Here is a 144179-nt window from a genome sequence, read left to right on the forward strand (position 1 = left end):
GCACATGAGTCCGTCCTTAAATAACTACAGCTGTTGATAGGACACTAAACTTTAAACATTAACGGTGTCACTGTTCAAATGAATAAAAAATGACACATGTTATGACCAATAAAAGTTTATTTGAAACAAATTTCTCAGGTCGGTTTATGATATTTATAGAAAAATAAAAAAAAAGATAATTATTTAGCATATCTTAAATATCAATGTTAAAATATAGTAAAAAATCAAGTCTAGCAGACCAATTAACATATAGTTAAGAACGCGTGAACCCAAACTGCGTATTAAAACGTGATTAGGTTTGCAGTCGCGCCAAATTGGCACGTGTGTATAGCTTACATTGGCTCCGTCAACACATCGTTACGCCATCTTTTTTAAGGAAAACCCAAAATCGTGGTCTCTCTTTTACAAACTCATAAATCACTCACGTAAACTAGAAAATCTAAGAGAAAGTCTAAACAGTTAATTTGAACCATTAGCCAATGTTTGTTTAAGTGTTGAATTGTGTAGACATGTTTTCTCCATATCTATTTGTATGTAAATATTGTGCTGATCCCGGCCATCTACTTTGGGTTAGTCTACTGTTGGTGTTATACATGATGATGGATTATATAAAACAGGTGATGAACGACATCCTCAAATATAATCTTCTATAAGGTGTAATAAGACCAGCGTGTCTCAGACCAATCGGATAAATAACCTTCACCTGAAATGTCTGCAGCACACGATTAAATGCTGTTTTTAGATTTTTCCTCTATGAGGTATGACATCTTTTCGACGCTGATTCTATTGATATGGCAGGCATTGGACTGTTCGTTATATAACTGGCGTTTGAATGTTCGTTATATGGCAGGCATTGGACTGTTCGTTATATAACTGGCGGTTTGATTGTTCGTTATATAACTGGCGGTTTGACTGTTCGTTATATAACTGGCGGTTCGACTGTTCGTTATATGGCAGGCATTGGACTGTTCGTTATATAACTGGCGGTTTGATTGTTCGTTATATGGCAGGCATTGGCCTGTTCGTTATATAACTGGCGGTTCGACTGTTCGTTATATAACTGGCGGTTCGACTGTTCGTTATATAACTGGCGGTTCGACTGTTCGCTATATGGCTGGCGTTTGACTGTTCGTTATATAACTTGCGGTTGACTGTTCGTTATATAACTGGCGGTTTGACTGTTCGTTATATAACTGGCGGTTTGACTGTTCGTTATATAACTTGCGGTTTGACTGTTCGTTATATAACTGGCGGTTCGACTGTTCGTTATATGGCAGGCATTGGACTGTTCGTTATATAACTGGCGGTTTGACTGTTCGTTATATAACTGGCGGTTTGACTGTTCGTTATATAACTGACGGTTTGACTGTTCGTTATATGGCAGGCATTGGACTGTTCGTTATATAACTGACGGTTTGACTGTTCGTTATATGGCAGGCATTGGACTGTTCGTTATATAACTGGCGGTTTGACTGTTCGTTATATAACTGACGGTTTGACTGTTCGTTATATAACTTGCGGTTTGACTGTTCGTTATATAACTGGCGGTTCGACTGTTCGTTATATGGCAGGCATTGGACTGTTCGTTATATAACTGGCGGTTTGATTGTTCGTTATATGGCAGGCATTGGACTGTTCGTTATATAACTGGCGGTTCGACTGTTCGTTATATAACTGGCGGTTCGACTGTTCGTTATATAACTGGCGGTTCGACTGTTCGCTATATGGCTGGCGTTTGACTGCTCGTTATATACTGGCGATTCGACTGTTCGTTATATAACTTGCGGTTTGACTGTTCGTTATATAACTGGCGGTTTGACTGTTCGTTATATAACTGGCGGTTTGACTGTTCGTTATATAACTGGCGGTTTGGCTGTTCGCTATATGGCTGGCGTTTGACTGTTCGTTATATAACTGACGGTTTGATTGTTCGTTATATAACTTGCGGTTTGACTGTTCGTTATATAACTGACGGTTTGACTGTTCGTTATATAACTTGCGGTTTGATTGTTCGTTATATAACTGGCGGTTTGACTGTTCGTTATATAACTGGCGGTTCGACTGTTCGTTATATAACTTGCGGTTTGATTGTTCGTTATATAACTGGCGGTTTGACTGTTCGTTATATAACTTGCGGTTCGACTGTTCGTTATATAACTGGCGGTTCGACTGTTCGTTATATAACTGGCGGTTTGACTGTTCGCTATATGGCTGGCGTTTGACTGCTCGTTATATACTGGCGATTCGACTGTTCGTTATATAACTTGCGGTTTGACTGTTCGTTATATAACTGGCGGTTTGACTGTTCGTTATATAACTGGCGGTTTGACTGTTCGTTATATAACTGGCGGTTTGGCTGTTCGCTATATGGCTGGCGTTTGACTGTTCGTTATATAACTGGCGATTCGACTGTTCGTTATATAACTGGCGGTTTGACTGTTCGTTATATAACTGGCGGTTTGACTGTTCGTTATATAACTGACGGTTTGACTGTTCGTTATATAACTTGCGGTTTGACTGTTCGTTATATAACTGGCGGTTCGACTGTTCGTTATATGGCAGGCATTGGACTGTTCGTTATATAACTGGCGGTTTGATTGTTCGTTATATGGCAGGCATTGGACTGTTCGTTATATAACTGGCGGTTCGACTGTTCGTTATATAACTGGCGGTTCGACTGTTCGTTATATAACTGGCGGTTCGACTGTTCGCTATATGGCTGGCGTTTGACTGCTCGTTATATACTGGCGATTCGACTGTTCGTTATATAACTTGCGGTTTGACTGTTCGTTATATAACTGGCGGTTTGACTGTTCGTTATATAACTGGCGGTTTGACTGTTCGTTATATAACTGGCGGTTTGGCTGTTCGCTATATGGCTGGCGTTTGACTGTTCGTTATATAACTGACGGTTTGATTGTTCGTTATATAACTTGCGGTTTGACTGTTCGTTATATAACTGACGGTTTGACTGTTCGTTATATAACTTGCGGTTTGATTGTTCGTTATATAACTGGCGGTTTGACTGTTCGTTATATAACTGGCGGTTCGACTGTTCGTTATATAACTTGCGGTTTGATTGTTCGTTATATAACTGGCGGTTTGACTGTTCGTTATATAACTTGCGGTTCGACTGTTCGTTATATAACTGGCGGTTCGACTGTTCGTTATATAACTGGCGGTTGACTGTTCGCTATATAGCTGGCGTTTGACTTGCTCGATTATAACTGGCGTTGACTGTTCGTTATATAACTGGCGGTTTGACTGTTCGTATATAACTGGCGGTTTGACTGTTCGTTATATAACTGGCGGTTTGACTGTTCGTTATCTGCTTGAGTCGTTTTATGGCTTGCTGTTCGCTATATGGCTGGCGTTTGACTGTTCGTTATATAACTGGCGTTGCGCTATAGCGTATGTCGTTATAACTGGCGTTGACTGTTCGTTATAACTGGCGTTTGACTGTTCGTTATATAACTGGCGGTTTGACTGTTCGTTATATAACTGGCGGTTTGACTGTTCGTTATATAACTGGCGGTTTGACTGTTTGTTCTATAACTGGCGGTTTGACTGTTCGTTATATAACTGGCGGTTTGACTGTTCGTTATATAACTGGCGGTTTGACTGTTCGTTATATAACTGGCGTTTGACTGTTCGTTATATAACTGGCGATTTGACTGTTCGTTATATAACTGGCGATTTGACTGTTCGTTATATAACTGGCGGTTTGACTGTTCGCTATATGGCTGGCGTTTGACTGCTCGTTATATACTGGCGATTTGACTGTTCGTTATATAACTTGCGGTTTGACTGTTCGTTTATATACTGGCGGTTTGACTGTTCGTTATATAACTGGCGGTTTGACTGTTCGTTATATAACTGGCGGTTTGGCTGTTCGCTATATGGCTGGCGTTTGACTGTTCGTTATATAACTGGCGATTCGACTGTTCGTTATATAACTGGCGGTTTGACTGTTCGTTATATAACTGGCGGTGTGACTGTTCGTTAAATAACTGGCGGTTTGACTGTTCGTTATATAATTGGCGGTTTGGCTGTTCGCTATATGGCTGGCGTTTGACTGTTCGTTCTTTAACTGGCGGTTTGGCTGTTCGCTATATGGCTGGCGTTTGACTGTTCGTTATATAACTGGCGATTCGACTGTTCGTTATATAACTGGCGGTTTGACTGTTCGTTATATAACTTGCGGTTTGATTGTTCGTTATATAACTGGCGGTTTGACTGTTCGTTATATAACTTGCGGTTCGACTGTTCGTTATATAACTGGCGGTTCGACTGTTCGTTATATAACTGGCGGTTTGACTGTTCGCTATATGGCTGGCGTTTGACTGCTCGTTATATACTGGCGATTCGACTGTTCGTTATATAACTTGCGGTTTGACTGTTCGTTATATAACTGGCGGTTTGACTGTTCGTTATATAACTGGCGGTTTGACTGTTCGTTATATAACTGGCGGTTTGGCTGTTCGCTATATGGCTGGCGTTTGACTGTTCGTTATATAACTGGCGATTCGACTGTTCGTTATATAACTGGCGGTTTGACTGTTCGTTATATAACTGGCGGTGTGACTGTTCGTTAAATAACTGGCGGTTTGACTGTTCGTTATATAATTGGCGGTTTGGCTCTTCGTTATATAACTGGCGGTTCGACTGTTCGTTATATAACTGGCGGTTTGACTGTTCGCTATATGGCAGGCATTGGACTGTTCGTTATATAACTGGCGGTTTGACTGTTCGTTATATAATTGGCGGTTTGACTGTTCGCTATATGGCTGGCGTTTGACTGTTCGTTATATAGCTGGCGTTTGGCTATTCGTTATAAAGCTGGCGTTTGACTGTTCGTTATATAGCTGGCGTTTGACTTTTCGATATATAACTGGCGATTCGACTGTTCGTTATATAACTGGCGGTTTGACTGTTCGTTATATAACTGGCGGTGTGACTGTTCGTTAAATAACTGGCGGTTTGACTGTTCGTTATATAATTGGCGGTTTGGCTGTTCGCTATATGGCTGGCGTTTGACTGTTCGTTCTTTAACTGGCGGTTTGGCTGTTCGCTATATGGCTGGCGTTTGACTGTTCGTTATATAACTGGCGATTCGACTGTTCGTTATATAACTGGCGGTTTGACTGTTCGTTATATAACTGGCGGTTTGACTGTTCGTTATATAACTGGCGGTTTGACTGTTCGCTATATGGCTGGCGTTTGACTGTTCGTTATATAATTGGCGGTTTGACTGTTCGTTATATAACTGGCGGTTTGACTGTTTGTTCTATAACTGGCGGTTTGACTGATCGTTATATAACTGTCGTTTGACTGTTCGTTATATAACTGGCGGTTTGACTGTTCGGTATATAACTGGCGTTTGACTGTTCGTTATATAACTGACGGTTTGACTGTTCGCTATATGGCTGGCGTTTGACTGTTCGTTATATAATTGGCGGTTTGACTGTTCGCTATATGGCTGGCGTTTGACTGTTTGTTATATAGCTGGCGTTTGGCTATTCGTTATAAAGCTGGCGTTTGACTGTTCGTTATATAGCTGGCGTTTGACTTTTCGATATATAACTGGTGGTATGACTATTCGTTATATAACTGGCGATTTGATTGTTCGTAATATAACTGACGATTTGACTGTTCGTTATATAACTGGCGGTTTGACTGTTCGCTATATGGCTGGCGTTTGACTGTTCGTTATATAATTGGCGGTTTGACTGTTCGCTATATGGCTGGCGTTTGACTGTTTGTTATATAGATGGCGTTTGGCTATTCGTTATAAAGCTGGCGTTTGACTGTTCGTTATATAGCTGGCGTTTGACTTTTCGATATATAACTGGTGGTATGACTATTCGTTATATAACTGGCGATTTGATTGTTCGTAATATAACTGGCGATTTGACTGTTCGTTATATAACTGGCGGTTTGACTGTTCGCTATATGGCTGGCGTTTGACTGTTCGTTATATAATTGGCGGTTTGACTGTTCGCTATATGGCTGGCGTTTGACTGTTTGTTATATAGCTGGCGGTTTGGCTATTCGTTATATGGCTGGCGTTTGACTGTTCGTTATATAATTGGCGGTTTGACTGTTCGCTATATGGCTGGCGTTTGACTGTTCGTTATATAGCTGGCGTTTGACTTTTCGATATATAACTGGCGGTTTGACTGTTCGCTATATGGCTGGCGTTTGACTGTTCGTTATATAATTGGCGGTTTGACTGTTCGCTATATGGCTGGCGTTTGACTGTTCGCTATAAAAGTGGCGGTTTGACTGTTCGTTATATCACTAGCGTTTGACTATTCTTTATATAGCTTTTGTTATATAGCTGGCGGTATGACTATTCGTTATATAGCTGACGGTATGACTATTCGTTATATACAAAAATGTAGCTGACGGTATGACTATTCGTTATATAACTGGCGGTATGACTATTCGCTATATAGCTGACGGTTTGAATATTTGTTATATAGCTGACGATATGACTATTCGCTATGTAGCTGAAGATATAAATATTCGCTATATGACTGGCTGTTTGACTTTTCGTTATATAGCTGGCGGTTTGACTATTCGTTATATAACTGGCGGTATGACTATTCGCTATACAGCTGACGGTATGATTATTCGTTATAATGCTGGCGGTATAGCTATTCGTTATATAGCTGGCGGTTTGACTATTCGTTATATAGCTGGCGTTTTACTTTTCGTTATACATGTATAGCTGGCGGTTTGACTGTTCGCTATATGGCTGGCGATTTAACTATTTGTTATATAACTGGCGGTTTGACTGTTCGCTATATGGCTGGCGTTTGACTGTTCGTTATATGGCTGGCGATTTGACTGTTCGCTATTTAGCTTGCGTTTGACTGTTCGTTATACAAATGTATTGATGATGTTTCACTGTTCGCTATATGGCTTGCAATTTGACTGTTAGTTATATAACTGGCGGTTCAACTGTTCACAATATTGCTGGCGGTTTGAGTATTCGTTATATTACTGACAGTTTGACTGTTGGTTATATAACTGGTTGTTTGATTATTCGCTATATTGCTGGCGTTTGACTGTTCGCTATATAATTGGCAGTTTGACTTTTCGTTATATCACTAGCGTTTGACTATTCGTTATTTAGCTTTCGCTATATAGCTGGCGTTATGACTTTTCCTTACATAGCTGACGGTTTGACTATTGGTTATATAGCTGGCGTTTGACTTTTCGTTATATAGCTGGCGGTATGCCTACAGAAATGTATTCGTTATACAGCTCGCGGTATGACTATTCGTTATATAGCTGACGGTATGACTAATCGTTATATAGCTGGCGGTTTGGCTATTCGTTATATAGCTGGCGTTTGACTTTTCGTTATATAGCTGGCGGTTTGACTATTCGTTATACATGTATAGCTGGCGGTTTGACTTTTCGTTATATAGCTGAAGGTATGATTATTCGTTATATAGCTGGCGGTTTGACTTTTCGTTATAAAGCTGGCGGTTTGACTATTCGTTATATAGCTGGCGGTTTGACTTTTCGTTATATAGCTGGCGATTTGAATTTTCGTTATATAGCTGACGGTATGATTATCCGTTATATAGTAGGCGGTAGGACTTTTCATGATATAACTGGCGGTATGACTATTCGTTATATAGCTGACGTTATGACTTTTAGTTATATAGCTGACGGTATGCCTATTCGTTATATAGCTGGCGGTTTGACTATTCGTTATATAGCTAGCGGTATGACTATTCTTTATATAGCTGGCGGTTTTACTATTCGTTATATACTGTAGCTGGCGATATGACCATTCGTTATACAGCTGTCGATTTGCTTATTCGTTATTCAGCTCGCGGTTTTTCTCTGGGTACTCCGGTTTTCCTTCTTCTCCAAAACCTTGCACATCCTTAAATGACCATGGCTGTTAATAGTACGTTAAACAAAATAAACCAACCAATGACAAAAAATATTATTATTATTTTGCCTACTCTATATATAAGCATCTGATTTGACATGAATAGAACATGAATCGTAGTGTTACCCTCTAACGTTGGAGATTCCTGATTAAATATTCCTCACTCGGTGTCTTGAAAAAAAACCAATTATGGTTATGGGAATTCAGGATGATTACAGTAGCGTCGCGGAAATCATTTTTGACAAAAACAGCGATGTTTTATCTTCAGTGCTGTGTTACTGTTCTGATTTAATGTTATAAAATATTATGAAAATCGGCTTCCCGAATATAATTTTCAAGCAATGGTACATATGTGTAAATTTGCGCTCCAGTAGTACAGTAATATATTGCCTCCACAGAAAGGCCTTTCTGTGTAGACTCGGTTTAATGTGATGCACATGCTATATTAAAAGTAATTTTTTACTTTGCTTTACTTTATGATTTATATAATGAGGATTCTTTAAGTCATTAAGATTTTTAATTTGTAAGATTAATGCATACCGATTCATATTGTATTTTTTTTCAATAAAAAGCCACAATACTGATTTATGTTCCGAATTATGTGAAATCGCTTTAAGGAATATAATTCACCACCATATTTAATGAAGAACGCGCTCGTTTATTACAGAATAACAAACCAGTATTCACAACATATTTGATTTATTTTGCAATTAACTTTGACAGATAATTTTAGCTAAGCTTCTTTTTAGATATTCGTAACTACTTCATTGCTGCATATTAGATTTAAACTAGTGATGAAATATATTACATGATTTCCTTTTGTCTGGTCATCGTCATGTTTCACGTGAGAAGTGGTTAATTATCCCCTTGTGAGGCAAGAAGATACATATACAAACCAAACGACATCCTCAGCTCTACCGACTTTATTGATGATCATATTATCGTATAACTTCATACACACGCAACAATCATCTCATGTACGCGTTTCAACCGCCCAGGTCAAAAATGAGGTCGCTATTATTATAAATATAGCATCGATCTACAATAATGATTTTTTAGTTAGTCTCCCCTTGCGAGTTCTTTCAAACGGAGATAAAATACACTTTTGATTTGCCGCTTGCTAGTGTAAGAACAATAAAATACGTTTTCAGCAGATGAAGGTTAAATTTCAGAGTTGATAACTCGGCGCGGGGAGGGCAAATCAGAACTCGAAAACTGCGTATTGTCCTAAAACTTCATACACTTACAACGACCAACTGTTATTCAAGATAACACAGCTCCGTATTTTCGATGCACAAGTACCCCTGTCATTGATTACCGTTATTCAAAACACATTGCTTCCAAAATTTTAATTACAAGAAAACGCTACAACAGGTGAATTTGAATGACCTTCGAGCAGTTCCTCCTGTAGCATGTTCTCATTCTACTTCTCAATACATCCACGGTCCAGTTGGATAAGTCGTAATTGGCTATCATCGCATTTTCCCCTACGATAAGCTACGCGAACTGTTCATAAAGGGTCCGAATAAGCGAGAGACTCCTTCTAGTAAATGGAACATGAATCTCAAGACACTCATGGATTCCGTTGAAGAATTTGCCAAATATGAGTTTGGTGACCAAATCTCCAATCAGACTATTAGGATACTCAGGGCAGCAAACTGTATCCCCCTGTTTGATGACTTTCTTATCAGAACAAGTAACAGAAACCTAGCTAAGTTCTTCAATTTCACCTATAGATATACTGACTATTTTTTATCTTTAAAAACAGAAAATTGTTTCCCATATCGATATACCCTGTAGAATTTGAAATCAATGACACTACAGACTCTTCAACATACGCTGCTTACCTCGATCATTACTTACAACGTAACCGACAGGGACAGCGTACACGTAAGCTGTATGATAAGCATGATGATATCTATTCCCAAACTGTCAATTTTCCATTTCTTGATAGCAACATCCTTCTTACCCCTGCTTATGTTTACAGTTGATTCGATATTTAAGAACCGATTATTACGATTTCCTTGACAGAATACCAACACAAGGAGAGATGCAGGTTGATACAAACCTTGACAGATTACCAACACAAGGAGAGATGCAGGTTGATACAAACCTTGACAGATTGCCAACACAAGGAGAGATGCAGGTTGATACAAACCTTGACAGAATACCAACACAAGGAGAGATGCAGGTTGATACAAACCTTGACAGATTACCAACACAAGGAGACATGCAGGTTGATACAAACCTTGACAGATTACCAACACAAGGAGAGATGCAGGTTGATAAAACCTTGACAGATTACCAACACAAGGAGAGATGCAGGTTGATACAAACCTTGACAGATTACCAACACAAGGAGAGATGCAGGTTGATACAAACCTTGACAGATTACCAACACAAGGAGAGATGCAGGTTGATACAAACCTTGACAGATTACCAACACAAGGAGAGATGCAGGTTGATACAAACCTTGACAGATTACCAACACAAGGAGACATGCAGGTTGATACAAACCTTGACAGATTACTAACACAAGGAGAGATGCAGGTTGATACAAACCTTGACAAAGTTTAGACTCGACCTCACGATCTCATTTGGAAATATATCATTTCCTCGTGTGATAAAAAGACGGATTGAGGCTTGTTGATATGCCAATGGGTTCCGTTGTCACCATCCTAACTCTCTTTCGATGAGGCAGAAGACGCTTACTCTTTCGCAATATCTGGTCTTATTCTCCTGGTGCTTTTTCAGGAGTCTCTATACAAAGTATTGTTTAAATTTCTCCAATGTGTAATTGACGTTGAGTTTGAATTGTGAGTTTGTTGATACATCGGTATTTTTTTTTTTAAATTTTTCCAAACACCTGTGGTCATAAATGAGGTCGCTCTAGCTATTTATATTTCCGACATCGTGGCTCTATTTACTTAATTAATTGTCTGATTGTCAGAAAACTCCATACAAACACTCATATCCATCATCGTTTGGACAAATTTGGGTTTCAACTTTTTCAGGTCAAAATTGAGGTCATTGCCATTATAAACAGATTTTCTCTACCGACGACTTTAATTATCTGATTGTCTTGAATTAATTTGCATTTACAATGTAAATATCCTGTGATCCAAACTGAGGTCGCTCTTACCATTAACAATGTTTGGTCGTCCTCGTTCTACGAACTTTTTCATTTCTGAAAGGGGCATTATGCTTCTTACCATCTTTTTTGCATATTGTTTAATGTGGAATATCGAGGTGATTTGTATCGACTTGTTAATATCTGTTTAGCACTGTCTCTGCTTATATCACATTTCTGATAGACTGGTAACCTTTAAAATCCGAAGGGCATCCGAAAAGCTGGAATATCTATACAGCGACTGCGATAAGCTATCACAGACAAGGCTACCGTACATGAAATAAATTGACCATGTTATCTCTTTAGAAATCTGGCAAAATCTGACAGACCCGGAGCTAATGACCTAACGCCACCCTGTAACATTGAAAGAAAGTCAGTCTTACAGGAATGGATCCCAATCAGGGTTAGTGAAGTTTACATTTTTCATGTAAAAAAAGATGTGTACAGAAGTAACAGTAAAAACACTTTCATTGATATGATGCAATGCATCTGGAACGCTATCATTCACAATCAGTCAGCCGAGAGGGTCACTTTTCCAAATGTTTATTTTTGTCAAAAATATCAAAACATGTTGATAAACCACCTGTGGTATCTTCAATCAGATAACTACGTCTTCCAGTTTAGTGGGAATAACAGCACACTATGGGGAAACCGAAAGTAATGAAAACCGGAACTAGATTGGAAGGCTGTGGTCTCGTAAACTTAGATGTTTAGTGCGTTCCTTGTGAATCTTATGTGATTTTTTTCCTTCTCTCGATACACTTCAAGTTATAGCTGATGATAATGAAATTCCGTGAGTGTGAAATATAGGTTCGATGGAGTATATTAGGCAATCCTACTATTTAGAAAACACATGTGAAATAATATAAACGCATGGGAAATTTAAGTGTTTAGTCAGGTGGCATCGCGAGTGAGTTATATTTCAAATCTATATTATCCCAGGAAAGACCAATTTGCTAAAATCAGATGAAGTCTAAAAAGAATACATAATATTATCGTCTGTTTCATAATTCATCATATACACATTTGTCTTCAAATGCTTTCTGAAATTTGATCATCCAAAAATCTTTTACAGGAAATAAAACATAGGTGGGTTAGCAAAGGTCTTTTATTTAAACGTTCTCCTCGATTTATGTTAACGAATCCAATTTATCAAGTCGAATGTTTATGCTTATTGACTCTTTTTTTTTCAAAGACTTGTTTCTAAATTTACAAATTCCATAATATAAATATTACAAACTGACAAAGTAGCAACACCAAGTGTATCGATGAAGACCATGTAAAAGCTTGGCGATTGATACCATGATCCGACTGGGATTTGAATTATCTGTTTCCGTGCGATACATAAGCTCATACATGTTTATATTCATGATTGTTCCATTGCTGCATGTAACAACCCCGGTTCTCAATTTGACAACGTGACATTACCTCGCTGAGATCTAACTTGACACGATAGATATCAATGAAGAAGATAACGCTTTCCCCTCCTGGACATATGTTAGTTTCTCACTTTCCCCACTATTAATGTGTTAATCTAAATCAGTATTCCGTCCTCCTTTAATCTAAAATTTGAATGAAGGTATAATTTACAATCGGTTTTGGAGGTGGAGGAAAGCCGGAGTACCCGGAGAAAAACCACCGGCCTACGGTCAGTACCTGGCAACTGCCCCACGTAGGATTCGAACTCGCAACCCAGAGGTGGAGGGCTAGTCCCTGAATTATCGATCGGCAGTGATAACTGTCAGTATATGTCTTGTGTTATGTGTTATGTGTAATCACGATTACATATCAACACCTTGTAGCGACGTTTCGATTTTAATCAGAAACAAACTAAACAGAGAGCTGATTTTTTCTATGACCGCTATAATTAAGCTGGTAGAACATCGAACTAAATACATCTTAGACGTAGACCGCGTAAGTTCACTATGGCACCATCGAACAAAACTCACCTTAATAGAGACAGCGATAATTCAGTCGGAAGAAAAACCATACTGAAGGCATCTTAGGTGGAGATCGCACTAGTTCAGTAGCTAGAACATCGAACTCCCGATATCTCAGATGGAGACCGCGCTAGTTCAGTAGATAGAACATCGAACTCCCGATATCTCAGATGGAGACCGCGCTAGTTCAGTGGATAGAACATCGAACTCCCGATATCTCAGATGGGGATCGCGCTAGTTCAGTAGATAGAACATCGAACTCCCGATATCTCAGATGGAGACCGCGCTAGTTCAGTGGATAGAACATCGAACTCCCGATATCTCAGATGGGGATCGCGCTAGTTCAGTAGATAGAACATCGAACTCCCGATATCTCAGATGGAGACCGCGCTAGTTCAGTGGATAGAACATCGAACCCCCGATATCTCAGAGGGAGATCGCGCTAGTTCAGTAGATAGAACATCGAACTCCCGATATCTCAGATGGAGATCGCACTAGTTCAGTAGCTAGAACATCGAACTCCCGATATCTCAGATGGAGACCGCGCTAGTTCAGTGGATAGAACATCGAACTCCCGATATCTCAGATGGGGATCGCGCTAGTTCAGTAGATAGAACATCGAACTCCCGATATCTCAGATGGAGACCGCGCTAGTTCAGTGGATAGAACATCGAACTCCCGATATCTCAGATGGGGATCGCGCTAGTTCAGTAGATAGAACATCGAACTCCCGATATCTCAGATGGAGACCGCGCTAGTTCAGTGGATAGAACATCGAACCCCCGATATCTCAGAGGGAGATCGCGCTAGTTCAGTAGATAGAACATCGAACTCCCGATATCTCAGATGGAGATCGCACTAGTTCAGTAGCTAGAACATCGAACTCCCGATATCTCAGATGGAGACCGCGCTAGTTCAGTGGATAGAACATCGAACTCCCGATATCTCAGATGGGGATCGCGCTAGTTCAGTAGATAGAACATCGAACTCCCGATATCTCAGATGGAGACCGCGCTAGTTCAGTGGATAGAACATCGAACCCCCGATATCTCAGAGGGAGATCGCGCTAGTTCAGTAGATAGAACATCGAACTCCCGATATCTCAGATGGAGACCGCGCAAGTTCAGTAGATAGAATATCGAACTCCCGATATCTCAGATGGAGACCGCGCTAGTTCAGTGGATAGAACATCGAACACCCGATATCTCAGATGGAGACCGCGCTAGTTCAGTGGATAGAATATCGAACTCCCGATATCTCAGATGGAGACCGCGCTAGTTCAGTGGATAGAACATCGAACACCCGATATCTCAGATGGAGACCGCGCTAGTTCAGTAGATAGAACATCGAACTCCCGATATCTCAGATGGAGACCGCGCTAGTTCAGTAGATAGAACATCGAACTCCCGATATCTCAGATGGAGATCGCGCTAGTTCAGTAGATAGAACATCGAACTCCCGATATCTCAGATGGAGACCGCGCTAGTTCAGTAGATAGAACATCGAACTCCCGATATCTCAGATGGAGATCGCGCTAGTTCAGTAGATAGAACATCGAACTCCCGATATCTCAGATGGAGACCGCGCAAGTTCAGTAGATAGAATATCGAACTCCCGATATCTCAGATGGAGATCGCGCCAGTTCAATAGATAGAACATCGAACTCCCGATATCTCAGATGGAGCTCGCGCTTGCTCAGTGGATAGAACATCGAACTCCCGATATCTCAGATAGAGCTTGCGTTTGCTCAGTAGATAGAACATCGAACTCCCGATATCTCAGATGGAGATCGCGCTAGTTCAGTAGATAGAACATCGAACTCCCGATATCTCAGATAGAGATCGCGCCAGTTCAGTAGATAGAACATCGAACTCCCGATATCTCAGATAGAGATCGCGCTAGTTCAGTAGATAGAACGTCGAACTCCCGATATCTCAGATGGAGACCGCGCTAGTTCAGTCGATAGAATATCGAACTCCCGATATCTCAGATGGAGATCGCGCTAGTTCAGTAGATAGAACATCGAACTCCCGATATCTCAGATGGAGACCGCGCTAGTTCAGTAGATGGAACATCGAACTCCCGATATCTCAGATGGAGATCGCGCTAGTTCAGTAGATAGAACATCGAACTCCCGATATCTCAGATGGAGACCGCGCTAGTTCAGTAGATAGAACATCGAACTCCCGATATCTCAGATGGAGATCGCGCTAGTTCAGTAGATAGAACATCGAACTCCCGATATCTCAGATGGAGACCGCGCAAGTTCAGTAGATAGAATATCGAACTCCCGATATCTCAGATGGAGATCGCGCCAGTTCAATAGATAGAACATCGAACTCCCGATATCTCAGATGGAGCTCGCGCTTGCTCAGTGGATAGAACATCGAACTCCCGATATCTCAGATGGAGCTTGCGTTTGCTCAGTAGATAGAACATCGAACTCCCGATATCTCAGATGGAGATCGCGCTAGTTCAGTAGATAGAACATCGAACTCCCGATATCTCAGATAGAGATCGCGCCAGTTCAGTAGATAGAACATCGAACTCCCGATATCTCAGATAGAGATCGCGCTAGTTCAGTAGATAGAACGTCGAACTCCCGATATCTCAGATGGAGACCGCGCTAGTTCAGTCGATAGAATATCGAACTCCCGATATCTCAGATGGAGATCGCGCTAGTTCAGTAGATAGAACATCGAACTCCCGATATCTCAGATGGAGACCGCGCTAGTTCAGTAGATAGAACATCGAACTCCCGATATCTCAGATGGAGATCGCGCTAGTTCAGTAGATAGAACATCGAACTCCCGATATCTCAGATGGAGATCGCGCTAGTTCAGTAGATAGAACATCGAACTCCCGATATCTCAGATGGAGATCGCGCTAGTTCAGTAGATAGAACATCGAACTCCCGATATCTCAGATGGAGACCGCGCAAGTTCAGTAGATAGAATATCGAACTCCCGATATCTCAGATGGAGATCGCGCCAGTTCAATAGATAGAACATCGAACTCCCGATATCTCAGATGGAGCTCGCGCTTGCTCAGTGGATAGAACATCGAACTCCCGATATCTCAGATGGAGCTTGCGTTTGCTCAGTAGATAGAACATCGAACTCCCGATATCTCAGATAGAGATCTCGCCAGTTCAGTAGATAGAACATCGAACTCCCGATATCTCAGATGGAGGCCGCGCTAGTTCAGTAGATAGAATATCGAACTCCCGATATCTCAGATGGAGATCGCGATAGTTCAGTAGATAGAACGTCGAACTCCCGATATCTCAGATGGAGACCGCGCTAGTTCAGTCGATAGAATATCGAACTCCCGATATCTCAGATGGAGATCGCGCTAGTTCAGTAGATAGAACATCGAACTCCCGATATCTCAGATGGAGATCGCGCTAGTTCAGTAGATAGAACATCGAACTCCCGATATCTCAGATGGAGATCGCGCTTGTTCAGTAGATAGAACATCGAACTCCCGATATCTCAGATGGAGACCGCGCTAGTTCAGTCGATAGAACATCTGACTCTTGGTATCTCAGATGGAGATCGCGCTAGTTCAGTAGATAGAACATCTAACTCCCGATATCTCAGATGGAGATCGCGCTTGTTCAGTAGATAGAACATCGAACTCCCGATATCTCAGATGGAGACCGCGCTAGTTCAGTCGATAGAACATCTGACTCTTGGTATCTCAGATGGAGATCGCGCTAGTTCAGTAGATAGAACATCTAACTCTTGATATCTCAGATGGAGATCGCGCTAGTTCAGTAGATAGAACATCGAACTCCCGATATCTCAGATGGAGATCGAGCTTGTTCAGTAGATAGAACATCTAACTCTTGATATCTCAGATGTAGATCGCACTAGTTCAGTAGATAGAACATCGAACTCCCAATATCTCAGATGGAGATCGCGATAGTTCAGTAGATAGAACATCGAACTCCCGATATCTCAGATGGAGATCGGGCTTGTTCAGTAGATAGAACATCTAACTCTTGATATCTCAGATGGAGATCGCGCTAGTTCAGTAGATAGAACATCAAACTCCCGATATCTCAGATGGAGATCGCGATAGTTCAGTAGATAGAACATCGAACTCCCGATATCTCAGATGGAGATCGCACTAGTTCAGTAGATAGAACATCGAACTCCCGATATCTCAGATGGAGATCGCGATAGTTCAGTAGATAGAACATCGAACTCCCGGTATCTCAGATGGAGATCGCACTAGTTCAGTAGATAGAACATCGAACTCCCGATATCTCAGATGGAGATCGCGCCAGTTCAATAGATAGAACATCGAACTCCCGATATACATGTATCAAATGGAGATCGCACTAGTTCAATAGATAGAACATCAAACTCCCGATATCTCAGATGGAGATCGCACTAGTTCAGTAGATAGAACATCGAACTTCCGATATCTCAGATGTAGGTCGCGCTAGTTCAGTAGATAGAACATCAAACTCATGACATTGTAGATTGAGACCGCGCTTTTTCAGTCGATAGAACATCAAACTCCCGATATCTCAGATGGAGACCGCGCTAGTTCAGTCGATAGAACATCGAACTCCCGATATCTCTGATGGAGATCGCGCCAGTTCAATAGATAGAACATCGAACTCCCGATATACATGTATCAAATGGAGATCGCAGTAGTTCAATAGATAGAACATCAAACTCCCGATATCTCAGATGGAGACCGCGCTAGTTCAGTCGATAGAACATCGAACTCCCGATATCTCAGATGGAGATCGCGATAGTTCAGTAGATAGAACGTCGAACTCCCGATATCTCAGATGGAGACCGCGCTAGTTCAGTAGATAGAACATCGAACTCCCGATATCTCAGATGGAGATCGCGCTAGTTCAGTAGATAGAACATCGAACTCCCGATATCTCAGATGGATATCGTGCTAGTTCAGTAGATAGAACATCGAACTCCCGATATCTCAGATGGAGATCGAGCTTGTTCAGTAGATAGAACATCTAACTCTTGATATCTCAGATGTAGATCGCACTAGTTCAGTAGATAGAACATCGAACTCCCAATATCTCAGATGGAGATCACGATAGTTCAGTAGATAGAACATCGAACTCCCGATATCTCAGATGGAGATCGGGCTTGTTCAGTAGATAGAACATCTAACTCTTGATATCTCAGATGGAGATCGCGCTAGTTCAGTAGATAGAACATCAAACTCCCGATATCTCAGTTGGAGCTCGCGCTTGCTCAGTAGATAGAACATCAAACTCCCGATATCTCAGATGGATATCGTGCTTGTTCAGTAGATAGAACGTCGACCTCCCGATATCTCAGATGGAGATCGGGCTTATTCAGTAGATAGAACATCGAACTCCCGATATCTCAGATGGAGATCGCGCTAGTTCAGTAGATAGAACATCGAACTCCCGATATCTCAGATGGAGACAGCGCTTGCTCAGTAAATAGAACATCGAACTCCCGGTATCTCAGATGGAGATCGCACTAGTTCAGTAGATAGAACATCGAACTCCCGATATCTCAGATGGAGATCGCGCCAGTTCAATAGATAGAACATCGAACTCCCGATATCTCAGATGGAGACAGCGCTTGCTCAGTAAATAGAACATCGAACTCCCGGTATCTCAGATGGAGATCGCACTAGTTCAGTAGATAGAACATCGAACTCCCGATATCTCAGATGGAGATCGCACTAGTTCAGTAGATAGAACATCGAACTCCCGATATCTCAGATGGAGATCGCACTAGTTCAGTAGATAGAACATCGAACTTCTGATATCTCAGATGTAGGTCGCGCTAGTTCAGTAGATAGAACATCAAACTCATGACATTGTAGATTGAGACCGCGCTTCTTCAGTCGATAGATCATCAAACTCCCGATATCTCAGATGGAGACCGCGCTAGTTCAGTCGATAGAACATCGAACTCCCGATATACATGTATCAAATGGAGATCGCACTAGTTCAATAGATAGAACATCAAACTCCCGATATCTCAGATGGAGGTCGCACTAGTTCAGTAGATAGAACATCGAACTTCCGATATCTCAGATGTAGGTCGCACTACTTCAGTAGATAGAACATCGAACTCATGACATTGTAGTTTGAGACCGCGCTAGTTCAGTCGATAGAACATCAAACTCCCGATATCTCAGATGGAGACCGCGCTAGTTCAGTCGATAGAACATCGAACTCCCGATATCTCAGATGGAGATCGCGTTTGTTCAGTAGATATAACATCGAACTCCCGATATCTCAGATGGAGATCGCGCTAGTTCAGTAGCTAGAACATCGAACTCCCGATATCTCAGATGGAGATCGCGTTAGTTCAGTAGCTAGAACATCGAACTCCCGATATCTCAGATGGAGACCGCGCTAGTTCAGTAGCTAGAACATCGAACTCCCGATATCTCAGATGGAGACCGCGCTAGTTCAGTCGATAGAACATCGAACTCCCGATATCTCAGATGGAGATCGCCCTAGTTCAGTAGATAGAACATCGAACTCCCGATATCTCAGATGGAGATCGCGTTTGTTCAGTAGATAGAACATCGAACTCCCGATATCTCAGATGGAGATCGGGCTTGTTCAGTAGATAGAACATCGAACTCCGGATATCTCAGATGGAGATCGCGCTAGATCAGTAGATAGAACATCGAACTCCCGATATCTCAGATTGAGATCGCACTAGTTCAGTAGATAGAACATCGAACTCCCGATATCTCAGATGGAGACCGCGCTAGTTCAGTCGATAGAACATCGAACTCCCGATATCTCAGATGGAAATAGCGCTAGTTCAGTAGATAGAACATCTACATCATGACATCGTAGATGGAGAACGCGCTAGTTCAGTCGATAGAACAAGGCACCTTAGGTTAAGAACGGGATAGTTCAGTCGATAGAACATCGAACTCCCGATATCTCAGATGGAGATCGCGCTAGTTCAGTAGATAGAACATCTACATCATGACATATGTCGGTGAACACCGCCATAGCTCAGGGTACGTCCTTCGCTATTATCAATGTGACCTGAGGAAAACACTCTACGCATATCATTCAGGATAGCACGGGATTGTCTTTTTGATGTTGTTCTGAGAGGTTACCACCAGTTTTTAAAAGGAGTCCCCAAATAATCATGCGTTTGGTGTGAAATTATAAAGAAAATGTAGAGATTAATTGCTACAAATGTCCACTGGATGGGTTACGTTTGGCTGTTTAATGTAAAAGATAAATATATCTGGTATTAATACAATTGTATGTTTTATGTTATGGATTTAAGTCACAGAAAAGTCACCGTATTTTATAAATTAAAACAAAGAGATTTATTAGACAATTAAAACATTTGCAAATTTATTTTTTTTACAATTTCCATAAGTATTTACAATTTGATTCATATATTCGATTCCAAATGAAAAACATTAATTTAGTCAGAGTGGCAATAATATATTAGTATGGTTCAAAATATACAATAATTATCTCACATTCAACCATCACATAGGCAGCATCTTTATATCAATGGCGGACAGCGTACGTCTACTTCAGTGAATACATTGGATTACACAATCAATATCCATGTGTCGTTGTTGTTGTTTAAATGAGAACGAAGACTCATTTGATAGTATTGAATGATATTAATCAATAGTATCATTACCATTCTATTATTTTTCTTCCTCTTTCACTCAACATATTTATAATCACACATCTGAATTTTTTCGCAAAACTATTGCAACGTGTAATTCATAGCGAGTCAATATATTCACGCATTCAATGAATGAAATAATCAAAATCCCTCTATGCAATAAATTATCATTATTTTAGCTGTGCAGAAATGACAATTCATTTCAATTTGCTAATATTACAAAAATGTTTTCAAGAGACACCACGATATTAAACATGTAAACATTAGCGCCCTTACCAAAAAACGCTCATTCATTTAATTAACAATGACGTCATAACTTTAAATCTATTAACAAAACAAACAGCGACATTCAACAATATCAAACATTCATCTCTAAAACAAAATTCAATATGTATCTCTATATACATTTGTATCGCATAATGCTTGATTTCACAACCATTAATGTTTTCTGCACACCAGGAATTGAAACAAACATGACAACAACGATGATATAACCAAAATAAATAGTAATGAAATGTACCTTTGCTTGATTTTAATCAATGGTTATTGTGTATATCGGTCATAGGAACAATGAGATATCTGAATTTGTGTTTTACAATATAGATTACTTTTATATTCAATGAGCAGTGGTCGCATTTTTGGCTAAAATATATCACACTTAACTGAAGATAAAATTAAATCTTATTCACTGTGAACTTTATTGACATTCATATGAATTACCACATATCATGTTTAAATTAGGCAAAGGGAAATTAGAGAACGTACAATTATTCAATCATTAATAAATTTCCTTCACTAAGCTCTCCAGGAAAATTTTTGGCATTACATATTATTATACAATTGACCCGATACATCCGAAGCCTTCATGATAAACAATGGAAGCCAACAATGACTCCTTGACGTTGCAAATATTCACTGACGCATAATCATATCGTAATTACAAATCAATCGGTATGGACGAAATATATCAGTTACTTGTAATTGCTTATGAATATTAAAATATTTCATGAGTTTAAATATGTAAATGTTTCTCATATAAATAGCACAATATTTCTTCTGTCAGCACAACTACATTGGTATGACTCCCTTGTAAGCCTTTTAGATGAACGTCTAACAGTTTTGTTAATCTCTGCATATACACACTCTTAATACACACTGTATGAGATTAGGCCATTCTCAGTCTATTTCACCAGATAATATACGGGCTTTTGGTAAGTCTGTATCTGTCTGCATCGTTCCAGGTGAAGACTTTTAGATAAATTGTACTTTAACGAAGCAATACTATATGTACAGCGGATCTCACATTCAACATGATGTAATCACTAGAATGTTACTTCCTATAATGTGTTTGGACGGATACGCTGTAGTCATAAACATATATGTTCAATGCAAATCGTGACACCCATCCGTACGTTTCAAATTTAATGCCATAACGAGGTTAATGACGTCATAAGTTCCACGGAAATTGTCGTATCACAGCAAACAACAAATAAATAACGAATGAGTGAATATATATCAACTATCAAGTATGAGTTTGTATGAACTTATAAATTTGGTACGACGTACATATCTGCTATAACGACTATGTCCCAGAATCCATGATATTACAAAGTGTTACACCGATCATAGATGAACGTCTAACAGTTTTGTTAATCTCGGCCTACACACACCCTTAATGCACACTGTTACACCGATCAAGAGCTAAGTCAGTTTCATCAAAAACGTAACTGTTATAAAAGTCAGAACTTGCTCCATGTAATGTTCCCATTGCAATACAGTGTTAATTCACAAGGCCGTTTACATACGTACGTATTTCTACAAGGCGCAAAGAAGCAGAAGCGAGTCAATATCCACTTAAAACACTGCACTGTTACATGTATCAATGAAAGAATATAATACTCCGAGAGTTTGTTTTTCATATCACAATATCCGATTATCCGACCCCTCAGGTATTACCGTACAGGTACTATCACCGTACAAACTGCTTTTTCCGGTTTCTGTTTCCTTCTTTCCTCGCCCTCTCGCGACGTTCCCGCTTCTTTTTTCGTCTATAAAAAGCACGAACTTGTTCTAATAAAGGTTGTTTCCGTCCTGAAAAATAACAAGTGATTCTAGTGACTTTCTGTTACCAGTTAGATCATCAAGTGTTTCATGAAGCATATTTCAAGCAGTCAGTAACGAAAAAAAACCCACCACGTTTTAATGATAAAACTTAAATATTCCTTTCATGACCGTGTTCTGTAAGTACAGTATGTGTAACGTTTGTATGTGGTAAACGGTTATTTGATTCATTATAACAATGACATGTTTACATGCAACCAACTTTATCTTAAAACTGATTTCGTTAATACAATATTACGAAATAAGATATATATATATATATATAAATGAAGTAATAAAGAATATATTTTCAAATCATCTTACTATTTTTCTTTGATTTCCCCTTTCTTCTCTTAATTTTTCTATGCCGTCGTCGCTTCTTAGGATTTTTCTTTTTCCTCCTTCCCTTTTTTCTATTTTTCCTTCTCCTTTTGTGTTTGTTGCTTCTCTTATCCCGTTTTTCACCTGTAAACAAACAGAAAAGTTAAAATATATTATCGCACATGTATCTTCACATTCACAAAACAGGTACCTTGATTAGATATATTCTTTCATATCAGTTTTTGCTTTGATGTTGTTATAAACAGAAACAAATCTTTACAATATCCACTAAACCAAGGCATGCTTATTTAAGTTGGACATTTTTGTATATTTATGAAAGAATATGTACATGTGATGTATTTATCAGTGGATATAAAGATACATTTTGTTTGTGTTAAGAAAGCATGGGATACAATTGTTAATTGCATGGTTAAAAAGTTCAAGGGATGTATGCTTGTACACCCAAAGTGCAAAAGTACGTTCGTTAACCATCACGGAGTGACACACTTAGGTACTGTATACATTTGTTTACGTTGGTAAAGGACACTTAAAATATGATTAATATGCTAGTGGAACCGCCAAAAGAACCACGTGAGTCCGTACGTTCTGTTGACATAAGGTTATTTTAAATTAGTAAGCATTGAAAGGATCTTATAAAGTACTACACGTGTAAATTGTATGGAAATTGTAGCCACTAGTATATCTTGTATTATTACATATTTTCCAGTGAAATATTGACAATCATTCAATAAATAAAAGTGATACCTTTTCTGATTTGACCAATCAGAACACTGCTTACAAACGACAACGGGGAAAATTAATACTTGCAAATAGCTCTCCGTCATGTGATATGACATCATAATGTAAGATACTGTATAATACATAAAGTCACGATTTGGCGTACATTTGTGAGCCGTTGACAGGGGGCGCAATGAACTCAGGGAATGTAATAAACAGAATATCTAACAGTATCTTCAGTACTACCAAATATATGTCTCTCGTGTGGCTAATATTTTGAATTTTTTTCACTCGTGAAATGTATTTAGTATTACTGAAGACACTGTTAGATATCCTCTATGTCTCATTGTAAGCAATATTGGCGTCTGTCCTTATCTGCAGCAATTTCATTTGCAGAAGTAAAATTAATCGTTCATCATATAATGCACATTTTTCTGTCTCGATACGGTGAAATGAAAGTGCTTCTTTAAGAGCTGTACTATTGTATTAAGAAACGTGTCTGCTACCTTACAAAATATTAATTGAAATCCTATTTCAATATAATGCTGACGAATGTGACAACATTCAATCTAACACAGAAAGTAAAAGCCTTTCATGTGAAAGCAAAACTATAAAAAAATATTTTTCCCACGATCAAAGACACTTGAATGGTATCGGTATTAATAAACTCTAGCCAAATCACCCTCTCCTTAATACTTTAACAGTCGTTAATTTTAAACTGGATGACAAGAAATGTGACATGCCGTACATATGAGTAATTAATGACATTCGTTTTTACAACATATTGATACTCATTTCCACAAAGTTCAAAGTCAAATTCTTACGTTGCTAAACCTAACACAAACATAAAGAAACGTTTATTTCAAAGATTATTCATTACTGCTAGTGATAGTGTTTTCAAATATTTTCAAAATGAAAATAAATGTTAGGTAAGAATTAAAGTTATGATTGTCTCCCTAATATCCTCCGCAATAAGATGGCGCCAAACCAATACGGCCATAACTGACTTTTCAAAAACATGCTGATATTATTACCATCATATCAACTTTCATATCTTACGACGAAAAATAAATTAGTTATTAAATGTAGCGATAAATGTTAATTTTTCTTTGACCATTATCATACACTATAAATACAATATTACCAGTGCATACACGTTTATTTATTATTTTGTGGTGTAGTTTGGCTATGAAAATATTCGTGTATTGGCACATATATTTACATATTATCAGACAGATTATGAAAGACTATCCTAATATATATATAGCCGTCTTTTCGTAATTGTGATAATAATGGTATACGTAGTCAAATAGATAAGACGATGTAATGAAGACAGTGCTGTTTATACACAACACCTATTCATAGTTGTTAGTGGCACTATAGCATTCGTGTAATAGTGAAAGGTCGCCCCGTAGCTACCGATACCACATCGTGAAGTATGTGTGTATGTCTGAAACCGTCAGTTTAGTGATGAGCACGTTTACTCTGGGTCATGGCCCAACGCTGAAATAATATACAATGGCCGTGGATCAGTGAAAACAAGCGAACGGTGCTTGTTGCACATCAAAGCGAAAGACAAAATGCATCTTCTTTTACACACATAACGCTAACATCTTGTTCTTTCGTAATAAATAATCCCGTGAGAGGTAAAGAGCAACAGCGGTGGTCTGCAGTGAGGCCCTGCCTGTACATCAGCACACATGTGTTAGTGGAGAAAGGCGTCAACGAAAAGATGAAGAAATGTGCATAATTTGATAGGACATATCTATTTCTGTCATGGAGCTGTCATGCATAAAAGTTAATCTCCAATCATACATTGGAATGTAGAGATATTTCACTGGCGTGCACAACATTCCAATGCAGGAACAAAAAACGTCGACAGAGATGGGTTAAGTCATAAGGTTTGTCTCATCCCTCTTTAACCCGTCCGTTTCGAAAGACAGTTAAAAATTGGACTAGATTCGAGCGTTTCGAAGAATTCAGAGGATGTGTTTTGAAATCATAAAATTGCTAAAAAGGCGATTCTGAATTTTATTGGTGTTTAGAGGTAAATGCAAACCATAGATAGTTTAGTAGAGCCATAAACAGCAGCTCAGCAAAGTATATACATTTAAAGAAATGGCAATTCAATATAGGTCATTGTTTTGATTAAGTTTTCATAACTAAGATAAACAGTATAAATGTGTATACACAGAGTCGGGGATGTGCCCAAAATATCAGAAGGTGGAATTGTAGTAGAAACGATCTTTTGAATTCGATTGAATCAACTATCTACAAAAAAGAGCGAATATATTGACATCACAATAAAAAATACAATTTAAATCACATGTATACAATGTATATATCAATTCTGGATTCAATCCTTAGAGGATCCCAGGGAAACGCTCTTTGCACACATTTTGCTTACGTTTTTCACACACACTGCCAGAGAATCCAACTGGACAGCGACACCTGTTGTCGCCTATACACAATCCTCCATGTCGACAGGTAGGCTTACATCGACCTGTTGGTGGCGGGAAAAGGAAAACAAGTTTACCAATTATAATAAGTACATGGTGATATCGCCACACTTACGTACTGTTCCCATGACAACGACAGTTTTTGTGATGTATGGACATAAACAGTATGCAGCAGTTCTTAAAGCATTGTTATTATATATAGATGGACGGACAGATTCGCGAAAGCACAAAAGCAAAAACAAAATATACGAGTTTGTTTATAACTCTGAAGCATAATTATTTCAACATCATAAAATGTTCTCCAGATCCGTTATAACAGTTCTAGGCCACCACCTGAAGCGTTTTTACTACTATGACGCTGATCTAATTGTTGAGATTAATGGTTATTGTATGGTATTAACGACGTCAGTAAAGAGTTTAGGTGACTCACGTTTTTCACACAAATCACCCTTAAACGCTGCCGGACACTGACACTCGTTTACCCCAATACACACGCCACCATTTTCGCATTGGGGTTTGCATTTGCCTGCAATACGAAGGTCTTATTTTAGTACTTTTAATCCCATAGTTAGTACCAAGAAGTTATTTTTTTAGTTTAGTTTTAGAATAATTAGCAGTGAAAATACAATTTGAAATAAAACGTTACAACAATCCTTTAAAATGTTACTAACATCTTCGTGCTAAGACCGGAGTTATTTGGAAACAAATGCTGTTATTTGTTATGCAGCAGAAGAGACTGTTTTAGAAACTTTATCAAGGCTGGTTAATTGTAATCAACTCTAGGAAGTAAAGTTTAGTCAGAATTAGAGACTGATAGCACTGAGCTGGTGGCATGCATATCGGGGTCACACCGTACATAAAAATAAAGACCAGTACAAACTGTTAAACTTTCACAAGGTCACAGAAAAACTTCACAGAAAACAACAGAAAAAACAAACCTTGTAACAACGTTTCCGAGTTTTTAGTACCACATTTAACAAAACTTTATATATGGTAGTGAATTGAAGGAACAAAAATATATTAAATAACATTCTAATTCGTTTGAAAAGACAATAAAGCAGGTATTTATTTAAGAATGAAACTGAATATATTTATATTTTATTGCTGAGCCATTACAAGAGGATAAAATAAAACCATATGTATTGTAAATAAACTGCAATGTAGTTTAAAAGTACATTCCAACGTATAATTTAATCTACACATTTCCTATGAAAATCTTCCTTTCTTTTTGCACTCTTTTCTCTTATATATTATCATAATTATCATTATGGGTTTGTAACATAACTCTTTATCTAATGAAAATGCTTGTTGAAAGCAAAAGTAAACTGGTTTGATAAATTCGTTTTTTACTGCTGTCAATGTGGGTTTTTTTTAGTCTCACCACTATCTGTAAGAGCATTAAGATACTACCAGGAAGATGCATCATTGCAGCATAAGTAACGTAAATTTGTATTTTCACTATACAGCATCCCCTCTTTAACAAACAACAAACACAACTCTCAGGCCTTCTGTTGTACATTATACACGTAACAGTATGCACAAGTGGTAAGTTGTAGCACTGAGTTCGTAAATTACGCATAGCATATTTTCAAATTAAGCCAATTCAACCTTCCATAATTTTTCATGTTATTTTTACAAACATACATAGAAAACACTAATTAAAAAACGACATCATATGAAATGAATCAGTTGGGGATGGAACGATGTGAAACATTGTATTAATTCAAAGGTATGACATATGTTTGAAGGTCGTAAAATAAAGTCGTAAACTGGTGCAATAAAAGCCCCCTTGTAGTAGGCACTCGAGTTCCCCGCATCATCTCATATGTGGGTGACTTGAGTGCTCCATTATCAATATCATAACAAATATTGAATACAAATCATAGCGTTTGAATTAGCCAAGGGTTACCGATGCTTTTCGTCATCATTGTAACATATAACACTACGTAGTGCATTGGTGCAATTGAGTATAACCTAAGCCGCAGCTGTTAATTATCAAATGATCTCTAAATCTAAAATATTTTATAGTATTTCGTCTTCAAGGAAACCACAACGAATACCGTATACACGATAGTATACTTGGTGATTTCTTTGTACTTCTAACGATAAAGAAACCCACGATATAATTCATTTTCGTCTTATATATCGTTAATAGATCAATGTGCTTATCATGAGTAAAACAAGAAAACTAGAAAAATGTATTAAAATCATTTTCTGGTCTTGCATGCTGCTAGTGTAACATTGCCTATCGTCTACGTTTTTTGTCTTTAACCACCGTGGAAATGAAAATACTAATTCTACTTCCATTTAGTATAAGTGACATGTAAATGGTATCAAGCTATGTAGAACAAATGCTTTAACACATGATGCCAAAATATGCATCTTGAATATAAAAAATGTGTAAAATTGCGGCCTCTTTTAGGCTATGTAGTTTTTTTGTGTACTTAGCAACAAAGATAATTATCATCTATGATGTTTCAGTTTTTCTCAGTGAGCATAACATTAGTGATAGCATACTTTAAATTCCGTTGGGTGTTCTTCAAATTCTTGTGGGTGTATTAAAAGAATTACAACATAATTACATTGGTATAACGTAAATCTGTTATCGATACAACAGCTGTAACACATTTATGCCTAAATCCAACTACTGGTAAGGAAACTAGAGCTGCAATTTGCAGTAGTATATAATCAAATGATCCGATCAAGAACCTTCTGTTTGAATGAGTGATAGAGCATTATCTTTTCACAAACAAATTTTATTGTAAGCTGTCAAAGATTAAGAAAGTTTGCTTAAAATATATTATCATTATTGAAAATTGATATTTTGAATCATCAGAATGGAACTTCAGATTGTCATGATGTTTTATTTGAACCGAGTTTTGACATTCTTTTTAAAGTCATGTATTATCATTTTTTGTAAAACTGAGTAATATTGACATTACTAATGAAAAAAAAGAGACATTCGAATAAAATGACATAACATTGTAAAGGAAATGTTAGAACATGCACCCAAGCTACCATCACGATGACGACGTTACTCCTGTCAACAACATTGCGTCACGTTTTCTGGTCACGTGACTGTGATAATGTTAGCAGGTGTTTGAAATCGATATAAATCAAGCTCACCCTGGAATTCAAGCACGTGATGTAAATTGATAATACGTCAGGTTTTCACTTTAAACATTTTTGTTACGTATGTTTGCTTACGTATTTATAATCAAACTATTTCTAAAATAAGACTGTAAAATGATATATTAGCTCCTAAAACAGACGCTTATCCAGGGCGTAGCCGATTTGTAGTGACGTTTGGAAAATATAAGGTCACATCGACAAATAACGACAAATACCCTCAACAGGAATGTGAGATGTAACAGGTCACAATAAATAAAAAAAATTGTTATTATTGGTGACACTTATTGTATGAAATAATAAACGATATTCATATCATATCGTTCATACATTATATAACACTACATTATTCCAAAAACAACGCATACATAGCTAGCTATTCTAAACTAAAGACCAAGCAATTGATCTATAACTCGAAGCACTAAAAGGCGATATGCGTCTTTAGCCTAATGCTTTCAACCGAATTGCCTTTGTATTAAAGTCATGTTATTATTCCAACCTTTCACTCAAAAACTACCAATGCTGTATTCCCCAATGAAAATATTTAAAATGATTATAACGGCTTATCTGATAAACACATGGATTCTTTAACACACTTTCAAAATAGTTTGAACCATAATCATTTCAAATCATTCAAATGTGGTTTCAAATATTTGTATAGCATGCAATTGAAAAATGTTTTACACTGAATATATGTTGTTTTCAAGTGTTGCCAACAGAATACGTATGCTTGTTTTTGTTTTTAAAAGTGATATAAGACGAGTATTTTCTTACTAAATCTGCAAGCCTCGCCATAGAACCCGCTTGTACACCAACATACATCCTCCTGTATACAACGCCCTCCGTTCTGACAGGGTTGTTTGCACAGAGCTATAAAAGGTTAAAACGAAAATATCCGTTAATATAGCTTAACGACAATATAAATTATGTTCATATATGTAAATATATATTTAAAAAAAAAAAGACATTGCTTTTTGAGAATCGAAGCAGTACTGGCGTTAACCATAAACCGATATGTTGTTCTTAGTAAGGCTGACTTTCTATTGTTATTCCACCGCCCCTCCACACACCCACCATTTCAAACCCTCCACACACACCTCTACATACACCCCTCCTCACACATCCATCCATACCTCTCCACAAACACTCCTCCACACATACACCTCCACACACATTCCTCCACACATACACCTCCACACATCTCCACACATATCCATCCACACACACCCTTCCACACACATCCCTCCACACACATCCCTCCACACACACCCCTCTACACATATCCCTCTACACACACCCTTCCACACACACCTCTCCAAACACACCCATCCACGCCTTTCCACACACATCCTTCCACACAAATCCCTCCACACCCCTCAACACCTCTCGAAACACATCGTTGCATACACCCCTCCACATAATCCGTTCACACCATCCCTCCACAGACACCCCTCACACAAACAACACACATCCCTCGTCACACATCCCCCTCCACACACACACCTCCACACACACACACCTCCACACACACACCTCCACACACACACACACCTCCACACATACACCTCCACACACACAACCCTCAACATGCACACCTCCACACACACACACCTCCACACATACACCTCCACACACACAACCCTCCACACACACACCTCCACACACACACACACCTCCACACACACACCTCCACACACACACACCTCCACACACACACCTCCACACACACACACCTCCACACATACACCTCCACACACACAACCCTCAACATGCACACCTCCAAATATCCCCCTCCACACCCCTCAACACACACCCCTCCACACACATCCCCTCCACACCCCTCCGTACACACACCCTCAACACACACCCCTCTACAACCCTCCACACACACCTCCCTCCACACCCCTCCACACCCACACCTTCTTAGCTTCTGTTGTATTGCCACGGTTTCATCAGTCTATGAAATTGATGATTCATTTTCAAAATAAAAGGGCATTGGATCCTCACATCAGTTGGTCATAATTTGCGTTATGAGTTGATTTTAAAATTCCTAAGGAATAACGAAGAACTTTAACTGTCAAAACTGAAAATATTTTGTAGAACTTCTGTATCCCCGGTAAGAAAGCAACAGACATAACTATGGACCAAACAGAGGATGGGCACGGAGCTTGACAATGAATTATCGTTAGTGCACTGTACGTCATATGAAATGGAATAATTTTGGCGTGAACTGCCCACCGTCATCACATAATGGTCGCTCCATACGATCAGGCAGCATTCAAATGCTCACAACCCTCATCAAGAAGTGACTCAAATGTGATGTGTTAAGTATATATTAATACATTACGATATAAATAATATCAGCCAGAGATTTATAACTTACCCCGTTCGCAGCGTTTGCCCGAGAAGCCGTCCGGACATATACATACATCCTCGGACATACATGTACCATTGTTGTCGCAGCCGTTTTGGCACATCGCTGAAATAGAACAAAGGATTTCATTGTCAAATAATAACAGTTAGTTACTTCTCAATTTATTTAATTATTAAGTAAATATGTATAAAATGATAATATTTCCACACGATTTTTGGATTAGAAATGGCTGGTTAACAATGATATGTATATAGAATGATAAAGTTAAAGAATTTACAAACGAATCTGGTTCTCCGTATATGCAAGTTACAACATGTTTTTTTAAATTAACATATTCAGCGCATGACGTGTATACTTACTTCTTTCACATTTCAGGCCGTGATATCCTTGTGCACACTCGCAGTGACCGAACTGACTACATCGACCTCCATTCAAACACTCAAATGGACAGAGTTGGGAAGAAACTATAAAAAAAAATCAATTATAATTTAATATAAATACCGTATACGAAAGTTATACTAGAAGTAATGAATGTCTTAATTTTAATGCATGGCAAGTAAAATTAGAAAATATAACTGAATAGACTGAACTGAAATAAATGAAACTGATACGAAAGACCAACAACATGGTCGAAGGAAATACTAAGCCGTACAAAACACATATCTGGTCTTCTGGAAAATCGAGCTTAAAATCACACATTTCCCATCACCCCACATGACACTATTAATGACGTAATTGTCGAGAGAACATGTTGGTCAACAATAATGACCCCACGAAGAGAGTAAAGCCGACAGATACAATTATCACTAGATCAAATCTTGTAGAGTATATTAAATCTTTTGCGGTGTGTAAATTGGAACCTCAGTGCACAGTGTACAGATTTATGTACACAATTAGATTAAACTTAGGCATTAGATTAAGACCGTCGATAAGAAGGTGGTTCATTAAAAAATGCAAAAGGTTGTTATTTTGAAATATGATTTTATTGACAATAAACGTCTGTTTTCAAAACCATGAATTGGCCGACTGTGCTTATGTGCAATAATTATTGTTTCTTGTTTTATGTTAATAAATAAAAATGAACAATTTCCGTATCCAGAAACGAAGCAAAAGCACTGAAGCAAGATCTCAATACTTACCAAACGCTGAACATGTCTTTTTCAGTTTGAATTGCATAGGGGATCCTCTGATTGGCTGACCATGCTTGTTAAAGATTTGAAGACCCAGCGTTAGGGAGGCTGTTCCATCATCCTCCCCCGTACAGGGTATAGACATCTGGAAAACTGCAAAAAGGAAAAAGTAACAAGATAAAATGATTTAGTTAAAATGTCATAACGCTAGTAGTCGCCTAATGTTTAAATTCTTTTTTAAAAAGACGTTTGTTTTATGATAGCATTTGGATGTCTTTGTTTTTTTTTACAGAAACTGTTTTGACATTTTGATATAAAATAATTTCCAACTTCAATTTTATTTCACACTAAAGAAGAGTAATAAAACATGTCACTTAGGAGGCAAGTCTTCAATCAAAACAGAACATTGAAATAACAAGGAATTGATTTCCTCACCTCAAAACGACAAGTAATTATCTTAGAGGTCCATAATTAAGCTAGGTGGCGCCACACATCTTGCCTAGCGATAAAACACATTGCCAATATTCTGAGATTTATTGGAAATTTGAAAACATGAAAATGTTTAATTAGCTGGTAATGTATGGTTTGGGATCACTATGGCGACGCCGGGAAGAAGTCTAGTTTATAACTTCAGTATGACCACCATTTTACCCATAACTGATCCAAGGATAGTGCGGATTGTTTTTAAAAGAAGTTCGATCACTTTTAATGAACAGTTCAGTCGGCAAAGTCTCTTTAATGGTATGGTGCGTGTGGTAAGTTGGTCCGTAAAACCAATTTGAATGCTCCGAAAAGACAAGCATTTCCTGATGTTGCGATGATTTTGTCAGACATTTATGAATTGCTTAAATGTGCTAATTATCATCGATCTAGAGTATTTCAGTTTAAGTGTACTTGCTGCAGACACTGTGTAATGGCTACCGCTTACGCCTTTCAAAATGCCGCGTGCAGTTTCAATGATAATTTAATGCATTTGCCAGATAGTTTTAATCTTTTAAAATTGTGTCTATTCAACTTTGGAGCTTTCATCATCCCCTAAGTGCTTTTTCAAGAGATGATAGACATTTGGATTTTCACGTATATATGTGTAGGTTTGTCACTTGTTATCTTTTCTGGAGATGCAGACAACTTTTAAAAGTAACCATCCAATCAGAAATCGAATTGAGCCGTTACACATCACATCCCTTATATACTCTTTAATTCACGCAGACACGCTAGTTAACCATACCATGGTCATATGCCCTCGTTACACAAACGATAAAGGATACGGATATCTAATTAAACCATCTGTAAGGCATCCTACGCATCTTTCAACCCACTCAATACCACGTTAAAAGATTTTTCTAAACAAGCCGTATTTAAAATACATTGGTCTTTGTGTTGAAAAAGTAACCAAAATATATCATCTCTATTGGAATTCAGACTTTTAGTTTAAAAGTTTAAAATAGATGCAATACAACGGTTTATGTTTATGATACAAATTAGTCGGAGGTTGGATTTAAGTCGGAAACGAACTCTACGTTTTAAGAATAAGTACCAAGTACTTATTGATATACATTAAATGGGTAGGTATTCTAAAACGCTAATTGGTCGTTTGTTTCATTTACCCATTACGGTGTACTAGTTAAAAGATGAGCCTATTTATCTATCACTAGGTTACTCATTTACGAAAACCACGTACCAATTTTATTTACCGAAAACAATACTGGTATTATTCTATTTTACATTTGCTGTATTTAAAAAAAAAAATCTATTACGAATAGATTTCGGAATGTCATTATTTTTATAATTCCTACACAAGAACGGCGTGTAAACCCTTTTGTCTTTAATGTTTAGTAGTAAACCGCTTAATGAGGTAATGTATTAAAAGCCTCGATCGCATGCGATACCCCAGAAAAGGATAACATCGCTGGTAGTTTTCTTGAAATCATTCATGAACTCTTGTACTGCAACATCTACTCGCATGTAAAACTCGAGGCAAATGCAGAAGACTATTTGTCATTATACTTGATACCAATAAAAGATAATAGTTGGACGGTGAGCGAGACCACACGTAAACTGCCCCAATGATGTTTACTACTAGGCTTGTGACGTGGGAGAAGTTGTGGTATATTTGATTTTAAGACGTAGCATACAAAGTGGCCTTTTGAAAGATAATTTGCACTTGTGTAAAATGCATGTTCCGGTCTTCTCTAACTAATACTGAAGAGTTTTCTCGATTCTTCTCAGGGCTTTTCTCTTCACCTGTTAAAGTCTGCTTCAATGTCGGAAACCCAGCCAGCAGTACGATATGTTCACCACACTGGTTTATCAACCACATACATAATGCATTCATTCTTTTTTCACGTTAAAAAAACAGGCGTGCGTTTTTAAGACATTTGATAATAATCCTAGTTTAAACTTCGTAAAGCATAGCGTTTTTGCTTTGATTGACGTTTGACATGCAGAAGATCTCCTAAAATTTATAAGACAAAAACGTAGCAACATTTACATTTTATAATATAACAGTCGACAGCTGTGGGCATATAATGCTCACATACTAAATAAACTGTATTCTCATCCGTCAAGCCTCGGATCGATTTACCTTTAATCATGCCGCCCGTCACAAGCAGACATGTTTATATGCGTATGATGTTTAAGTGGTGAAAGCCTGTTTCAACAAGCAAACAGTTTATTGCAAATGACTCAGAGAATAACTGGGCCGATTTTCAACGTTTATATACGGTAGAGCATGGTACTGAGAATACCACGACATGTGCCAGACGCTCCATCAACGAATATATGACGACTGTAGTTTATCTTTTTACTAGCTTAAGGAAAACCCGGCTCTCGTACGTGCACAATTGGTGTCTAGAGGAAGTCTCCGTAATGCCAGAGGTAATTAGCGAGACTAGGAAAAATATAGTGATTTCCTCGTCAGTTGGACCACAATAGACAAGAGAGGGGGATAGACCAATTCACTGAAGACAAGTACTCAACACACATATGTATGGCGTCTTGACAAAATCTTAAACACTACAATACAATAGTCTCTGTATATGACTGATTGAAGCCCTCTCGTGGACATCACCGTTATCACAAGGAAATAGAGTTCGTTATGTCGAAGGACCATGGAACAAATTAGGGATTAAATGATGAAGGACTGCAGAGATAATATTTTTTGAAATAAACCTTTAGATTTATTTAAATAGAATAGACGTTATTTCACCATAACAAGAACCACACAGCCAATACTGTTAGGTTTCGGAATAAAGAGATAAAACTAGAAATAAGAACGTAGATCTAACCTGGAAATAGTTCCTTAAGCGATATGAAGTCAGACGTGTTTGCTGCCTTTTGATATGCCTAGAGGTCCGTTGTTTTTGTACTTATTTTACATGTACCATCAGTTAAACGGTTTTGAATTCTGATTATTGTTTCATTATGATGTCGATTGTTTATGTTTTAAGACGTTATTGCTAATTGTATTACGATTGATATTACTGATATTACATTGTTAATTACGTGGCTTGATAGTACAGTTATTACATTACTAATTACGCAATGCGATAGTATTACTTTTACATTGCTAATTACGAAGCTTGATATATCTACTATTACATTATTAATTACATAGCGTGATATATCTGCTATTACATTGCTAATTAAGTAGAGTGATGTTACTGTTATTACATTGCTAATTAAGTAGTGATGTAACTGTTATTACATTGCTAATTAAGTAGAGTGATATTACTACTTTTGATAAAGTCTGTTAACACAAAGAAACTCCGTTGCAGTAGAACTTACGGAATCCAACTACTAAAATGGTTTGGTGGTTACGCACACTCAACCTAGTTTACTGAACTACAGGACACATTTCTACAGTAAGCATAGCTAAAGCAAATGGAAAAATGCAAAATATAATAATACTGGTAAAAACACAGTAATTATTCGCGTCACATGATCAGCTGCGTTAGATTCATTATCCTGGCCAGTTTAGTTAATAGCTGAGACAATAACAAAAAAGATTGAATATTGCAAAATAAATTTAAAAAAAAAAAAAAAAAAAAAAAGAAATACGGATCATGTCCAGGGAGTCCTTTCGGAATTACAAAAATATTTTTCTAGTGAATTGTTTGACGATATACGTAGATGAAATCATCGATTTCCTGTTTCTTTTACTACTCAAAACAAATTTTAGAGTACATAAGTATATTTTTTTGGAACATTTCTTTACTTTGGTGAACTTTATTATTTGATTCTGAATCAGAAGCAGCGAAAGTCGACACGTTCATCTATAGTGAACTGTGTATGCAAAACGCACGTTCTTAATACTTTTACACGTGATTCTGTAGTTGTATCACTAGCTTATCCCTGTTTACTGAAAGTGTTTTGCTCTGAAGTGTTAAATAAAAGTTATTATTTTGTGAAAAACAGCATTTTCTCAAATCCAACCTTCTATATTTTCGCAAATTTTAGAAGAAACTGGTTTTAACACTGTATACATGGTACGTACAGCAGTGACATTCCGTGAGGGAGCGAAGATATACAAAGGTATGTAGACAGGCTATCCTTACGGGTTGGAAGCACTTACGAGACTCAGTCTAAATGTGAAAGGTTAAGTTAATTGGATGCGAATTAGATAGAGATATAGCCTATGCAATCGGCTTGGTTAAGCTGTTTTGGAATATGGAAAGTGTCAAGAATCTAGTTAGCCGATATCTTATCTTGTACATAAATATTTCTATATCAGGATAACACATTTATAACAAAATAATTTACGATTTGTAATGCTATTGGAGTTAAACTACTGTTTGTTTTTTTTTAAATTGAGATTATTTTAGATGTAAATTTGAGAGTAAAATCTACAATTTAAAATCCTGATATTTCGGATAAATTAACACTAAATATATATATATCATTCTGTATTTTACATTTGATTTTGCCAATTGTAAACCTGTAGATTTCCACATATGTGACTCTAGTAACTTTGACTTGATAAATAAACATGATGTAAAACTGCATTCGTCTTCATCTTGTAGGGTTTAATTCTAGCTGCTGTTCAAGGTGCACTGAAGAAACTATTTATAGGAATACCATTTTACTTATTATATTTTATTTAATCCTCTAAGGTTTTTATAAGAAATGATATAATCAACTCGAAAGTTAATTACAAGTGTTGATATTTAGAACCTCAATCCCGGTATCTGTCATAGAGACTTTCTTCAGTTTGAATCATGTGACAGGAAACGCGTGCACTGAGCAACTGTTTCCCCTTCCGGATTTCATTCGGAAATGACTTTGTTATCTCTTGATAGCTTTTAAATTTCTAAAGTTGTCATCAAATCGGTATAACGTTAATATATTAACACGTTTTGCTGACATCATATGAAATACCATTTACTCTAGTATAAAAAAGCTAAACACGTTTTACTTCAAAAACAAAATATAAATGAATAAATAAATAATTAAAAAAAAATACAGTTTCAAGAAAGGAAAAGAATTTTGAACATCCCTAGAAATATTAGATTCAGAGGATAATAAACCCGCTACATTTATTTTGATTCCAGGGGTGTTAAAAAAACGGCTGAAGCTTTATATACATAAAAACAGAATCCAGGATTATCTTTGTTAGCCAGTATAAACTTCCGTGAGCTATTTATTTACATGTTAACAGAGTGACCTCGATTTGAACAAAGATTAAACCCATTTTATCACTTCCATGTGCTTCCTCAATCTGAAGTTAACCGCCCCACTGAACTAGTGTTCTCAATGCTTAGTTGCGTTCGTTATCCTACAGGTTTAAAGTACATAGACTGTAAAATTGATCTGACCATGTGAGGCATTGATACATTCTAAATAGGTGAAAATTGGAAATTTCCTGTGTGAGAATTTCTAAGTTTTCTCCGTGCCGGAAGTAATGGTATATCTACACATTCCGTGTCAGAATAAAACGAAGCCTCCAGTTTAGGTGGTTACCACTGACATATTCCATTATTACATACAAAATCATCATCACCTTTACGTTGACTTGCATTATGACGTTTTGTGAAGGCTTCGAACTTATTATATATATGGATCATAAACAAAGATCTACACGATATAAGCACCTTCCAATGCAAATTTGGAGGGAGATGCAGTGGAGCCAATAGTTAATTAAACTGCAACATGCAGCTGTTACGTCGTTCTTCTTTATGTATAAATTTGTACCTGCCAGACGTCTGGTTATACCAATACAAAATTATATGATGCTACTTTTTTCCCTATAGATTGTATAAAGGTATGATTTTTTGAATAAAATTAATTTGCTTTGAATCACCGAATAAGTTCCTGAATAGGATGTACACTTTGTTTACTACAGCTAATTGAGAGCAATTATTCACTAATGGAGTGGTATCACCATTGTCTTTACGATCTTCATGCATGTCTTTAGTACAACCTTACCTATAAAAACATACTACTTTACCAGTATTTTTACATACAATGATTGTAGCTGATGACAAATTCCACTGCTATGGTCTTAGATTTTAGACAGTATCGTTTGACACAAATCAGATGATATAGTTTACACTGAAGCTGTTTAAAGGGTTATATTAAGATCAATGCCACACTTGTTAGGACTAATTATTATTGGTAAAGTTGTGGAATTGGTATATATTCGTAAAATTAACAAGTCTTATTCACAGCATACCTGTGTCCATACTCTACTTTCTATTTCCTTTTGATTTGGTTGTAATAACTCGTCAAGATGTGCCTCACTGCTGGTGCATTACAGGAGTAGTTCAGCAATGTTTTTTTCATATACGATAGAATTCGGATATAGCAGACATTACACGCTAATAACGAATTATAATATATAATAATATATATATATATATATATATATATGACGAACATAAAATTCGTTTTACATGGTAGCATCGGTACGCCTCACATTTGTGTTTGTATGAAGAACATTTTAACAAATAGTTTTTGTATATAATTCACGTAAACAATTTCTGGTGTTGAATTTAATTAAACACGCCTTTGTTCGACAAGGTAGCTGGAGTGTATGCCTTTGAACGCGCCTAAATGTTAGTTTACACCTGCATATAGACATAATTTAACATTGCTGGGATTTAGGGACATCGAATCTTTCGAACTAATGCAGTGAATATATCATCACCAACCATTATTCACCAGAAGTTATGCAAATAGCATGAATTTGATTAAAATCGTTTATGTTTATAGCAGGACATGTACTTTGAAACACATGTAATCAATTTCTTAAAGATTCTGGGGAAAAATCCTTCCCGACAAGGTTATTTAGTCCCGATTATATATGTTCAGTGTAAAAACGCGTGTCTGGAGATGGCCTACCTTAGGTTCGAAGTGAAGCGTTATTAGTTATTGAAAGGTGTAAAAAAAGCTTGACTGCTTCCGAGACCAATTTTTGTTTGAACATTGTGTTACGAAATCCGGAAATACAGTTGTAATATTATGAGCAATTTCGCTGCTTTATTCCAAATCGAATGAATAATATCAAACACATTTTATATCAAAACTCAAAATATTATTTGGATATTGACGTTGAGCATTTTAGCATCTGATATATTGGTAATATAGTCTACTCTGTCGAAATTCCTTATTTGTATTAAGAATAGAAGAAATATAGCCTTCATTTCATTACATCCCTTAAATTACTCACAATGTGTCGCTTTTCGGTATAAACATTATTGCATCATAGAGCGTATGTTACCTCACATCTCCAAACCATATCTACTTTACGGCAACTTGTGAACCGTACTGTGTGGTCGCTGCCTAGTTAGCTAATAACTATCAACTTTATGTGCACATTTAAATTACTGGGGATAAAACGCATTAATTTTAACAATAATTACCCATTTTCGTTAAAGCTTATCTGCATGGGAAGAACATAGCAAGCTACGATATCCACTGTAATGAGAACGAATATTCCATTTACCTCTCTCAAGTGTTAGACATAAAACGAAGTTAAGAATTAACTGCCCATTAGGAGGGGAAGGTACCTGCAATAGCACATATATTATAGAACTACGTATGACACCAGTGCCCTTTGTTAGCTTAAGGTACAGACTTTGAGAGATTGCCAATTTCCCCCCTGACAACATCGTTTGTGGTTGCAATCATCTGTGTTAACCAAATCCTAACATTTATCGGTTGCACATCGAATATTCAAGAGTAACGTTGTCAATTAAAAAAAATAGCTTGCTAATTGATTTAAGAGTATTGTGTTTCGTCTTTCAGGATCATTAAGGAATTGCACTGTAAAATGGACCGTAAAGAATACATTTTACATTCCATATACACATCAAAACATAGTTCTAATGTAAAGAAACTGCCTGGAACATGATCAAACGTCTATGATACACATTTCTCACGTTCACATGAATCGCATATAAGCATTTTGATTTTGATCATTGAAAAAAGTAATAAAAACCTCATGACAAATCAATGTCGAAAAAGTTTTTCTCGAAATCATTTAATCAAAATCGTGGTCAATTATTTCATCAAAGATTTTAAAGGCTATATTTTCTTGTGCACAGTTGAAAATCTTATTATGTAATGTTTGTAACATTAAACTACAAGAGTTCCTCCGATATATGTATTATAAATTCATTTTATGTAATGAAAATGAGCTTTATTTCACATCGTATATATATGTCATACATATAACTTAATTATTGAACTCCACCCTTGTTGCTACACATATTAATATACTGTGGGTTTATATAGTACATAATGTATCAAATAATATTTCGAGGTGAATAATGAGAAATTGTCAATACACAGGAGTGTATCCGTCAGTAATAAAGGGCCTTTCATCAACAATAATGTTCGTATTTATCCTTGTGAGTCAACCAACTGCAACAGACGAGCGTCAGGCTCTAAACATTTACCACAAAAGGAAATATATTACCCGAATGTAGTAAACTGGATGTCCTCGTGGATTGATACACAAGGATAAACTTTAATATACATAACACTTTAATTTATACTGATGTGACGTTCTTTTGAAATACAATGTAGAAAACGATCAAATTTAATGAATCATTGGGCTATTTCACATCCCCTTCCAGATTTGGACGACCTCTTTGAGTTTCCCCTGTGACCTCTTAGGTACACAATGTACATGTATCAATTTTCTTTAGACACTTTATCACTCACGAGTCCCAGAAGAACGAAATAGTATATATGATGCAGATTAATTAATTGTTGGCTCTACTGTATCCAGGTCTCAATTTGTATTACAGAGTGCTTATATTTTTAAATAGTTTTATAATTGTGAAAAAAACCGACCTATCACGATAACGCAATAAAAATGGATTTCAATGGGACGAGATTGAAATAAATGTTTCCTGCAAGTTGATAATGATTAGATACAATAGGTCTTTAGTATTTCAGTTGGATTAAAAGTCAACCAATTTCTACAATATAGCAACGCGAATTAAAAAATTAAATAGAAACATTAGGATGTCCTGTCATAGGCTGTTGTTTATAATGACTTCAAGTCGAAAGTAAACAATGTATATATAGTTCAGAAGATCTTTTGAACTCAATAAATGAATAATAGTGGCTTGGTTTTTATATATTTAAATATGTTTAAACAGAATAAAAAATATGTTTTATTGTGTAAGACATTATACTTGCTTGATTTGATAGACGAAAACAAATTAAGATTGTCGAATCAATTGATATACCGTTTTCATTTAGTACATTTACTAATCTCACACGAAAGGTAATAGGATTTATATGTCACATGTATTAAAAGGATATTGAAAAAGACATGACGAATCGCTTGTTTAGCAAAAACAGAATACCGGCATAATTCAAACTCAAAAGCAATTAAAAAGGCAAGATATAAACAAAGATAGACATTTGCATGGATACATGGAGAAAAAAACGGAACAGAGAAGATAAATATTGAAAACATGTCTATGTAAAGGAATAATGATTTATGTATGCTTGAGAGACAGAAGCCTGTACATATATAAATGTATATATGTGATTTAATAAATAACTGTAGTTTGACCAAAACGTGATCAAGGTCTTTTTAATCAAGTTTTAGTTTTGCTAGTTTAATACAACTATAATGATGATGTATCAATTCACAAAGCGCTGTTATTAATTTGAAACACTTTAAAAAAAGTCTACTTTCAAGAATATTTTATTTTTCCTTAAAAATAAGTTGTAACTCAAATGAAATGAAAACAAAAATATTTGGCAGTATATTTGATATATGAATATCTATCCGAAGTAAGATAACCAATGGCATCCTTTTAACAATGTCAAGTAATATGAATGTTTTAATAAAACAAGTTTTCACGTTTTTTCAAACTTTTAAAAAATAAATATCTGTATTTCTTAGTTAATTCATTCTTTAAAACTGTCGTAGGGTTGATTTAAAGTAATATATTAATAAAATAAACATACGAATATTTTTTATTTGATACTTATACAAAAGAGAGTTGTGTGCTACAAAGATGCAATCATCATAAGGCTTTATTGCTATGCAATAATTGTCCTGTATTCATTAATGATAATTTCCCTGCGTTTATTTTGGACTTTTGAGAGCATTTTAAGAAATGTACGTAAATCAATTAGATAGTTTTGGGTTTTTGTTACCGTCTTTATGTAAAAGCCACCTGCGGTTGTGAATATTCGTCAGTTTCTTTCAACGATGTGACCGATACCCGATTGAAAGTAAATTTACTAAAAGTATATAAACAGTGCAAGTGAGCAATTTACAGAAAAGAAAGTGCGTGGATGAGCGCAAGAACACAGTAATAATGTTAATATTAGAAAGAGTGATTAGAAAGCGGGTATAACATTATCATAATTATTGTAAGTGGACACTTTTTTTTTTACATCTTACTGACAAACTTAATCATTTGAGAGTTGTATCCATTCAAACACGACTGCAAGTTTATGGAATGCCATATGGAGTTGTTAAAACAATCTTGTCCATGCTGCTTATGCTACATTTACGGACTATTATAGACGTTTTTAATACTCTGTCTACCTTACATGTATATTCCTATCTTTTATATTTGTAGAAATGTATACCACAAGTGACCTATCATGATTGTCTTTAACTGTTTTCTCGACTAGGCTTAAGCCTATTTAAAGCTCTTAAACTGGATTCCCAGACCTCCAGTCCCCTATTTGCGCTGACGAAAGCCAATACAGCAACAGTTTTGTGTATTCATCATTCGGCCTATCATAAATGGGCTATTCATTTCTGTGTCTTTTAAAAAACCTTTGATGACATTGCTCTTTGCACATGGGTTTGAATAATGCGAAACATTAATATTTATAACGCCTAGCGTTAATGGTACAAACAAGAAAATGGCAACGGATTGGTAAGGGCATAAAACGGAAAACCGAAAAAGACAGTTTACGCGTGATTTGAGATGGATCACTTGTTTGAGTATAGATTATCGCACATGACGCTGAGCACAATGTCCTTACCTTTTGGTCTATGCGGAATCATACCGGAAACTGGAATGCTTAGAAGTGGATTGTACAATAACCGTGTGTCCAAGGACTTTAAGTCGTTGAACCAATAAGTAAACTGAAACGAAAATAAAAGAATGATTACACACAGTCTGGACACACATACAGTGAAGTAAAATTGTATGCTGTACAAAAGCTGTAATACACAATAAGAAAAAAAACGGGAAACGATGGAAAGAAAAGAACTCAACTCAAACACATCAATGACATTAACAAACAAATGTCTTGCATTCTTTACATACTACAGATATACAGTAAGTCAACGTAAAACTCAGTAAATAACCCCTTCGACGTCTTAAATGGTCAGACTACAAATGTTTAACCACTGATAAATTGACGATTGAGATTTTCTTTTTCCCAATTTTTTTTTAAATCCCCGACACTCTATAGGCATATTCGAGTTATTTTTTATGTTAAAAAATATTGTAAATCAAACTCGCACACAATTTAGTTTTAATAGAATTTTACTTTAATTCTTTAATTTATTCTTGCTTCAAAGCAATACATTTCTTTCAATTACCACATAACGGAAAACCCTAACCGCTTTTGAGTTAAGAGCGAACTGATAACAATGAACAAACATTAACGTTTTTTTCCCTCGGCTGTTTACACAACTAAAGTGTCGTATCACGTAATGGTACAAACAGCTACTCTTTTTGTCACAACACGACAAAAACATTCCGGAAGTGTTTTCCAACTTGTGTTCCTGTATCGCACCTTGCTGATAGCGACATGTTGTCCTTCCTTACCAGAGAGTTTGTGTATCTGATAATTTGCCGTAGCTTATCAGGGAAGATACAGTTAATGGATAAGTACTATAGGTCACAGCCGCCCATCACTGCTAGTGTTACCTCCGACCCAAGCCTGTGTCAATTCGTAACGAGTGGGAATTAACAACAAACATCACACAGTAAATCATAAAGCTCCAAATTATAGTTATATAAGTATTAATAGTTCACTTTAGTAGTAGATATATTGACATATTTATTTATCTTATCTAAGTTTTTTTGTCTTACATACACTTTATAGTTATTTGTTTACATATATATTTGTTCTTGTGTTCTTGTGTTCTTGCTGTTTTCGTAGTTTGATGTGTTGAGAATTACCCGACTGTATTTTACGTATACACAATAATTCTACCTAGCCCTGTATGTAACTATGTACTAAAAATGTATAATGCACATATGGACAGATTTTCTCAGGCACGAAATTTGAGAATAAAAAGAAACAAGACGTGTTATCAGCGTCTTAGACATTGATTGACACGGGTCAATGATTTCCAGACCGAGAAGATGATACCTGAGAGGAGTCTGACATGATGTCACTCTGCCTCTGTTTACACTCAGCAGGTATCCACTAGGCTTGTTAATAGTGTTAACAAACATTTGTTTTTCGTTTCTAAAACTAGTGAATTTCAATCCACTCACTGCGGAACCTACAACAGAATCAACATTCAGAAGTCAGCCTTCACGCCGCGGTGAAATGAAACGTCGATCAAAATGACATATTCTCTGTTAGGGTTTCTTATCGCTGCCATATTTGTTTCCTGCTTAAGAAAAATATTTCTTCGTTTCTTTTATACGATAATGCGATATGAAATTTCATAAAACGTGCTGAAGAGTGCACGGTGTTGCTATCCCAGACTTCAAAATGGTGGGTTGGCACGGCGTCCATATAACCGTACTATCTCGTTTGACATCGTGTTATCTACGGAGATAAGGCTTCCCGAATCATTTAAGTGGAGGTATGCTTCAGAAAAGTGGTGTAGAATACATTGCCATGTTACATTGGTGTTACTGTCTGTCCTTGGGAGACGTTTTCTATCGTTGAGATAAATCATTCCGTTCAAGAAGGCCGGGTGGTGTGGAATGTTGTAAGCCCTCAGAACAGGTGTGCGGTAATTAGGCCCGGTGCCTAGAACTTTTGTTCTTAAACTGCACTTGACCATAACGATTTATGTGCAATATAGATTGATCGTTAACTTAGATATTAAACTAAAAAATATCTAGGTAAATTTTCCAACATTGTTATATAGTTACAATTGATAGGCAGGGTAACAACAACAACAACTGGAACATGTCCATTCGATATTTTTGTCTGATCAAACTTTTCGTTTAGAGATAGTTAATCTTGTTTCGGAGCCAAACCATCGCTTCAAAATGTGATATATATAGATTGTCAAATGAGATATTGAAAAAAGCATTTGGTTTTCAAAAATTTTTTTTCATTTTAAAATTTTGGGAGATAAACGCTGGGGCAATAATAACTGGAACATACTCTGGTTCACTCGATATTTTTTTCTGATCAAATTTTTGATTACAGATAGCGAATTGGCTTCAGAACAAAACACCTTTGTCAGACTATGCTTAACTAGTACAGAATGATACGATGAAAACATGATATGTATAAACACAGAAAAACGAAGGTGATAAGGTACCTATTTCATAGAGATTATGCAAATTAAATGACGAATATCAAACATTTATTGGAACAGAATATTTGATTTTTAGAAAATGAAGAAACTGAAAATTGTTGGCAAGTTCACCACATGTATGTGATAGAACGCTTTCAACAGAGCGCAGCCGGTAACATTGTGACCTCCATCCTGTGATATGTGTGCCAGAGGTGGTTCTCTTCTAGAAAAGTGGGTTTCTATAACTACATTTATATATGATTTATATGTTAGGGCTTCAGGAAAAGGCAGACAAATAGATCCCAAAAGATGATTTCAGTAACTTGGCATTAGATCATTTGAATGTTAATGATACATATTTGACTATGTCTATATGTTAAATGTTCATGGTAGAATTTCAAGGTATTCGTTTACTATCGTAGAAATTCAAGGTATTCGTCTGCCATTGTAGAATTCCAAGGTTTTACTCTACCTTTGTAGAATTGCCTAGGGTATCCGCCTACGATTGTAGAATTCCAAGGTTTCCATCTACCTTTGTAGAATATCAAAGTTTCCGTCTGCCATTGTAGAATTCCAAGGTTTTAATCTACCTTTGTAGAATATCAAAGTGTCCGTCTACCATTTCTACCATTGTAAAATTTCAACGTAGCCGTCTACCATCGTTCTACAACATTATCTACTATTTACATGTAGTATTAAGTTGTAATGTTGAGTCTTGAAAAATACTCTTCTTCACTTTAAGAATTTCAGATATAAATAAAAAAAATTTATCAAGTTTGTATATGAATAATAATCTCTGACTGATCACAAGTTTTAAAACAACTATATCTTAAAAGTTCAAATATCATGAAAGATAAACTTGAAACTCATTATCGTTTTTCAATTATTTTAGTTAAACCTATTACCGTATGCTAAAAACGACGATACTATTAATATTGTTTTGGTTTTGGTTTCTTTCTGATTGGCTGAATTTAAGTGTACCTGAACACAGCGCGCACTTCTACTTGCCATTCTTTGTTCCTAAGTAAAAGTATGTGGTACATATCAGTCTTTGTATAATCGTTTTATAGTAAACTAATATCAGTAGCTTGTATGTTAGAATGTTAGATATATCATCGACATATTTATCACATCATTTATAATTAATCGATTGCTCTAAAATGTCCGGGGATAACACTTAAAAGATAAAACTGAATACAGCAAATCAAAGAGACTATTTATACAGAATTTGGTGAAATTATATGTGATTAAAGTTTTGTCTTGAACGAAATGTATCAATAAGTAGAATGTAGTATTCGTATTAAAAGATACTGTATGTTATAGAATTGATTCCAGTATAATTAATGGATAACACAAGAGTAAGCGGGTACTTTGATTTAACGATCGTTATAGTGCAGTGTATGGCTATAGCGTAATTTAATGGGCTACAGTAAAATTAATTGATCTCAGTAAAAATGATGAATATCGGCAGAATTTATGAAAAGTGTAAGTCAGTAAGTCATATCCATGAAAATGTTGAGTCGGTAGGAAGAATGATTATTCAGTCAATAGAATTAATGGTTACATAAATATAACATTATGGCTCAGTAACATTAATGATTACTTGTATATGACACTGTGACACAATAGAATTAACGGTTACATGTATATGACACTATGATCCAATAGAATTAATGGTTACATGTATATGACATTATGATCCAATAGAATTAATGATTACATGTATATGACACTATGACACAATAGAATCAACGGTTACATGTATATGACACTATGATCCAATAGAATTAACGGTTACATGTATATGACACTATGATCCAATAGAATTAACGGTTACATGTATATGACACTATGATCCAATAGAATTAACGGTTACATGTATATGACACTATGATCCAATAGAATTAACAGTTACTTGTATATGACACTATGATCCAATAGAATCAACGATTACTTGTATATGACACTATGATCCAATACAATTAACGGTTACTTGTATATGACACTATGATCCAAAAAAATTAACGGTTACATGTATATGACACTGTGACCCAATAAAAATCAACGGTTACATGTATATGACACTATGATCCAATAGAATTAACGGTTCATGTATATGACACTATGATTCAATAGAATTAACGGTTACATGTATATGACACTATGATCCAATAGAATTAACGGTTACATGTATTAATTATGACACTATGATCCAATAGAATTAACGGTTACATGTATATGACACTATGATCCAATAGAATTAACGGTTACTTGTATATGACACTATGATCCAATAGAATTAATGGTTACATGTATATGACACTATGATCCAATAGAATTAACGGTTACATGTATATGACACTATGATCCAATAGAATTAACGGTTACAGGTATATGACAGTATGATCCAATAGAATTAACGGTTACATGTATATGACACTATGATCCAATAGAATTAACGGTTACTTGTATATGACACTATGATCCAATACAATTAACGATTACTTGTATATGACACTATGATCCAATAGAATTAACGGTTACATGTATATGACACTATGATCCAATAGAATTAACAGTTACTTGTATATGACACTATGATCCAATAGAATCAACGATTACATGTATATGACACTATGATCCAATAGAATTAACGGTTACATGTATATGACACTATGATCCAATAGAATTAACGGTTACATGTATATGACACTATGATCCAATAGAATTAACGGTTACATGTATATGACACTGTGACCCAATAGAATTAACGGTTACATGTATATGACACTATGATCCAATAAAATTAACGGTTACATATATATGACACTATGATCGAATAGAATTAACGGTTACATGTATATGACACTAAGACTGTGTAGGTTTGTTAGATACTGCGAGTCAATTAATTTTTAGGGGAAGTGTTTTTTTTGCTTTTGCTACGTTCGATCTTTTTACGGATATTAATCCACTTAAGAAACAATATACAACAAGATAGATGCTCATTTAGGGAGGAGATTCACAATACATTGAAAAACATATACAGAGAGCTATGACAGCAATAACGTTGTCACTATGTTGTAGGCGTGCATTAACATCGCTAACATCACCCACTTGGCCTTGGTTGTGAATTCGTTAACCTTGCCCGACCAGGAAAGAATGTTCCCATACGCTATAGAAATGACAAGGGTCGACAATACTTGACCTTCTGTAACAGTTTTTTACGGTAGATGTTTCCCTGGTTCACGCACTCGCAAACCAGCGTAATTTTCTACTTAATTAAGTCCTGCATTTTGGAATCACTTTGGATCCATTCTTAAGTGCATGGGGATTCGGGTGTGCGCTCCACTGCACAGACTAAGTCAAGAAGTGTCAAACTTACTAGTCTCCACGGTTTGTCTTCACCAACTTACTCCCTTGGTGCACAGTTTTGTCTTCAGCAGATATCGCTCTCTTGTTCATTGCATACTAGCGTGAAGTCTGGCCCTATTCCATCATTTTAATATAGACGTCAATTTCCAACCAATTAAAGATTCGTGATCCTGGCAGTGTTCGATTACTCCATCCAGTGACTAATGAAAAGCTTATTACACACCAGGTATATTTTCTCGTTAGAAAATTAAGGATATTATAAGTCCGGAAATTACGGTTTTCGAAATAAAATAAGTTACTTCGGGATACCAATTTCCAGAATAATAAAAAAAATTATTTATGGAATTAAGGATGTATCCTACGTTTCTATCACTGTACCTTGTTACGAAATAAAATGAAGTCTAGGAAGCTTGTTACGCCTCGTATGTACGTTTATATTGAAATAAGTAACGCAAGCATTATCTAACATATTGATTCTGAATGAATGATTAAAGTAATAAAAATCTAAAATTTCGAAAGGGAGAGAAATTTGATGCGACCTAGAGACCATGAGTAAAACTGTTTTTAATCATTTTAGAAATAATCCAGTTTCGATCAGTGAATAAGAAAAAAAAACTTAAAATAGCACGAATGATCATTTATCGAGCTATATCTGTATCGAGGCTCCGATGTGAAAGACATTTTAATAGGTATTCATTTGATATTTTATTTTACATATCTTAAAGATGACTCATTATCCTTAATTTCTAATGATGTTCGTTTTCGCAAAAGAAATAAAGACGAAGGGAAAAAAGGAAGACAAAAAAGAAAAAACAGAAAACCACAAAAGTGGAATTAGGCATCGCCGCAGACTAATGACCATTCTCTATTTAGAAAGAAAACATATTGAAGACAAGATTCGAGAAACACGTGGTTTATTTATAACCATACGTTTTTACTATTGCCGCATTCTGACATGTATGCTTTATACCATGTCTGTAATTGACGGAATTCGAGAAGAACTTATTTTCTTTGAACATTCCCGTGATTATCGCGTCACAGAGAGTGAGGTTGGGGATGTGTGAGTGTGAAGTCATCAGTGAGAATCGAACACCTAATTACACACAGGCTGCTGTTGTTGTTGGCGTTCTGGTTCTCTGGTGAGACACACGTGTATGTAATGTTGTACCTGTAGTAAGGTTTCTAAGACACCCAGCCAGTACAGTTACAGTTGATTGTAAAAGGTACAACATATAATTGTATACTGGCAAGCTATGTTATACAAATGTCAATTACTGTTCATTTAGTCTAATAGTTCCTGTCAAAATGAAATAGCAATAGTGTAAACAAATTTATCAATATAAATTCTATTTGTTAATATTACTATTTTATGTTCAAACACTTGCATCGCTATATACAGTGTATGCTTGTGTAAATCTGAAATATACAATAAATAAATAAATAAATAAAATATAAGCTTTATCCGTGTTACAAATAACAAGTACACCATAAAGAAATAAATTAAGTAATAGGTTTATCTGTGTTATAGATAATTCGTACATCACAAAGAAATAATGAAAGTAAAAGGTTTATCCGTGCTATAAATAACGCGCCCATCACACAGAACTAAATAAAGTAAAAGGTTTATCGTGGTATAAATAACACGCCCATCACACAGAACTAAATAAAATATTAAGTTTATCCGTGTTATGAATAACACGCCCATCACACAGAAACAAATAAAGTAAAAGGTTTATTGTGTAATGGATAACACGCCCATCACACAGAACTAAATAAAGTAAAAGGTTTATCGTGGTATAAATAACACGCCCTTCACACAGAACTAAATAAAATATTAAGTTTATCCGTGTTATGAATAACACGCCCATCACACAGAAACAAATAAAGTAAAAGGTTTAACGTGTAATGGATAACACGAACATCACACAGAACTAAATAAAGTAAAAGGTTTATCGTGGTATAAATAACACGCCCATCACACTGAACTAAATAAAGTAAAAGGTTTATCGTGTCATGGATAACACGCCCATCACACAGAACTAAATAAAGTAAAAGGTTTATCGTGTAATGGATAGCACGCCCATCACACAGAACTAAATAAAGTAAAAGGTTTATCGTGTAATGGATAACACGCCCATCACACATAACTAAATAAAGTAAAAGGTTTATCGTGTAATGGATAACACGCCCATCACACAGAACTAAATAAAGTAAAAGGTTTATCGTGTAATGGATAACACGCCCATCACACATGAACTAAATAAAGTAAAAGGTTTATCGTGTAATGGATAACACGCCCATCACACAGAACTAAATAAAGTAAAAGGTTTATCGTGTAATGGATAACACGCCCATCACACAGAACTAAATAAAGTAAAAGGTTTATCGTGTTATAAATAACTCGACCAACACACAGAAATAAATAAAGTAAAAGGTTTATCGTGTAATGGATAACACGCCCATCACACAGAAATAAATAAAGTAAAAGGTTTATCGTGCTATAAATAACACGCCCATCACACTGAACTAAATAAAGTAAAAGGTTTATCGTGTAATGGATAACACGCCCATCACACAGAACTAAATAAAGTTAAAGGTTTATCGTGTTATAAATAACTCGCCCAACACACAGAAATAAATAAAGTAAAAGGTTTATCGTGTAATGGATAACACGCCCATCACACAGAACTAAATAAAGTAAAAGGTTTATCGTGTTATAAATAACTCGCCCAACACACAGAAATAAATAAAGTAAAAGGTTTATCGTGTAATGGATAACACGCCCATCACACAGAAATAAATAAAGTAAAAGGTTTATCGTGCTATAAATAACTCGCCCATCACACTGAACTAAATAAAGTAAAAGGTTTATCGTGTAATGGATAACACGCCCATCACGCAAAACTAAATAAAGTAAAAGGTTTATCCGTGTTAAATAACACGCCCATCACACAGAACTAAATTTATTAATATAGTTATCCGAGTTATAAATAACTCGCCCATCACACAGAACATCTTACTGATCATACATTAAATTTACATTGACATTTTTTTATTACTTCTTTATTAGCAAATTAACTTATTCTCTTGATCTGCGAAACAAGACTTTGTAACTATTTTATTGTCTTATATAGCTATTTAAGAAAGCGTGGAGTCGTTTCTCCAGACAGACTTCAGCGCGTGGGCAGTAAATAACGGAAATCAATACGCACAGACAGAGAATCACCTCGTGCTGTGAAACATACTTCAACTTTCTTGTCGAGTCGTCTTTATCATTAGGAAGACGACATAAATACTGACGCTATGATTAAAAATCAGAGGAATTCCAAAAGGCACTCCAATCCTTGGAAGACAGTTGTCGTGTTGTATTACCCCCTCCCGTTGTTACGGGAATCCCTTCCTATTACTAACGAGAAGTTCCTATAACACACCTTACGATCAGCAAAACACAGAATCGGTATTTCACAATATCAGCGCGTTCTGTGTGTCGGCTTTACCGCCTCAAATTGATTTGACTGGCTGGCTGTGTGTGTGTAATATGAAATCGTTAAGTCCTATGTTCCATGAAAAGGTCACAAAGTACTCTTAATTGGAACCGAGGTTAACTTCCGGCACGATTGTAAATGATGTTGACTTTTCTTTCCTCCACGCGAAGATTGTATACATGTTAAATCAATGTCTGTTCCAAGCTTTTAGCCTTTTATCGCTCAGAACTAATTACCAAATCAAGACATTACGGAAAATAGATGCTGAATGTTATAGTTGTTTTAGATTTACCGTTGTGGACAATGCAGTGTTTGCCAGGTCTTTTCTCTTCCTTGCCTTTGTATGTTCTCTTAGAGAACCCGAAACTGATGACGTTTTACGTTGTGTATGGGCTATGTCAAAAGACTGTTAATTTCAAATCTGGTCTGTTTAACGCAGTAAAATGTTCGTACATCTAAAATTACAATGATCGCCATTTCTGACATTCAAATGTCCATTTTTAAACAATTTAACCAATTAAAAGTTCAAGATTTAGATTTCAAAGGCGCATTTCTAACACTAATCCGGTTCCACACTCTTTGGTATTTCAATGTAATGGTAGCGATATTTCGCGGTTGTTCGGGTGATCGAATAGATATCTATCTTTTTTTTCAAATCAAGGATTATCATATTGAGAACGATCTATTCTTGTAAACAGAACATCATAAAAAATACGGGGAAATAAACCATTTCTCACCTTTAAAAAAAACGTGTAGCAAGCATGGCGTAACGTCAGATGCATTTTAAATACACATTTAACAATTTTGACGGAATACCAGCCATGCCTACATGTCGACTGCTGACAGACAACACTAAATATATGGATTCAAGAGCAAGAACATTGAGTGTCACTCAAAATATGGGAAGCGTAATGTTCTACACAAAGAAACAGCATACCGACCAGGGAGGGACACTGACTTCTACATAGAGAAACACCATACCGACCAGGGAGCGACACTGACTTCTACATAGAGAAACACCATACCGACCAGGGAGCGACACTGACTTCTACACAAAGAAACAGCATACCGACCAGGGAGGGACACTGACTTCTACATAGAAAAACACCATACCGACCAGTGTGGGACACTGACATATAAATAGAGAAACACCATACCGACCAGGGAGGGACACTGACTTCTACATAGAAAAACACCATACCGACCAGTGTGGGACACTGACATATAAATAGAGAAACACCGTACCGACCAGGGAGGGACACTGACTTCTATATAGAGAAACACCATACCGACCAGGGAGGGACACTGACTTCTACATAGAGAAACACCATACCGACCAGGGAGGGACACTGACTTCTACATAGAGAAACACCATACCGACCAGGGAGGGACACTGACTTCTACATAGAAAAACACCATACCGACCAGTGTGGGACACTGACATATAAATAGAGAAACACCATACCGACCAGGGAGGGACACTGACTTCTACATAGAAAAACACCATACCGACCAGTGTGGGACACTGACATATAAATAGAGAAACACCGTACCGACCAGGGAGGGACACTGACTTCTATATAGAGAAACACCATACCGACCAGGGAGGGACACTGACTTCTACATAGAGAAACACCATACCGACCAGGGAGGGACACTGACTTCTACATAGAGAAACAGCATACCGACCAGGGAGGGACACTGACTTCTACATAGAGAAACACCATACCGACCAGGGAGGGACACTGACTTCTATATAGAGAAACACCATACCGACCAGGGAGGGACACTGACTTCTATATAGAGAAACACCATACCGACCAGGGAGGGACACTGACTTCTACATAGAGAAACACCATACCGACCAGGGAGGGACACTGACTTCTACATAGAGAAACAGCATACCGACCAGGGAGGGACACTGACTTCTACATAGAGAAACACCATACCGACCAGGGAGGGACACTGACTTCTACATAGAGTAACACCATACCGACCATGGAGGGACACTGACTTCTACATAGAGAAACAGCATACCAACCATGGAGGGACACTGACTTCTACATAGAGAAACAGCACACCGACCAGGGAGGGACACTGACATATACATAGAGAAACAGCACACCGACCAGGGAGGGACACTGACTTCTACATAGAGAAACACCATACCGACCAGGGAGGGACACTGACATCTAAATAGAGAAACACCATACCGACCAGGGAGGGACACTGACTTCTACATAGAGAAACACCATACCGACCAGGGAGGGACACTTACTTCTACATAGAGAAACACCATACCGACCAGGAAGGGACACTGACTTCTACATAGAGAAACACCATACCGACCAGGGAGGGACACTTACTTCTACACAGAGAAACACCATACCAACCAGGGAGGGACACTGACTTCTACATAGAGAAACACCATACCGACCAGGGAGGGACACTTACTTCTACATAGAGAAACACCATACCGACCAGGGAGGGACACTGACTTCTACATAGAGAAACACCATACCGACCATTGAGCGACACTGACATATACATAGAGAAACACCATACCGACCAGGGAGGGACACTTACTTCTACATAGAGAAACACCATACCGACCAGGGAGGGACACTTACTTCTACATAGAGAAACACCATACCGACCAGGGAGGGACACTGACTTCTACATAGAGAAACACCATACCGACCAGGGAGGGATCTACATAGAGAAACACCATACCGACCATTGAGCGACACTGACTTCTACATAGAAAAACACCATACCGACCAGGGAGGGACACTGACTTTTACATAGAGAAACAACATACCGACCAGGGAGGGACACTGACTTCTACATAGAGAAACACCATACCGACCATTGAGCGACACTGACATCTACATAGAGAAACAGCCTACCGACCAGGGAGGGACACTGACTTCTACATAGAGAAACACCATACCGACCAGGGAGGGACACTTACTTCTACATAGAGAAACAGCATACCGACCAGGGAGGGACACTGACTTCTACATAGAAAAACACCATACCGACCAGCGAGGGATACTGACATCTAAATAGAGAAACAGCATACCGACCAGGGAGGGACACTGACTTCTACATAGAGAAACAGCACACCGACCAGGGAGGGACACTGACTTCTACATAGGGAAACACCATACCGACCAGGGAGGGACACTGACTTCTACATAGAGAAACAGCATACCTACCAGGGAGGGACACTGACATCTACATAGAGAAACACCATACCGACCAGGGAGGGGCACTGACATCTTCATAGAGAAACAGCATACCGACCAGGGAGGGACACTGACTTTTACATAGAGAAACACCATACCGACCAGGGAGGGACACTGACTTTTACATAGAGAAACACCATACCGACCAGGGAGGGACACTGACATCTAAATAGAGAAACACCATACCGACCAGGGAGGGACACTGACTTCTACATAGAGAAAAAGCACACCGACCAGGGAGGGACACTGACTTCTACATAGAGAAACACCATACCGACCAGGGAGGGACACTGACTTCTACATAGAGAAACACCATACCGACCAGGGAGGGACACTGACATTCTACATAGAGAAACACCATACCGACCAGGGAGGGACACTGACTTCTACATAGAGAAACACCATACCGACCAGGGAGGGACACTGACTTCTACATAGAGAAACACCATACCGACCAGGGAGGGACACTGACTTCTACATAGAGAAACACCATACCGACCAGGGAGGGACACTGACTTCTACATAGAGAAACACCATACCGACCAGGGAGGGACACTGACTTCTACATAGAGAAACAGCATACCGACCAGGGAGGGACACTGACATTATACATAGAGAAACATCATACCGACCAGAGAGGGACACTGACTTCTACATAGAGAAACAGCATACCGACCAGGGAGGGACACTGACTTCTACATAGAGAAAAACACTACCGACCAGGGAGGGACACTGACTTCTACATAGAGAAACACCATACCGACCAGGGAGGGACACTGACTTCTACATAGAGAAACACCATACCGACCAGGGAGGGACACTGACTTTTACATAGAGAAACAACATACCGACCAGGGAGGGACACTGACTTCTACATAGAGAAACACCATACCGACCAGGGAGGGACACTTACTTCTACATAGAGAAACACCATACCGACCAGGGAGGGACACTGACTTCTACATAGAGAAACACCATACCGACCAGGGAGGGACACTGACTTTTACATAGAGAAACAGCATACCGACCAGGGAGGGACACTGACATATACATAGAGAAACATCATACCGACCAGAGAGGGACACTGACTTCTACATAGAGAAACACCATACCGACCAGGGAGGGACACTGACTTCTACATAGAGAAACAGCATACCAACCATGGAGGGACACTGACTTCTACATAGAGAAACACCATACCGACCAGGGAGGGACACTGACTTCTACATAGAGAAACACCATACCGACCAGGGAGGGACACTTACTTCTACATAGAGAAACAGCATACCGACCAGGGAGGGACACTGACTTCTACATAGAGAAACAGCACACCGACCAGGGAGGGACACTGACATCTAAATAGAGAAACACCATACCGACCAGGGAGGGACACTGACATATACAAAGAGAAACACCATACCGACCAGGGAGGGACACTGACTTCTACATAGAGAAACACCATACCGACCAGGGAGGGACACTGACATATACATAGAGAAACACCATACCGACCAGGGAGGGACACTGACTTCTACATAGAGAAACACCATACCGACCAGGGAGGGACACTGACGTCTACATAGAGAAACACCATACCGACCAGGGAGGGACACTGACTTCTACATAGAAAAACACCATACCGACCAGGAAGGGACACTGACTTCTATATAGAGAAACACCATACCGACCATTGAGCGACACTGACATCTACATAGAGAAACAGCATACCAACCAGGGAGGGACACTGACATATACAAAGAGAAACACCATACCGACCAGGGAGGGACACTGACTTCTATATAGAGAAACACCATACCGACCATTGAGCGACACTGACATCTACATAGAGAAACACCACACCGACCAGGGAGGGACACTGACATATACAAAAAGAAACACCATACCGACCAGGGAGGGACACTGACTTCTACATAGAGAAACACCATACCGACCAGGGAGGGACACTGACTTCTAAATAGAGAAACACCATACCGACCAGGGAGGGACACTGACTTCTACATAGAGAAACACCATACCGACCAGGGAGGGACACTGACTTCTAAATAAAGAAACACCAAACCGACCAGGGAGGGACACTGACTTCTACATAGAGAAACAGCATACCGACCAGGGAGGGACACTGACTTCTATATAGAGAAACACCATACCGACCATTGAGCGACACTGACGTCTACATAGAGAAACACCATACCGACCAGGGAGGGACACTGACTTCTACATAGAGAAACACCATACCGACCATTGAGCGACACTGACATCTACATAGAGAAACAGCATACCGACCAGGGAGGGACACTGACTTCTACATAGAGAAACACCATACCGACCAGGGAGGGACACTGACTTCTACATAGAGAAACACCATACCGACCAGGGAGGGACACTGACTTCTACATAGAGAAACACCATACCGACCAGGGAGGGACACTGACTTCTACATAGAGAAACAGCACACCGACCAGGGAGGGACACTGACTTCTACATAGAGAAACAGCACACCGACCAGGGAGGGACACTGACTTCTACATAGAGAAACACCATACCGACCAGGGAGGGACACTGACTTCTACATAGAGAAACACCAAACCGACCAGGGAGGGACACTGACTTCTACATAGAGAAACAGCACACCGACCAGGGAGGGACACTGACTTCTACATAGAGAAACAGCACACCGACCAGGGAGGGACACTGACTTCTACATAGAGAAACACCAAACCGACCAGGGAGGGACACTGACTTCTACATAGAGAAACACCATACCGACCAGGGAGGGACACTGACATCTACATAGAGAAACACCATACCGACCAGGGAGGGACACTGACTTCTACATAGAGAAACACCATACCGACCAGGGAGGGACACTGACTTCTACATAGAGAAACACCATACCGACCAGGGAGGGACACTGACTTCTACATAGAGAAACACCATACCGACCAGGGAGGGACACTGACTTCTACATAGAGAAACAGCATACCGACCAGGGAGGGACACTGACTTCTACATAAAGAAACACCACACCGACCAGAGAGAGATATCCTCATTCTCTTAAATGATGCATACAATGTACATGTGTATCGTGTAAAAATCATAAAAAGGTAGAAAATATGGAAATTGACAGACTTTACACCACATATTTCCACGATACCTTGTAAGACTGTTTATTTCGTAGCTACATACCTTACATAACAAGATAAACAAGTTATTTAGTAATTAAAACAATACCCTGATGAACCATGATTTTTATTACATAAAGCCAAATTCTTTGACCCAAATATATACCCTCACGTTAGCACAACCTGCATGACACCTGCATAAACTTCCACGTGAGTAATTGGTTTGATAATGTATGAATATTTTGCCAATATTAATTATGCCAAACAGGTATGTATTGCGTGTAAAAGGGCTACCTTCTCTATGTCATAACTGATTACCAACTCAGCGTGATACGCTGTATTCCGTTGCAGTATACAGTTCCCTGTTGGTAGGGGTAAAAACTTCACGTTAAGTCACTGGATTCACTAATTCACCATACTCTCAAATTTAAAACATACAACCACGCGAAAAGAATTTAGAGGCTAGAGTAAAAACAGTTGCTCAGCCTTTCATATTACAAGTAAGTCCTTCTCCAATAAGCAGAAAGAAGAAAATTCGCCTAAACCGACCCTGATTGCCAAAGTTACTGAGAGCAGAGTAACGATATCGGAATGGGAATTTAATGTGTTTGGTCGCTCTACTGTAGCCCCGCAGGCCGAGGTTTCTGGGAGATCTCTAACAACATCAAACATATTATATACAAGATGGGAATTCGTACAATTTGATATAATTTAAAAAATCAAGAAATGATCTTTTATATTTCGTCCGCTCGGTTGTCAACAGTTTTAGATCCCCGTTACTCGTCAGTCAGCCCGGTGCTCAACATCACGGCTTTCATTAACACATCGTCCCTAACCAAAGCACTCGTTTTAGGTTAAAAATAGTGATTTTATGACGTAAATATTAAAATTAATGATAAGATGATTCATCCAATCAACAGGATGAAAGGTTATATGGTTTTAAGGCCCGAGACTTAAGAAAAAAATGCCGCGGTTGTGTTACAGGGCGTTGGCTTTAGTCTTTAGTAATATAATGGAGGTGTTTCATTAGCGCCTATCTCGTCTATTGATGAAGCTTTTAACTGTGTAAAGTGACTAAATAATCACCCTAATGCCCACCAACATATCCCGTCTTGTATTATGTACTTAAAGACACAGATTGTGTCTCTCACCCGTGTTTCGCACGCGAATTACACCCTTTCCATTCAGCCTTTGTATATATTTATACTGTTTGTAGCACGGACTTAGCAGACCTACAGGTTCCTCATACACAACGCGTTTCTCATGGTTTTGTCGTGTTCCACCACGGAATATGAGATAACTTTGTCACCATAGTATCCTTTCCTTTGCACACACAAACAATTTCCTATTTGTCTATTTTTAATTATCCTACATTCCTTTTGAAATGCTTAATGATTGAGTGATATGTAAAAGCCGCCATTTAATTTCACAAAAGCAAAACCTTCACCTACGCAACATTAAATGAACATGTACGTTTCGTGGGACCCATTGTGTGTCACACACGTGTAGGAGGTCCCGTATTGGACTAAGATGTCTAAAATGTCACAGGATTTACAAATGTAACAGGTTACACATACCAACACGTGTGACAGATCACCTATAATTACACAGACTTACACGTGTAACAGGTCAGACTGACTTACATGTGTAACATATCACATAGAAATACACGTGTAACAGGTCATACAGACTTACACGTGTAACAGGTCAGACAGACTTACACGTGTAACAGGTCACAGACTTACACGTGTAACAGGTCACACAAACTTACACGTGTAACAGGTCATACAGACTTACACGTGTAACAGGTCAGACAGACTTACACGTGTAACAGGTCACACAGACTTACACGTGTAACAGGTCATACAGACTTACACGTGTAACAGGTCAGACTGACTTACACGTGTAACAGGTCACACAGACTTACACGTGTAACAGGTCACATAGACTTACACGTGTAACAGGTCATACAAACTTACATGTGTAACAGATCACACAGAATTACACGTGTAACAGGTCATACAGACTTACACGTGTAACAGGTCACACATACAAACACGTGTAACAGGTCACACAGACTTACACGTGTAACAGGTCATACAGACTTACACGTATAACAGGTCACAGACTTACACCTGTAACAGGTCAGACGGACTTACACGTGTAACAGATCACACAGACTTACACGTGTAACAGGTAAAACAGACTTACACCTGTAACAGGTCACAAAGACTTACATGTGTAACAGGTAAAAAAGACTTACATGTGTAACAGATCACACAGACTTACACCTGTAACAGGTCACACTGACTTACACGTGTAACAGGTCACACTGACTTACACGTGTAACAGGTCACACTGACTTACACATGTAACAGGTCACAGACTTACATGTGTAACAGATCACACAGACTTACACATGTAACAGGTCACAGACTTACATGTGTAACAGGTCAGACAGACTTACACGTGTAACAGGTCATACAGACTTACACGTGTAACAGGTCAGACTGACTTACACGTGTAACAGGTCACACAGACTTACACGTGTAACAGGTCACATAGACTTACACGTGTAACAGGTCATACAGACTTACACGTGTAACAGGTCATACAGACTTACACGTGTAACAGGTCAGACTGACTTACACGTGTAACAGGTCACACAGACTTACACGTGTAACAGGTCACATAGACTTACACGTGTAACAGGTCATACAAACTTACATGTGTAACAGATCACACAGAATTACACGTGTAACAGGTCATACAGACTTACACGTGTAACAGGTCACACATACAAACACGTGTAACAGGTCACACAGACTTACACGTGTAACAGGTCATACAGACTTACACGTATAACAGGTCAGATAGACTTACACGTGTAACAGGTCACACAGACTTACACGTGTAACAGGTCAGACGGACTTACACGTGTAACAGGTCACACTGACTTACACCTGTAACAGGTCATACAGACTTACACCTGTAACAGGTCAGACGGACTTACACCTGTAACAGGTCAGACGGACTTACACGTGTAACAGGTCAGACAGACTTACACGTGTAACAGGTCACACAGAGTTACACGTGTAACAGGTAAAACAGACTTACACCTGTAACAGGTCACAAAGACTTACATGTGTAACAGGTAAAAAAGACTTACATGTGTAACAGATCACACAGACTTACACCTGTAACAGGTCACAAAGACTTACACGTGTAACAGGTAAAAAAGACTTACATGTGTAACAGATCACACAGACTTACACCTGTAACAGGTAAAACAGACTTACACGTGTAACAGGTCACACTGACTTACACGTGTAACAGGTCACACTGACTTACACGTGTAACAGGTCACACTGACTTACACATGTAACAGGTCACAGACTTACATGTGTAACAGATCACACAGACTTACACATGTAACAGGTCACAGACTTACATGTGTAACAGGTCATACAGACTTACATAATAATAATAATAATAATAATAAATATTTTATTAGCGTGTCACACATTTTAAAATACATACATAATAGTTTTAACTAAAACAATGCATGATTTATAAAATGCCCAGCCAGTATTTGGCTTACGAGACACAGAAATTAATATACAACATTAACACAAATCAATCATGATTAAAAGAACGACGTTTTCTCATACATAAAAACACTGTTCTAGCTATAAAACATTGCAGAGATGCCTCATTCATTAAAAATATAAATTTATCTTTCGAACACATATCTAAAAAATCTGATGAGATGTCATTAGCCTTTATAAAAAGAGGTTCCCGGATTTCATTATAATAATCACACTCGCATAAAAAATGAATTTCAGATTCAACAGATTTAGATTTACAATATGTACACAGTCTATCACATAATTGTATTGCAGGTTTAAAATAGCGACCAGTCTCTATACATAGTGGCAAACTTCCACATCGTAGTTTAGCTAAAACGCTCCTGTGTGATCTAGGCATAATACTGGTTACATAAGTTTCAGGTATTAAATCTTTCTTAAACAATCTATAAGTTCTCAGCTTATTACCATTTTGTTGCCCACTATCTGTCCAGACCCTTGTAAACCATGACTGTTCATCTAACTTAAAAACTTTTTTAGAAATATCGCGCATGACCGCTTTCGTAGCTCCGGTAGCCCTCGTGATGATTTGGTCGACTTGGTAATGTTTTGCTAGTTTATTTGCGTTAGCATCCCAGGACTTTCCCTTCCTCTCTGACCACTTATGGACTTTATACAAAAGTCTATCACAATCCACTGATTTCAGTCTACAGCACAGTCTAAAAACCTCTATCCGCTGTTTGGCTAGACACGATATCCAACCCATATCACCGATTTTACCCGCGTTAGAAGTATTTCTGGACACACCTAAATAAATCCTCATAGCTCGGTTCTGAATATTATTTATTAGCCTATGTTCAGTCTGTCCCCATATGGCTGAACAGTAAAACAGTATTGGTTCAACAATTGTCTCGTATAGCTTGGTAAATACTATATACGACATCCCACCGGAAGCAATAAATTTGGAAGTTAATGCTCCTAACGCTCTTCCGGCCGATTTAGAAAGCTCCCGTATGGCGAGTTTCATGTCTAAATGCTCGTCGAACCAGAGTCCTAGGTATTTGTATTCCTTTACGATTTCTAACTCGGTACCGCTGCAATGGAATGTAGAATCTGTCACAGGAAATGATCTGGGCCGGAAGTGAACCACATTAGTTTTTTCCCGGTTAATATTTAACCTCCATTTATAACACCAATCTGTTACAATGTCGAGTAGCTTCTGAAGCTTATCGGGGTCAGACGCTATAAGCGCGATATCATCCGCATATAGTAATGAAGTAATGTCTGTCCCGTCCAACGTCCAACGTCCCGTACACGTGTAACAGGTCACACAGACTTACACGTGTAACAGATCACATAGAATTACACGTGTAACAGGTCACAAAGACTTACATGTGTAACAGGTCACAGACTTACACCTGTAACAGGTCACAAAGACTTACATGTGTAACAGATCACACAGACTTACACGTGTAACAGGTAAAACAGACTTACACCTGTAACAGGTCACAAAGACTTACATGTGTAACAGGTCACAGACTTACACCTGTAACAGGTCACAAAGACTTACACGTGTAACAGATCACACAGACTTACACCTTTAACAGGTAAAACAGACTTACACGTGTAACAGGTCACACAGACTTACACGTGAAACAGGTCACAAAGACTTACACGTGTAACAGGTCACACAAACTTACACGTGTAACAGGTCACATAGACTTACACCTGTAACAGGTCAGACGGACTTACACGTGTAACAGGTCACACAGACTTACACGTGTAACAGGTCACATAGACTTAAACGTGTAACAGGTCAGACTGACTTACACGTGTAACAGGTCACAGACTAACACGTGTAACAGGTCACATATACAGCATATTTTATTTTCATTGATGGATTGTCTTTTTGTTCAAACATATTAACCGAATTGTCACTGATCAATCTACTTGCACCAAGTTATTTAGGATTAATATTCCTTTGGTAGTGTTATGGATGAAATCCTTAAGTTTATGTTCTTTTTCAGGATATGGAAAAGCAAATAACTTGAGATGCTAATTTATACGTTTTAAATCTAATTAAAACTGTGTACCTCCCGCGTGAATTGAAGTGGATGCCTACAGACAGTTTGGTCGGGGTATACAGGGATTATCTGTTAGTGTCGTAACACCTGCTCAGTGTCAACATACAAGCTATGTCAGTCCTTTATAAATCTCGGTGTTAAGAGCATTCCTGACGGAACGAAAAAGTCGAGCTTTATGTTCCATGTAAACTGCACAATATACACTTAAACACGATACACACGCGTCACTGCTACTCGAAACAAGCCCAGAATGTACCATACCTATTTACACCTATACACAATTCCATCTATTACGGTAAAGTTGGGTTCATGATTGTTTCAAGCTAAAGACGATATTTACACTGCCATATCCGAAATGACTGGGGTCATGAAAAACACGTATTGTGGTCGGAGCATTGTTTAGCTGGTTGCTAGTCAAATTGATTCAATATTTACATAGCTTTGTTGCTGTAGCGAGCATTATACAAAGTAAACTTTCTGGGGACATCATATGGCCGACACAACTATTTATGTGGGAACAACACGCTGTCATTTGGTGACTTTACGTTGTATACGGATCATTCATAGTTTTATGAGGAGTACCCCACTGGGTCACCCTTCTCTGTCTAACCTTGAGGGGAGCACTGCGTATATTCAAGTCTAGCACAGACAGGTCGAGATTAACTTAATTGTCAAAATTTCCTGAATGAATTGAGGATTGAATATCTTCTTAAATCTCTCAACTTTATTAAATTGAACACGCCCCGAATTTAACGGTAAATGTCAACGGAGATCAATATGTCTATATTGGTAACATTGGGTAAACTCTAGAATGGGGTCCTAATTAGGGCACTGACCTCGCGTTGGATACAAAGCTGTGTCAATATATCGCCTCCCCTCCTCACCAATGCAGGGGTGTACGTATCACACGCTGAGATGGAACTCATCACAAATCGGTCCCCTGCTGTTACAACTATTATTCGAGAAACACTTAAATTTTTATCTGTATCTTGCTATTATACAGGCCAGACCATTGTGATGGTTTTTTTTTTCATTTTGATGTTTGAAAACTATTGTCGCAAATCAATATCTGAAATGGAAACGCATTAGCTATATTTTGTCATTATAATCTGTATATACGTTTTTTTCACACCTACAAATGTATAACAATATGACTCTGTTATCGACATGTTACGTAACTTAAATTACAGCATGAACGTTCCTGTAATATAATGGAACATGATAAGGTAAGGGACGAGAACCGTCATACGAACTGAACACTTAACATTACCGAAATAAATCATTAACTACAAGTTACAAGTCCTAATAAATCCACTACTTTACTCCCAAACATTACACAAAGGATGAAAACGAGGCGTTTGATATTAGTTAGAAAGAGAATGTTAATGATTGGGAATTAGAAAACTGTCTATGGTCCTCTCAAAATCGATATTGTAGATAATTATCAAAATAATTTGTTTTTCTAATTCATTTTACAGAAACAAAACAGCTTCATTGTGTTTTGCTTCAGTTTGTAATAGACGAATGTGTATGTACACAATCACACGCAGACATTGGTACAGTACAAAGACAAGGTTTAGTTACAAATTCTTCTTCCCGCGGAAATGAAATAAAAATAATTTGATCAATATCAAACGTACCCTAAGATTCAAATATTACCTGATGATCTAGCACTTATATACGGAGGTGATTATGTAACTAACGTGCTGTATGGCCGAGATATTTGGTTCTAGATTACTAACAGTGGGCTGCCTCAACACTTGTCACGTCAACGATAAATATTCCCCGAATAAAGGAAACCTAACTTACTCCTCCCGGCACAGAGAACAGAAAACATGCCACTTGATGCCTTATACGAGTATCGCGTGGCCCTTTGACGTGTTATGACCAAGCAATTTTTCTGAGAATGAGTGTGTCCGACATATGTCAGACATGGTACATGGCTGTTTATCATCCTCTCGAGGAGTTTCCCGCCGGAAGGTGGCGTAAGTGGCACTGTAACTTCGGATAACCTCATGACTTATTACCCATACACTAGTAAAGGTCAAGTCCGTGTTGTGTTTGTCTTCAAATAATTGTGTACGATAACTGCACAGCACTCGAGATTGACTGACACGTTAAAAAGGCGTCTTTTTCATTTCACACCCCTAAACAAATAGTGTGTCATTGAACACTCAAGGTTGAAGTTTATCTCCGATTTAAAGCTTCTTTAATTCCATCTACACTCGTTATATTCCCCCTGTACGGGTTGACGGGGATGGCAGTAGCCTGCTTAATACGCAGGGTGATACGGGATCAATTATTATTATGAAAGTAGAACGAAAAATGTAAAAATGAAATACATGTGCACCAAGGCATACATAGTCACCGGGTTCAATCGTACTGACCGGGGTGTTTACACCTAGGCGTCGACGATTCTTACACCCTGGCAACGATAATTCCTATAGAAAATGGACTCGGAAAACAGGCTTGAATACACGGTCCGGATTTTGTTTTGATCTGATTATGCAGTTCTTCAAGGGAAAAAAAACCAAATCACAGAGCACTATAATGAATTGGCTATAATTTGCAAGGATAACAGACAGGAAAAGCACTTCCAATTTTTTGCTTAGTCGCCCACAGTGAGGGTGGGTATGACAGACGAATCCACGAATTATGTAACGTGAAGAGCAAAACTCGCGATCGAAACGACTACAAATCTCAGTTTATCGATATTATATGTTTTGACGTTCTGAAGTCTTTTTGGATTGATTGGTATTAGTTGAATATAATTTTGAGACTTTTCCGTACTTTTGAGCTTTACACCCGGGCGCCGGATTTTGCTGATGTAATGGTGTTGTGGATATTACTAGAATTGGCTGTTTTGATGAATGTTTTTTGCATTTTGATGATTTCCTTTATGATTACCATAAGGTATCGTTCCATCGAAGTTATTTCTGATAGTCATCATCTAAACAAGCGGAGCTTATTTTTAGAGGGAAGAGTTTTATACTGCCCGATCAATACTTAAAGGTCATTCACGGACATGGTCAATTTAAGGGTCAAGGATACAAGAGTAAACACAGAATTCTGCACACTAGCCCGATAACTCGAAGCTGTAGGCATCAGAGGTGAAAGCAGGTGTACTGGATCGGTTACCATCTTATATATGCTTAAGGCTTTTTTTCTGGATTCAGCGAAAGACAAATGTTGTTGTTGTTGTAACTTAGAAAATAGTTGTGTTGTTGTAACCTAGACAATATTTTGTTTTGTTGTAATCTAGACAATAGCTGTGTTATTGTAATCTAGACAATAGCTGTGTTGTTGTAACCTAGACAACATTTTTGTTATTGTAATCTAGACAATAGTTGTGTTGTTGTAACCTAGACAATATTTTTGTTGTTGTAATCTAGACAATAGCTTTGTTGTTGTAATCTAGACAATAGCTGTGTTGTTGTAACCTAGACAACATTTTTGTTGTTGTAACTTAGACAATACTTTTGTTGTTGTAACTAAGACAATAGTTTTGTTAGTTTAGGTCCTTCTAAATTGTGCATAGTTTTCTATGTCTATAGGTAATTCTCTCCCAGTGGTTTGCAGGCCTCTGTCTCTGTCGTAGCCAGTATTATAAGGTCTCCGCGGCCCCTGGTGGTCTATCTCTGTCGTAGCCAGTAGTATATGGTCTCCACGGCCCCTGGTGGTCTATCTCTGTCGTAGCCAGTATTATAAGGTCTCCGCGGGCCCTTGGTGGTCTGTCTCTGTCGTAGCCAGTATTATAAGGTCTCCGCGGGCCCCTGGTGGTCTATCTCTGTCGTAGCCAGTATTATAAGGTCTCCGCGGCCCCTGGTGGTCTATCTCTGTCGTAGCCAGTATTATAAGGTCTCCGCGGGCCCCTGGTGGTCTATCTCTGTCGTAGCCAGTATTATAAGGTCTCCGCGGGCCCTTGGTGGTCTGTCTTTGTCGTAGCCAGTATTATAAGGTCTCCGCGGCCCCTGGTGATCTATCTCTGTCGTAGCCAGTATTATAAGGTCTCCGCGGGCCCCTGGTGGTCTATGTCTGTCGTAGCCAGTATTATAAGGTCTCCGCGGGCCCCTGGTGGTCTATCTCTGTCGTAGCCAGTATTATAAGGTCTCCGCGGCCCCTGGCGGCTTGTCTCTGTCGTAGCCAGTATTATAAGGTCTCCGCGGGCCCCTGGCGGTCTATCTATGTCGTAGCCAGTATTATAAGGTCTCTGCGGGCCCCTGACGGTCACGACATATGACATAATGTAGTCGTTAGAATTTCATGGTCATTGTTGTTTACATGACCATTAGCCTTCATGTTAATAGGGTCATATTCTGGTTATAATGTATTTATACGGTCGTTAGCGGGCCTCTGGTGGTTAACACCTACGTAATCATGTAATCGTTGGAATTTTATGACAATATTTTAAACTTCAATTGAATAATAATTGATGGTTATAATAAAGGAAATCATGAAAATACATAAAACATTCATCAAAAACAAAAACAAAAACCAATTCTGGTAATATCCAATTCACTACCACCTCAGCAAAATCCGGCGCCCGGGTGTAAATAAAGCTCAAAAGCGTCTTCGGTGCCACAGGTGTAAACTACGTTAATGTCTCAAAATTCCTATCTAATTAATACCAATCAATCCAACAAGACTCGGTGGTGTCAAAATATATAATATCGATAAACTATGAGATTTGTAGTCATTTTGATCGCGCATTCCGCTCCGCGTGTTACATAATTAGTGGATTGGGACATCTTTTTCCATACCCACCCTCACTGTGGGCGACTTAGCAAAAAATGAGGAGTGTTTTTCCCGTCTTTTATCCTTGCAAATTATAGCCAATTTATCATATTGTTCCGTGATCGGGATTATTATTCCTTGAAGGACTGCATCATCAGATAGATAAATAAAGAAGAAGAACAAGAAGTATAAGAACAAGAACAAGAACGAGAAATACCTCGATCATGTATATTCAACCCCATTTTCTATAGGAATTATCGTTGCGTAATCAGTGTGTAACCTTAAGGATCCGCCAGGAATTAGTAATGGTTCAATGATGTGTAAGGTGGAGATGGGTGTAGAGTGATTAAAACTAGAAACGAAACACAAGGAATTAAGCGAAACGAAATGAATTTCATTCCGTTTGGTTTCAATCTTGTCTCTCCTTTTAGGAATACCCTGTATTACTGAGTATCCTATATGTAAATATGTCTTGTATTGTGATGTTTTGTGTACTTGAATGTTGATAAATGTTGTAAAAACTACAAAAAAAAAAAAAAAAAGGGGGGGGGGGGGGGGGGGGGAGGATCATGTTCGACGGCACAATTTTATCTAACGTGGATATTAAATAGTTGTATATAACACATTTACAATGTGCAGCCATACATGTTGGGGTATACCTACTCAAAGATGTGCATACCTGCTCCACATATGCATATATATCTTACACGTGAAAACTTCTTTTTACGATGGCCAGATGGCAGAATATTCTCGTATATAATATAACAGGAGAAAAAAAACAAGGAGTCTGGTTTATTACAGACCATAAGTGTGAACCAAAATAGAGTCGCTGACAAATCCTCGATGATACTGCAGTACAGTTATATGTTACGGTAAGTTTACAGACCGATCTGTTTAGCCTGAACGCTAATAAACGGACACCTTTGTTGATAAATGACGGGAAGGAGGAAATTCTACAAACACGTGGTTCGTCCCTGCTCTGTGTCACATCCTTCCGTTTTCAGACACAGGTATGGCGCAGACAGGAACAACAGCTGCTTGTAAGACTGTTAGCATTAAGTAATTTCTAAATCCGGATCTGGATCGAGATAACTTTTACCGAGTATAATTACAGCCATATAAAAAAAATATCTTCCATGGAATTTTTTAAACATGAAATCTTTGAATAAATAGTATTGAATAACTTCCATGACGTAGAAATTACGTTCGGAAGCTTTCGGACATTTACCATGGCGTAAAACAACAGACGCACATGAAGGCGTATACAAACAGCTAATACTATATGATTAAAATTTGTGATATAATGGACTGTTTATAACCATTGATATGACAATAACATTATAGAACCTCCTGATATAATACACTGTTTATAACCATTGATATGACAATAACATTATAGAACCTCCTGATATAATACACTGTTTATGACCATTGATATGACAATAACATTATAGAACCTCCTGATATAATACACTGTTTATAACCATTGATATGACAATAACATTATAGAACCTCCTGATACAATACACTGTTTATAACCATTGATATGACAATAACATTATAGAACCTCCTGATATAATACACTGTTTATAACCATAAGCATATACATGTATTTACATTCCTAATGTGGTTTGCTGATATGAACATACCAAGTGAAAACAACAAACATATGACCATGAATACACTATGAAAGCCGTATGAAAACATTGTCTCTCGTGCAAATCACCTGATTAATCGGGTCATATTAATACGCCATCAAAAAAATAGTCCGCCTTTCAATTATGAAAATATTGTGTTTTTGTTTCAATTTGTTCACATAAAATAAATATGATTTGAATTGAATGATTGTATTTAATATTATTTTTACTTTAATACTTCTTTCTTTTTGTTTTATACAAAATTAAACAAAAAAGACCGGAAAATGCGGAACGACATTAAAACAATGGCGTGGTGCATAGGCGGGATCTCCCGGCTGTTCTAATAATTTGGCGTATCGTCGTATACATGACAAATTTTTCTTTTTAATAAAATTTCTCGTTTTCTCGATATAAATTTTTTAAATCAAGGTTATGTAAATATATGAATTGAATAGATTTTTTAAATTTTCATTGCGGCTATGAATACCAGTAGCTAGCTACATATCCTCCGAGGCGCGCGGTAGATTAAAAAAATCTATTCAATCCACATATGAATACCCTCATAGTGATTGAAAATTTATCAATTTTAGTATAATGTATTACCATTCAATCTTCTTTTTGTCTATATTTTTGTTTTAATGCACAAATATGAGTTCATTAATTGTCATTTGCTAGTGCTTTAATAGAATGTAACTTAACAATTTGTAGAACGCATATTGAGATAATTTTGAAATGGGATCAAACCTGCTCAAATTGGGTATTTAAAGCTTTCATCAAGCATACATATATTTATAGAGAAATGTCATCCGTTTTGATTTTTAAACACATCTGTAAAAGTTGTTTAGTATACAGTGAATGGACTGATAACACGAGGCCTTATTGAGTTGTTCAGAGAGAACTAACTTAAAACGAAGGACACGACAACATGTCTGTAGTAACACATTAACAGGCAATTTAAATGTCTCGTTAAAAACGATCAAATTCGCTTATCCTGAATTTTCATTGTCTTTTTTTATAGAACAAACGTGACTCCAAATTACATTTTATGTATATGTACTATAGGAGGAACGCAGCTTCGCCAATAGATAAAGATATTCCTGAATTAAAGACAAGCGTTATAGTACTAGTAAATGTTGTAGTAGAGATATTGATGACTCCGTATAAGTTACAGATCTACGGCAGATTTTAGTTGTCGATAAAGCATACAAAAATAGACTCCACATAGGCACTTGTTCACTTCCTCTCCCCATCCTCTTCATAATACTCAGTCGGGAACCAACGCGACTACTTTTGTCTGCTACTCTCAGTTTGTCTATCGAAACAGAATCAACATCTTGGGAGATTAGATATAAATAAATACAACTAGAGCAATATCCTTTATCTATACCGAGCAGTAAGAATAACACTTATATAGTATAACATTTAGATAAAAGTGACTTTCTATGGTATGGTGAATTCCGGAAAGTTTCCACAATCCGTAACTTAGTGTAACCTTGACAATTACTGCTGGACTGCTCTGTTCTATAGCTCATACAATCCGATATTGGAATGTTTATTTACTGTCAGATATAATAACATGACAAAAAATGACTGTACACAACCAAACATCATTAGAACATAATGGACAAGAACTAAAACGCTACTCAGAATAATCTCTCAATTTTCGATTTTTTGAGTATTCATTCAGTGTTTCCTAAATTACAGAAGTCTACGAGATGACGCCGAATAACACATTCGTTTCGGTTTTTTCTCGGATATAGGAAATTCAACGCCCAAACTATAAAACAGTCACAGTTCCGTTACAGCCATAAAAGAGCCCGAGATGCACCGAGTAGCTCTTGTGTCATTATCATGCCATGGTAGCTAGTGCAAGAAGGAAGAAGAGCTCATCACTGCAGAAACTTATTTCCCGCAACCAGGTCATGGAAGGGAAAATGGACAGCCAAGTGTAGCTGAGAGCCCGTGTGATGTGGGTGGTTTGTAAGGGGTTACTGTGGAATCTTGTGAGGTTTGATATCACGTGATTATCTCTGGCTACATAACACCGATACGACCTCATCAATCGGTGCTAAGTTACCACTAGTTATCACCAAGTTAATTGTAGCTCCAAGTACAAAATAAATCTATACAAGTAACACTGTAAAATAAATATTTAAGCAGTAGTAGTATTTTCGTTCTAGAATGATTGCACCAGAAAGGATTGCTAATTATTTTGTCTAAACTATTTCTGAAGCAAATAATGCCGATTCCCCTATTCATCACTGTACTAATTTGTGAAAACTTGGTGGTGCGCTAGAACAGGGATGTGATGGACGATACCGGCCATTGGCATCTGATAATTACTACAGTGTATGATGATCGTGTATGGTGAGGCACTTTCCCGTCATCGGTGTTTTTTTTTTATCCCATCTATTGTATCTACATATCAACAGAAGTCATTGTATTTTACATAAGAATACTATACATTATATTTTAATTAATTTAAAATTGGGTACTTGCAGTGTCACATTTTTTTTTATATAAATGTCAGTCATAAGATTACTTTACCAATATTCCAATCTCCGTTGTTTTCCCGATGATGTGCAATAATACAAGCTCCAGTCACTGAAGAGATTACCAAAGATGTCGTAAAATACGAACGTTTTACACAGCTTAAGTTACTACAGAATTATGTAGTTTATTCCAAAAACATAATTCATGAATCACATTTAATCATTAATGATGGGTCAATCCATTTTAATTCATCCTTTTGTATTTAAGTTCCTGACGCTCTTTCTTCAATTGCTGTTCGTTCATTCATTCGATCCTTCTTTCCTTTATAGATTGTTTTAGCAATAGAAAATGAAAAAAACAAAAACAAAAAAACAAACAAACAAACAAGCCTGAACACAGCGCTATTGTTGAGAAGGTCTTTCAATTCATCCGGCTGGGTTATCGTCAACACGTGTAAATGTTTTTGATTTTTGTAACTAATTCGTTTGTAATTATTTTTTATAAAGCCTATCTGCTGAAAACAGGTGGGATCTAACCTTTATTTTAGTTAATAAATTATTTTTGAGTAGTTTAATTGATAATCAGTTGTTAATCAATGGTTGGATAAACATCGATAAATGATGTTTACACGTGTATCTTGTTTATTAAACGTACATGTATTTTTGAGTAGTCTCCCTTTACGTTTTATATAACTGTATGTATGTACATGTACACAGCTCACAACATCCATAAAATACAAATATTTCTGAAGCTATTTTAAATATATTCTAGAGAGGCCTTCTAATATTCGGAATGAAAAAATCATAATGATAAAAAAAAAAAAAAAAATGCAGGCTTTAAACGCCAGTAACACATATCCTGCAGTCTGAAGTGCTCACCTAAACAAAATGATATATTTAGAAATAAAAAAATTAATGAAATTTGAGAGAAAAAAAAGAACATTATTTCCTCATTAAAGTTCCATAAATGTATTAGCGTATGCATGCGTTGTACACCTGATTAATCCGCTCCGGATAAACGTTTGTATTTAACACAAAATTTACAACTTCTCGTTATCCCTCAAACGTTTAGAATGCAAAGGCTTCACATAAAGATGGTTGTATTTTTATGAGTTCATGGTCTTATGTGAGCCGCTTTGCAAGACGCCTGTAGGTTTTTTGTGTGAAATAATACATAAACGCTTCGCTGTATTGTAAGAAATAACATGGATGAATCTCTGACTTTATTTTCTATTTAGAAGAATTTCTGGAAAGTGTAGACCCATTAGTCATATGCAGGGCTTCATGTGCTTCGAGACTCTAAGCAAGTTTGTTTTTCGAATTGCAATGTATTTGTACTGTCAAAGCTAAAAATACAATTTGTTATTGTTACGTTTACACAATGTTAAACTCTGAAACATTTATAAATAAAATAAAAGTAAAATGTCCAATATGATATTCATACTATAATAGTTGTACATGTATTTATAGATCTAATGAGTGCCACTCTAATCGGGTCGGATTACTTAATGATAACATACAACAACAATAATCAACAATCAGCAACAACAACAAACTCCACTTGATGGTATGGAAGACTCTGTATACATTATAGACATGTGCAAAATCATTTATTCTCAAAATTCACTTAAATACATTTTGTATGTCATTTTAACCCAAAAATCACTCTTTCTGAAAAGTGAGAAGAAAATTATCAGATTTATTATAGAAATCTATTTTGTAAATCAATTAGAGAAGCGATACAGATTTTATATCAATTTCTCTAAATCCAAGATTTTAAACAAAAAATACAGCAAACTTTTAAAGTTCATCTAATCTGTATGGTGTGTCGAAATACCCAGCTATAATACAACTATAAACTATACGCTATTAAAATAGCAAGGCCACTTTTTGAGAAACTTGGCAATTTTTTTTTTTTTAAAAACAACAAAACATTCCAGATTCCCCGAATCTCTTATTGAAATTAGAAGACAATGTTTGCTTACATTTATATTATGATTGAACACGTAAATAATCTTAAAATTACTTTTGCATCACCAAACTCTAAAGATAATAGCTTTATCAGTTGGCCTTGGATTACAGTATAGGTAACAACGATAAACAAATAATGATAATGGCACAAAAACAGCCAACATGAATTAACACCGACAATTTCTTTCATGAAATGTTACTTTTTCTTCTACAAAGAGAATCTGTTTTAACATATTCCTCATCCCTCTAATGAGTTGGAAGAGTATCTCATGGACATTCGCGGCAGACGCGTCGCTATCTGTGTAAGTCTGAGTGTGCCGAATGAAGGGACATCTAAAGATAAACAGATGAAAGTCGTCTTCTCTTCTATTGCCGTTAGTGTTTGTTTATCTTTGAGGTGGTTTGCTAGCCACCTCTTCTCACCTAACGCCTGTCATTAAATACTTCAGCAATATATCTTCGTACTGTTCCATCGACAAAAAATCCAACAGAACCAAGATAGCAGTCATAACAAACAAAAACTACCAAACACCTGAAATCTACGAAACCTCTAATTTACCTAATTTATCCCCGTGGCGATACGTTTTTCCTCGTCGTCATTCAAATTTATTTGCCAACAGTTCTATAACTGTCTTTTATTCCACCAGACGTACGTAAAGGTCATTACTCAGAGAATGGTAAACCTAGGTAAAAACAATGGCGAGACTGGAAACCAGAGAAGATAAATATCATATTGAAAAGTAATCAAACATCCAAAGAGCATACATAATTTAAATGTCGACCTTTTCTTATCATCGCAGAGAAATGAATTTTTAAACACATTTATACTTGGCACGAAGTTGAGCTTTTGGAGATGCAGACGATTTCTTGTTTTTCTTCAGACCTAGGAATTAGCGTTAGATCTGACTTCTTTATGATCTGGGAAAGCTGTGCCAATAATGAATTTTGTTTGGCTTAGGAGAGTCGCTTGTTATGGGGTGATCATGTTAGATTACTTAACTTTATTTTATGGTATTTTATTTGAGTTGCTTATTTCATTTAATTAATTATTTTAGCCACATACCAATGATGATTTGATAAACGTTTTGAAAAAAATTGATTCAAGATTTAAGTCATCATTATCACCAGCAATTATTTTTTCAACGTCACAATGTAAGTAAAGCGCCATGCTTTTCTTAACATGAAAGTATTACAGTATGAACTGTAAGCGTCGTTGAGAAATACCGGGTACAGTGGTATATCATCCACATGATGTGTTGTACACGTAACTATAATTACTTATATGTAAGATTTTTTATTCAAATTAGAAAACATTACTGATTGTTGATGAGTTACATGTATCATGATAATTATGTGAATGCATGAATTATAAGCGTGATTTAGCAATTATCTATCAGTATTAATTAGTTGTGATTGTTGGTATGCAAATATGATTCAGAATATGCAAATGCACAATAAGTGGTATAATATGTAAACGAGTTTTAATATTCAGTAGGGATATCATTGTATGTAAATCATTTGTAGATGCACCATGTGAAAATATGATATTATATTTAAGTGAATCATCATAATATGCAAATGCCATATTGTATGTAAATAACTTTAATGTGATATCCAAAAAGGTAAATTTTATAATGAGTGAATTAAGTATAACGAGATTATTTGAAGATAACAATTTCAAAATGATTATGTAAATGAAATATCATACATGTGTGTAATATGTAAATGAAATGTCGCAATATGCTGGGATCACTTTAAATAATATCACATGAAGTCCTGTACATAGCGATAACTGCTCAAAACGTAAAAGGAAAAAAATCTTCAAAATCGCACACAAACATGTGTACTATTGCTTTTAAATGTCAGATATTTGATTTAAATGTCTATATCTACATGGATATACACACTTCAAAGGAGTTTACGTATACAGTGTGAAGTATTGTATTGTATGTTAATACATTTGATGTAGGTATTTCGTCACAGGCATTATCAGACCGATAACCTGTCCCCTCTGATAGTCTTACAGCTCGAACCGATAACCATCACACAGGAAACATTTGTCACTTCAGTAAGATCAAATTGATCTCGAGTTAATTTAATTTTTATCAAAGAATTTACTTGACCGTAAAATATGATGAATAGAAGAAAGACTTAAAATGTCTATACACGTTTGGCGTATAACAGAGTGACTATGTAGCCGATGATATGGCTGTACATACTAAACATTGTACCCTACGCAAACTCTACGTGAAGAGATTCAATCAAGCTCTGCTATCGATATTTGTAATCGAACCTGTACGAGAGGGTGAGTATTCGGTTCACCGGCCTTTTGAGATAACGTCACTCAGGAGAGCGTGAGTTAGACGCCACCAACTCTCCCTAAAGGTCCTTTCTGATCCAGTCACGTGAAACAGGGGGTTCACATCCTTTACCACCTAGAGACAGAGGGACAGTGACGACTTTAGAGCATAGCGTTACGAATTTCTTTTCAGAAATTAATGTGTCAATTTAACACAATTATACTATCTGTTCGTTCTGTTTTCTGAATGGAATAGTACCGATTCAAAATATTTTTTTTTTGTTATCAGTTGTAGAAAAATGTTAAGGAATCTTCGCCAGATCAACGATTAGCGGTAGAAGGCACATGATTCATTAGAGAAAAATCGCACATGTACCACTGGGTCTTATTAACATCCGTGGACTGACGAATCAGGAAATTACCAGACGTATCGGGCACCTGTCTCATTTATCATTATACTAACATCTACACATAATTATAAACACTCTAAAAATAAAAATTAAAACAAAGCAAGTGCGACAGAAAATACACAATATATTTTCTCCTCTGAGTAACCGTGATTCATTACCCACATCCGACGACTGGTGTAAAGTCTAACTGATACAATGCTCTTTATGACCTTTCGAATCCGAGCTAATTAGTCATTATATAATCACTACCTTAAGAGAGAAACATTAAATGCATGTGTAACCTTTTGATTCAATAGAACCACTCATTATAGAAAAGTTACCACAAACTGTCGTTAGCTTCATACTGTTACAGCTATTACAACATTCGTAACTTAAACATACACCATCCCAACTTCTCCTAAGATGTCTTTGAATCACAGTCAATGGTCATGTTTTTCGTAAAATTACCCTGTGTGTCCTTTATACAAACCTCTGGTACGTTAAATTGCAAATATGTGAAAGATTTTTTTTCAAATAACTATTAAAATCTTATCATAAAGAATTACGAACAAAATTCAATCTATAAATATGCGTAAGTGTCACAGTGATAGAGAACTATAACGTGTTGTTTATCCTATACATGTCCGTGTCACAGTGATAGAGAATTATAACGCGTTGTTTATCCTATAAATGTCCGAAAGTGTCACAATGATAGATAATTATAACGCGTTGTTTATCCTATAAATGTCCGAAAGTGTCACAATGATAGATAATTATAACGCGTTGTTTATTCTATAAATATATGTAAATGTCACAGTGATAGAGAATTATAACGCGTTGTTTATCCTATAAATGTCCGTGTTACAGTGTTAGAGAATTATAACGCGTTGTTTATCCTATAAATGTCTGAACGTGTCATATTGGTAGAAAACTACAATGTGTTGTTTCTGTATATGGACGCCATTTGAATTTGTATGTTTTAACACGAAAAATGATATTTATTTGTAAATTTGCTTTAGACGAACCGTAAACCCCGACTGAGCTTATTTTGCACATGTATTTGTTTTTTTATCACATCAAAACTTGTTGTAGATTACACAGATTTGTTGGAATCAGTATTTAATTTCTAAGGTATTAGAATCATTTCAGCACATTCTTCCATATTTATATGATAAAGTTGTACTTGTAGTACATGTATGTGCAGTAATGTCTGTTCTGATAACAATAGTCTCCGAATATCGCAACTTTTTATCATTTAACACATGCACTGCTGTGCACAGGTCAGTGGGTACAGCATTGATAGACACATCACTTGGTGGGGAGGGGTATGGGAAGGGGGACTAGGACGGACACGTCACTTACAACGGGGAATAGAGCTGGCCCTGATAACATTCTTGGCACAAAACCGAACAATTCGTACGTCGATTCTGTTTTGTATTCATTTCGGAATTAAAGAACAGACATAGCTTATCGTGAACACTTTTCGTGATCAGTTGTAATGAATATTTACAGAGCAGAGTGTTTTACAAAGTAACACTAACGAGGAACCATCGATTCCTGATTTATTACACTACTTCTACCTAAATAAAGATAATGTTGAAACGAAAAGGAATATTTAGTTTCGTCATATTATTGCACATTTTAAAGTTACAACAATGTTGTCGTGTGATTATATCTTTATTTAGAAGCGAAATAGTTATTGAAAAGATTTGTCAAATGATAAACATCATATTGAATGTGATTGTTGTATAAATTTCAAGCTTTTTAAGAACATAGAAAACATTGTGCACAAATATAAAGACTTGGCTATTAAACGATTTCCCAGCCAGATTGTCCAATAATAGTTGTACCTTTGCATACGTCTCACAGGTATTGACAGTCTGGTATTCGTCTGACTGAGGTCAATAGGGTTACCCCGAGATGAATATTTAAGGTGACTGGAGAGAGTACGGGAAAGACCTGTTTACAATGAGGTATTTCAGACAATAAGTGAACAGCAATGTTTTGGGGTAGTGTAGTAGGGGTTAGAAAGGGTTCGGAGGAGAGCGAACGGTGTAGGGTGGGAAGTCAGAAAGGTGAGGGAGGGAGGAAGAAAGGGAAACAAACAGCTGAAGAGTGAGTAGGGCAGAATAGTTAAGAAGTGATTTGATAGGGTTAAAGGGGTAAATAATGTGAAACAGAATGACAGCATAAGTGAAGATAGAAATATGAAGTAGGAGTAAGACTTTATAGGACGGACAATATAGGGAGCGTAGTATTGTTGAATGGTGACGATAGTGGAGGGTAGAAGGAGGTATCGGAGCAACACAAAGGATCACGAAGGTTGGGGAGTACGAATTGGTCCCTGTATCGAGTCCAAGGTAGCTGTGGTCAACCTGCCTACATTCCTATTTTACGATACAGCACTGTGATAAAATTACGTTTCATGGTAATAAAAATATACTTGTGGAGTGCAATGAAATTTGAAGCTATTTACGGTCTTTTTCACCAGTGCGTTTAATGTAGGAAATTCTGTAAAGAAATAAAAATTTTATGTCACCTAAAGGGAAAGGGTACAGTTGCCAATATCTTAAACTTATAGACATCAATTGTATGTGGTTTAAACCCGTAAAACGCGGATAGCAAATATAAATGATCTCTGCCCGCGGCCAACCATGTACCAGCAGAACACCAGGGTTAATTGGTGTTATTTAACGACGGACCCAAGATTAAGGAATATATCTACAAAGGCCACATTTATACACCAAACATTTAGAGCCATTTTCGATTGAAACACGTTGAATGAAAGTAACAGTTAATCTCACATAAACTTTAAACCTACACATTTTCACGTCAAGTTTATTTGTAGAATAATCGATCAATTTATATATGTTTTATTTCATTTCAAAATGTAGTGTACTTGATAATTCAAACTGAAATATAAATGATGCCAATTAGCCGTGCTGAAGTGTCTTTCGTTGTGGAATGTTTTGTAAACTTTCTTTGTACTAACACTGTATTGAACCTGTTATCTCGTCCCCATAGCATACCCTCCTTGGTGTGAAAACTATGGTCGTATTTTTGGAAATCAGCTATAGTAGCCATTTTGAATAGGTCAAGGTATTAAATTTCTTCCGCTTTATTTTATCTTCATCGTTAAAGATTCACAACAAGATTAAAGTTTCTTAAATCAATTACCCGGGACTGGCTTCAGGCCTGTCTATAGAAAAAAACAATTTGCAGAAAGAAGATTGTTTCACAGAGTACGTATCGTTAAGATTTCCAATCAGCTGACAATGTGACATCGGATTTCAAACAAGTAAGCTTTTTATATGATCTTAACCCCTGATCTCCGAAATTGTACATACAATTGAATGAAAAGCACGGCCCCTTTGCTCGGCGGTGACACCCGTACCACACTGATGAGCTGGGGAGGTGGTCCGGACAGTACAAATACAATTCTCGTGCCCACAAATATTTTGTAGGCCGCCCGTGATGACAAATTTGATTGGATTTATTGAATCTGAAAAATCTTAATCGCCCTGGGTATTGTTTGGGTGTACTTGTCCGGCAGGCTTACCGCTAACCCCGGTAAAGGTCCCCGTCACGGCGTGGTGATCGGCGGTATCAGAAGGGTCTAACACAGTTTAACCCAGCTAATAAATAAACCATGTGGGAATCTGATATTTTTAGAAAAATAGAGGAATTTGTCATCAAGTAATGAATATTTATGTGGATCAAATATTATCAGAAATATAAATAAACAACTTTGTATCAGCGTTTTTCATCAAACAAATATTATCGTGGTTTTTATCATACATTTTAGTAACTGTCATTGTCTTAAAGCTCTACCTTATTAACGCTAAGAAATCGTGATTTGTTACTGACAGTTTCACGTGCATTGTTATATCGGTATACTGTGTATGTTACCACGTATGACCAGATTTGTACATGGAGGGCATGGCGAGTTATATTTTAATCTGAACTGTGTCTGATCGTTGTCCTATCACATAGAGTGATATACTCAATTGTAAATAATACTTCGACCTTAGTCAGGTCGCTTGACAAATATGAGTTAATTTGGTCAAAGCTTGTCGGTCAAGCTGTACAATAGTTTCTCTTCTCAATCGGATATATGATAGGACATGTATCTTAAACACAAATACGCCCTAAACACTAAACTGATTAAGTTATCGATTCTGATTTTGTACATTATTTTACATCATTTGATAATTATCTAAAACATATATGCTAATATAGGGTAATCGTTTATTCCATTCCCTTTTATCAAGTACATGATTACAATACAATATATGTTTTTTGTGTTAAAATGATTTTAAATGTATCAGTATTTTTTCATTTAAACTTTATTTACAATATTTGCACCATAAACATACGAATATATCCTCATCTGTGAGTGTTTTTTGTGTGCTGTTAATGTGAATAAAAATCACGCAAAATAAAAAATAAAATCGTTGTTCAGTCAGCAATAACTAAATACAAATAGGAAACTATGGCCTACCGTGTCATCGCCAGCTTCCCATGTGAGGTTTACAGTATCCACCTCAGAAGGGATGGATTGTAGCCCCTTGTCTATCCCTGGGGTCCGCAGATAATGGGGAAACGTTCCGTCGCTAACAATATACACTTTCATCCGGAGTCCTGTCAAGAAAAAAATAATCACTTATTTTAAATTACATTGTGATTGGTCTGTCGTAATGTCTAATTCATAATGACATTTAAGCCAGTGATTAAAGATTTCACATAAAAAAAAAAAATTTAACAAAATTAAAAAAGACACGGTGTCTGATATTATCTAATCATGAATATTAAATATATCTAAGTAACAAATTAAAAGTCATTATGCTGATTCCGGCAGATGTTTTTCTTATCCGTTTGGATCTAAATGGCTTACAACCTGCGCATGTGTATCACTTTAAGATATATTACCGGTTATTACCGAAGCGATTCGAAAGCCTGTCACGAATAAGCAAAAACTGTACAACAATTTTATAGTTGTCAATGCATTCTTATGTTTCATTTTGTATTTTACATCACCATAAATTAAGTTAATGTGATAAGGTCAAATTCACCACGTGGTTTTATTTATCCGTTTGGAACTAAATAGCATACAGTATATGCAGGATTATTACTTTGGAATATTATTGATGGTAATAAGAAAACTTGTCACGACATTTTATGATAAATTAGAAAAAATCAAGATATCCAGGTGGTCTTAATACTCATTCAATATTTGACAACACAATTAATGTTATTCTGCTATGATAAAGGTCAAATTCAAGGGGTGGTCTTGTGTATCTGTTTGGATTACAAACTGTGCATAAGTATATCTTTCTCATACTTTTCGTAGCAATATGAAGGCTTGTCACGATATTTTGTGATAATTAAACAAAAAAAATATACCATTCTTAAAGATATCCATGTATTTTTGTTTTATTTCATTTTTGACAAAACAATAAATATTATCTTGTTGTCATAAAGGTCATACTAATAAGACTGTCTTGTACCCGTTATGCTTACAAATGATGCATTAATATTACTTTTTTATAATCTTAAGTAATTGTCACGAAATCTCGTAATAAATAAATAAATAAATAATCTACAATTCTTTTAAGATATATATATATATTCTTGTTTCATTTCATATTTTAAATCGTTATTTATGTTTTTTTTTCTTTGTGATAAAGGTAATATTTTGTTTGGAAATTAATGTCTATGAACGGGTATTTCTCTGCACATAAGAAAAATTGGCACGATACTTTGTTATGAGTAAACACAATCATTACATCGTCATTTCATACAGCATTATAGAACGATGATCAGGAAGTCAGACAACTTACAAACGTAATGTTTATAATTATCATACGGTATTGGGAATCCCCTAAGGCCAGCCTCGCCAAACGTGTTGACATCCGATACACATACCTACATAGTTTTTTTTTGTTTTGATCCGAACAAAAAAGTAAGAACAGCAGATCTAATGAGTGTTTATTTCTATTAAACTAGAAAAAACAAAAGATGCCTTGGCACTAAGAAAACTTAATTAAATTTGAAACGTGTAACAGTAACGATAAAAAGACAAACGTTGGCACATCATGACGGCTGTATAAGCTTTCTTTTACTGTAGTCTCGTGAAGTACGATTTGTGTATTGTGTATAAACAGGCTAGGATTCTTGGTACAGAGTTTCAGACAGCTAGCAACCGTATTGGACGTAGATTCAGTAAACCTGTTACTACGAACAGTATTTCAGCTAGATTCAGTAAAACTGTTACTACGAACAGTATTTACCGTAGATTCAGTAAAGCTGTTACTACGAACAGTATTTCAGGTAGATTATGTAAAGCTGTTACTACGAATAGTTTTGATAGATTTTGTAAAGCTGTTATAACGATAATTATTTCACGTACATATATGTAGATATTTTTAGAATTGTTTCTACGAACAGTATTTGACATAGATTCTGTAAAGTTGTTATAACGAACAGTATTTTACAACAGAGATTCCGTTAAGCTGTTATAACGAACAGTATTTTACATTAATTCTGTAAAGTGGTTATTACGAACAAAATGCAGACTTGGCACGTTCTAACAAAAAAAACCCCGACAGTTTATATATACTGGGATTGGTTTTGGAATCATATAAATATTTACTGTTATTTCCGTCAATATTTTTACTCAGACGATTTTTTTTATTATTGAGTAGAATAAATGTTTAGCCTTGTTGGATATCTATAAGGTTACGCTAATGACATGTATCATGCTGAGAAGCAGTCGTCTGTTACTTGTCAATGGATGTGAAGCATTAATTACAGAGCTGCACGGGCACCTGTTACAGAAGCTGTGCAGAACTCAAGTTTTCACCTTTGTCGTGGAATTTTTGCACATTAACTGAGTGTGAAGGATGGGACTGTGGCTAAAAATACCTTTAAATACTTGTGAGCTATTACATGTAAATTGCATTACTCATTGTCTTATGTTTATTATTTGTTTAAACACATTTCAATCGGATGTTTTAAACATTCTAATTATCTCTGGTAGTTGTTTAAACTCTTACAGACATTAAGCTATTTGTAAATTAATGCAAGTCGTTACAAATAGTGGCTAACGTTAGGCCACTTACAATGAGTTGATAACATATTTTCAAAGGAAAGCTCCATTTAATATAGATTTTGTAATAATCTGAAATGCAATTATTGATACGTGTTTCCTTTATTAATACTACATACAGTTTGAAATTATCAGTGTTCTGCAGTGTCCGTGTACGAATGTGAGGAAAGCAAGACACGGAGGCTGACCCTGGGAGATACAGTGGTGAAGTATGGTGTACAGGGGAACCCCGAGACCTAATTCTAAAACCCGAGTATATGTAGACGATCTGTGATTATATGATAAAAAGAGCGATTCGGCTGAAAATCTTCAACACTTGTAACTTTTATGACCGTTTATCTTCTTTCTCTATGGTTTGTGTAAAATTTATTTTAAAGATGAAACATCGTAACAGAAACTATGAAAATATAACAAGTGCTGTACACACTTAGGGAACCAAATGCACATGATAACAATTCAGTGTTGTCGATGTTCTGATTCCTGTGTGTGTTTTGCCCTACTCAGACCATGTGGTATAAATTTCGTGTGAAGTTTTTCAAGAGAGCAGTAGTTAAACAAAGTGGTGGTTGGGTATGGCCTAAACCATTCAGTAAGAACTGAAACAAAACAATACTATTCAACAATACTACTTACCAACTAAGTGCTCGACCTGGTTCTCATCCATCCAAAGCGAAAGTTTGCTTTTGGCTAGACAACTGGAAAGTAGCAACGGTACGACGATATAGGCTAGGATCTTGTAGATCATGGTTAGTTTAAGGACGTACCCCCGAGTCATTTAATTGTCTCTATGTTCTTACGTGGTCCGTCAAAAGTGATATATAAGTCTGTAGTTTGTAGTACTGGTGAAGTACCCGCTGTGATATCCCTCTCCGTAATACTACTAGTGACAGGCCGCACTGTTGGAATAGCATCCACAACTCCAAAACAACCAGTATTCATGTTTTTCAACCATTCGTCAAAACAAACCATTAAGTGTTGTTCATATGTCTCATATTGGGGTAATAGGAATAACTAATAATACGGTTAGTATTCCAGTGTTCTGTACCGCCTGCTGCTTCCTACACTGACCAGTAGAAACAACCATCACTGACCGCCACTCAAATAGGCTGCATAAAAAGCGATGTCCAGCTTGTCAGTTCCTCATCAAGCCCTTGGCAAGGGTTAGGCACAGCGCGGACCGATATAGCTGTGATAAGCTCACGGTAAACACAGGTGCTTAGGTTAATACTCTAAAACACGGACAAGAGACCTACCGAGACTGGCGAGGCCGAAACTACTACACAAAACTCGACCTTTTTTCTACTAGCACAGACACTACTCCTACTACTAGCACCTCCACCAATTCACCCAGCCCCGATTTGCAGTATTAAAATTGATATATTCATTAAAAGATAAAGCCCCAGTCCTCCAAAGTGGTAACAGAATATATGAGAATCACCTTATTCAACAAGCCGGTATGATGCTCTATCGTGGCTACTACACATACATCCCGGACGGGCACATAGCTTCAGGTACGTATTCCCTACTGAGAACTGTCGACAGAAGCTCCCACAGGATCCGCAGCAGAATGCAATCCCTAAATACACGGCCCCTTTAATTTTCATCACAACAAATACACGCTAAATGGACTTTTTTCAACAAATGAAATTCGTCCTCGTCCAACTGTTTGCACATTCATTACACGTATCATGCGTGTTTGAAAATATGACGTTTTAACACACGTCCGTGGAATGGTTAGTGTAAACAGAAGAGATACTCCGCGTGTTGTAGGCGCACACCATTCGTTTTATTGGCTTGTCCTCTTCCACAACTCCACCTATTGCTGTAGATGTACAACTTTTATGGCTTTCAATCTTGCTTAAATGGATTAACATTCGTCAAACCCCGTGTATGAACATCCACTACTCAGAAGAGATCAGAGCACTGTGCTCGTGAGATAGCCAAGTCTGCAATGAAATTGACTCACGCATGCTTAATCATGCATTATCTAAACAAGGGGTAGGTGTATTCACGAATCATGGACCAGGCGATGACGATCATTCTCCCCTAAATTTCACAAATTAACCCTGGTCGCCTGGAGAGATTTTCGATTATACCTGGCTTTATGTGGACATTAAGAGCTCGGGGTTTGGATTGTTTTTGTTTGCAAAACAACATTGTTGACTTTATAATTGGTTTCATAGTGTAAGGTTTGGTATCGGTAAACAGGCGGTCAACACCTACGATACGGGTTATCATTATACAGTACTATAACCACATAAACAGGGTGGGACTGATCGTGTACACTGATTTCATTTCTATATCATATTAACGTTAATTTTCCCAAGCTTGCACACGTATTTCAAATTCATCATGTGCCCTCTGTGGTAAACAAGGTCAACATTTGCATGAGACTTGATTAAATATGAACATATATTGTTATGAAATAAATAAGACAATATAAGGTTGGTGTAATGATCGGGTGATCAAGGTACATAGGCGTTGGACACATGCACGTTCAGTGGTATCACTTGAAGTCCTTATCACTACACAAGTAATCGGTACTATCTGTGTATATTGTGATAAGTTATCGTCACTTTTGTATCCGTCATAAATGCACTACCCTATAACATTGCTTTGTCTGCAATAAACATTCACTTAAACATGTATCTGTTTTATATGTCGTTTAACAAATTATCTACATACTCCAGCCTATAACACTGAAAGTATTCACGATCGAAAAGATATTTATGACAGATGAAATAAATCCTTCCACAATCCCAGTCAATAGTAGTGCATGCTTCAGCATATACATATCAGCATGTTTTACAGGAATTACGAAACTTTCACTGTTAAAGATTATACATATAAATAGTTTATATCCGAAGACAAAACCGTCAAGAGATCTTTTATTATCTTTAAATTCTCAACCCCAGGCATTTCTGTGTTAGGTTTCCTATGAAAGCTTAGGTGCCTGCTACTGTTCAGTAAATACGCACATTTTTAGTGGGTATGAGAGAAATCAAATAGGATATCTACATAATCCAATTGATGTCTTCATACCTAAGGTATCATTAAACAGCTAATAGGAAAAGGTATGTAACGCAAAGTTGGAATGAAAACTACCTTAACATTCTTTTTCCATTTTATTTCATAAATACTTCTTCAATCTCAAGTTCAGTACTTTAATTTGAAGATGATGGTATCATTATTGAATACAATTTCTTTGTTAAGTCTTTAACGGGTTTAACAATTATATTAAAATGACAGTAGAGTTTCCTTATCGCGATGATATACCAAGGTATATGTATATATATAATATTATGTATTTATCTGAAAGCTATATTAGTCGTTCCTGTTCTGTTACATAAGGCTTAGCAGAATACATTTGCGTCTTGATAAATGGTTGGATAGCCTCGAAAAATTGAAAATTAACTTGTCCGTGTAGTTGTTCTTACTACTTTGATAATATATGTATATATTATCTATGTAAGCTGTATTGGCTGATCGTTCTTGTATTATTTCTAGATCATCCTAGACTTACAGGCTCTATAGGATGAGCCGCTGATCCCAGACGGTGTAACCATTATGCTTTAATATCAGAGAGCGTATAAGTAATGGACACAACAGCTATTGACAGACATGTATAAAAGGTTGCGTAAAATGTTAAAACACCTGGCGCTGTGATAACACGGTAAAAATGTAAAGATTTCTACAGCTTTTATTTTGAATTAGTGAAACAGTCGAGTGTTGAGAGAAGTCTATTGACCTAAGAAGCGCAATAGTTGATATCTGTAGTCTGTTTATATGAATTCATACATATTAAGATAAATATATATAGACAATTCAGTATCATGCTCTGAAGACATATACTATTTGTTTTCAGATAATATGTATGGTAAAAGTGCCGTCGGTGAAGCGGAGGACCCCCACTCTTCAGGAACACCTGGTTCCAATGCAAATCGATATCTTGGTGTATATTTTGGCCTCGTTTAATCGATTTCCAGTTTGAGTGATAGTTCGTTATTACGTTGGTACTTTATATTCTGATAGTATAAAACATTAAAATAGCATTGAGGACAGAAGTGTGATTTCATGTTTGGATTCAAATTTACCCATACCTATATGGCAATATACAAACGTTAATATATCATTTTCAACAATGTTTTGAACATCGCTATGTTTGGATTTATTTGGCGTGTGCTTGAACAACTCTGAACATGATGACTCGATAACAAATGTGATTTGACTTGTATTGCCTTAGTATGTGTTAATCGAAGTAAAAGATTACATATTACCGTATATCTTGAAAGAAAAAAAATGAAATACGTATGTCCATAAGCAAATTTATCCTACTGTATGAACATTAAAACTGATGAAACGTATTACAATAGATGGGCTGTAATAGTTTAATACATCACGTGAATTGATTCCCTCCCCTTTGTAAGTTTGTATCTGAAAACCATTAAAAATAATGTTCTTTGATACTTTGAAGATAATATAAATCTTTACACGACTTGCGTTTTGTATTGTTTAGATTGTTGTCGGGGCTAAACCACTAACGATATCTGTGCTATTAATAAGAATATATCTTTCCAAAATCCAAACATTTGTTGTGTGTGAGTTTGTCCTATCTGAAAACCTACAGCATGGATCACTCGTGTAGATCTTAACTTAAACATTCATTCTTTGAGATGTGGTATCGAATTCCAAATCTTAATTTTACTTGAACATTGTTTCATTTGACGAAATTCGAGACATCCACCAGTGTTCAAAATACAAAGAAAATATTCCTTAACAATACCGACAGGGCTAGAAGCCCTGAAACAACAAGTGTTATGAAGAAGTTGATATCGAGCGCGAATCATGTTCGGAGCAGGAGATGTATATTGATGCGCTCGGAGATTGCAGAGACCGGCTTGTAAGTATACACTTGGTTAAGTCAAGTAGGGCCCACAAAGGAAGTGCGATAGAAAAAAACAACACAAAGACGTGTTTACGATTCACCGAGTGCTACAACGAAAAACATATATGGGTCATGGGAATCGGGTGTGGGGTCAGCACTAGAACAATTTTCTGTTTTGTTAGGCAGATGAATTAAAACAATTAAGAACAGATATGAATAAATTGTCAATTTTGTCAATCAAAATGACGCGTATGACCAGTAACAAATCAATTCGTACATTGTGACTAGACATTACGACTGTCTGGTTAGACCTTTGGTCAGTATATTTTTTACAATGTTTACTTTCCGGTCAATTAAACATTCTGACATGTTACTGACATGACACAATCACATATATATATGGACTACATAATAGCATTATCTTATACACAAAGGCAAACGTCATTCTAAGTTAAGTTGGTGATAAATTAGAAATACATGTAAATATAGCATCGTTAATTGTTTTCAAAGACAAGCTGTGATATACTTTTACACTTAGTTAAAGGAATACTATAACGAACCTAAGATAAGTGGGAATTTCATAATAAATAAATATAACAAGTTTTGTTCCTGTTCTGCTGAATGAGTTAGATTTGTGTTTTAGTTTACCCAACACTGTACGAACAGCTATCTAGATCTCATGTTCTACAGAGAGTCGCTGACCCACGGTTTGGCCCCTTAATATGCTTCATCAACCAGAAAACAGGCATAAGCGACCGTGAATTGTATGCAATTTTCAGTCCGCTCTCAGCAGGCCTGTTCGTTAGAGAAGCGAATACCATCCAACATATTTACACAATTGCTAACAGGACTGTTGATAGTTTAGTCGTGAATGGATTACAAGTATATAAACAACAATTTGGGTGTAAATCTGGATTTGATTATCTATTGTTTATAAGGTGTTTTGCCAACATCAAGTGCAGTTTGTTAAGTAGATGACTTTATCTTCACACAGAATTACATTGATAAAGTAGTATGTGCTACTCGACTCTAGTGAATACCTACCGTGAACGCTATAGTAATAGACATGCATAAAGCAGGCATTCCAGTATGTATGTACGAACGCGACATACCAGCTACTATTAGACATGTATCATAATTCCATGTATGCACCTTCGTTGAGTCTGATAATAGAAACTAACTAGGTACAAAGAATTGTTTGCAAAACCTAGGGGGGATACATTTCAGGAGTCTAGATGAAAGCAAGTGGTAATCCCGCAAACGTTCTATGCTATTTTTTTTATTATATTCTACAATTCTCAATTGGTATTATTACAAAAAATAAGGGTCTTTGAATGGAGAACCAAGTCTTGAGAACGTAATGTGCCACATACATTTACTTATGAAATGAGATTTTGCTCCCTAAAATACTTACTCTAACTACTCTGCAAAGATACGAGTGCCATTGTTCTCTAGCAACAAAACGATAAACATCCACATTTAAGCTTTTTAAACCACTTGTTTTTCACACTCGTCCGTAACTAAAATAAAGGATTGTAAATTTACTCACGAATCCAGAACACTTTTAAATGTAACTTTAGAAATAAATGCAGCATAAGACAAATAGTGCATAAAGATATGCAATGGACAGGTGTTTCGTCTTTCGATGACTCTTCAGTAGTGCTTGGTATAGCACACATGTGTTTTGTCCTTCTAGAACTCGTCAGTGATGGTAGTGACATCATAGAGGTACGTTGTCCTTCTAGAACTCGTCAGTGATGCTAGTGACATCATAGAGGTACGTTGTCCTTCCAGGAATAGGCAGTGATGATAGGGACCTCACACAGCCTTTTTGTCCTTCTAGGACTCGTCAGTCAGGAATCGATTATCAATCATCCAGAATTGATTTATGCATGGTTTAAAGTAGAAATGTTTATACCACGAACGCATTGAACTCTTTGCATCTGTTTCAGGTATACGATAATACAAAATTATATTCTTAAAATAAATACGTACATGATAAAATCATCAAGCAAACTAAAAATTATATACATGTACATGATTACAAAATAACGGCAAAAATAGATAGTTCAGGAAATATAATTAAAAACAAAATACAAAATGTACCCATAATTGCTGCCAATTGTTTCCTTGTTACATAAGTAATATATTGTCATTATTTGTTTAATTATTGCTTTCATCAATGCGACCTTTCGTAGGCTTGCCGTTATCCATAGTTAATTACATAGTAAAGGTGAATTAATAAACACATTCCCGCAATTAGTCCTCATGGGCGTCGATCACCATAACAATGATTCAAAGCAACAGCGCATTGACATGAAAATATCAAATTAATATAAGATTTCTGACATACGAATACTGTTGAGAAAGAAAAAGTATTGCTTAAGTACTATTTGTTGTAAAAATATTGTTTTTGTACAAAATTTCATGCTTTCAACTTATAATATGAAACACTTCAATTGAAGTAATTTTAAGCATATAAAGTACCATTGTTTAAAGAAGAATCTATCCAAAATACTGTTGAAAGAAAAGAACTGCGTGAATAAGTGTCCTTGAAGATAAGGGAACATGCTTATATGTTGATTCCAGGGTATGATTTTTTATGTATCGTTATGAATTTGAGTTTAGATCGGAGCTTTTGTCTGCTACAAGCATTGGCATAAACTTATCCTCCCGTCAATCCTGTCATTTTTTTCACTAAACTTTCTTTAGTAGCAGCACATCCGGATACACTAATATTGCAGCTTATTAATGTTCTACTTATCTACTGGGGAAATCTGTGATATCCACCAATGAATACGAGAGGAAGCTGGATCTACCATGAATAGCATGTTATGGCCTTTATAAAGACCCGACATCTAACTATGACATTCAAATGTCGAACACGATGAAAGTCCAATATATGACATATTTTGATCATTGATGTCCTACTTTGCTGGGTTTGACTATACACGACACATGGAAACCGTTGTAATGCAGAAAACACTTCTGAACATCCGAAACACATGGAATCCTCAATTGTGTAACATATTTTGGTATAAGAAATACAAGGCCGAACCATATTAATGTTTGGCTGTACTGTGTTGTTATTGATAGAAAGTAGTAACGCTATGAAGATAATGACATGGTACTTCATAGTAAAAAATCTGAAAAATGCTACCATAATGACGATGGAGAACGGGGAAAATAAAACCATATTTCAAATAGGCGCTGAACAGGAAAGCGTGGGCGTAAACAGGAACATGGTTACACTTCATGATTTGTTTTGAATAATATTCTTAAACTATAAAATGAATAATTGCTATGCAAAAGTTACGATCCATTGCACGCAGAGATGGAATCGTAACATATGGTGCGATTCGGAGGCTACATACATGCGAATTTCAAACTTCCCTAAGAGATGACAAATCATCATATTGGTTGAGTTTTGACGTGACGTCATGGAACGCGTGTCATGTGGCGTAGAAGCAGATGTGTAGTAGTCATCACTTTTGATTTTACCGCTTCTCGTTCGAAGCTAAATAATAAGCACGAGTGTATTTATATGGAGATGTAAATACTGTTTTACCGACCTTACCGAGGGGGTGTGTTTTTTGTATCTTGGGTTCATGCAGATAAACTTCCAACTAGTACGTTAATCATGGAATACATTGAATATATGCAGGGTGTGCAGTGGGAGAGCGATTAGTGGGCGGTAAGTGAGTGGTTAGTACATAAAGCGGTGTTATAAGCTGATATTTCCTATGTAAGGCATGCCCTCTCGCATTCTAGGTGTTACAGTTAAGCAAGGAGTGAAACACAGTATGAGAAAACCAAACTAATGTCAATGCAAGGACACGTTCCTGTATATGTTTATCCCCGTCATATTAAAGGGATCAGAAGATATTGTAGCCGGCTTCGGTAAAAAGGCCCTTTAAAGAATGTGGATCAAAGAAAACGACACCAATATATTGTAAGCAGTGCATGCAGGGCGTTATTTATATGTGTAAACCTCAACACATACTTAATATTATAAAGAGACATTAAAATACGACCTGGTCAAATTCGTATAGCGTTGGTTACAAGAGTATAATGGCAGTTTCAAGAAACCAATTGTTTTGACTGAATAACAATTTTAACGGATATCGTAAATGAAATATATCCGCTATTCTATTTTTAAAATATAACATAATATCAAGCATCAAGAGATAAATAAACTTTTTATATGTCACGCATCAAACCACATTTTACATAATATAAATACAGGCAATTATAATAAAAAAATCGTTACCATAATTATACATTTACGCTCAAATGTAAATGTTCAAATGTAACTACAGTCAGGTCGGCTTCGGATTCACGATATATGAAATGTACATAAATGTCACAATAAAAGTTATTTCAAACATTGATGTTATTTAGTGGTCCAGGAATATCACAGATCGCAGTGTGAAAGTCTTTGTCAGGCAGGAGAGAGAACCATGGCGCTGGTTCGACTCTCGACTATCTTGAACCAACGATGTTTAAGAGTTTGGTATAAATATTTTATTCATAGAAGGACGTCTGTTAATCGAAACACATTATCACTCATTTGTGTGCATTTGAATGATATTTTACTTCTATAAATGAGACATACAAACCATAACAAAACAATGAGAAAATGTCCTTCAGTCAGGCATTGTCTGTCCGGTCTTCTACGTAACAACTACAATATTACCTGGATATCATGCAAGTAGCGACGATTTCAAGCATATGTATCGTTTTGTGGCAGGATTAATGGGAAATAATATACAATGATAGGAGTGTCGGACTCGGCCACGTGTATTCCATAAGATCACGAATGTTAACGGACGAAACTGGGTTTTACTACAATTGTCCGGATGTCCATACTAGTGCACACCTTGTAGAGAGGTTTGATTATGTAATTAACACGTGTATGGAAAATCCATACTCAGGAACAAACATTTATTTATATCATGTTGGCGTATGCATGGGAATCCCATTCTAAGGAACAAGTTGTTGATGAAGAATATATATATATTTATTCCTACGTATGTTAGTATGTTAGGAAATCACTGATGTTATCGGTAGCGGAGGGATGAGTAGTATACACGAAGGCAGTGACCTTCCCTTGCAATACTATCTTTCGTTGTTGACTAATAGATGCAGCCCGGTGATACATTTTGTAAAACAGGCGCGGTTTTGAGATTTCTATCAGATGTAATTATATGTTTCGCTAATCTTATCAACGGCAGGTTATCGTTATAAGTCAATTCCAAAATAAAGCCACGTTACGTGATACTCAATATATGTCTGATTAAACGGATCAACACTCGAACGTCAAATCCGTCCTCATTAACATCAGACCCAGAACAAAGCGCTAGATGAAGACCTGGAAAGGTATTTTTGATAGAGCGTTTTTATAATAAGTTCTCAATTGCATTTAAGACTACCAAATCAATCTAATTACTGTTAACCCATGATCATTGAATTACGGAAGAGTAAAACACATATTAAAAACAGCAAGTAAATACGGAGAACCAATCAAGTACATGCCCGATACGCATTCCTTCATACATGTCTCATTATTACTGATAAAGGCATTCAGCATGTGTTTCGAAACATTTTTAACAACAACAAAAGACGGAACTAAAAGGACAATTGGGTCAATGATATAGACCTCACAGCTGAAACGATCAAAGCAGTCGTCCAGACACTCCAATATGTAAGATGGATTTAAAAAATAAATAAATAAAAAATAAAGAAAGAAAGATAGAGAGAAAAAGAAGACATGCTAAACTTATAAATGAAGAAATTATGCATAAAGCATGCATAAAGCAATTCCAGTATTGTTACATTAAAACATCCTATATGTATATAAATAGGTAGCAAACAACACGCCTTAGCGTAAATACAAAACAATAGTCTAATTAACAAACAAAAGTAGGCTGGTTCTTAGGTCCTTAATTAATGGAATACACTTCCTATTGATGTATATAAACTGCTTTTGTTACTCAGTATAAAATCATTCTGAAATGTTTTCCCTTAAGAACAATGGGTGTTTGTTAAAATAAAGATTCGTTTATAATGCGTATGTATAACGTGCACATTTTCGTTTTATATGCAGTGTCTTTCTGAATAATACATAATCAAATATTTCCTTGCTCATTACCAGTCCAATTCGATCTCCAGTCGTTGATTTCTTCAAAACTTTTCGCTGGCCGAGGAACCTTTAGATCGCACAAAGCATGAAATATATCACAAGTACTTGTTAAGATAAAGAATGAACAAAAGTATGCACAGTTTAGATGCGTTTTCAATATGAAATTACAAATAGATAAGTAAATGGCAAACAATGAAGACAGAACTGTTTCTTTAAGTCGCCAGTGACGCTAGGAATCAAATGTGTGGAAATCCAGATAAGAAAGTAATAAATCAAAATTGTCAAAAACAAACGTGAAGTGAAAGAATCACAATTATCTATCTTAATTTATTTAGTTGATTACGTGATTCGTTCTGAACCAGCCATATCAGGATGGTACATAGGCATGTTATAGTCATTATATCGGAACTGTACAAAACTATACATTTCACTGTCAATTGAATTCTAACAAAAATCGATCAAAATTATCATCACTTCTAAAACAATTCACAAGCGATTTCAAAATTAATTCATAATACCTACCGAAGATATCGCCATTTTTTTCACTGTACCTGAAAATAAAATGTCAGCTTCGTTGTGCATAAAAAATAGGTAAAATGGGAGACAACTCTTACATTACTATGTACTTGGAATATTGTCCACTATAGGTCCGGCTGAAGTTATTGCTGAGTCTTAATTGAGGAAAAACAGCAAAAAGGAGTTTTTCTAGCTAATAGCTAACTCCCTCGTAAAAGAATCAATCACATGTTCATGCTCTGTAGATTTATAATATATAGTAGGCAGTGAGTATTATAGTAATACTAGTAAACGTCTACTGTTTATACTGTATATATTCTTGATAGTTCCCTTGGCAACCATAAACAGATCAAATAGAGTGTACTTACGTCCATGATGTACATACTGTGTTTCCTTTCTTAAGTTACCAATCAAATAAAACCTATATTAAATGATACATGCTTTGTACAGTATTTACCTTTGGAATGTAGAGGTGTGTGATCACGTAGAACAGCTCGTTCATTTGTATCTACCGAACTGGAAAATATTTAATCCCGTCTGGTTAATACAGTGTATCATAATACGTGTATGCATGCATTTTACCATGCATGTATTAGACTATTTTTTTCTATTTTGTTTATCTTATAAGTGTTTAATCAATACATGATTCAACACAATTCTAATACAAAAACAGAAATATAGATTTGCTTTTTTCTCTTTTTTTCCCTTAAAAATAGACCAGTAATTATAATATAAATTGCATTTGGCAAGCATATAAGACTTAATACAATGTTTTCTGGAATATTTTGTCTTCGTTAGCTAACTGGACAGATGATATCAAGATATCAGCAAAAGAGACAAAACAAATTATTGACATTTTTATAAACTACGAGTTTACCTTTTCGATTTTTTGCACTTCACAATCATAACGATGACCGGGACGATGACCACAACTAAAACACAGGCTGTGGTCACCCCGACACCAGTTCTTGTTTGGATCCAGGGAGTTTGGTCATCAGCGCTAGGAGAATCCTCGCACGTGACCTTCTGGACATGGTAGCGCCACCAGGATGTACCTGGGTAAAAAACAGTGCGCAATAATTAAAAACTACTTTAAATCGGTAATGCTAGTTGAATATAATGCAAGTTTAAATTCAAACATCACATATCAATATGTAGACCCGTGGTAGAAAAAACAAGTGATGCTTGTGTATTAGTCTTCTTTTTCCCACGAGCACAATGTATCTGCAACGTCATTTCCTCGGTGAGTATACCTGGTCGAATTTCATTTACCGCATGTCTGTACATTGATGATATCGAAATTGATCTTGTTGCTATTTTTCTCATAAAAAACTTATTACACTGGTAAAGAATAGGAATATCCACCTAGAGGAAGTAGGAATGTTAAAATCATCATCGGTTTTCTTTTTAAAGTTATGAAGTATATAAATCTTCTTATCCTCACTAACCCCTGACAAGTTGATCAAATAATTCGTTAGGGTTATATATTTTTCTAATTTCATCAGCATAAAATTAGCTTATTTTTATTTGATTTAAGTGATTGTTTGTAAATGTTGTATTTTACACAATCCCAACATGCTGTACATGAACGTAGGACACTATACATGTACTTTTAATCTTATCGTGGAAAACTATTCCAACTTTCTATTGTCCGCTCCTTACCTGTTATCGTATACGATGGTGTTCCTTTAGTGTCCAGCGTTATATACGAGTGGGCAGTAGTTGCAGTTAGAAATTTCTTCTCGGAATAAATGTTGATCATATAATTAGTCGTTTCATCTTGAAGTACATAGATCTTGGCAATGGTTAGACTGAAATAGTGTTTAAAATGCTAGTATACCTATTGTTTAAAGCTCTCTGTTTAATAATATTCTAACACCGTATATATGCACTGTATATTGTAAATGATCAGATAAATCTCGAGGATATACAATATGATATAGCAAGTCAGCATTCAGAGTTTCAGATATGAATTTAATCAAGTCAGTCGTTTTGTAACTGATTTCCACCACACCGCAGATTGATATAACATGAGACATTTGACATTTTCAATCAATGTGTTATTGCATTTTGTACCTAAATAGTGCCACATTTAGTCACTAATTAGCACCAAATGCTAAGACGAAGATAAATCTGTTTTCCTCTTTTACGAGCACTCTGTCACGCATAGTTATACGCTCCACCATAAAAAAGTTTTTGAGGGTCTCTGTTTGTCGAAATAAATTATAAACTTGTGATACAAGGTGAACAATCACAGTAAACGGACACATTGTTATTAAAAATAAATCAGCCAGACTGAGGACTGAAGTTGACATTTGTTGTTGTTGTTGTTGTTGTTGTACCTCGGACACACGAGCGAACATACAATGTAACACGGACTGAAATTACACACATTTTGAGCACGTTTCATACGCCATTGATGACGATGTACTAGGTTCACATTTCCAATAAGCAAGCATGTATCATTGTTTACAGAAAGTAAGTATGAGAGAAAAAGAATCAAATCTCTGTTTTTTAGGCATGTGATGGAAGATTTAAAGTTTTTATCACTTATGCAGATACATTTTATCCTCGGGTTGATTAATCCTTGGTGACAAGTTGGGTATGAAACGCAACAACAACAACAAAAACAAAAATAAATGTGGCTATGGTTATTCACATCAGACCGACAGCTTTTAGATAATTCAAAATGTCTTTGTTTAACATGATTCCTATCCTAAATAACACGTCCTTACCTTTCTGATGTTTCAATTAGACACCACCGCCTGGCCACTGCTGTAGGGTAGGACACACGGTACACACCGGTTAGCAGAGAGAGGAACGCCCTCTCAACAGACTCAAAGTAGCTTTTGTTAACACCCAGGTGAAATAAAAGAACAACATCAGACGGTTTGTAGGCGTCGATACGGACTGTTGCCTTAGATCTTGTTTTCAGCTCTGGGTTACCATTGTCACGAGCAAAAACAAACTCGATATATTTCTTTCCTGATGTTAGCTTCCGGGAGGCACTTATTTTGCCTACAATTCAAAACATGTCAGCCGCCAATGAAAAGCTTGAATAAACACTACCTAACAAACGTGAAGCTCACAAGAGATAAAATGTATTAATTAAAAAAGGAAAAGCATCCCGCCTTTTTGAGGAGGAAGTATTTTACAAAAGATAAATAAGTCAATATCATATATATAGATATGGATTGTAGTAGATCTCAAATGATCTAACATTATTTTGTAAATGTTAGTAAAGATTCTTTGACATGAATTCTTAATATAACTCGTGAAGTAATTTTTTAAAAACTTGGTCCCATCCAAAGTTATTTAGGTTATTTGACGCCAGAATTCTCAAGTATTTTTAAGTACGTTATTCGAATGGTGATGGTTAAAGGGGAAATAAGGAGTTAGTAAGTTGTTATTATTCCAAGGAAGATAATTCTTTTTATCAAAAATAACAAAATATAATGTTCATAATTTGGTAACCGCTTTCAGGCGGCTGTGTTGTTGTGATATAATGTATATAAAACTCCAAGTTAAGTTACTCACCAGTGACTGCATCCAAGTTGAAATCTTCGCTATATTTATCAAAATAGTAAGAAACTAGTGCATTTGGTCCTTCATCGACATCAGTAGCGGTGATTGTCGTAAGTACAGATGAACAAGTATCACTATGCGGGACCTCTGTATTATAAAATTCTTGCTTGAATTCAGGACGATTGTCATTGACATCTTGGACTGTAATTGACACTTTCGTGGTTCCAGTCCTGGGCGGTGCTCCAGAGTCGGTTACAAACACTTTGAAAGAAAAGAATGGATCTTTTTCGCGATCAATCAAAGCTTTCACATGAATTATTCCAGTTGTCGCGTTAATGTTAAAGTACTTGGCAGCGCGTGCGGATTTATACAGGGAGTATGACAACAATGCGTTTACTCCTGTATCTGCATCATTTGCTGATACTCTTAGAACTGCGGTACCGACCTGAGAACTTTCCCTGATGTTTCCGGAATAATGTCTCATTTCAAACACTGGGTTGTTGTCATTAAGATCTGAAACCGTTATCGTTACATTGGAATCGGCCAAAAGCATTGGCGAACCACCATCATAAACTCTGCACCAAAGTACATAAGTATCGATGATTTCTCTGTTGAGGGCTTCGGTTGAAGAAATTAAACCAGATGAACTATCAATCACAAATTGATTGGAACCTCCGACCCAATAGTTAACGATTTCATAGGTTAATGCTGAATTCATACCTATATCTGCATCTGTAGCCTTAACGAATCCTACACTGGAACCTATCGCGACGTTTTCCTCAATGCTAAGCACAAAAAACTGTGTAATCCAATGTGGGGCGTTGTCATTCACATCTCTGATAGTCACTGTACAAGTAACGCTCGCATTCCTGGGTGGAATCCCATCGTCCGTAACGTGCACCTCCATTTTATAAAATGACTGCAATTCCCTATCCAGCGTGTTTACGGTTTGAATGATTCCAGTTCTGGATTCAATCTTGAAGCAAGCGTCAGTGTTTCCGGAGACAATTGAGTAAGATAACTGACTATTTCTTCCATAGTCCAAATCAGTGGCAATGATTGTGAAGACGACTGTGTTGACGGCGGTGTCCTCGTCTACCGTGCTGTCATAAGTACCAGATATACTGGGGTCGTTGTCGTTTACGTCTATCAGGGAAATGGTAATGGTAGAGGTCCCGGTAAGAGGGATGGCGCCTTTATCCGTTGCAAGAATCACCATATTGTAGCTTAATTGTATAATAAAAGAAATATGTTAATACAAATGCCTACAATAGAAACATAGCATGCCCTCTTATTTGAATTAAACCCTACATTGTCTATTATCTTGCATTACATTCGGTAGATATAGATTAACAAAATGTTGAAATCTTACAGGTATTGACTAAATACAATAACATTCAGTTAATAGCGTTAGATTATTATCGTCCAATACCAACTTCTAAGCTGTTCTAGACTTAGTACAAAGACTGGTTATGCCTTTTTATGAAACAGTACAAAGTTTTATTTTTTAGGTATACATTGAACTTGGTGAACAATTACAAGGGGCAGAATGCCACAGCAGAAACGACTGGGTTAATTCCCAATGCAATTTTTCACGGTATCATTAAAGGCGGAACATACTGTCCCTTCTAAAACTAGTCGTCTAGTGATATGTACATAGGTAGGAGTTCCCTGTCTAGCAGTGCGTTCGTTCTAATCACTCCAGATGTTGAGTGGATGGTAAACGGAACTGTAGAAATGGTGCTGAACTCGAATACGTTGTTGTTGTCAGCAACGGAGTCGATGTCTGTAGCGCTGATGGTGGTGACTGTTGTGCCAACAGCTGCTTCTTCAGAGACGAGAACAGCATATGTGTGTGGTATGAACACCGGGGCGTTGTCGTTATCATCCCTGATCCTAACGTTAACCAAACACTGAGCTGTTAAAGAAGGCAGGGCCGCATCAGACGCTTGTACTATGAGAAAGAAAAATGTGTTGACTTCGTAATCAATGACGGCGGATGGCGAAATCATGCCGGAAAAAGAATCAACAGTGAAAAAGGATGCCCCGTCTCCATCTGATATAGTGTAGGTTATCCTTCCACTGGCGCCGGCGTCTAGGTCTGTGGCAAAGACTCTTCCCACATGTGTTCCTGGTGGCTGATTCTCATTGATATTAATCCTTAAACACATCAAGTAAAACGATATCATTTGAAACACAAACACGCATGGAAAATGTTAGCATACAATGAACTGTTCTCATACAAAAATGATAAAGCAGATATTTTAATTGACAAAGATTTTTAATCTAATAAGAAAAAGGGTGAAAGTACAAAGAAAACATTTTAATGCACTCGATACGATACATTTTAAATAGTTAAGCAATCTTATGCAAATACTACGTACGTATATGTCGTCTGTGTAAAGCTCGGAACTTCATTGACATCGCCCACTTCAAGAGTTACAGTAGCAGTTGTACTGAGCATTCCATCAGAGGCCGTTACCAACAGTACATGGCTATCGGCTGTCTCGTAGTCTAAACTGTGGACAAGCAATATAGTTCCCAATGTGTGGTCAATATGGAAACTAAGGTACGGCGTCACGAAGGCATACGTTATGGCATCTCCAGCGTCCTTATCCGTGGCGGTGACAGTGACAAGGGTGGACCCTATAGAAGTGTCTTCGCTAGCAAATACCATGTAGGTACCTGGATTTATTTAAGAACAAATTAATAATTTCAAGTGGTGTAAATCTTATTAATCATGTCTGTTTTATGTGTCAGAGATACTCGTATATCAAACAAGAAAATGCAGAAAATGAAAATTAAAAAATAAAGTAAATGTCAATTGAGGCAAAGAAACATTCTTTGAACGACATAAAGCTTGGTATATCTTTATCGCTGTATAACGTTGTTTATATTTCATAACAAAATAACAAAAGGCAGTAAACTAGGACGTAAAAATATACTGAATCAACCCCATAATTATAAATTTTCTTTGATTCTTTAAACTGGAACAATTTAACTCAACCAGAAACTCTCCGCTAGCACGCCACATGTCACTCTATTGGAGACTCATGACTCTCAAATCGAACGGTTTTTACATTTATTGTAACTTTACAAACTCAATGAAATTTTGAGGCTTTGTTGGAGATACATCCTGATAGATTACGCTAAAATATACCAGAAGCTAAAGGCGATCAATAAAATTGATTTTACTTCGCCGTTCTCACATTAATTTAAATCACACAATCCCGATAGTGAATCTTTTATATTCGGCGCTGTATTCCCAAATTACTACTGTGAAAAAGAGAGTAGCATTGCTTATGATATCTGAATACCGATCATCCTTCCAGTGCTGGTATTGGTTAATTAATGCTATCTTATGTGTTTTATCAAAATGATATGAAATAATGATCATGAAATTATTAGAATACCTGCTTTAGTAAAGACGGGTTGATTACAAAGTTATTAGGATACCTGTGTTAGTAAAGACGGGTTGATTATAAAGGTATTAGAATACTTAAGGTAGTAAAGACGGGTTGATTATAAAGGTATTAGGATACTTAAGGTAGTAAAGACGGGTTGATTATAAAGTTATTAGGATACCTGTGTTAGTAAAGACGGGTTGATTATAAAGGTATTAGGATACTTAAGGTAGTAAAGACGGGTTGATTATAAAGGTATTAGGATACTTAAGGTAGTAAAGACGGGTTGATTGTAAAGGTATTAGGATACTTAAGGTAGTAAAGACGGGTTGATTATAAAGTTATTATGATATCTGTGTTAGTAAAGACGGGTTGATTATAAAGTTATTATGATACTTAAGGTAGTAAAGACGGGTTGATTATAAAGTTATTATGATACTTAAGGTAGTAAAGACGAGTTGATTATAAAGTTATGATGATACCTGTGTTTGTAAAGACGGGTTGATTATAAAGTTATTATGATACCTGTGTTAGTAAAGACGGGTTGATTATAAAGGTATTAGGATACCTGTGTTAGTAAATACGGGTTGATTATAAAGTTATTAGAATACCTGTGTTACATGTAGTATAGACGGGTTGATTGTCAAGTTATTAGGATACCTGCGTTAGTAAAGACGGGTTGATTATAAAGTTATTAGAATACCTGTGTTAGTATAGACGGGTTGATTATAAAGTTATTATGATACCTGTGTTAGTAAAGACGGGTTGATTATAAAGGTATTAGGATACTTGTGTTAGTAAAGACGGGTTGATTATAAAGTTATTATGATACCTGTGTTAGTAAAGACGGGTTGATTATAAAGTTATTATGATACCTGTGTTAGTAAAGACGGGTTGATTATAAAGTTATTATGATACCTACGTAAGTAAAGACGGGTTGATTATAAAGTTATTAGGATACTTAAGGTAGTAAAGACGAGTTGATTATAAAGTTATTAGGATACCTGTATTAGTAAAGACGGGTTGATCTTCGTTTACGTTTAGAACCGTGACATCTATTGATATAGTCGAGGAACGAGCAGGGTAGCCATTGTCTGTAACTGTTACCTCTAGGTTGTAGTATGGAGCGGTCTCGTAATCCAGACTGTCTATGTAAAACAAAATTTAAACATTTTGAAAAGAAAAATCCGCGTATAACAAGGAATGCTTTCAGATTTTGAAATAAAAATCGAAATACATTAGAAATAGCATCTGATTATACAATATTGGTTGCAAACAATACACATTCTACCTGCCACTTTAGTGGTATGCATATAAATTTTTAATTCGTAATAATATATTCGCAACAATTTAGTTTGTAATACATGTACGCACATTGATTTAGACATTTAATTAAACAGATTATACAATATCATTGTAAACAATGTAGAACAGTTGTATTTCCATCCATGAATCTTGTAGTCATCTTTGGCATATGACGTTAAACCTTGCAACCTTGCCATACATACTGTTAATGTATATTAAAATATTTGGTTAGTACTGTGGGTATGGATAGTTTACTTTCATATGTATTTATTTCAAAAAAAATGACACGCCTGCATGAAATGAAAGATAGACACCGAAAGAAAACAGGTTTTTCTATGTAGGTAGTAAGTATAGAGGATACTGGGGAAATTCTAAGTCTGCCGGGAACATCGATTTAGAAACATTTTGCGATATCAAGTAGTGAGTTAAATAAGGGTTGGTGTAGTATGTGAATCATGTATGTAGTTAAACATGGAAGTGGATATTAATAAACTTACCATTTAGAACTAGACCTGCTAAAGCCCCAGCATTAGAGATTATGAACTTATTACCGGGATTTTGTGTCATGGTATACGTGAACGACGTTCCAGAGTCGCTGTCTCTGCACCCAAAGTTAGAAATCACTGTAGAGGCGCGAGCTATGGAATTATAAACAATGCTGTCAAGTAATCATTTTCTAAATCATTCTAGGCGTTTACAAGGAAAGAGTGAGAATGGTATTATATTATTAGTATATGTCGCTCTGACGTAAGTGTTCATTGTTTAACCAAGGCTGACATATTCGATGATGTAATAAACACAAATATGTTCGAACATAGAAACAATCTACAGTACCTGTATTTTCCAAAACGGAAATAACATGTATGCTGGGTAAACATACTGGAGTGTTATCGTTGACGTCACTCACGAGAACTGTCACCGTGGAAGTGGCAGATAGAACATGTAAACCACCATCAGCCACCTTAATCGTCAACAGATATGATCTGGTGATTTCAAAATCCAACCGTTTCTTCAGGTATAACCTTCCGGTATCTGTAGTTATTCCAAACTGACCACTAGAGGCGCCACCTGTACATACAATTTCAATGTTCACTTCCGTAACTGGAAGCAGATTAAACATGTCCTTATCGCATACAATACTTAATCATATTACATTAGAAATAGCAAAGTTATTCTGAATATAAATATGATTGACGCAGAAACAATGCTCATATTTACCAGATTAAAGAGAAACAAATAAATCACCATTATCAGTGGCATGGTACAATTGACTAGTAATTGACCGAATGTATTATCAGTAACGGGTTGTCTGATATATTCTATTGTGAGGTGGGGTATTTTTCGTTTAGCGCCATTTTGGATCCAAAATCGCATATATAACACCCATAAGATATACTAACCTATATCATATTTGTCACGTTAACGGTAAAAACGTGGGAAAAAAATAAAGAAAGAAATAAGAGATTGAACTCGTCACATAATCTTAATAAACATTATACTGTGGTGTGAGCGCTTCAATGATACACACATGCCTGAAGACACATCATTTTGTAGACATGCCATTCTACCGACCTATTATGGAATACTTGAGAGTCCCGTCTTCTCCGTCATCGGCATCGGTAGCTAGGACTGTAGCAATAGTTGTCCCTACGGGGATATCTTCATTTACCTAGAGGATGAACGGTTTTACTCCAGGATTATACAGTGTTGTTAGCATGATGGAAGGTTGTATGTAATACCTGTTGATCGATCTGCACAAGTCTGCGATTAGGTAACTGCTAAGTTGATGAGGTATTTACTAAGAAATATCGACAATATATGTAGCATATCATAATCAAGACAAAGCTTTTTTGATAACCATATTATTACATATAACGTTGCTGTACGCAAAAAAAAAAAAACAGAAGAAATGAAAAGGCACAGTTTATTAAGATGAAATCTTACAGTTATTGTGCTGGGAGTTGTCCCGGAAATTGACGGAGAGAACTCATTCGTTCCGGTTATTGTGACATAAACATATGCCGTTCCTGTTCTTACAGAGTACCCGGATGGTGATGGTGAATCTACGCCAACAACGACCAGCGAATATGTGCGGTCTCGCGACGGCAAAGCCTCGTAATCGATCGCTGTACCAGTAGTTACCAACGTTTTACCGGAAATGGCAAATTTGTGTGTGACGTCATCTCCTGTCTGGATCCTTAGAGTGCAGAGTCCGTTAGCTCCACTATCATCATCCCGACAAGTCAGTGTTCTAACGGATGTTCCTGAAAATCACACATTGTGTGATAATACAGTCGTTTATTCAGTTTGACATGATAAGCAACAATCTGAAAAGCATGCGTCGTCCAAACATTAGGGGATACATTAAACAAATATTTGCTTTTCAATATAAAACGAAATCACAAACAAAAAGCCGTCTGATTACACGTTCTTTTGTTTTAATCGGTTCTTTTTTCTTTTTTGTTTTTTGTTTGTTTTTGCTTTTATATAATAATTATATTTACCTGCGGGTGAGTTTTCTGGGATGACGTTCATGTACACCTCTGGACTAAATCTGGGTGTGTTGTCGTTTACATCCACAATATGGACAGTCAGTGGCACGGTCGCTGTGTAACCCCTTGATACTGCACTGTAACACAATATATTTACATTTCCGGTGAAGGGTGGTTTTATAACCTTACCAACAAAAGCATCGTTTGTAAACATCGAATTTTTCGCGTAGGAATATATTTTATAATAAGCTAGAGTGGTGCACACATGCACAATAAGTGTGAATGCGCAACGACTAGTTTCGTTTCTGTTTTGATTTTTCCCAGTAAAATATGAATGGAATACGTTAGAATTAACTAAAATATAACGATGAAAAAATAAAATGTTTGGAATATTTTAAAGGAATCGAATAAAGAACGATGTTACTGTGGAACTGTTTTGTTCATTCCAATATTGACAACCTTTCCCGCGAAATTGGAATGAGCTGTTTAGCGATTCAATTAATTGGCCGACTGTTATGTCTAATCTTCTAACACAAAAAAGAGAATGCCAATTTAATTAACTAATTAATTTAATTAATAAATAAACTTTTGAAAAAAAACACTGGTTAGAATGTAAATTGTATGTAACTGGCAGTTTCTTTTTACGGATATTTCATTTCATTTAAAATATCTGTAAACAATGCAGTTTTCGTACCAGTTAACGATACAATAAACCAAAATTTCCCCTTGAATATTTATCAAATAATCGGCTGCTTATACAGGAAATTCACCAAAAATATATTTTTGCATTTGTCGCTTATGCAATATACACTTGAGCATAATACAAAAGCTGCATTTAGGTTTTTTCCACCATGAATTATGTTGACTTTGAAACCTGTCAAAAGTTTTTGAGTTATGTTATAACACATACCATATTATTGTCGTCCTATTTAATCAAAAAAAGAATAATAATCATAAGAAAAATAAACAGTAAATGTGTATTTTAGAACTGCCCACCTTAATCGTATACGGCCTTAGATTTGCGCCCTGATTTTTGTCTCGTTTCTTGGAAATTATATAAGAAGTACATTAATAGGTATGACACTAATACCTGACTTGGAGAAGATATACGGATTTCGTCTCGTAGTCGAAGGCCTGTGCTGTGTAAATTGTCTGTCCTGTGATGCTGAACCCTGAACCCGTGCTGATACGGTACGTCACAGGATATCCGGTGTAATATGTGCACTGACATGGTACACAGACGATCCTAGAGAAGCGTCCTCATTGATAGACACTTGGCTTGTCCCGGAGGTGGACGGCAAGGAGAACGAAGGAGTGGTACCTTATTATAACACTATACATGTTACAATATAATCACTCATAATAAGTTTATTGATATATCAGAATGGACATGAAAAGGATTAAACTTTTTATATAATAAAGATAAAGTGCTTCCTTCGGGATATAACGCTTCTTTCCCGTCCGAATGTTATAAGATTACAAAAGACAGGTGACATACACAGAAAAAAAGATTATATAATCGATCATCCTACTATAACATATACTCTCACTACCAATAACTGACACGTGATTAGAATGATAAAATGACGAAGAAGTTTTGGAATACGAAACCAGAACAAAACATCACTATTGGTGCATATTTTACATTTCAAAAATGCAGCATATTTACTTAAAGAACTCGATCGTTGCCATATTTCTTCTCTTATCTGAATATCTATCTATCCTGATATGTTTAGTATGAAAACTTCAGTGTTCGGTTTAACGTACATATGTTTATTACTAATGAAGAAATGTAAGACATCTACATGTGTTGTATTGCAATCAACCGATTGTCATTTTGTTTATTCGCTGTCAAGGCTTTTTAATATTAGTTAGATTATGTTATTTCCTATCCAGTTAAGTGACAAGTTCGTGATCTTGTCATATACGCATGTTTGTCCCACGATTGACCTTGTCAGTGCCACAGAGTGTGTTCCTCTCTGATTAAACGTATCTATGGTCACATCAGGTTCTTCACGCGAGGTGGGGTAAATTTTGAGAGGAACATATTGTGTTGACTCACTTCCTACCAAAACCAATACCTTATTTGATCAGGTCATAACCTTGCCGTGTTTTAACTTTGATTTTCTTTCCGAAGAAGTGGCATTTAAAGAAGAAAGAAATGCTGAATCATCAAAATCATTATAGATATGCTTTGGTATAAAAGTGAAATTAGCAGTATGCAAATAATCGGAGCATTTTAATTTTTCTATCAAATGTATGAGAATAGCCGTATAATTAACCATTAAAAGAAAAATGATTTTATTGGTTAATTCAAAGAGTCAACGATGGAAAAGGTGCAATTTGATCTAATGCAAAGCCAGCTATCACAATATTTCCTTCGAGGCAGTTTTGATGCCAGTAAAGACCAAATACTCAGATATATATCGTTTGTTTCCGGCAGTTATTAACCATACATCTTTGGTTCCCGTAATGTTCGAGTGTAAACATGTTATGCATTTTGTGTTGTATATACTGATGTCCCAGACAACAACATGAGTATCTACCTGTTCTGTTTTTGTGTTGTATATACTGATTTATCATGCAACTACAACCGCATTGTCGGAATACACCCACCGTATATATTTTTGCTGTATACGGCAGTGACGGAAAACAGCTGTATTTTGGAATCTTAGCACGTGCGTCAGTTCGACTGACCTACTTCAAAGTGAAACTACGTTTAAAAGGCGAACATATTTCTGTCATTTTGGACACCGTTTCACTTCAAAATGACTATTTTTTGATGATTTTGTTTTTATTGTTACAGGATAAATAGAATACATGGTAAGTGTCTTAAAATATAAGCTGTATTTTTGGCTCAGGACAGAAAGACAAAAGTGGCTCGCCAAGGCTCGCCACTTTTGTCTTTCTTTACCCTCGCCAAAATACAGCTTATATTTTAAGACACTGACCATGTATTCTCTATGTCCAAGACAACAACAGAAGTATATACCTGCTATGTTTTTGTGTTGTATAAACATTAGTATATACCTTGATGACATTTATAGTTCAGGGCAGGTCCGTAAAATCATGGATTGGCCGAAACTAAAATCTGCATTTACTTTATTAGATGATTTATATTAATTAAAAAAAAAGATTCTTTGAAATACCTCATTACACCACCGAAAGGTCAATATAACATTTCGCCAGGTCTGTGGAATGTTATATTAACCTCTGCTAAAAGTTCATCTCAGCACAGATGACTTAATTTCTATTTTTAACAGGAGTCAATATAATATTCCACGGACTTGACAAAACATTTTGTAATATAGTTGGAGTGCTTCCTTAATTTTAATAGGCCAATTTTCTGTTTTCCTCGCAAGGACCCATCAGTGAGTAGATTTTTAGTTTAAATTGTATTTTATTTGTGATTCGATACAACATGTAGTACAGCAACATAAATGAAAATGATCGGATTCAGAAACAAGTACAGTGTACTTATATTAATCTGTCTCCATAAGTTGTAACATATTGGCAAAATGACGGTACTGACAAAGTGGACTACATTATTTAATACAGGTAGTGAGGGGTGCGGGGAGGGGAGGAAAGCGTGTGGGATTGAGAAGAGGAAACTGTTACATGGATTTACCGATAGGATTAATTTGTTAATATATATATATATGTATATAAATATATTTGCACATGTATTAACCGAAATAATTGTATTACAACCTTACAACCTTATATCGGTAACCAGGTCTGCGGTATGGAATCGTATGGTGTTTTCGGTACGTATAGATATTGCGCATATAAAAAGCACACATTATAAGAATGTGATGTTAGACGTGTACCAGTGACTCTAGAATCTTTTAGAATGCATAATAAATGTTTGAATAATATCAAAGATATTTTCGTTATACTGGTCTGGCATATCAGGGTTACCATATAATAAAATGTTAACATTGTAGTCGGGAGGTAAGTTTCTAAAACATTGAATTCTGATGTGCTGGTAGTTTGGACAGTGAAGAAGGAAGTGCTCTGTAGTTTCGTCAGATAAGTTGCATGAACACAGGGGACTGTTAACGAGATTGCGTATATATAAATGACTGTTCAGAGAACCACAATGCATCCTGAGTCGTGCGTGGTGAATCTGACTGTGTCTAGTTTTACAACGATAGTAATATAGGGGTACGGTTTCAGTGCCAGCATTGAGGAATTTTTTAAGATTAATAATAGAAGGGTTAGTTTTTATGACCTTTTTATGAGGTAGTGCGTTAATTTGAAGGAGTCGGCACTTCTTGTGTTGTAGGAGTGGATATTGGAGTGGCGAGCTGGAAGCAAGTTTGTTAAGTAGGTAGGACATTGGTCATGAACCATCTGATGAAATTTAATAATTTTATGTTTTCTTCTTCTGTTAACAAGAGTATCTAAACCAGACTCTAAATATAGGCGGTCGTGACTTGTAAGTTTTGTAACCCCGGTAATGATCCTAGCAGCTTCAAGTTGTATACTTTCCAATAATTTACTTTGGCCTAATGTTATATTGTCCCAGACAATGTCTCCATATTCAAGTAAAGGTCTAATAAATGAACAGTATAAAGTTTGAAGGGATTTCCGATCAATGCTAAATTTGAGATTTCTAAGGACAGCTAGTTTTTTAGAGGCTTTACTTATAATGTGCTGTAAATGATCAGTCCAGTTTCCGTTAGCTGAGAGTGTGATACCTAGATGTGTGTGTGAGGTGACTTCCGTAAGTATGGTATTATTCATGAATAGGGAGGGGTGGATCGATTTGTTAGTTTTTTTTGCTTACGGTCATTGTTAGAGTTTTAGAAGGGTTAAAGTTAACAAGCCATGTTTTAGACCATTCGTTAATTTTACTAAGGTTATCATTTAACAGGTTAGCGCTAAGATGTGGAGATTCAACGATGACATACAGAGATGTGTCATCAGCAAACAGTTTTATGGCACAGCTAATGTTATTAACAATGTCATTTATGAAAATTAAGAAAAGTAGTGGGCCAAGGATTGAACCTTGCGGAAGACCCGCTGTAATATAGGCTAAGTTGGATTGCTTACCGTTGTTAACTACACTTTGGCAACGATTACGTAAATAATTTGAGAACCATAAAAAGAGATTTCCAGTTATTCCGAAAGATTTTAATTTGGATAGTAGGCCTCGATGCCAAACCCGGTCAAACGCCTTGCTTATGTCACAGAATATCAATCTGATTTCGTTACCCTTATCAAGATTAGAGAAAATATCGTGGGAAATTGATAGAAGTTGATTGATGGTAGAATCACCAGATCTGAAGCCAGATTGGTACGGGGTTAGAAGTGATTTATCGATAAGGAAATTGTAGACATATTTATACACACATCTTTCCATTAATTTGCCAATAATAGACAATAAAGATATTGGACGGTAGTTACTGATAACAGAGGGGTCATCTTTTTTAAAAAACAGGTGTGACATGTGCTTTTTTCCAGGGAGACGGAAATGTAGATGAGGTAAGTGACAGATTAAATAGTAGCTTTAGAGGGTAACTTAAAATATCGGCGGCTTCCTTTATCAATCGAGGACTTATCAAGTCAGGACCAGCCGCCTTTCTGGTGTTTAGAGAGTGTATTGCGTCGAGAACGTCTTGTCGAGAGATAACAATGTTAGCAAGGGTGTGATGAGGTTGAAGTAGGTCAGGAGGGTGAATATTTGTGTCATTAATGGTAGATTGAGAGAAGAAATTGTTGAATGCATTAGCTTTTTCCAGATCGTCATATATAATGCTATTGTTTACAGTGATAGGGGGAATTGAGCTTTTTTCAAAAGAGTTAGTCATGAAGTTATTTACAATTTTCCACCAATCCCTTGCACTAGTGTTAGTGTTTTTGTTTAACTTATTATAGAGTTTATTAAAGTAATTACTTTTGGATTTACGAATAGCATTAACACATAGATTTCGGAGTTTTCTAAAATTAGCCCAATCGTCTTCATTTCCAGATCGTTTAGCTTTACGATGTAGGTATTTTCTTTTGCGTATCATTCTCCTTACCATGTTGGTTAACCATGCAGGAGAATTATTTCTTACGGTTATAGTCTTGAATGGTATACATTTTTTGGCTGTACTGAGTATAATATCGGTAAGTTGGTTTGTGCTTTTGTCAATGTAAGCATAATCAAATAAAGTGTCCAAGTCGATTTGAGAAAGTCTATCTCTATAATCATTGTAGTCACCATGGTCGTATAGCCATATACTGCGTTTAAAACATTTTTGGGTAGGTTTAGATACATTGATACTACCATAAATAGGACAGTGGTATCTCAAAGGTTGGTCGAGAAAGCTTTCGCCAACATGACAAATGTTACCTAATGATGGATCGTTAGCGCATACTATATCAAGGAGGGAGGAGGATGATTCAGTGAAGAAGGTGGGGCTCGCGACGCTCTGCGTGAGGTTTAAATTAGTTAGTAAGTTACGAAGATGTGTTAAGTGGTTGTTATCGCTTAAGAGATTTGCATTGAAGTCGCCAGTAATTATAATATTGGAAATTCTAGTGTTAAATGCAAGTTCAATGGAATGAGCAATGTGATCCCAGCAAGCGACAGGGGCGTTTGGGGGTCTATAAAACGTTCCACATAAAGTAGGTTTTCCAGCTAAACTAAGTTCTAGCCATACACATTCAATAGAGGGTAGTTCTAGATCGGGTCTACGTTTTGACGATAAGTTGTTACTGACATATACAGACACTCCCCCTCCTTGTCTATTTGGTCTACAGTAACTATAAGGAGAAGAGAACCCGGGAAAGTCGGAGTCTGAAGCAGTATCATCGGGAGTGAGCCAGGTTTCGGTAAACGATAGAATATCGAGATTGTATAGTGCGCTATATAGTATGTCGTATTTCTGCTTAATACTCTGTACGTTAAGGTGAACAAACGCGTACTTAGCTTCATTAAACAATGTTGTAAAATCGGACGAACATGAAGAGATGGATGATAAATCGGACTCGGACACTTGGGGCCCAGGATTACATTCAATATCGCCACAGAGAAGGAGCAGCAGCTTGATTAGTAGAAAAGAGATACATAAGTTAGAAGAAGGAGATATAACATTCTTTACTACATTTGGAACATGTCTGAAACTGTAATAGAAGTAATGTTTCAGTTTATTTGCAACTCGTAGCGTGTGAATTAGGAATCGTAATACTTGTAACATAACTAGTAGATATAAAACGTCGATAATTACAGACCTGGTGATGTAAGTGGAAAAGCATGATGGGGAATAAGCGCGATTAAAGAAAACGTAGAAAAGTAGATTTTTACTATTTGTAGCACGAACAAATCGACAATCTTTTCCTCCAATAACGCAATGTTTAACTTTGGACAACAGCCAATCAGAATGCTGGAAACAAGGATTGTTCGGCATCACATTGTTTACAATATGGTAGACGAGATACCCCAACAAGGTTTCGCTACAATAAACGAAGAGAAATTACAAGGTCTTTTGAAGAAAAAAGACTTGTTGAACACCCGGGACAATACTTCAGGTGCAACAAAACTATTCCGGCCATATCTAAGTTCAAAAGGTCAGTCTGCATGCCGACTTCAAAAACTTTAGTCAATAGAATTGGAGAGCAGCCTTGGGCTTTTTTTCATTCCGTTTAGTTGGCCATATTACAAAAAAGTGATTGCCTTTTATGTTCTGTGTACACGAGACCATACGGATCTGGTCAAGAGTTTATTAACCTCGACTTGCGGCCTCGATTAACAAACTCTTGTACAGGTCCTTATAGTTTCGTACAATAATTTTATAATATTGACTCCTCGGTGATGTCATGAAATATTTCAAAGGAAATAATTGATGTCATGTGCTCTCATTAGAACCAATGATTGATAGTGTTACACACCAATCATATAGTAAAGCAATATATATTTGGGATAGATAGTTTATTGAAAAACTATACTAAATATACAAACGGCGCCAGTTGTTCATTGTAAGTTAGTAATAGATATAATGTATGACACTTATACATGTACCTTCTATTTATATGTCACCCAAACTGCATTATATTGACAAAAGATACAATCTAACAAGCATTTTTAAAAAATAATTCTGCATTATCATGTTAAATCACTTGACAAGACCTTTATTTGGTCAACATTTATCCAACTTTGTATAATTTCGTCTTTACTGATCCGTCCTTTCATCGAAGAGTATAACAATATCTTCCAGAAATTTCCAGAAATATTCAGCACAGTCATAAGAAACATCAGCCAACATTACTTTGCAATAGTAATATAAATATCAGCTTCGTAATCTTACTTTACAGTATTTTAAATGTTCAAATGAATTAAGGTTGCTTGTAACAATATGTTTTCATTGGCTTGAAATCGTATGTTATCAACCAATAAAGTAAAAAAAAAAAAGGAACAGACGTCGTCGCTTGTAACAATTTGAACGAGAAAACAGTTTGCCATTAAACATAGATGTCAACAGGAATTGTATAGTGTAAATTAAATTAAGAATTAACTTGAATATATTTTTCATGTAATGGAGCAATAACACAAAAGATATAGTACTTCATAAATAGATGTGCATCAGTGTTTTGTAGAGTAACTAACGAAATCCTACCTTTACAAGGTCCAATCAGTACGACTGTCGTACATAGTGCCAAAAGGACACTAGACGATATCATGGTGCCGATCCTTAAACGAATACTTCATTAGATAGTATGCTGCTCACCATACTAGGGTATACTATTTACACTGACAAAATCCGATATGAACGTTTAGAGGGCGAAGGTTATCTGTGGTTTAAATTATATCGCCGGTATTGAATGGTATGTCTTCTGTAGTTACATGGAGAAGTATTTTGCCCATGACAATGACAAGTTGAACCATATACAGATTTAACGGTTGCATTTCTATGAAAAAACATCATTATAATATTTTTGGACAGAAGGAGATCAGGGAAAATTTAACATAATACACAGTATATTAATCTTGTATTCAAAACAGAAAATGACATTATTTTTTACTACTTATAGAGCTATCAATCAATTAATACGTTGTGTATGTTAATGTAGAACAATTTCGTCATACTGCAATAGAAAATCTAAAGCGTTTGATTGGCCAATCACCCAGCTGTTATATTTCGTGCAAGGAGCTATAATGCCCACAGCCATGACGGAATCTGCACGGTTCATACAAACAGTGAACACTTTTATAATAAATATTTTGTTAAATAAAATGGTGATGTTGGTTATTTGACTATATATCCACGGTAAAGCCACTAACGATATAGTATAGAGACTGACACCCTAATACTGATATCCGAAATACAGTAATTCAGTGTTTGAATTATCGGGATTTTGAGACGCGATGTAATAATGTTCATATTCAAACAAAACAAGAAATATCTTTGAAAAAGATAAACGGCATAGTTTTAATGCTGGTGGTTAAAATTGTAAAACTGCTAGTGAAATAAATTAACGAACTTTTATATACATATAAAAGAGGCTTTTAAAAGTAAATATCTATGCATAAATATAAACTTTTTTGATATGGTATCTGTGATCAATTTAAATGTCAGAATATCCTGCCTGGATACCTAGATTTCGTATGAAGTCTGGATAGCTAGATTTCGTTTGACTGTTCAGATAACTAAATTTCGCATGACTGTTCGGATAACTAAATTTCGCATGTGTGTCTGTGTAACTATATTTCGTATGAATGTTCGGATAACTAGATTTCGTATGCCTGTCCGGATAACTAGATTTCGTATGCATGCCCGGATTACTAGGTTAAATATGACTGTCCGGATAACTAGATTTCGTATGAATGTCCGGATAACAAGATTAAATATGACTGTCCGGATAACTAGATTTCGTATGAATGTCTGGATAATTAGGTCTCCTATGTATGTCCGGATAACTGTATTTTGTATGAATGTCCGGTCAATTAGATTGATTATTCCTGTCCGAATAACTAGATTTCTTTTGCATGTCAGATTTCTATATTTCGTTTGAGTGTCCAGATAATTAGATCTCGTATGTTGTGTCATTTTGATAATCTAGATTTCGTAGACTTTCGCGATAATTCTAGATTTCGTTTGAGTGTCCAGATAACTAGTTTTCGTATGACTGTCCAGATATCTACATGTAGATTTCGTATGACTGTCCGGATAGCTAGTTTTCGTATGACTGTCCAGATAATTAGATTTCGTATGACTGTCCAGATAACTAGATTTCGTATGACTGTCCGGATACGTAGATTTCGCATGAATGTCCGGATAATTATATTTCGAATGAATGTCCAGATAACTAGGTTTTGTGTGTATGTCCGGAAAACAAGATTAAATATGAATGTGCGGATTACTATATTTCGTTTGACTGTCCGGATAACTAGGTTAGATATGACTGTCCGGATAACTAGGTTAAATATGACTGTCCGGATAACTAGGTTAAATATGAATGTCTGGATAATTAGGTCTCGTATGTATGTCCGGATAACTATATTTTGTATGAATGTCTGGTGAATTAGATTACTTATTTCTGTCCGGATAACTAGATTTCTTATGCATGTCCGGATTACTATATTTCGTATTCCTGTCTGGATAACTAGTTTCTCATGAATGTCAGGATAACTAGATTTCGTATGGCCGTCCAGATAACAAGATTTCGTATTCCTGTCTGGATAAATAGTTTCTCATGAATGTCAGGATAACTAGATTTCGTATGGCCGTCCAGATAACAAGATTTCGTATTCCTGTCTGGATAAATAGTTTCTCATGAATGTCAGGATAACTAGATTTCGTATGGCCGTCCAGATAACAAGATTTCGTATTCCTGTCTGGATAACTAGTTTCTTATGAATTTCCGGATAACTAGATTTCGTATGTATGTCCGGATAACTAGATTTCGTATGAATTTCCGGATAACTAGATTTCGTATGAATTTCCGGATAACTAGATTTCTTATGAATTTCCGGATAACTAGATTTCGTATGAATTTCCGGATAACTAGATTTCGTATGAATTTCCGGATAACTAGATTTCGTATGAATTTCCGGATAACTAGATTTCGTATGAATTTCCGGATAACTAGTTTCTCATGAATTTCCGGATAACTAGTTTCTCATGAATGTCCGGATAACTAGATTTCGTATGTATGTCCGGATAACTAGATTTCGTATGAATTTCCGGATAACTAGATTTCGTATGAATGTCCGGATAACTAGATTTCGTATGAATTTCCGGATAACTAGAATTTCGTATGAATTTCCGGATGACTAGATTCGTATGAATGTCCAGGATACCCTAGATTTCGTATGGAATTTCCGGATAAACTAGATGTCGATCATGAATTTCCGGATAACTAGATTTCGTATAGAATTGTCATGATAACTAGATTTCGTATGAATTTCGGATAACTAGATTTCGTATGAATTTCCGGATAACTAGATTTCGTATGAATTTTCGGATAACTAGTTTCTTATGAATGTCATGATAACTAGATTTCGTGTGAATTTCCGGATAACTAGATTTCGTATGAATTTCATGATAACTAGATTTCGTATGAATTTCCGGATAACTAGATTTCGTATGAATTTCCGGATAACTAGTTTCTTATGAATGTCATGATAACTAGATTTCTTATGAATGTCATGATAACTAGATTTCGTATGAATTTCCGGATAACTAGATTTCGTATGAATTTCCGGATAACTAGATTTCGTGTGAATTTCCGGATAACTAGATTTCGTATGAATGTAAAGTTTAACAGGTTTGGCACAGATATATTGATAACTCGTTTTATTATCCAGATACACAGTCTCCTTTGGTTTATCCAGATGAAGATATTTCCATTGATGGTCGGAATGTAACTCCTGTTCTTGTTATATATTAACAAAGTTCTGCTATATACATGTATTGTATTGTCAGTAAATTGTTATATCGTTCACGTGTCAGTGTTATAATGTCAGAAGGTGATTTGTTTTCGGCAAGATTTTAAAATATTAATAAAGCAATGTCTCCAACATTAATAAGATATTTTATTTCGTAATTTCGATACAGGGAAATAGACACATACAATCCTTATAAAGTTTGTATCAGACACATGAGTAGATTCTAGATAAATTTAGCCATAGGTCGTGACCCCGGATATTACTCCATTCAAATTGCGGTCCTCTATAAACAGAGCACCATCTTTATAAAGAGTTAAGTAACAAACAGCAAACTTGACATCACCATAGACTGACTAGCCTACCTGACATGGTAAACGACCAGTCAGATGACTGGTCTGATCTCCGGGGGGGAAAATATCATCTTTTAAGCTATCAATACGTTTTTGTTATAATCCTTCTAATTCTTTGTTGAATCGAAGATATTGTTATATAAGTTAATAAAATGATCACGTTAGCTCGGTATATTTCCATAACGTCACTCAGTAACATCCAGTCGTCTAAACTTGCTTAAGTTAGAAATGTAATGAATATTAAACACATTGGTTATCTATCTTGACAGGTTTTATTTCAGAAACATTATTTTTCACGGTTCGTCAGGTATTGCAGTTTTCCTCTTAATGTAGGCCTGTAAAATTAGTTGTTACATTCTTAACGGTCCATCGACACTGTAAAGGTTATTAAGGCAAAATATGAAGAGTAAAAAAATGGACATAAAATGGAAACACCAAACAAATGAAATATGTAAAAATTGATATACTCATGTACATTTGCATATAATTTGAAATGATTAAATATTGCTATGGTTACCCATATCCTGTGCTATAGACCGACAGATGTCAGTTAGTTCAGTATTTTGTATAATTTAACAGCTTCGAAAGAAGTTATTATGCTGTTATAAACGTGTAGAGATCTGACAACAAAATTATCCTTGTATGGGCAGCTGAAGATTAGCACCTATTACCGGTAACCAACAGCCTCCCTTAACATGATAGTGTTGTCAGTAATGTTTCTAGAAATTCTAAATTTGGGGGGAATAATGTTTAGACGTTAAGTAAATTTGAACAGAATTCGGAATGCAGTCCTTTTAAATGGCTGGATTCGCATACATATGCACCTTATTTTCTGAGAAAATATGTCGATTAACGGTTGTCAGAAAGTTTATCACAATTCATACACAATAGAAAAAATGCTTAGCTATAGAAATATTGAGAAAAACGATCACATGATCCAAATGATGTTAGTTAGTTATAACATTCTTAATGGACCATCAAGGTAAACTCATTAGAGATACAAAATAGTGTTGTACACACATCAACTAATGTCCAAATACTGGCTTTGTGCATTAATGTAAATGCAAATACGATACATATAATACTTATCGGGTAATCTCTATGGCCAGTATTAGCTGTCCAATATTATATTTACATAGCATATAAATCTAAAGACGTTTACAATACACACGAGACACCTTCAAATACAACTGTTTAGTCCTTTTAGGACTCGTCAGTGTTTCAAAGATCTAAAGAGTTGATACCTTAACGCGACGTAAACTAAAACAGAGGTCATCATCTTTGATGATAATAATGATGGGGAGGTGTTTTAGCCGTAAAATTCATGCAGTCATCCATAGAGACATCGTTCAAACTAAAGACTAATATTGTTTGTTGTTTTTTGTTTCTGTTTTGTTGTTGTTGGTTTTTTTCATTTAAAATCCTGGTAAACGCAGATCCTGCTTATGTTTATCACATAGGAAATAGCATGTAAGTTTTTTTTTTCTGGCATATTTGAATATTTCATTTTCCAGTGATTTTTTTCTTGACGAAATCAAAGATATATTTGAAACCTCCAGCAATCTTCTGCCCTACCTCTGTAACACTCATCCAAATTTTGCGCAACAAAGTAGGGCTTCCTTCTTGAACTTCGCCGCGGACGCCTTCTCGGACTACTACAGGATCTGACATTTCCTTCAGAATGTTCAAAACTTCTTTTTCTCTCTCTCGAAGTGTCATCTCCGTGGATTCCTTGATAACTTTTTGTTGCTTATGAACGGCTCGGATTTTTTGTTCCAGCTCTTCAATTTTCGAACGGAGTATTGCATCGCCATCTTGGTTATCCCCGTGTCGTTTTTCTACACGGCCAGGATCATTTTCTGTCCAGTGGAGTGGCTTCGATAACTTTTCCCTTTGTCGTCTAATGTCGTGTAGTTCTCTTTCATAACGCTCCTCAGACTTTTTTGAGATATTCATCTGTCCCCAGTACTCGTCCGACAGCTGCCGTCTAATGATATCCAACCTTTTTTCTGCCGTATTCCTGTGGTCAGTCACAATCTCAACCTCCCGATCATTGATTGCTTCCTCTGCCTTTTCGAATATATCGCTCGTATAAAACGTTCCATTGTTGGTAGCCACCATTTCGTCAATCAGCCGGAAGAGTTCTAAAACTTGTTGCTCATTCTCTGCTTCATCGGCATGGTTATTGAAGGCGATACATCGGTTCTGACAGTTTCGTATGACTCTCTGCAATGCTTGTGGTGCTGTTCGTACTAGGTCATCAAGGCTCCGGCCATCTCTCTCCAGGTCATCTTTCCTAGTGAACACGACAATCAAGTACTTCATCATGTTGTCTCCGAAGGCCTTCTGGAGAAGTCTGACGGTTTCATGCTCCTCCTCTGTGAAGCGATTGATGCCGACCACTAGGAGGATAGCGTGTGGTCCGGGGGCGGTGATACCAACACACTTCAGTATTTCCTCTGTCACATCATCGTTATCCATCCCTGTTATAATAACCAAACGGTCATTACGTTATAAATCATAATATACAAATATTCTCTGACGTCCTACCGTAACCAAATCATCGTAATCCGTTTTTGTGTCACAAATTGATTCGCAATTTTATTTTAAGTCATTGTAATTTTTGTATATATCGTTGTATTAAGTAAATGTCTCCTATTACCTACATGTAGTTATCTGATTTACTTTAGTATCTGACATACGTCTTTATATATCAGCCTTACTTACCCATACAAGCATCACCTATTTATATAGATGTAAGTATATTATCAATATTATCTAACTATGACTCTAACTAGTTTTACATTAATCATTACTGATCAAGCCAGAACTTTATATCATTTCGCCAAACGGAATGACAATGTCAATTAAAACCAGTAATTCTAGAGACATAAAATGACGGAAAAACAGGAATGGGATCTCGATAATAGGCGGAAGACTTCAGATCAACAGGAGAAAAAATGATTATGAAAAAAAAAAAAAAAAATACAGAAACAAATACCAGTACAACTGATCAAAATAAAAGATAATAATCTGAACACAAACACACCATGTTAAATACAGACAACAATAACCCGAACCCAAGAGACATCATGATGAATACAGACAGCAATAACCCGAACCCAAGAGACAACATGATGAATACAGACAGCAATAACCCGAACCCAAGAGACAACATGATGAATACAGACAGCAATAACCCGAACCCAAGAGATAACATGATGAATACAGACAGCAATAACTCCAACCCAAGAGACAACATGATGAATACAGACAGACAGCAATAACCCGAACCCAAGAGACAACATGATGAATACAGACAGCAATAACCCGAACCCAAGAGACATCATGATGAATACAGACAGCAATAACCCGAACCCAAGAGACAACATGATGAATACAGACAGCAATAACCCGAACAAGAGACATCATGATGAATACAGACAGCAGCAATAACCCGAACCCAAGAGACAACATGATGAATACAGACAGCAATAACCCGAACCCAAGAGACATCATGATGAATACAGACAGCAATAACCCGAACCCAAGAGACAACATGATGAATACAGACAGACAGCAATAACCCGAACCCAAGAGACATCATGATGAATACAGACAACAATAACCCGAACAAGAGACATCATGATGAATACAGACAGCAGCAATAACCCGAACCCAAGAGACAACATGATGAATACAGACAGCAATAACCCGAACCCAAGAGACAACATGATGAATACAGACAGCAATAACCCGAACCCAAGAGACAACATGATGAATACAGACAGCAATAACCCGAACCCAAGAGACAACATGATGAATACAGACAGCAATAACCCGAACCCAAGAGAAAACATGATGAATACAGACAGACAGCAATAACTCCAACCCAAGAGACAACATGATGAATACAGACAATAACCCGAACCCAAGAGACATCATGATGGATACAGACAGCAATAACCCGAACCTTAGAGACATCATGATGAATACAGACAGCAGCAATAACCCGAACCCAAGAGACAACATGATGAATACAGACAGCAGCAATAACCCGAACCCAAGAGACAACATGAAGAATACAGACAACATTAACCCGAACCCAAGAGACAACATGATGAATACAGACAGCAATAACCCGAACCCAAGAGACAACATGATGAATACAGACAGCAATAACCCGAACCCAAGAGATATCATGATGAATACAGACAGACAGCAATAACCCGAACCCAAGAGACAACATGATGAATACAGACAGCAATAACCCGAACCCAAGAGACGTCATGATGAATACAGACAGCAATAACCCGAACCCAAGAGACAACATGATGAATACAGACAGCAATAACCCGTACCTGAAAGACATCATGATGAATACAGACAGCAATAACCCGAACCCAAGAGACAACATGATGAATACAGACAGCAATAACCCGAACCCAAGAGACAACATGATGAATACAGACAGCAATAACCCGAACCCAAGAGACAACATGATGAATACAGACAGCAATAACCCGAACCCAAGAGACGTCATGATGAATACAGACAGCAATAACCCGAACCCAAGAGACAACATGATGAATACAGACAGCAATAACCCGAACCCAAGAGACGTCATGATGAATACAGACAGCAGCAATAACCCGAACCCAAGAGATATCATGATGAATACAGACAGCAATAACCCGAACCCAAGAGACATCATGATGAATACAGACAGCAATAACCCGAACCCAAGAGACAACATGATGAATACAGACAGCAATAACCCGAACCCAAGAGACACCATGATGAATACAGACAGCAATAACCCGAACCCAAGAGATATCATGATGAATACAGACAGACAGCAATAACCCGAACCCAAGAGATATCATGATGAATACAGACAGCAATAACCCGAACCCAAGAGACATCATGATGAATACAGACAGCAATAACCCGAACCCAAGAGACAACATGATGAATACAGACAGCAATAACCCGAACCCAAGAGACAACATGATGAATACAGACAGCAATAACCCGAACCCAAGAGACAACATGATGGATACAGACAGCAATAACCCGAACAAGAGACATCATGATGAATACAGACAGCAATAACCCGACCCAAGAGACATCATGATGAATACAGACAGCAATAACCCGAACCCAAGAGACATCATGATGAATACAGACAATAACCCGAACCCAAGAGACAACATGATGAATACAGACAGCAATAACCCGAACCCAAGAGACATCATGTGCAGTACAAATAAACAATAATTTGAACACAAGAGACATCATGTGTATAACATAAAATAATAATTTAAACCAAAGAGACATCATGTGAAATACAGACAAAAATAAGTAATCCGGATTTAACGCATGACAAAGAAATGGAGCAGCAATTAGCGGAACGCAAATTAAGCAACACTGGGAACTCAAGAGACATCCATCTGGAATAATACGAGACCAAAGATATAGACATTAGTACACGAAAAAGTTTACATACCAGTGTCAAACAATCCTGGAGTGTCTACAATCTGGATCAGTTTGTTAAAACGCCTGTTTTTACCACGTAGACAATGAGTTGTTACAGATCCACACGAGGCTTGGGACTCGAAAACCTTTTCCCCTAGAATGTTGTTTCCAGTGCAACTTTTCCCGGAACCCGTACGGCCAATCAGAATGATTCGGGTTTCTTCTCCTGTAAAGGAAATTTTAGAAATGTTAAAATAAGAACCGTCGTAGGAGTAAGAATTTATAAACACTAAATTATCTCAATGATTACATACATAAATGTTTTAACACTTTAGGTAGAATATGCAAGAGTCACCGATTGCTTTAAAATGCAAATATTTATACAACATTGAAAAAGTGTTGGTTTTCACTAGGCTAAGATAGAATCAATATATCTGTTAAGAATGCTGTTTTGTAACATATCATTTTGAGTACTGGGCTTATCGATTTTATGAATTTATCCACATTTTGAAGAGGAAAGACTAATGTTTTGAAATGCGTGCTTTGTACGTATATTAATCAACACTAAATAATATATAGCTACACCTGGGAGAATATCAATTTATCATGAATTCCACCAAAAGATTAAATTCAAAAGAGGCTGAAGGTTTCTTTTTTTATTTATTTTTGTTTTAATTTGTTAATATTTCAGTGAAAAGGAAATAGGAGATAAAATGTTTAAGCTTATAGATCTAGAACTTTTGATAAGGTTTTATCCCACCACATTGATATAATTGATATGTAGATAGATTAAGTGCGTATGTCTTTATCAGTACCTAGAGGGTCCGTCTTGACATCTGGAGGCGGGAACTTTTGTTTCTCGTTCTTTGGAATTGAACACATCTCACACTGATTGATGGTTACGTTGTTGTCATATGTACAGTTGCCACATCTCCATACTAAAACGAGGAAGGATACATATACCGGTTATGTATATATACATGTTTTATTTACCAAATTATATACAACTTTATCTAAAACAGCAGCAGCAGCAGCAGCAGCAGCAACAATGTTAGATGTAAGCAATTAGACACATTCATACGTACCTATCTAACAAAAATGTGGAACATATGTGTTATACAGCGTTTAATTCGTCACTTTTGCAATTGATTTAGTCGTAAATCGCGTAATGCCTTATTAATTTTGGTTCACAAATCATAGCGTATAAACAAGTTTCGTAATTTTTACTCCAAATCGATGGCCAAATGTAATAATGATGATTAAATGACAGTAAAAATGTTTGTATGGTAGAGACCCTTGGCATGATAGGTGTAATGACGACACCCGCCATACAAATATAGGTCACGACGACACCCATCATACAAATGTAGGTCACGATGACACCCACCATACAAATCTAGGTCACGACGTCATCCGTCATACAAATCTAGGTCACGATGACACCCGCCATACAAATCTAGGTCACGACGTCACCCGCCATACAACTGTAGGTCACGACGACACCCGCCATACAAATATAGGTCACGACGACACCCGTCATACAAATGTAGGTCACGATGACACCCACCATACAACTGTAGGTCACGACGACACCCGTCATACAAATCTAGGTCACGACGTCACCTGCCATACAACTGTAGGTCACGACGACACCCGCCATACAAATATAGGTCACGACGACACCCGTCATACAAATGTAGGTCACGATGACACCCACCATACAAATCTAGGTCACGACGTCACCCGCCATACAAAGCTAGGTCACGACGATACCCGCCATACAAATCTAGGTTGCAATAACACCCGCTTAAAAATTTGGTCACGACGTCAACCGCCATACAAATCTAGGTCACGACGACATCTGCCATACAAATCTAGATCACGACGACATCTGCCATACAAATCCGGTCACGACGACACCCGCCATACAAATCCAGCTTAAATGTGGGCGAAGTTATATTCTTGAAATGATAACAACGAAACAAAATATTTCTAATTGAGATCATGATATCGACCGTGAAAGTTCCCCATGGTCTTCAGTAACCTCCATAATCACTACAGCTTAGTTGTTAGCTGTAGTTACGATGTAAGTAAAGATCGAGGAAAGATTCAGATGCTGAAGAGTCTATAGTGTTCTTGACTTCGTACAGGGTATATCTATCGACATGCTAAATGAAGTTTTTATTATTACTATTATTATTATTTCTAGATCGTCTAGATACTTTTAGGTGAAACTGAAGGACTTTAACAAAAAAAAAAAAATAGTCTGTCAATAGAGGGAAATGATTTATTCCCGTAGTCCGTTGGAAGATCTGCCACCGATTATCGATCACAAATCAAAACTATATCTCGATACTAAATTTAAGGAATCTAATAGTTTACCAAGGAACTAACTTAAGCTCAATATACATTCTAGGATAAAATATATGGAAACGACCTATGCTTACTTAGTTATTAGTATAATTGCATATATTGTATTACATTCTATGAAGTATATCTACCTAGATTAATTGGAATTTCTACTACATGAAAAAGTATATGTTTGCTGATTTTTAGATTAATTTCTATTCGGTTCTCTGGCGATGAAATTATTCTTTATTTGATTTTAATTTTTCATGCACCACTTGAATTGACTAAGAATGATCAATGACTGGGGTTATCGTACAGCCATGTAGTGTGTACGTGTTGGTATGGTCTAAACATTTCATTACTAACCAGACAATCCGGATTCGTCCTGGAGGTCGCCATCTGTCTCTATGTCTGCGGCGGTTTTACATATCTCACAGCAGCTAGAAGTGGACGTGTTCTCAAAGCTGCATTTTTGACAGACCCATGTCGACATACACTCTGCTAAAAACGACAAATTAGTAAAGTCACATCGGTAATAGAAGTCAGTTACTTATTTAAATGTCCATTATATATGATGAATTCGACTTTAATCATCACACTTAGACATGAAGACAAGCAATATCCTCTTTCAAAGGTAAACAATTTTTAGATGTTTTAACACAATACATAATATCTATATATTTAAATAAATACATGATATACATGTATGATGTCGCAAATTCGTTCCATCGTGGTAGATCTTCAGAATGTGTTCATTTTGTTCATCAATAAACAAATAACAATTGCATTTACGGGTCGTTAATTACGTAGAAAACGATATGCTTTGAACTGTGAATTAAATATCTACATGTCCAATACAAAAAATACACATTGCACTTTAGTTTATCGTGGGAGGTCCAAATAGACCGCCCTTACTGTAATGACAGTGATCATAATAAATGTGTCATTATTGATGAAGCTGTACGAGTTATCTCCCATTCACCCAGAGGAAATAACACCGTGCCCGATATAGCTGTGTTATAGAGTGCATCGTTAGGAACAATGTCCGTTTCTATTAGAATGGATACAAAAAATGTTACATAATGAATCTATAACAATTAATACAAAAAGTAACAAAATAATGTATTAACATACGTTCTGAATCTATTACAATTAAAAAAAGTAACATAAAACTTATCAATACAAGTTCTGAATCTATTTGAATCAATACAATATATGATATAATCATTATTTATATGTGTTCTGAATCTATTGAAAAAGGAAAAGAAAGAAAAAGAAAGACTGAAACAGAAAACTTATCAATAAAAGTCATTATATATAGAGAATATTGAATAGTTTCCCGTTTAATATAACTTAATATAATATACATTTCTATTTCACGAGTATGACAGAATATCGATATTTTCACGAGTGCGAAGTACGAGTGAAAAAATATCGAAATATTCTGTCATACGAGTGAAATATATGTTATATTAAACGGGAAACCATTCAATTTTTTTATTGCATTTATACACTAAAAAACAAAGTAAAAACATTGAGAAATAAAATAGTGTTAAAAAGTGCGGAAATCAGTAATATAGTTCATGACGTCATCTCTTTGTGACGTAAACTCCACGTCAACTTATCGGCGCCATTTTGAAAGGACTGATCAACGTTTTCTGCTGTTATCAGAGAATCTGTGCATGGATAGCAAACGCCATGTGAGTATTTTGTCAAAAAGTATTCTGAACAATTTATCTATCTTCGTTTCGATTGCAAAAATCGCATGTTTCAATGAGGCGAATCAAAAACAAAAAACTTTCATTGCATTTTTGGCAGTGAAATATAGAAATTTATCAAACTAATATAACTTAATATTTTCACTGCAGCGATGAGCAGTGAAAATATAAGATTTTGCAGTGAAAATATAAGATTTTGCAGTGAAGATATAAGTTTTCCGTTATTGACCAATCAAAGCGGACCTTTGTATTCTCCTCGTTGAAACTTGCCGATTTTTTTCAATCGAAGCGGAGATAGATAAATTGGTTATTTTGTTGCATTTCTGAAATTTTCAGACTAGCTTTTGACAAAATACTCACTAAATGTTAGCTTTTCATGCATAGACTCTCCTATAACAGTAGAAAATGCTTAAATAGCGTTGGTCAGTCCTTTCAAAATGGCGCCGTCAAGTTGACGTGGAGTAACGGCACAAAGAAATGACGTCATTACTGATTCCCGCACTTTTTGACACTATTAATTTTTCGATGTTTTTAATTTTGTTTATAAGTTTATGAAATGCAATAAAAAGAAAATTGAATGGTTTCCCGTTAAATATATAGAGGATATTGAATGGTTTCCCGTTTAATATAACATATATTTCACGAGTATGACAGAATATCGATATTTTCACGAGTGCGAAGCACGAGTGAAAAATATCGAAATATTCTGTCATACGAGTGTGCATGAATAGCTAACGTCAAGTGAGAATTAAGTCAAAAACTAGTCAGAATATTTCAGAAATACAGCAAAATAACCAATTTATCTATCTCCGCTTCGACTGGAAAATCGGCAAGTTTCAATGAGGTGAATACAAAGGTTCACTCTGATTGGTCAAAAACGGAAAGCTTATATTTTCACTGCAAAACTTATATTTTCACTTCAAAATCTTATATTTTCACTGCTTATCGCTGCAGTGAAAATATAAGTTTTATTAATTTGATAAATCTCTATATTTCACTGGCAAAATGAAATAAAAAGTATAACGCAAGGATTGATCATTTCTACACAATGTTACACCGATACTCGTCGCCAGATATCAATGTCATTTTGTGTCGGCCAAAAATAGAGGGAGAACGCTTCAGCGATTTATTTAATGAATTCAGTAGCGTAGTATATTACACAAAAATGTATACCTGTATTTTGTTAATTAGATCATTATATTGATATGTACATGTATAGTTACAGTATCATGTACTGATTTCGTTATTCATCAACCATAGATTGAAAGTCACAATTGATACTGTAACTACATGTATATCAATTTCTTTTAATGATATACATTAACGGTTTAAACTTATCAAATCTATATGATTTTTTTTCTTTAAAATAATTTACAAATAGGATTGCACACATCTTAAACAATCTCGACGTTAATAGCATATGGCTAGTTAAAAGGAAGTTCAACAGATTTAGTTTCCGTTCAGTCAGAACCAGGAAATATTTACCCACGTTAGACACGTATCCAATACAAGCTGTATGACATACATTTTTATGAATAATCTGCACGAGATATAAAACAAAGCAAATGTAGAGCGTAATGAACACGAGCGTCTAAGTTCCCTATAGTGTGGGAAGTCCCATTGAGATAGGTAAATATAAGTAGTTTTCGTGACGTTTGCTTCCCTTCTGGATTTCCTTCTTATCGAGACAAACAAAAGTTTGCTAAATTATCAAATTCTCTTATTTGAAGAATATGTAGATAACCTATTTCAGTAAGATATTTTGATACCTGTATGTAGTTAAACGGAATAAAAACATAAAAGTTATTAATCCTTTGTGAAATATGAACTATTTTATAGGATAACAATCTTACTGTCAATATTATTTGTATTTCCACCATTTGATAGGAAGCACAGCATATGGTTGTAGTAAGACTCAGACTGACCACGCTGGAGCTTCCTCTAACAGTTGTAGTAAGACTCAGACTGACCACGCTGGAGCTTCCTCTAACAATTGTAGTAAGACTGTGACTGACCACGCTGGAGCTTCCTCTAACAGTTGTAGTAAGACTCAGACTGACCACGCTGGAGCTTCCCTTAACAGTTGTAGTGAAACACGGACTGACCACGCTGGAGCTTCCTCTAACAATTGTAGTAAGACTGTGACTGACCACGCTGGAGCTTCCTCTAACAGTTGTAGTAAGACTCAGACTGACCACGCTGGAGCTTCCTCTAACAATTGTAGTAAGACTCAGACTGACCACGCTGGAGCTTCCTCTAACAATTGTAGTAAGACTGTGACTGACCACGCTGGAGCTTCCTCTAACAGTTGTAGTAAGACTCAGACTGACCACGCTGGAGCTTCCCTTAACAGTTGTAGTGAAACACGGACTGACCACGCTGGAGCTTCCTCTAACAATTGTAGTAAGACTCAGACTGACCACGCTGGAGCTTCCTCTAACAGTTGTAGTAAGACTCAGACTGACCACGCTGGAGCTTCCCTTAACAGTTGTAGTAAGACTCAGACTGACCACGCTGGAGCTTCCTCTAACAATTGTAGTAAGACTCAGACTGACCACGCTGGAGCTTCCCTTAACAGTTGTAGTGAAACACGGACTGACCACGCTGGAGCTTCCTCTAACAATTGTAGTAAGACTCAGACTGACCACGCTGGAGCTTCCTCTAACAGTTGTAGTAAGACTCAGACTGACCACGCTGGAGCTTCCCTTAACAGTTGTAGTAAGACTCAGACTGACCACGCTGGAGCTTCCTCTAACAATTGTAGTAAGACTCAGACTGACCACGCTGGAGCTTCCCTTAACAGTTTACATTGTACTGATATCATTCTTTTTTTTTTATTTATCTCTTTTCTTTGATACTTTGATAGAAAATATACAATGTTAATATTTTACGATTCAAAATACCATCTATTGTTGTATAATGTACATCTTTGATTTGTTCTACCACATGAGATACGAGTCTTTTACTCAATGTGTAATTATATTTAAGGTGTTTTTCTACACCTACCATCATAATTCTACCTTAAATAGAACATTTTCATTTTATATTCAGTGATTATTTAGGCCTGGAAAAGAAAAAAAAAGAAAAAAAAAAGAAAAAAAAAAAGGACAACTGGTATGATAGATTATTTAAAAAATAGATCGTTAAAATATGACATTAAAATAATGATAATAGGTATTGTGAGAGAAATCATTATTTGTGGCATGGTTATGTTGTAAACAAAGAATATTACACTCTTCCTTAATTCATGATAAGTGTTTTAATTTATTCATGAGAAGTTTTACAATAAGAAAATCAATAAAAAAGGAAAGAAAAAAAAAACCATAAACTCAATTTGGTGGATTTATTTCGATACATAACATATTCCTTATTTTACTATCCTTAATCATTATCATCATTGACTTTTTACTCTTGAACAGGGCTAATAGATTTTGAGATTTTTGACAAAAAAAAAGCAACCCAAAACAAACTCAAAACCACCCAATCAACGCCAGGCTATATGTAAAAATCCTACTTTTTATATGACTGTTTGTTAAGTTATATAATATATATTAAATATATTACAATCGTTTGTTTCTAATCATTAGCAATGTTTTCAGTTAATATATTCAATATTATATCTATTTTTTCTTCATATCGATTAATTTTTTCATCAAACCTCCTTTTTGATATAGTCATGCATACGGCTAAATCATATTGATATCATAAAAAAACCTTGGAGTAAAATATCTGTGTATTGATCAGATAAAACGTATCAATTATATCAGTTTCTTTAAATTTACGATTACCGCTACTCTTGTCCACATCATTTTTCTTCTCTATCGCATTAGATATAAGAAATGCTATATACGTTGGAAATCATTTGCTAGGACTTGGTTTAAGTCACTCCCATACTTACAACAGACGTTTATTTAGCTATCGATCGAAGACATTCCGTCTCAACAGAATGAGAAACACTGATTCATAGGGATGAGATGCTTTATAAGTGGATATGTTTAGTTTGCTACTAAATAGATGGGATGGGTTTTGGATTTTATAGGACCCCGGTTCGTTGGAAAATATACCTTGTTTGTAGTCCACTCAGATCTATAACTGAATAAGGTGTTATTCACAATCTTTTTGCAGCAGGTGTTATAAAACTACTCTATTACAACAGGTGTTTTAAAACTACTCTATTACAACAGGTGTTTTAAAACTACTCTATTACAACAGGTGTTATATAACTACTCTATTACAACAGGTGTTATAAAACTACTCTATTACAACAGGTGTTATACAACTATTCCATTACAACAGGTGTTATATAACTACTCCATTACAACAGGTGTTATATAACTACTCCATTACAACAGGTGTAATACAACTATTCCATTACAACAGGTGTTATACAACTATTCCATTACAACAGGTGTTTCAAAACTACTCTATTACAACAGGTGTTGTATAACTACTCCATTACAACAGGTGTTATATAACTACTCTATTACAACAGGTGTTATATAACTACTCTATTACAACAGGTGTTATAAAACTACTCTATTACAACAGGTGTTTTAAAACTACTCTATTACAACAGGTGTTATATAACTACTCCAGTACAACAGGTGTTATATAATTACTCCATTACAACGGGTGTTATCAAACTATTCTATTACAATAGGTGTTATAAAACTACTTCATTACAACAGGTGTTATAAAACTACTCTATTACAACAGGTGTTATATAACTACTCCATTACAACAGGTGTTACAAAACAACTCCATTATAACGGGTGTTACACAACTACTCCATTAGAACAGGTGTTATATAACTACTCTATTACAACAGGTGTTATATAACTACTTCATTACAACAGGTGTTATATAACTACTCCATTACAACAGGTGTTATATAACTACTCTATTACAACAGGTGTTATATAACTAATCCATTACAACAGGTGCTATATAACTACTTCATTACAACAGGTGTTGTAAAACTACTCTATTACAACAGGTGTTACACAACTACTCCATTACAACAGGTGTTGTAAAACTACTCTATTACAACAGGTGTTGTAAAACTACTCTATTTCAACAGGTGTTACACAACTACTCCATTACAACAGGTGTTATATAACTACTCTATTACAACAGGTGTTATATAACTACTCCATTACAACAGGTGTTACAAAACAACTCCATTACAAAGGGTGTTACAAAACAACTCCATTACAACAGGTGTTGTAAAACTACTTCATTACAACAGGTGTTATATAACTACTTCATTACAACAGGTGTTGTTTAACTACTCCATTACAACAGGTGTTGTTTAACTACTTCATTACAACAGGTGTTATATAACTACTCCATTACAACAGGTGTTGTATAACTACTCCATTACAACAGGTGTTATATAACTACTCCATGACAACAGGTGTTATATAACTACTCCATTACAACAGGTGTTATATATCTACTCCTTTTCTACAACAGGTTCCTGTTTGGTATATTTCAGACTATAAAACACCGATAAATACAAATTGACATTTCGTCTCCTCTTCTGCTGGATACTACCGAATCGGTAAAACATTGCGAATTCTCGCGAGCTAGACATTAAAAATTGAATGAATGAATGATAAATCTTGTAAGTTCCATTAAAGAAAGAAAGTTATTATTATTAACTACTATGTATATACATTGTGTGTATGTACTAAGAAGGTCATTGAAATCAAGTGAAATTAAAAAAAATATAAATATAATTTATAATAAATTATTATTATTTTATAAATTCTGTTAAAAGTCGGCCACTGTGGTAAAATAACATTAAACCCCCCAAAAAACAACAACCATAAAACAAACAAAAAACCACACCAGGCATCGAAGTTCCCTGAGAGAAATATTCCTTTCTCTAAAGATAACGCATTATATTTCCTTCCTCATAGAATGACTTTTTCCTGTTTCAGATTATAATATACATACTTTGTATGACGTGTTTTACAGTATCTCTATTACTCACACAAAGTATTAGTTGAATGGTAGTCTATTAGGCAATACAGGATTTTAATTTGGTCTTCAGTCCGACATTTTTGCATGTACGTAATACCTGATATCATCTGCTCTATATCCAATATATACCCCGTACAATGAACTATGTCCCTCCACCTAGCATACTGAATCCCATAACCCACTGCATCAATACAGATGTTTTAACTTTTAAAGTCTAATACTAGTAAGTGATGCTAGGGACCAAAACTCGAGGTTGTCAGAGGGAGCTGGTTCATCACCGGGTGTTATCATCAATCTGTCGTATTATCATGTATATACTGTAAAAGCGGATATTTTCGCGCGTTGAAATTTTCGCTTAGTCAGCCTCCGAACTGTTCGCGGTGTGGATATATTCGCGCTGTCAGTCATGATGAAAAGATATTTTCGCGCTGCGATGTCATTGGCCATGTATATAAAGTAGGACTATTTTCGGCAAACTCCATTGAAAGCTCTCGACGATCAGTCCAGTAAATATACCAAACTTTGATCAACAGACACGTTTAGGTTAATTGGTTGTAAGTGTGATCATTGCATTACGTCTGTGTGGCAGATAAAATATATATATATCAGATGTATTAGCGTTGATTCAGTTTTTTACATTGAAAAAGTATGTAGTTTGATGTGTTATAATGCATATTACCAACAGGATATAGAGAAAAATGAAAGCAAGACGTTTTAACGATATGATTCCAATAATGATACTGTAATTACTGTATATAAGTACGCCGTAACTATAATTAGCCGACACATATCAAAACCACGTGTGTGGCATGTACTTTAACATAACCGTAAACTAAATATAATAATACCAATACCACACCTGCTCACTTTACATAATATACCTAATATGAATTTCAACTGCATTTCGGTGGGTTTTTGCCCTTTGAATAATTGCAGCAATGCATTTGATCTATTTACTAAGTAGACAACACCTCGTATGGTGACACGTGTGGAGAGAACCTAGTCAACAGGTTTTGTACTTTACGATCCTGTTACTACATACCTGGGCAGTAAACAAACGTGATTTATAGCTTCATATCTAACATATTTTCATCCAAACTACATGGAAAATTTAACTAACATATTTATGATAAATAGTATTGTTGTATGTAATCAAAACTTACCCATTTCAACAAATTTGCCAATTGACCAGCTGGCGATCTGTAGGGAAAATGGAAAAAAAAAAAATAAGTGTATTGATCATTAAGCCATCATAAATGTCACTTGCTGTATTTTATATACGTACATTGTATATGGGGTATAGGTCTTAATATAAATTTGACATATTAAATATTAATGAGTTTCTAATTGCGTTGATCTTTTGTGTTGCAACCACTACAGTTGTATTTGCATATTGGTCTTAAGACTAGTTGAGATACTGTGACTAAGGAAGCATGCGGAATGATTGATAAAAGTCTATAGATCATTTATGATGATATGTTATTTGTTTTGTAAATGTAAGTATTCTAAGATGATGATTGTTTTTCATTCTTCCTGATTTGTCTCGCTATCGTAATAAAAAACATTACACGGAAATTTAATGTGTTGTGTTATAATAAATGCCCGTTGTAGTAAAATCCTCTTAATGTGAAAACTCGCGTGAAGTTAGTAAACTGATGCGGCATCTTGGCCATTTTAAAAAGGACCCAGTGTAGTCGATACTGCCAGAACCATATGTGGATCTCTTATGAGGATTAATATGTGTGCAAATGTAAACAAAGCAGTTATCATCTTTATTGAAATACGGGTAAGAAAGAGAACATGCAGGTGAGTTAGAGGAGAAATACAGGCCAGAAAAAGGAGAAATACAGGCCAGAAAAAGGAGAAATACAGGCCAGAAAGAGGAGAAATACAGGTCAGAAAAAGGAGAAATACAGGCCAGAAAGAGGAGAAATACAGGTCAGAAAGAGGAGAAATACAGGCCAGAAAGAGGAGAAATATAGGTCAGAAAGAGGAGAAATACAGGCCAGAAAAAGGAGAAATATAGGTCAGAAAGAGGAGAAATATAGGTCAGAAAGAGGAGAAATACAGGCCAGAAAAAGGAGAAATAGAGGTCAGAAAGAGGAGAAATATAGGTCAGAAAGAGGAGAAATACAGGCCAGAAAAAGGAGAAATAGAGGCCAGAAAGAGGAGAAATACAGGTAAGAAAGAGGAATATATAGGTAAGAAAGAGGAGAAATACAGGTAAGAAAGAGGAATATATAGGTAAGAAAGATGAGAAATACAGGTAAGAAAGATGAGAAATACAGGCCAGAAAGAGGAGAAATACAGGCCAGAAAGAGGAATATATAGGTAAGAAAGATCAGAAATAGAGGCCAGAAAGAGGAGAAATACAGGCCAGAAAGAGGAATATATAGGTAAGAAAGAGGAGAAATACAGGTAAGAAAGATGAGAAATACAGGCCAGAAAGAGGAGAAATACAGGTAAGAAAGAGGAATATATAGGTAAGAAAGAGGAGAAATACAGGTCAGAGAGAGGAGAAATACAGGTAAGAAAGAGGAGAAATACAGGTAAGAAAGAGGAGAAATACAGGTAAGAAAGAGGAATATATAGGTAAGAAAGAGGAGAAATACAGGTCAGAGAGAGAAGAAATACAGGTAAGAAAGAGGAGAAAAACAGGTAAGAAAGATGAGAAATACAGGTAAGAAAGAGGCGAAATACAAGTAAGAAAGAGGAATATATAGGTAAGAAAGAGGAGAAATACAGGTCAGAAAGAGGAGAAATACAGGTAAGAAAGAGGAATATATAGGTAAGAAAGAGGAGAAATACAGGTCAGAGAGAGGAGAAATACAGGTAAGAAAGAGGAGAAATACAGGTAAGAAAGAGGAGAAATACAGGCCAGAAAGAGGAGAAATACAGGTAAGAAAGAGGAAAGCATTTTCCCTTGATATCTGGGTTATTTTTTTATATCCCCATGCAATTCTTAGAAATGTTTAAGGCTGCAACGAAACTAACATAACCAATACACTTGTGTAACGCCTATCTGACATTATAGTATAAATAGAATTGTACTTATGTGACGTGTGTTGTAAAGGATGAATGAAAACAAAATATGTAAATGTGAGATTCGTTATAAAGTTTGATCAATATAAGGATATCAAAGTGAAATGCATAATACATTTGGATACATATAAACATGTAAAAGTGAAATGGCTAAGAAATTTGGATAAATATACAAATATTAAAGTGAAATGCGCAATAAAATATGATAGATAATAATATGTAAATTTGAATTGCGTAATAATACTTTTATATCTAATAAAGTTATAGCTACTCACCATCTACAATGTCTGCTCTAGAAGGGCCATCGTTTGTCCTCGCTGAACAAAGTCATATATATATATAGGAATACACACACTTAGTCATTTCTAAAACATAATCACTAAGTAATTATTTCCTTGTTTAATTTTCAGAAAATCTAAATATATCCATGTAAATAGGAGGACGGAAGATCGTCTAACAAGTGTCGAGCGGTCTTTTTAATGTTGAGTAATTGTTTAGCTCTAACATGAAAAAAACAAAATCATGTGGAAATTATCAAAACCGGGTGGGAATCAATCATATTTTTTATAAGGATTTAATTATACCGAAAATCACCACAACTCGTAAATGATTAAAAACTGTAATATACAAATACCATACATTACGTAAGACACGTGTAATATCACTAATGCGATGCCATAACGTGTACCTGATTGTCCAGAGTCTGAGCCGAAATTCGCGTGCCTTCTAGGAAAATGAAGCTTAGGGCTGATGAATATCTGTTATAGGATATGTAAATATGAAATTAAACTCGCTATATCCATTTCCATCATCACGTTTTTAAACATCTTAATTGTAGCAATTAGTATTAAAAAGGAATAAAGTGTGTTTTGGGGAGGCTGAAGTGTGTTTGTGTTTATCTCCTTGTGATAGCGCGGAACTGATGCCTAGTTTATAGTGCTACCTCACTGAAGCATACTGCCAAAGATACCCAGCAGGACACCTCACCCGGTTACATTATACTAACAACGAGCGAACTTTCGTCCCACTCCCCTACTTCCGAAACACTGAACATTAAATGAATAAGACACACAAACGACATAAAAGGAAGAATATGGAGATCGTATTAATCACTGCTTACGTAAATAAAAAATGTATCAATACTAAAGTGTAATATGTAACTCAAACTAAATCTTATCATTTGAAAGCAAATGGAACCTGTGTTAACAGAGAAAAATCCACCCAGAACATTCCGAGAAAAAACATGTTATCAGTAATTCCAACATGACCCTCTTATTAGCATGTACACTGTATGTAAATTAGACATTTTGTCATTCACTGGAAACTTTTACTGGGTAAGCATGGATTCGTATATCTTCTGTTATAGAAATTGTAGTTTGTGACTACTTACAGTTACGGTAATGAATTATTGATTTTAATAAGTTTATCTATTTCATGTCTTTATCTTCACTTGTGAAAATTATCTAAGAACATTTATTTGCTGTGATAATATTGTTTTAACAGACCAATTTGAGTAATAGAGAGGTATATGGAAGATCATAAGTAAATAAAGTTTGTTATAATTAAATCCACATAACTGTCACACGAGTATATTCAATATGGGTTTTTTTCTTTCCGTAGATTCAAATTATGTCACTAACGATGTTTCACAATTATGCAAAGTTTATTGACGTAAGAAACACGGGACAGTAACCCGAAATAAAAAGAACACTACATGACAATATACGGACACGTGTAAACGATACCGATAATTAAACTATTGAATACCAAAAGCTCTGAGGTATATTTCATATATGTAAATTAAATTCTATTTAATTTCATAGTAACACATATTAAGGTTATTTCGCTTACTAAAACGTAAGGATGAGCCTCGAAAGAAAAAAAAACCGCAATAACAGGAATTGTAAACAGACTGACCACGGACATCGGGCGATTTGAATAGCTGACTATTTGATGAAAGTTGGCAAAAATAGAAACAGAAAGGACGTTTATCTAAGTTGAGTGGTAATAGAGAAAATAATCTGAACGAAGTTAATTCAAGTGGATGACCATACAATCTAAATGAGCTCATCTAGTGAAAGGTCATCTTTCAGAATTATCAGGAAGAAGTAGGACGCATTACATTACGGAAGTGTACGTTGTTCCCAGGAAGTGATGCAAATATGTACGGTCACGCGCTATTAATCATAACAACAAACTCTCTAGTACTGGATACAAATATTGTATTATTTTTCAGATTTGTATTGTTCGCTCAGACACACACGTGTGTTACAAAAGGTCTAACATAAACACCAAATTATACATTGTTGAAGCGTATGATAACATGAAGATATGTACAAGGGATATTTGTTATCTAATTTTAAGGCATTCCCATGGGAACAATCCAGTCATTGCCACATTTCAAACCCTTCAAATATCGATATGTTTACAGCACCAATTCAGCCGTCTTTAGGTATTAAATATTATCCGTTAAGTACATTTAAGTAAAAAAAAAACCAAGATGATATCAATTCAAAGTATAAATTGAGAGTTATATAGTAGAAACAAAATTTTAACTGCATCGTACAGATATTTCATCGTCCGAGGAATTGCCAGTGATACTTAGGGTCTAAAACGTGTCTGGAATAGTCTGATTCGTGTCATTATAGAACTGAATTAAATCTTGTCAAGAAGGTTACAGTAACCGCCAGAGACTGAAGTCCACCAGAAGTGTCTACCACTTCTCAAACGATTGTTTAAAAGAGACTTGCGCTAAAACACATTAAAAAATATCTGATTTTATTAAACTATCACCCTAAATGAGAAAGGATGTTGAGTCATATTATAGTTATGATATATATAAGTTTCACGCGAAATTCTTAACAAAGAATAACGGTTAGCATCTTTTCGAACTTAACTTAAGTATTTTTTCTGAAGTATTTGATGGATTCCGCCCCTTCGAGTTGTAAGGATATATCTTTTGAATGTTTCAACAAATTTGACACCTGTTATCTTGAATATGTTTTGGTCATATTTGATTGTGGGCGTTTTGGTTTCGATGTTTTAACAAATTTGAATCCAGTGACCATGAATATTGGTCCAGGTAATTTTTCGCAAACTTTGTGAGACACCGTTAAAGAAATATATATATATATGATTATATGCATTTTGGTTTGTGAGAAGGAGTCGTTTTAATGCTTTAAGCAATTTTACGCATATAACCTTGGAATGGATCAAAGTCATTTGTTTTGGCAAATTTTGTGGAGAATTTCCCCACAAACATTCCAGCTCAATATTGTGATTTTAGGCCTCTTGGTTTCTGAGAAAATGTCGCATGAATGTTTTAACAAATTTGACCATTTTCGACCTTAAATGTGGGTCGAGGTAGTAGTTTGGTTCTTCATGGTAAAAACCTAAGATTATGCTTCTTGGCCTTCTTGCTAACGAGAAGAAGTCGTTCAAAAGTTTTAACAACTTCGGCCCATGTGACCTTGAATATGGGCCAAAATCTTGTATTTTCGAAAACTTTATGAGACTTTATACCAGAAACGTGCTAGCCAAATATCCTGATTCTATACCTCTGGGTTAAACAAAAACGACGTTTAAATACTTTAACAAATTTGACCGCTTTGACCTCAAACATAGGTCGAGGTTGTGGTTGTGGTTCAATACAATACAATAACGATTCACGTTTTAATATGTAAGCATGCGTGAAATAAATAAGTATTGCCCATCCTGAGGCTGGCAAGGACATCCTCGTCTCGGCGATTGTTACATCGATACTTGTTTTGATATAATCTGACAATCTTGACATATTCCAACACAACAAGATATTAGAAAACAACTACGGAATTGGAGTAGACCAGCTTGACCTGGTCGCACACTACCCGAAATAATAAAAAGGTTTCATATTTCATCCTTCCTCTTACTTCACTACATTTTTGTATTTAATAAAACGATTCAAACAGGAGTTATTTTTAAAATATGCAAATGCAAATACTATTTAAAAAGGGAAAAGACTTATCAAATCATTATTAAACTATAGGTCCATCTATTTCACTTCATGTTTAACAAAATAATAATAAAAAAGGTGGTATTTAGAGGCTTTTATCCTTTTTTCATATTGTATGCGCATTTTCATTAGGCAACAAAGCCACACATCTGTAAAAAGTTGTATTGACTGGACACCTAAAACAAAAATACACAACAAACCATCTCATTAACCTGGTGACGTAAAAATACTGTGTGTTCAATTAAACGCTTAAACGATCGTTAAAACATCGAACATGCCAAGTTTCTGGATGATAACGATTACAGGGGAGATGTAAACAACAGACACGTCTGCAGTACTTGTGTTGACATCACTAGAACAAACACCAAGCTGTCAGCATCTGCGGCTGCTAGGTTGCAGAGGAAATACTTCGAGGCTACAGGTAATGCGGTTGATTTTCAGAAATTTTCAGAGAAAAAACTTGGCAAGTACTGGGATATTTTTTAAAAGAAATTAGCTACAGACAGGAGACTTGTGTAGAATTTTTTTACATCGATAGCCTACCAACAAGGACTGTAGTGTTATCTGGAAACAAACAGTGTAGGCATTGACATCATCAAAGGGGTTCCGTATAAAAAAGTACCAAAGCATTTTAATCGAATATTACTGTAATTCTTGTGGGGTTTTTTTTAACTTTTAAAATTTATGCTTAAATCCTGACTAGACTGATTTATGTGATGTCTTCATTACATGTTCAGTTTTGTGTTAAT

At 36.3% G+C, this 144179-nt stretch overlaps 3 protein-coding genes and 1 long non-coding RNA gene across 5 annotated transcripts; all 4 read right to left on the bottom strand.

Annotated features, from left to right (window-relative positions):
- Positions 1–20326: 20326 nt before the first annotated feature.
- On the bottom strand, positions 20327–88402 carry LOC117331823 (wnt inhibitory factor 1-like). Of its 2 annotated transcripts, XM_033890744.1 has the most exons (11): positions 87001–88402; positions 83761–83900; positions 44358–44460; positions 32898–33041; positions 32118–32222; positions 31768–31863; positions 30159–30254; positions 26686–26781; positions 26204–26299; positions 23062–23202; positions 20327–22728 (listed from the first exon to the last, which is right to left on the bottom strand). In XM_033890744.1, exons 1-11 carry the CDS (start codon positions 87140–87142, stop codon positions 22607–22609), a joined length of 1281 nt encoding a protein of 426 aa, XP_033746635.1. In that variant the 5' UTR covers positions 87143–88402; the 3' UTR covers positions 20327–22606. The 2 variants fall into 2 exon arrangements, with proteins under 2 accessions (XP_033746635.1, XP_033746636.1); XM_033890745.1 differs by lacking the exon at positions 26686–26781 and having other exon boundaries at positions 87001–88399.
- Positions 88403–95472: 7070 nt separating this feature from the next.
- LOC117330816 lies at positions 95473–98965 on the bottom strand. Its single transcript, XR_004533410.1, has 4 exons — positions 98788–98965; positions 98368–98426; positions 97917–97945; positions 95473–97461 (listed from the first exon to the last, which is right to left on the bottom strand). It is a non-coding gene; the product is annotated as an uncharacterized LOC117330816 (long non-coding RNA).
- A 1676-nt stretch (positions 98966–100641) lies between these two features.
- Positions 100642–108902, bottom strand: LOC117331115 (protocadherin Fat 4-like). The gene is made up of 9 exons (XM_033889710.1): positions 108649–108902; positions 108182–108408; positions 107717–107813; positions 106642–106782; positions 105844–105987; positions 103820–104120; positions 103092–103595; positions 101448–102661; positions 100642–100928 (listed from the first exon to the last, which is right to left on the bottom strand). Exons 1-9 carry the CDS (start codon positions 108848–108850, stop codon positions 100642–100644), a joined length of 3117 nt encoding a protein of 1038 aa, XP_033745601.1. The 5' UTR covers positions 108851–108902.
- Positions 108903–120641: 11739 nt separating this feature from the next.
- On the bottom strand, positions 120642–139800 carry LOC117331824 (GTPase IMAP family member 7-like). Its single transcript, XM_033890746.1, has 6 exons — positions 139715–139800; positions 137561–137597; positions 129058–129192; positions 127158–127280; positions 126374–126568; positions 120642–123347 (listed from the first exon to the last, which is right to left on the bottom strand). Exons 1-6 carry the CDS (start codon positions 139715–139717, stop codon positions 122368–122370), a joined length of 1473 nt encoding a protein of 490 aa, XP_033746637.1. The 5' UTR covers positions 139718–139800; the 3' UTR covers positions 120642–122367.
- Positions 139801–144179: the final 4379 nt, after the last annotated feature.

Source organism: Pecten maximus, chromosome 7, assembly GCF_902652985.1.
Source record: "Pecten maximus chromosome 7, xPecMax1.1, whole genome shotgun sequence".
Lineage (NCBI taxonomy): Eukaryota > Metazoa > Mollusca > Bivalvia > Pectinida > Pectinidae > Pecten > Pecten maximus.

Excerpts from the sequence above, each read along its gene's own strand:
- LOC117331115 (XM_033889710.1), bottom strand. The coding sequence starts at position 108,850 with ATGTTTACAAACGATGCTTTTGTTGGTAAGGTTATAAAACCACCCTTC. Across the intron at positions 106,783-107,716 it reads TCTCAAGTATTCCATAATAG|CTCGCGCCTCTACAGTGATT; the intron begins GTCGGTAGAATG and ends ATAATTCCATAG. Across the intron at positions 103,596-103,819 it reads TTTACACAGACGACATATAC|GATTAATATCAATGAGAATC; the intron begins GTACGTAGTATT and ends GATGTGTTTAAG.
- LOC117331823 (XM_033890744.1), bottom strand. The coding sequence starts at position 87,142 with ATGACTCGGGGGTACGTCCTTAAACTAACCATGATCTACAAGATCCTA. Across the intron at positions 83,901-87,000 it reads CCAGGTCGAGCACTTAGTTG|GACTCCGGATGAAAGTGTAT; the intron begins GTAAGTAGTATT and ends TTTTCTTGACAG. Across the intron at positions 22,729-23,061 it reads GGGGAAATCAAAGAAAAATA|GACGGAAACAACCTTTATTA; the intron begins GTAAGATGATTT and ends GTTATTTTTCAG.
- LOC117331824 (XM_033890746.1), bottom strand. Across the intron at positions 127,281-129,057 it reads GGACGAATCCGGATTGTCTG|TATGGAGATGTGGCAACTGT; the intron begins GTTAGTAATGAA and ends TCCTCGTTTTAG. Across the intron at positions 126,569-127,157 it reads TGTCAAGACGGACCCTCTAG|GAGAAGAAACCCGAATCATT; the intron begins GTACTGATAAAG and ends TTTCCTTTACAG.